Here is a 101,711-nt window from a genome sequence, read left to right as displayed (position 1 = left end):
GCCAGAGGAGTGGTACTGAAGCAAGCATGAGTCCCCAGCATCAGTCACCTTCACCCATGAGTTCTGTTGGCTCCAAAGCCAAAGTGCTTTTGGATTAAGGGGGAAGGAGGTTTCAGGCCCCCCAAGAGGTGAGATTCCCCCCAGGCCCTCCCGTGTCGAGCCTCCTGCCATCCCAGACTTGGAAAGGCACAGAAAGATTAGATTGCATGCGTTTTACTGGCATCTGAACCAGGAACAATTTTCAGCCACTGAAGTCCTTCACCATTTATGGTTTTATGATTATCATTCTGTGATTTTATGGGAGGCTCTGATGCCTTTTGGGGGAGGAAGTTCCCACAACCGAATTGTGGAATTGTTTAATTTGAAAAAGATCTGTAAGACTGAGTCCAACTGTTAACCCAGCACTGCCATGTTCACCACTAAACCACATGCCTGAGGACCACATCCACATGTTTCTGGAATGGGGGCAGGGTGATGGTGGTGCTTGCACTTTCCTGGACAGTGTATTTCAATGCCTGACCTCCCTTTTGTCGAAGACATTTTCCCTGATACCAAATCTAAACATCCCCTGGCAAAACTTGAGGCCATTTCCTCTTGTTCTATCACTTGTTACCTGCAAGAAGAGACCTCTGCCTGCCTGGCCACAACATCCTTTCAGGCAGTTGTAAGCAAGAAGGTCCCCCCTGAGCCTCCTGTTCTGCAGGCTGCTCACTTTGATGCTACAGAGGTTGTGTAACACTGGACCACTGCAAGTGGCAATGCTGGATGCATCCAGGGGTGCCCCTAGACTCCTCCATGTGCCCTGGACTAGTTTGCCCCGTGTAATAAACAAACCAATAAACTGAGGGATGTAATTTGAAATTCCTGCCCTTAGATTTCCATTCCATTCCTGGAGTTTGGCAGCAGAAGCAAATGGCCACGACTGCTGTCACTTTCCACTGCATGTGTTTAACTTGTGCTTTGTGCCGGCTGAGAGCCGTGCACGGGTGAGACACGGTGGGAACTCATGTCAGTGGAAGAAACCAAGAAGAAGAAACATCCTGGCTTGGTGTGTAGGTAAATGCAGCCCAGCAGGAGCCACCAGTGAAGACAGAGCCCTGGGGTTTCTGGCTTTGGAGTCATTACAAACAGTGATAGATGGCATCACTGTGAGGTGACTATTGCTGTGTCCCTCCAGGACTGCGGGATGGGTCACCACAGGCTTGTCACAGCAAACCCACCCCAACAACAGTAGCTGTGTCTGCTGGTGGGCAGATGGTGGCAGACAGGATCAAAGTCACTCCTGATGGTTTTTCTGAGTAGAATCTGCTGCTTTATTTGTTTCACATGTTTTTGCTCTGCTTGAGTCTGTCTCTTCAGGCCACGAGAAGGCTTTGGACAGTGCACAGAAGTGTTATTTGATGGTGAGTAGACGTGTTTCGAGGCAGCTGCAGTTTCCTGGATCTGGACTTGAATTTGCTCTGGAGTTAGATGTAAATGATCACATGAGATAACAAAATCCCAAGTAAATGTAGGATATGGCACAAAAGTGGCCAAGTCTGTATCAGTGACCGCAGTTAGAAACAGTTTAACATCTGAGCAGTTGGCATCAAAATCTGAGTCAGTCTTGTTTCTGCCTGGTGCTCAAACCTGTGGCATCTTCAATTGAGAAACATGGTTCAGAAATAAAACTTCATTTTCTCTTCCCAAATGTCTGAAAGGGGCTTATTTGCAGGTTATACACCACCAAGTAGATGTCTCATAAAATGGACACACTTAGTAATTTTTTGTGTGTGTTAAGGACATAAAAGACCTTAAGACAACAAGACTTTTATGTCCTTAACACACAAAAAAAGGGCATTAGCTTGGTTTAGTAATGGTTTAGTAGTTAGGGATGTTGGAGGCTGCTGATGGAGGCTCTGGCAGGGTGGGGGCTGGAGTGCTGCACCCACACGGGCCCTGATGATGCTGCCAAAAGGCAGAGGTGAATGCAAGCTGTGGGGTTAAACGAGGGCATGGCAACTGTGCAGGGAGTGATGATTTCGTTCAGAGAGCTGAATGTAATCACAAAGGCTGTAAAGGATGGGGGGTATGGAAACTGAGCAAGGAGACTCTTCCCCTCACCAGCATCCCCAGATCCTGGTGGGTGAGATGGGGCAGGGGGAGGCTGGCTGTGCCGCTATGGCATGGGCTGAGTCAAAACACTGCGCTCAGGTGTTCTTCCTTAGGTTTCATAATCTATGATACGGAGCTCTGCATGCCCCTGAGCCCCACTCACTAAAGGGCAGCTTTAGTGCCCTGCTCCATCTGCTTAGCTGGGAAGCTCTGCATCCACCTGGCTCCTCCAGGGCCCCTGGCTGGGTCTGGACACTGCTGGGTTCTGGTGGCAGATACATTTTGAGCAGTGAATAGCAGTAATTCCTGCTGTAATTTTGAGGAGTTTCAGGGCCACAACTTCCATTTTCTGTGGCTGGGGTGGGAAACTCCTGCCCTGGTGCCTATGCTTGCTTGTTGTTGGAAATGATAGAACTTTCCTAACTATTAACTTTAATTAGTTGTTTTAATTAATTGAGAGCAGTGCCCACTTTTAGCCAGCACTAATTAAGTTTCCTTACAGGCTCTTATGGTTACTTTGATCATTAAATCACTGAAACATTAAGTTTACTAAAACTAACCTTGACAAGTTTCAATAAACAAAGCCAAAGGGAGTTGAAGATTGGACACATAGGATCTTAAATTTATAACCCTTCTAGGACGTTGGAGTAACCAGAAGATACAGAAGTGATTAAGGCCTGGAAAGCTGGACACCCCCCATCTGAGAGAAAGATGATAAGAGGACTAAAGAATGTGCATCAAATTAGCATGAAGAGTAAGAAATCAATAACCAATAGAGGTTCAAATGCTAATTAATGAAAAGAATTGTGTAACTTAGAACCCATGAACATTAATTTCTTTGCTAAAAATGTAAAAATAAGTGAAAAGGATTTGTGTTGGCATCTTTGTAGAGGCTGGAACTTTGTCAGCCACACACACACCTCTGGGCCAAGAATAAAGTAACGCCTTGCTCCCTAACACTAAAAAGACAATGTTAGAGAGTCTTATTTGTCCTGATGATTTTGGCAACAATTTATTTGTGACTCCAGATGGGACAGTGCTTTTGATGCTCCATGGATTTAGGGGATGGAGGACTCTGGTGTGCATCAAAGGCTTTTTCAGGGAAATCCTTTGATCCTATAATCCAATGAATTCAAGGCAAAACCTCTGGGTTTTATTAAGGCATTATTGAGGGTATAAAATTATATCTAACCATAAGCTGCAGCAGAGAATCCCTCCAGAAATGGAGCTCTATAATACAATTGGGTTATTAAAGTAATGATATAATTTGTTATTTTCTATTAAAAATTATTGTAAAATTGTATAAGTGAGTATCTTGGACTCACTTATACGGTTTTACAATCATTTTTGAGTGATTGAAAAAGGTTTCAAGTCCCCAGCTAATGAGAAAAGTGTACTTTTAAGCGAGTACAAGTCCCCAGCTAATTGGAAAACTCTTAAGTGGTTAACAGAAGAAATGCAGGGTTCAGAGGTTTTTGTAACTGTGCTGGCTTATGTAAGATCATGTGCTAGCTAACACAGGAATGCCCATAGCAAAACTGCAGTATCAGGAAAGGTTGTAAAAAGATATAAAAAGGTTGCAAAAGGTTATTTTAAACAATTTGTAAGAACTTTTAAATCATTTTAAAAGTGTAGAAAGGCTTTTTTCATAAGGCGGTAAATGTGGTGTGGGACTATCTTCACAGCTCCCAGAAGAGATTCCCAAAATCTCCCCTTGAGTTGTGTTTTAAGGAACTGGAAAAGGTGGGGGGTGGGGTGTGTGTATGTGATCCCCTGACATGAAAACAACTTGTTGAATATTATCTTTGGTGGCTGATGTATGAGCTAAACAATTGCAAAAAGCAAAATGTTAATGGGACTGACCATTTTGCAACTAATGCTGTTTTGTAGAAGGAGTGGAATGGAGTTGTATGTTGATTTACTGTTTTGATTTGCAGAATAAGCCTGAGTTGCAGAAGAAATACATGCATGGTGTTGAAAGGATTAAAAAAAAACTCAAAAGATGTTGTTTTGCCTGCCAGAATGGGTCAATGTTGTATCAAATACAGGAAGACAGCGTGCATTGATTTATTAGTGTATAAAGGGAGACTGAATCGAGAAGGAGGAGCATGGGGGTACAAAGACAGAGAGAGCATGTGGAACTGGAAGAAGAAAGTGGCCATGGTTGTGAAAGTTTTTAGCCACATAACAGGGTGGACAAAGGAGGGGCAGTGGGGCGAGGGCAGAGGAGCCAGAGCCAGCACGGCACTGGGCTACAAGCAGTGCCATTCCTGCAGGGAGGAGGCAGGTGGACCCCAGGGATACAGGCACTGCAAGGCACCCAGCGCAGTGATGCAGCTGATCCCAGAGAAGCTGGCAGGAGCCCCAGAGACACTTCATTTTCTCCGTGAAGGGCCGGGTGCCCTGGAATGGGTTTGCCCGGAGAGAGGGGCCAAGGAGGGCCAGAGAGACCAGGAGGAGCCGTGAGGGGCTGAGAGGGGGGTGACAGTGACTTATTAAAAAAATATGAATATCGCCCTAATGCCGATATCCAACTCTGACGGACAAAAGACTCTCTAACAGTTTAGAGTTAGAAAGTGTATGTTGAATTACGACGCCGGGCAGCGTGCGGGATAGCTCCCAAACACACGCGCCCCTACCGAAGATCACAGGGTCTTTTTATGTACAGAAGTATTGAATACCCAAAACACAAATGTATATTCATGACTTTAGTACATCCCATTCCCACTCCGTATGGTAATGAGCCAAAAGCTATTAAGCATGCGTGGTTTGTTCTTTGAAATGGGTCGGTGGTTCTTTTTATGGGGCAGGGCCTCAAAATGATGAAGTAAGTGAGTCTTCTTCGCTTTGACTTTTTAACCTTTTAGTGTTGCGTGACAGCTGAATCCTGTTTTCCCAGGAGTATTTGATTTATGAATTCATTGTCCTTCTTGAAGCCTATTGATTAGTCAGAATACACAAACATAAGTTGACAGGCCTCATGATTTATCAGTTCCTTAAATCCGGCTTCTGCTTATCAAAAGGGAAGTCTATCTGTCTTACCTCAGCAATATCTGGTTAAACTAAAATCTTTAATTCTTCAAAATTAATGTTTCAACAGGAGAGTTTCTTCCAGCTGTGGAAAATCAGGCTAGGTCCAGTGTCCATAAAAGTGAAAGGGAAGAGTGGGAGGTGTCTTTACAAACTGTGGGACTGATGGTAGATAAAGCCAGATACAGAGAGGTGAAAGAAGCAATGAGGGGAATCGTAAATTCCACAGGAATTCCACTAATTGACACAGACTGTTACTCACTTGAGACTCTGGATTGCTACATCTCTGGATTTAGAGAAAAAGAGCAGGGATACAAGGAAAAAGAAAAATCGGGGGTATACATTAGAAGGGGGTCTTAGGCTTTTTGGGGAGTTTGTACCTCTCAAGTACCTCAGCCAATAGGAAAAGAGAGAGAGACATGCAGCAGGGAAATTAGCATAAAAAGGAGGCTGCGTCCTCTAAAAAACTTGAGAGAGTCCATGGGGAATGCCCCATGACCCCTCCCTTTATTCAAATAAAGTTACAAGACTCCTCTGTGTCGTTTTTGGACATAAACGTCTAGTGTTTGTGGATTAATTTTCCTGACAAAGGAGACAGAGGAGTCCTGCAGCTTTATCCAAACAAAAGGAGAGAGGCCACTTGGGTGCACAGGCCTGCGGGGTTTTCTCTCGAGGTCTTGGAGGACACAGCCTCCTTTTATCCTAAACTCCCGGCTGCATGCTGCCCTCTTCCTTTCCCCATTGCTGGGCTACCAGGAAGGCACAGCCTTCCCGAACCGCCTTCCACACATTCCCCCTTGAACCTGTCATTTTACCCCAGAGTTCAGAAACTCAGTCCCGTGCAGACCCACTTGCCTGTTTCAGGAGTCAGGCTGCCTGGGCTCTTTAGGTAATCAGCTGGCCAATGGAGATGTTCAAGAAGCAGCAGTTTTGCCCCAGGTCATCCTCCCTTTGCTCCCTGCGGCTCAGCCATTGCTGGGGGGGTGGGGGAGGGGGGAAGTGGTGCTGTCTTTTCCACCAGAGGAGTCGGAGATAATGGAAAGTTATCTGGGGCAGAAGAAAGATGGGAGGACTGATTTACAAAGGATAGTAAACAGTGGATGCCAGGAGTTTTGACCCGGCAAATACTTATACAACTCCATGGGGGGAGTCATTTGGGCTCTTGAAGATTGGTAGAAACCTTCCTCAAGATGTACTGCCTTGGGTCTTTTTGTGTTAGCAAAACGAGCAATTGAGGGCTGCCTGGCTAAAGCTGATAGCCAGACTACAAAGGAGAGTGCAAGGTGGGGGAGTGACCTGGGCTAGGAGTCCTTTCCAAGGATGCCAGGTGTATTTTACTGAGATGCCCCAGACAAGAAGGCTTTAATATCTCCTGGTAGTGTTATGCCAGCAGACACATTTCTGGTCTCATCAGCAGCTATTGCATCAGTTATTAAAGTATTTTTGGAACAAATAATTCCAGGATATGGGATTGTGGAGGCAGCGGACTGGGCTGGAGGAACTCATTTTACAGGTGGATCCTTCAAGGGGTTATGGCTGCTTTGACAATTCAGTGGGACCTCCATACCCCCTGGCATCCTACTACAAGCAGCAAGAATGAATGGACAAATAAAGAAATACCTTTGAAGCTGGTGACAGAAACTAAGATTGCATGGGCAAGGCTTTTGCTATTAGCTGTGGAAAAAATAAGAGCCAAACAAGAGGAAATCATTCCTCTTTGAACTAATTTTTTATGTGGCAGGGAGAGGGAAGATGTATACCAGTACATGTCCAGGATACTGTGTCTCTTGAAACCTCTCTGACAGGAAACCCAGTTAGCACAGATGCTGCCTTTGGACTTTGCTGTTCATAATGTCCAACTAGGACTGCAGGAACAGCAGCCAGGGGAGCTGAACACGGGTGGGCCCTTCATATTTGAGTCAAGGTCTCTAAAATCCCAGAGATCTGGACTTCTCAGCAGGAGGAAAAGGATGGGAGTCCTTGGCTATCAGTACCCATGGGTTATCTACAGGGACCTCTAGTGATTAGTGAGCTAACATGAACTATTATTGTCTGCTTTATTCACTGTATTTTCTGTTTTCTGTTTCTCTGTATTTACTTGCCACACCTCATGCAGGGGCCAGATTCTAAAAGCTGGGAGGGGGTGTTTCAAATGTTAATCTTTGTACCATGCCAGGTTGTTAAAAAAGGTTAAGTTTATAATGACTAGGATTTGTAAAGACAAATTGAGAATTAGGAAGAGGAGGGGTTGATAGGGAAGATGTGTGCTGATGTCCTTACAAACAGTTCTGTGGGTGAAGGCATGGGCATTAATGTCTTGGAAATGGGTCTTATTGTCTCTACTAACTTCAAGCAGCAGCTTGGTTGAAAAGCCCAGACAGCCTGACTCCTGAAACAGTCAAGTGGGCCTGCGCAAGTCTGAGCTTCTGAACTTTGGGGTAAAATGTCAGGTTCAGGTGGGGATACGTGGTAGGCTGTTCGGAAAGGCTTTACCTTTCTAGTATGTCAGCCAATGGGGAAAGGAAGAGAGCAAGATGCAGCTGGAAGTTTAGGATAAAAGGAGGGTGCACTCCTGAAACCCCAAGAGAGAAAAACCCGCTGGTGTGTGCCCTGATTGCCTCTCTCCCTTTATTTGAATAAAATTGCAGGACTCCTCTCTCTCCTTTATGAACACTGGGTTTTCATAGTGTGATTTTCCATACAATTGGGAATTCTTCATGGATGGGAACAGCTTTGTGAAAAATGGCATGCGAAAAGCTGGAAATGTGGTGGTAGCTCAGCACAAGGTAGTAGAGGTGAAAGCTCTGCCCCCCAACATGTTGGCTCAGAAAGCAGAACTGATTGCATTTGACAAGAGCATTATGCCTCTCACAGGATAAGACTGCAATTACATGGACTGACTCAAAATTTACTTTTGGAGTGGTCTACATGAACTCATGTGGAAAGAGAGGGAGCTATGAACTTCTCAGGGATCTCCTGTGAAACACAGAAAAATAATACAGAGCTTTTTAGAAGGGGGGCAGCTACCTCGAAAGGTGGCAATATTGCATTGTAAAGCTCATCAATTCAGAGAGACCCCAGTAAATATTGCATATAGCCTGGCTGACAAATTGGCCAAAGAAACTGCCAGTGGGAACATCCTGTTGTCCTCACCTAAGAAGTACCAGGATTTGGACAAGGAGGCTGCTGATTATCAGACTGAAGATGAGAAGTTGGCAAAATTGTTAAGTTCTGAGAAGAATCCTGAAGGATGGTGAATTACACCCAGCAAACACATAATAATTACCCAACACCTGATGAGGAAAATGGCAGAGAAACAACAGGAGGTTGCTCACTGGGGAATAGAGTCTATGGCAGAAGGATTGAAACCTCAATTTCAAGCATAGGAATGGCTGGTATTATAAAAGCATTGTAAAAATGTGCCAAACTTGTTTAAAGAAGAAGGCACAAAAATTTAGGCAGCCTACACTTGGGACTGTGTCTAGAAAGGAAATTGTCCAGGAGACTATTGGCAAATAGACTTTGCAGAGCTTCCTCCACAAAATGGGTACCAGTAGATACTTTTTCAGGATGGCCCGAAACTTTTCTTTGTCGCACCAACAGAGCTGGACAAGGTGGTAAAGATTTTGTTCGAAGAAATTATCCTGAGATCTGGACTGCCAATGGGAACGTCATCAGACCAATGTTCACATTTCATTGCTGAAATAGGGCAAAGGCCTAATAAAACAGCTGGGGTGAAGTGAGACTTCCACACTCTATGGAGACCTAAGTGGAGCAGGAAAGCAGAAAGAATAAATCAAAGCTTAACAGTAACACTGTGACCCAGAAATGCTGACCTAATTTGAAAAAAATGACAGATTGCGCTTTGTTACTGGTTTCCCTCAGCTGTAATTCTCACAGCTTCCCTAATCTTGATCCTGCAGTGGTAGAGCATTTCTGCACTTGGGTTTTGTGTATAATGGGATTATCTACTGAATGGGAGCCCCTCCATTATGAAAGGAATGAGGTACTTGTCTTTAGAAACAGACTGTGGGTCTGCTGGTAAATGCAGCTAGATCCTGAGAGATAAAAGAAACTGGGAAGGATTCCACTGATTGATAAATGGAACAAGAGAATAAACTGTAGGTCTGCTGATTAATAAAACTGGATACTGAGAGATGAAAGAAACATTGGGAAGAACCATAAATTCCATTAGGAATTCCGCTGAGTGACTGTTGCGGCGGGCGGTGGTCAGAGTGCTGCGACCTTCCTGGAGAAGCGTCCTTAGAAGGACGTCCCAGAGGCAAAGGCTGCCTGCTAAGTGATTTCAAGCTCCCCAGTGAAATCAGCTCTTTGGGAAGAGACGCTGAAGGAAGAGATGGAGCCTTCATACAGAGTTCTGCCGGAGGCTTTATTCAGCTTCTCCTTCGGAGTCCAGTGACAAAGAGCCGCAGGGAACAGGGGTTTGTATAGGGAAGGCAGGGGGCGGGGTAAAACATCTGAGCCAATCGGCTGAGGGACTCAGGGGACAACCAATCAACTGATGGATCAGGATCAAGGGAAGGACCAATCAACAGAGGGATTAGGGGGGAAGCAAACGGGAGGGATCAATGAGGCACAAAAGATTTGCATAACTGTTGCAAAGCCTCTTGGGAGTAATATATTACCTCACCATAACAGAGAGAGCTGTATGCCGGGGTTTCTCCCTGAGGGGGTTGTGTTTATATTCCTGCCTGGCTTAACTGCAGTCTCTCCAGGGGAGCATGTTTAGAAGGCTCCATCACCCAAACCATGAGAGTCCCCAGGGGAAATGCCCCATGGACTCTCCCTTTATTTGAATAAAGTTACAGGACTCCTTTGTCTCCTTCTTGGACATAAATCTCTGGTGGTTTTGGATTAATTTTCCTGACAGTCTGGGGGCTATTGTCCGGGATATTTCCACCATTTATGGGTGGCAGGCAGCCAGCGGAGCTGAAGGCGCCTCACCCAGTTTCTGTGATGAGCTCCCCTTGGTGCCAGCCAGCACTGTGAGATTGCTGGAATTCCCAAGACTGTCCAGGAGACAGATGAGTGGCGGACCAGGGGGGTCCATGAAGAGTCTTCAGGGAGGACCACTGGAAATCTCATCGGTGAGCACAATGGGATCTTTGTGGAGTAAACCTGAGAGGGCACCCATGGAGGATAGCACAGGTAAAACAGGGCACATGGAGGGCAGCAAAGTGTGAGAAACAAGGTGGCTCACTCTTTAAAATTTTTAGAAGTTTAACAAGGAATAAAAGGGACAGTAAACAGTGCTAGGTGTTTGGCAAACTGCCAGAGGCATGCCAGTTAACTTAAATCAATTTTCTTACATACTTTTTCATTACATTGGTCACATGCATATTCATGAAGATAATACACATTCAAACATTCCTTTGAGTTTACATGTTCCGGGAATTCTTTTGCTTGGTTCAACCCTTGATCCGTCTTCTTAAAGTCCATGCCATAATGCAGATGAAATTTATATATTTTATTTCCTCACAAGGCCCTCTGTTCTGTGGTTTGACAGTTCTTGATAACTTAAGGGTCAGTGGTAAATTCCTCCTTGCAGTCTTTCTTTCAGTGCTTATTTACCTCATTCTTTTCAATGTTATCATACAGATAAGATACTCCACATGTGCACTAAATCACCATGAACCATTTCACAACATTATCTGAGTTATTCTCACCATTGTCAGTTACTTACACAAAAAAAGGCATTAGCTACTTATGCAAAAGTTAGTCACATAGTCTGTGGCGCGGGCTCAGGGAGCCCACGGTACTGGCAGCTTTGTCCCAGACCGGAGGGATGGAAGAGAGGCCTCACTCCATAAACCCCTGGGGCTGTCGATCCCGGTGCCCCAGCAGGACTCTCGGAAGCACCAGGCTGGAATGGCAGGGATGAGCAGAAATCCTGGGGCGGTGGATGAGATGTCTCAGAAACTCGGCGTCGATAGCTGGGACATCCCAGCAGGGCAGAGGGTGCAGGGCCCCAGAAGAAAGGCAGCTCCCAGCTGGGCTGTAGCAGTGGTGGTGAAATTCCTTTCCCCAAGCAGCAGCTCGACCCTCCTCTTCTGAAACCCGAGAGTGAGTGAGAACCCCCAACTACCCTAGCCCCTGCCCTTTACCTGCTTCTATTCTCATGGTATCCGTGTCCCTCTGAGAGAAACTCCCAAATAAGTGTTGTTGATTTGGACATCTCAGCTGAAGGAGAGGGACAGCAGGCTGTGACTGACACTCCGCAGGAGTGTACTGGAGCAGCAGCCAGCATGTAGACATCAGGGGAAGCCACGTGTGCCTACCCACAGACGCACACAGGGTGTGCCTACCCAATTTTCTGCTGAAATTGTCTGTATTGGCATTGCTCCTTTTGGATCTCCAGTCATTGTGGGGCTACTACTTGCTGTTTTCTTTATGTTGAGCTGTTTCTGTGCCTTCCCTCGCCACAGGTGGCACGGAAGACAACTGTGAAAATTAGATTACACCATTAGAATGGTTTTTTTTAATAATCTTACCTTTATATTGTCAGCTACGTTTGGGCCAGAAGCGAGAGAATCGGATTTTTTAGTCCTAGGAAAAGAAGCAGCAAAACCCCTTAACATTAGCAATTGTTGGATCTACACAAGGCCAGGACAATCTGATGACAGGCGGTGGGTTGCCAACCTGCCTACTGCAGGCTACCTCCAACCTGGTCAGGAATATGTTATATAGGATATATTAGACTGTTGTTCTTTTTGCTACCACAAGCTCAGGAAAAACAGTTAAGAAGAAGGGGGAGTGTGTGGAAAATTACATGACTCAAACTGCGGTTTGTAAATTAATGACTATGAAAAAGTGGTAAAACAACTAACAAAAGAAGTAAGAAAGTTAGCTCACGTACTGGTCCAGAGATGAAAGAAACAATGCGAAGAACCATAAATTCCATAACGAATTCCACTGAGCGACACAAGGAAAAGACAAAGGGGGAGGTTATACATTAGAAGGGGACCTTAGGCTTTTTGGGGAGTCTGTACTTCTCAAGTACCTCAGCCAATAGGGAAAGAGAGAGGGACATGAGGATGGGAACTTAGAATAAAAAGGCAGCTGCATCATCCAAAAATATGAGAGACCCCATGGTGAAATGCCCCATGGCCTCTCCCTTTATTTGAATAAAGTTACAGGACTCCTTTGTCTCCTTTTTGGACATAAACCTCTGGTGTTTGTGGATTAATTTTCCTGACAATTACAATTATATGAGTGAAGATGCAGATCTTAATCCTTGAGCCGTGTTTCTCATTTATTACTTTTCAAACTCGTTGGTGTTTTGGAGGGAGTGGGGGGTGGTGTTTATGTGTTTACAAATCCAATAACAATCCTCATTAAGAGTTGCAAAACATGAAGCCATTTTGATCCCAGGCAGATGGCAACTAAATGAAGTTTAATTAAAGAATGAGAGCTTTGATTCAAATAATTTAAAAAAATATAGTGCACCGAGATACTAAAGAACAGCATAAACAGCATCTGTGCTTTTATTCAGAAGCCTGAATGCATTTTTGAGGAATCCCTTTGCAATGCTTTCAAGAGCAATCCCAGGTTGTGGGATGCAGCTCGGAAGGCAGAGGGTGCCTCCACAGGATTCTACTTCCCCTGACCCTAGGGAAAGGCTGGGAAAGTAATAATGCAGTCAAGAGTGAGCTTCTTTCTTTGCGTAGGTTTGGGGGTTTTTTGATATTTATTTCTATTTTTTGAAGAGTTCAGCTGTTGCCAAAGTAAGACTTTATCTTAGCTGCAGCCAAGTTTCAGATAGTTGTTCAGTGGTCATTACAACCCGTTCCTTCCTGCAGTATCCAGACCCTTCCAGCAGTGCACGAAGCAAGCATGGCTGCAGAGACATTACCTGTAGCTCTGTGTAGCCTTACACAGCTTAAAGCAAGTTGCTTATTGTTATAAATGATCAAGAGCCAATTCAAAATCCAAAGATTTATTTAGCAATTTCAAAAATCAATTTTGAAACGCCACGATAAATCAGGACAACATCGATCGAATGCTGTGTGGACAACCGGGCAGCAGCAAAGGTGCCTTCCGATAATGCCCACAAATTCGGAGTCTCAGTGTAGGGGTTTTTTACAGTTTTTCTGCCCGGAGGCAACGTCCATTGAAAAGTCCGAATGTTTCAGTATTCTTTTCTCCCCGAGTGAGGTTTTGAAAGGATTTCCTGTGGAATTGAGAAGATGTCTCAAAAGACTGAGAAATGGTGAAATGAAACCATCCGCTAGATTTTCCGTCGAGATCGGTATCAGATTCTTGAGTAGCTGCGAAAATGCGGCCCACCCTTGATTAATGAGCCATCTCCACGTTATCTCCACTGTTTATGTTGCAAATTTCGTGGTGGCACCGCTAGACCAAAAAAGACTTTGGAATTTTGGAGACGCCCTCGGACTGCCTCCAAGAATCCAGGTTTTCAACTACAATGTACAATTTTCCACGTACAACTTTAATACGCGAATTTATACAGTGTATCTATTACACTTATCCAAGGTTAAAGCTAACAGAATGTAGGCTCAAGGGTTGTGAGAGGCTCCATCCCGGTTTTGGCAAGGCTTGCCTGCCCTGGGAGCTCCCAGGCAGCTCCAGCCAGAGCTCAGTGCTGCCCTTCAACCCATAGGGAAGACGCGTGTGTCACGATCCGCTAATGCAAGCGGGGGTTGTGGTGGTTCGTTAACTGATCTCAGAGTGCAAAAACAACACAGAGGGGATTTCAGTGGGAATCAAAAGAAACGCACCTTTACTGAGTGCCAACAGCAAATTGGATAGAACGATTTGAAAAGAAATAAAGGATAGAGGGAAAAGAGAAAGAGAGACTGGGTAATAGCTACCAGAGGAGAGACGAAATCCTCGTGGTCCGTGCCAATAGATCCGTCTTCTTCTGTGGGGAGATCTCAAGTTTTTGTTGAACCGGGGGGTATTTTTATAGTCTTTTCCAAAGCAGCAGGCAGTTGGCCAGAAGGTGGGGAGATCGATACGATGTGTTCATTTTGAGAGAGCGAGGACAGGTACAGAAACAGACCGGTCCGGCAGCAAGCACAATCAATTCACCGTGACTCGCCCATTGTTTCTGCTCAGGTTTTCCAGCGAACACACCTGCAGACAACACCTGGCAGACGTCCCACCTCAGCCAGGCCAGAACTCCTGTGCTGGGATTTTAGAGTTCTTTAGGGGTTTCAGTCTCTGTCCTTGACGGCGGTTGTGAGGCAGATGAGAGATCTTCGGACTGTCTCTCACAGGGTGCTACTGTCCTTACAGACAATTCTGTGGGTGAAGGTAATGGGTGTTAACGTCTTGGAAATGGGTCTTAATGTCTCTACTAAATTCAAGCAGCTGCTTGGTTGCAGAGCCCAGACAGCCTGACTCCTGAAATAGACAAGTGGGTCTGCAGGAGCTTGAGCTTCTGAACCTTGGGGTAAAATGACAGGTTCAAGGGGGCACATATGTTACGTGGTTTGGGAAGGCTGTACCCTCCTAGTATGCCAGCCAACAGGGAAAGGAAGAGGGCAAGATGCGGTCAGGAGTTTAGGATAAAAGGAGGCTGCATCCTCCAAGACCTCAAGAAAGAAAAGGCCCAAGGCCTCTTTCCCTGTCTTAGTGTTGAAACACATAATCACAGAATGATTATATGCAGGTGCTTTATTGAAGAGCTTTGGGAATCAGGGATACAGGACAGACCCAAATCTGACTCCGACATGGGTTTGAAATGGACCTGTTTTATACCCTTTCCTTATATATTTGTTAATTATTAAACTCACACTGTTCTATCGTATCCATTGATCTTATCCAAGCATGAATTTTGTAAATATTGATTCTCATGATCCTTGTTTAAGATAATAATCATATTCAATTATCAAACAATCATTACAATTAACAATCATATCATTTATCATATGGTGAATTACAATTAACAATCATATGATGATTATACAGGTGCAGTTTCTCATGATTTAATAAAGAAAACCTACCTTTGTTTCCAGGGCCTACGTGTTAACTAAGAATCACACTCATCCCCCTTTCCCCTGATTTATTACCCAGACAAAGTCATACTTGATTTGGTTAAAACAATAACCTGAAAATAGTAAAGCTAACATTCTGTTCCCAAAGCCTTGCTGCCCTGAAATCCTTTTAACCCTATACTATCACCGGCATCTGAATAAAATTGCAGGACTCCTCTGTCTCCTTTATGGACACTGGCTTTTCATAGCATGCCTTTCCGTACAACTCCCACCTGCCTGGCCATGGCAGGATATTCCCTTATCAACATTTTCTGTGATCCCAGTGAGAAGCACTGATTTCTGCAGGGTCTTTCTTCAGTACAGTGTGTGGGAAATGGATTTGTAGAAGCTCTGCCAGTGCCTCTGCTAGCAGAAAGGTGGAGGATTTCTCTATTATCATTGATTATTACAGTGGCAATTTTAGTGATAGTACCTTGTGAAATTCACTGTGTATAGGAAATGATGAATAAGGCCATCAAAAAAGTTTTTTCTGTTCAAGAAAGAGGGGGAAATGTGGGGAAATGGATTTGTAGAGAATTCTCAAAGCCTGACAGAAGGCTCACGTAGTCCTGTGCATCTGTATGCAAACTCTAAGATAAAGTATGCTGACTTAGAAAGCCATGGAATAGGACAGACATTGTTGACAGAGAAATGGAACTAGAAACAGGTTTCAAATTATGACCTTGCAAATAGACTAGATATTTTGGAGAAATAGAACTATGAAAGATGTAGTCTGGGGGTCTTTGAGGGTCTTTGGTATTTCCTACAAACCAATTCTTGTTTTGGACTTTGTAACACTAATTCACATGTCAGGCCTTTTTGTTCCTTACTTAGAAAAATTGTCTCCATTCAACAAACAGTGATACTGAACAACACCCTTCATGGTGATAGAGTGTGCTACTGTGCCATTTACCTCTGCATCTAATTTTAAGAACGATTATTTTCTATCATTTTTCCAGCTCACTTGCAATTTACCAGAATTAAAATTTGGAATCTGAGTAAAATCTCACTTCAGTTTCAATGGGTGTTCATATCTTATTGATACTTCTTGTCCAGTTTTTACCTCAACCCAAGCTCCCACTAATATTAGTTTCCAGATTAATATCCATTCCCCCTGAACTTCTAGATGATGTATAAGATTAGATGACATATTTAAAGGTCAGTTTTGAAGTTTTAGGATCCCTATTAGCAATCCTGCATGTTGGTGGGGCTTTCTTCACTCTAGAGTAATATATCCCTGCTTTTGATTCCCCTATTTTAATGGCAGTGAAGGTAGTCAACAATACTTAAAAGGGTCCTTTCCAGTGTCCCTAGAGAGGTTCAGATGTCCATGTCTTTGCATGGACAAAATCTCCTGGTTGGAGGTAATGAACTGGATTTTCCAAAGTTGAAGGTCAGTTCCAAACCAGAAAGCTTCTCAGATCTGTCAAAGTTTTTTCAGCTTCCTTTGCTTGAATGGTGTGACATGGGAAGGCTTCAAGCCATCCAGAAAAGTATCTTCCAATACCAAAATGTATCAAGTCCCCATTCTGCCTGGGCAACTCTGCAATATCCACGTTTTAGGAGTCTGATCATAATCAGTAAAATCACTAATGATCTTAAACATACTTGTAATACCCACATGAAGTTTCTTAGCCGAGCTCTATTCAAAATAGCAACTAATACACAAACACCAACAAATATTAAACAATACACAGACACTGACTGGAACTTATAGGCATATAAGTTTTCAATTTATCAATTCTGATTGTCCAACTCGCAATAGCTTCCATTTATGACACAAAGGCTTTCCACTCAGGTACTCTACTTAGTCCAACCCTGCACAGCTCTCACCATGTCAGACAGGCAGACTGGGGGACTTTAACCCCCTCCCTTTTCAGAATAGCAAAAGAAGTGTATTTTCTTACCAATTCCAGGGGACATCAACAAGAGCCTTTTGGATCGGGGATCGATGGGTATCCCGGAGAATTCCTTGGTGCTTCCTGGAACCAGCCAGGTTCCTAAGTCCTCTGGTCCCTCTCAATAAGGTCCCATCTGAGTTGCCAAGAAACTGCCACCAAATGGAGTGAAAGAAACTTATCCAACACCAATCTGATGTGAATAAGCAGACACTTCTTTATTTCAGTACTGGGAACATGGAGGGTAAGTCTCCAAACATGTTTGACTTAATAAACAAAACCCATCCATTTAATGCACTTTTTCTGATGAATCATTGTTACATAAGTTCTTTTACATGCTATGTATAGTATTCCCACTCTCAAATTTAACCTTTACAATTATTGGTTTCGCTAATTGCATAACTTCATTAATATTCCTACCCTACGACAATCATTTGTCATCTCTACTGAGCTGTACATTGGAAACCTTGATATTCAAATTTAGATGGGAAGGATAAGGGGTTTGCAAGTAGCATCACTGGTATGCATGACAATCTCCAGTTTATTTAACATAACATAGGAACTCCAGTAACTTCTTAGTGAAGTTTCTATGTTTGCATATTTTAAAAATCAATCCTAACATTCTGATGCCTTTTACTTCACAATTTTCTACTGCCTTTTACATGATTAAATCTATTATTTTATGAGACTATCAATAACATTGTTGTCCTGTCTGCTGCCTAGGACACTCTGCAGGGCCGTCTGAGCCTGGTGGAGGCTGGCGCCTCTCCTGCTCTGCCAGCTTGCGCACAACACTTTTGGTGTTCACTTTAGAGACACTTGGTCCCTGGCTGGTGCAGCTGTAGGAAAATTTGTGAATCACAAACCTCTGCCACAGTGTTTTTACAAGCGTGCCATGGCAGGAACTGTTTAGAGACATGAATAGCTACTCAGTAGCCATGAATGACTTTAATGTTCCCTGTTAACCAGTAAGGTCTTTGAAGCATCTCACCACACAAATTTGCTGCATTTTCCAAGTGGCAACTTCTTCTGTGCTTGAAGAAGATTTGCCTCGAGGGTCCCCATGACATATTACTAGTGCTTGCAATTTTGGATAGCATGTTAAATTGAGGGGTTTTATTTGTAAACTTTGAAAAAATGAATATTTACTGCCACTGTAACCCTCTGGCACAAAAGTTAAATTATTTTAAATGCTTTCCTATTCTTTTAGAAGAGTTACAGTACATAAGCCAGTTAGGTGAAAACCTCATTCAATCTGCTGTTGGAGCCCAGCTGGTTAACTTGTAGAAGTAGAAAAGCAAAGTGATACTAAATACTTTTAAGCAAAGAATTTAGATCAAAATATTTTCTTCCAGAAGGCTTGTTCTTGAATTCAAATCTAGAAGGAATACTAAGATTAATTATTCAGGTGTTTTATATATATAACACTTGGTTCAAGAATCTGACAGTAAAACTCCACGGAGGCTATGCATTACACTGAACATCTTTCCTAGAAGGAAGTTCCTGAATTTCCAGGCTCTGAACTGATGGAGCAGTTGTTATGGTCCATGGTAATACATTACAGTAGTTACTACTCCATCTGCTAAAAACATATAGGTTACTTCTAGTCTGAACATTGATTTACAGCATACAACCACCATCTTTGATAGATTTAGAAGTCTTAAAAAACAATTTTTTCAGTTAGTCATCTTGTAATCACTCTGGATAAACACTATTCCACATAAAGTGTGACTTAACTCTATGACTTCAGTTAACTTTATCCATCCTCATAGCTCACGTGAGGCAGGAGGTGGTGATAGAGAGCGTGTTGGGAGGAGAGGGTTAAAACTGGAAGGTTTGGTGAGGAGGAGAGAACAGTTTCATCAAAGTGACTTTGCAGCTGGGAATGCTAGAATGTTGCTCATCCTCTGCTTTGTCAAAGACATGCAACATTGTTCTGCTACATTGTTCTTATGAGGCAGGTAGCTAGCATCCCCTACCCTCCACCCCCTTCTCTTCTAGAATGAACTAAGCCAAATAGAGCCTGAGCCCCCATCTGTCTTCCATAAGGTGTTATTAATGCGAGGTAGTGAAATAAATCTACTCTTTGCATTTTGGCTGTGGTTTGAGGGTTATCCTTGGTTACTTGTATGTGTTGATTCACACAGAGGGGTACAGAACAGTAGGAAGAATCCTGACCTGGAGAAATACCAGATTTCAACTCTTCTGAGGACCCATGTCATAGCAATAGTGGTCTTACCTGCAGAAAGCAACTGGCACATATAATGTACAACTGAATAGTGGCAAGGAACCACAAGAACCATGATATCTTGATTCACTCAGGTAATTTGTTTAGGGTACTCTGGCCAGTGTTTGCAGGTGGGTACTTGTTTTGCTCAAGTCCACAGCCTTCAGTGATGGTACAAGAATGGCCAAAGCATATCCTGCAGGCCCCTTTTCCAGCTTCTGAGCTTTATTCCCCACATGGATTTCTTGCTATTCACTACAACAGGAGGAAGCTGCATGCTTGCATTTCTTTACAAATAAGATTTACTTAAGGATGCAGTGTTTGGTGGTTACTCCCGTCCAACTCTAAAACACAATGAACATTTTGAAAATATATCAGCAGTTTTGGGAGTCTACACACCGTAAATAAAATGTTACTTATGAAAATGGTAGTTTGATTTAACATCTCTTGGTTTTAATTGCAGTGCTTTTGATTGGGGTCAAATTTTGAAATGTAGTGTTATATGTATTTGTGTTGCCTAATTATCCTATCAAAAAAACCCCCCAACCAAACGAACAAAAAGCAAACAAAAAAACCCCAACAACAACAACAACAAAACAAAACCCCAAACAAAATTAAATGTAGCAGAATTATAATTTTAGCAGCTTAAAATTTACAATAATTTTGCTAATAGTAAATAATACATTGGTTCCAATAATAGCAGTAGTGCATAAACAAATATAGACCATGGGGTATGGAGCAGAACTTGGAATCCTGCCTCACATACCAACAAGATGACCCAAATTAACCCTTTTTGTACTGTGTGTCACCACCCATTTCCTCCTATTTTTGATTCGTTAAATCTACATCACTGCCCTCATCACCACCTTTACTGTGCATGCTCCACCACCCTTTTTAGGGGGTCTCACCACCATTGAGGGTCGCCAGAGCAAGGCTTCTCATCTTCCTCGTGTGTCCTTTTAGTAACCCTTTCTAATTACACATGCGTATTAAGCTTGTATTGTATAAGTGAATACCATGTTTGAACATTAAGGCAATAAATCTCATATAATTAACAATTTTCCTGGAGTTCCCCCAGTTCTGTCTCCCAGATAAATTTAGCTAGTCTTATCTTAGTTCCTTCCTGTTTTCTACTCTTTATTGAACATCTGCGGGGGGGGGGGGGGAGAACCCCCTTCCCTCTCCTCCTTGGCATTGCATTTTTAACCACTATTTTATTATTTTAAAAATATTGATTACTGTTTCCATTTTGCCAGCACGAATCACACCTATTTACCACACATTTGACTCTTTTTAGCCAGGAAAAAGATCTCGGAGATAGCATCCATTACCCTTAACGTCTTTGAAAATGAAATAAAAGACTGTTTTGCTATGAAGGCCCTGATTAACCCTAAGCAATGCTTTCTGCTGGTGGAGGCTGTTGCTGCCATGGTTGTGTAATAAATGCATATTTTAAAGTCGGCTTTTCACGAGATGTGTGCTATATGATTAATAACGGTGTGGTAAGGATATAAGTTTTTATTTCTGCTATTAATAAAGAAAATTAGGCAGAGTGGTAGTAGTCGATGGAGTATGCTTAAACTGTCTGTTTGGTGGGGATAACGTCCAGTGAACATGTAAAGAAGACCCTGCTACTGATATCAGCATCTACCATCTGAAGAAAGTATGGACCAAGGCCCAAACTGGAGGTGATAAGAAGACACAAGCCAAGAAACACACATGCTCTAAAAAGGCGGACCCAAGAAGGGACCATGCAAAACAGCTCCTGGAATATGGAAACTAGTTTATGGAAAAATATGAATATTTGACAGATTGATACAATAGAAAGGGCATTTAAAGAATGTCGCTGATATAGCAGGGTGCGGACTTGGCTAAACACCAAGTCACCCGGCCGGGCGGACTTTGCTTTTCTTTTCCTATCTCCTAATTGTCTCATTTTCCATTAAACCTATTTTTTAAAAAATTTACATACAAAGTGAACCCTCGTTTTTCACAGTCGGCTCTGGAGAGCAGTTCTGGGTGTCCAGCGTGGCCGATCTGTGCGAACAGCGCGTCCCGGCGCGGCCCGGGCCGTCCCCCGGCGGAAGGCGCGGTGCCCGTGCCCCGCCGGCGCCTGGCGCGGTGCCCGGCGGGAGCTCCGCTCCGAGACTGCGTCTCCCAGCGGCCCCTGCGAGCGCCCAGCGCCGCCGCGGCTGCGCGAGCCAACCATCCCCCGCCCGGCGCGGCGCGGCGCTGGGGTCGGCCCGACCGCGCGCACGAGGAGCGGGGCCGTTCCACGCCGCTCAGAGCCCGCGGAGAAGCCGCCGCCGCCCCGGCGTCTCCCCCGTAGCCGTGCGACGTCTTCAGCCGGAGGGACCGGGCTGCCAGCCCTCGGAGCGGGTGAGGGAGAGGGCGGGCCCGGGACCGGCGGGGTGGGGCGAGGGACGGACGGTGTCGCGGTGCCGGCGGCCGCGGAGCCGTGAGGGGCCGAGGGGGTTCGGCGGTCGGGGCCGCTCCCTCCGGGGGGTGCGCTCGCCTCGCCCGGCTCCGCCGCCGGCACAGGGGGGCGCTGCCGCCGCGCCGCCGCCGCCTCCCATTGGCTGGCGGGGCGGCGCGCGCATGCCGGGCCGGGCGCGTGGCGGCGGCCGTCGGGCGTTGAGGGGAAGGGGCGGAGCGGGGTGTGGAAAATGGCTGTGGGGGAGCCGGGCCGGCCCGGGGGCAGCGCCTGCGGGCGGGGGACAGGCCTCGGTCCGGCTCGGTCCTGTGTACCGCAGCACACGGCCGTGAGGTGTGGAGTCCTCAACCGCACCCATGGCGGGCACTGGCTGTACCCTTCTACTCAGGCTCCGTTCCGCTGGGTAGAAATTGTGGATTTATATAAAGCTTTGGGTTGGAAAGGACTTAAAAAATCACGTAGTTCTGACACCTTCCACTAGACCGGGTCGTTACGAGCACTGCCCAGCTTGATGAGGAGCACTTCCAGGAATGGGGCAGCCATGGCTTGTCCGGGCAACCTGTGCCAGTGCCTTACCACTGATGCCCAAAAGATAAGCTGGAAATATATCCCCAGCATGTATTTATTTATTTATTGCAGTGCTGGTGGTGGGGAGGATATCTCCACCTAACTCACCCTGCCTTGTCAAGTGCTGTGGTATATTTATACAGCAAGTATTGCTTAGTGTTACTATGTCACTATTACATCATATATGCGCCGGATCTAGTTTACATGCTGTGATCTCATGGTTATTAAATACTTCTTTTGCACTGCACTTGGGCCTCAATTCGGGGGTCACCAGTGTTCTTTGATGAAGGCTTCCAAGGTCTTCTTCACATCTGAACTTTTCAACTTACTCCTCGGAGCATACGCAGTTATGGTGTTCATGGGTCTGTCTGGTCCTAACTGTTCCAAATCCTTTATTTTGTGACTGAGTGGGCTTTGCATTTGCCAATTTCTCATTAGTACTATACTTATATATCTCTAAAGCTATCCACCTGGTGAGGTTTTTATTTTCTTTTTTGTCTATTCAGCATTAAGGAACTAGTTAACCATATACAAGCCATTAGATTGTGTAGAAAGTTATTTGTATCAGGTTATGTAGGTATAAAAAGCTGTAATTCAGGTTATATTGTTATCAGGTTATGTAGATATATAAAAAGTCACTATTTAGGTTATATTGATATCAGGTTATGTAGATATATCAGGTTATATTGGTATCTTATAACTCAAGCTATTTATATAGGCATCACCACTTCAAAATATGCAGTCTAACTCTGCCCTCTGTCAGTGTGAAGCCCTTCCCCCTAGTCCTGTCTCTCCAGGCCTTGTTCAAAGTCCCTGTCCAGCTCTTTTGTAGGCTATCTTCAGGTTCTGGAAGGCCATAATTAGGTCATCTTGGGGCTTCTTTTCTTCAGGCTGAACAATCCTAATTCTCTCAGCCCTTCCTGGTAGGAGTGTTGTTCTGTCCCTCTAATCATCTTAATGGCCCTGTGTGTAATGTTAGAGCCACCAGAAAAGAACAACTCCAGCTGAAAACAAAGAATTGCTGCAGAAGCCTGTCCAGCCTGGTGTTAGAGAGAGGTTGGCCTATAATTGTACATCTGTATGGACCTATCACCTTATTAGCCTCTCTTGGCTTCACAACTATGTTTTTAAATACAAAATATTTTGGGTATCACCTGTTGTGTTGCCAGTTCTTTGTTTGCAGGCTTCTGTTACTAAAAGTTTGGTATGTAAGGGGCCTGAGAGAAACATCTGCATGGTGACTATTTCGTGAATGCGGCTGCCCCCTGTAAGCTAATCATGTAGCTAGCTGAGGTGTTGGTGTACAAGTCTTTCAGTCAGCATCTCACAATAATGAACAACTTTTAGACTCCTTTTTAAAATATACCTCATTTTTTTCTGCTTGTTTAATTCTGCATTTAAGATAACAAAATCCAATAAGGCATTTTAAAGGAAAGAAAACAGTAAACTAAAGAGACTTATAATTCTGCTATGTGAATAAGATGGCGTAAAAGTTTGTCTCCTAAACAAACTGGGAACTGGGGACCCTAGGGACAAGTGAGGTACCACTACTGGTAACCTTTTTTCTTATCCATCAGGACGTGAGAACCTTTTCATAGAAATTTGATGGAAACTTGTGTTCCTCTGAAAAGATTGTGTATTTGTAATTTTCTGACACATTCCCAAACTCTGGCTTGGCCGGTTGACTTTTATTTCTGGTCTCTGGACTTTGTATTCTGGGTGAAGAGTGCCTCATAATAGGATTAACCAATGTTCTTCCTTTAATGCAAGGAAGAACACATATAATTCATTCCATGGAGATCAGTGTTCTGATTCATTTGGTTAAATGTAATAATAAAAACAGGGGATAATGCTGCAGAGGGAATGAAGTGACCAAATGGAGGGGACGTGTTGGGGGATTGAAGAGAGGGGATCTCCATGGTTTGCATCACTGAGCCAATTTTATGGAATACACTGCTGGTTTCGAGCATGAGTTAAAAGTAACTACTTGTTTCAACAGTTACAATTGAATCAATGTTTCTTAGTAACCTTGCTTACTATGGGCTAGCACAGACTTGCACAGGCCTGTGCTGTCTTGCATACCAAGCACACCCTTCTCTCTTCCTCCTTCAGGGTCCTGCCTCAACTTGCCAGGGCTTGTGGTCCTCTAGCACATCTGCTTCTGTAATGAGTTCAGCAGGACTTTGAGTCCTGCTTCCTGGCTGTATTCCCACAGGGACTGACGGCTGCTGAGGAGTGGTGGGATGGTTGGTCTCTCAGTCAGTGCCCTGCTGTGTGCTGTGGTAGGCAGCAGTGTGCCAGTGGGGACACAGGGCACTTGGCTGTGTGAAGGCACTGTGCAAAGATGGCCGCTTTGGATACCAGCTGTAAATTGACCAGATGGGTTTTTTCCCCCGAAGGTGATGGAACGTGAGTGGGTGCTTAGTGTTGGATTAGCTCCTTGTGAGAGCCCCAGAAGAATTAAAAGGTTTTGGTTGTCCTTAAACCTATGTTAGTCTTATGTTTGCTGTTTGTGACCATTGCATTATAGAAATACAAAAGACCATCTTGCACTAGCGAGGACAGCAATTTCTCTCTCTGAAAAATTGTGTCAACACCAATGCTGTTATAATTAAAGAAATACCAATAGAGTTTAGATGATTTAACTTCTCAAATATTCTGTGTGTTGATGGATACACAGAACTAAAGTAATTATTAGTGAACCTGGTCATCGTGATGACTAAATAAATAAAATTACACTGGTAAAGACAGGAATTATCAGATGCTCAGGTGTGCTGTGATTAATTTTTCATTTTGTTTACATGATTCCAGTGTAGTTTATGAATGCCTAGATGCTGCAGTAGGACACTTCAAATAGCAGCCCCCTGTTCCATGGTTGTTTTGCTTTTGGTTTTTGTGTGTCAGACAAAGCAATTCTAGAGATGGTATCTGTTATGTCTGGGTTTCTCAAGGTTGGCGTGTCTGCCTTGTGTGAGTTCAGGAGTGATGGAAAGTTTTTGCTCTGTCTTGTCCCAAGTATTGCAAATGGTTTTGTTCTGAAAAGCAGAAGCCATCAAGAAGGAGTGACATACATATTTGTATGCATGTTTGTTTGGAGTGACATGGCCTGGTCTGGCATGAGAGACTGGAATTTTAAAGGTTAATGATTCAAACCACTGGCCATCTGCCAAAGCAGCAGGTGCTTTGCTGAGGCCTGGTTTTCACTTCCTAACCAAGGGGAAGGAGACTTTTTGGGGCTGTGGTGATTAAACCTCTGATCTGTATAAGAAAAGCTCAGGTGCAGAGGGAGTGCACATCTACCACAGGAGAATTACTACAGCAAATCGACCGTGTTTAGGGACAGGCTGGATATTAATCCAGATGGGGGAGAAGGCTGATAAGAGCCATCAGAGACCCTCAGAGTGCCCCAGGATCATTTCTGAGGCCTTCTAGAATATAATTGTGCGTGACCAACAGTGTTGCAGCAGACACTATAAATCTCCTCCTTTCTGGGGAGGCGTTTGGGTGTTCCCATGTGAACTGAACTTACACTAACCCACTGATCTCATGTTTCATGGGCTTCCCCCACCCCTGAAGTATCAGGACTGCAACCATCACTTTGACCAACGGATATCTAAATTGTAACAATCGAGTCTTGTTACTGAATCCGTGGCTGGTGATACATTTACTCTCCACTGTCTACCCTTATCCTTTCTTCCCCTTTCTTTCTTTTCCTTTTATGTTTTCCTAAATGACATCTTTGTATTTCTGTATTGTTACATTACTGTAGATAATAACCAAAATAGCTATATACCTCTTTTCCACTGCAACCAGAGAATTTTAAAATAAACATGCCATATTGTTGGAGGTTAGGGGTTTTCCTTTTGTTTTCTTTCACTTTTGGAGTATTCTCCCATTTTGTTGTGTAGAAACCAGAACGACCGGTACTTAGGAGAGACAAAAGAAGTTGCCAAGCACAGGGGAGGAGGGCACCTGGCTGCACCCTTACCTGGGGGTTTCTGTCTTTCAGAGATACTGGGGGAATTGGGCTGGGAAAAAGGGGCTGGGGCAACTGCTGGCTCTTGTTCTCTCGGCATTGACAGAGGAGACAGGCTGCGATGGCTGTGGGGAGAGTTCTCCACCACTGCGGGTTCTGTCTTCTCCCATTCCTCTACCCTGAGTGCAGCTCTGCTCGTAAAGGGGCCATTGCCTGGGACCTCGTTAACACCCCACCTCGCCAAACAAAGGACTTTCACCATCTGCTCCGGTGCCTCAGGGGAAACCTGAGCTGCTTCTCCCTCCAAGGAGCCTCTCCCGGCCCTGTCTGGGAGCTGGGCTGCTGCTGCCCAGTCCCCACTGTGCCTCTGCTACTGCTGCAGGGATTTTTGCTGCACTGTAGCCTGCACTCCCTGCCTGCCAACATGCCCTGCAATTCTAGATACAGCTGCCGAGTGTCTGCTGCCTCTTGCCTGCTACCCTGGATATGAGCTTGTTCCTGCCGTTCCGGCCGCTGCTCCCAGGGTTCCTGCTGGGGCACTGGGATCAGCTACCCCAGGAGGTTTGTAAAGAAGCCCTTTTTCCATCCCTTCTGCTGGGATTCTCTGCTATTGTTAATCTGAGAGAGCTGAACAAGCCACAGCGCCCCCTGCAGCCGCGGGGGAACCACCGCACCCGCCCTGCCCGCCGGGAGCCGCCAGCGCCCCTGCCGGCCCTGCCCGGAACTGCACCCCGGGGGACGGGGCCCTTCTCTCTGCAGCCCGGAGAAGCCGCGCTGCGGCTCTGCTGCTGCTGCTGCTGCTGCTGCTGCTGTTTGTTTGCCTTGATATACACACTGGTAAGGAACTGGGATTCCTTTTCCCTTATCTTTGCCTGAAAGCCCCTTCATTTCAAAGTTATAATTCGGAGGGAAGGGCGTCATACTCTCCATTCCAAGGGAGGTTCCCGCTTTCCTTGGCAGACACCTGTCTTTATAACTAAGACACATATACATATATAATTATATGTGTATACTTTTATATATTTATATATACATACTGATCTTTCACTGTTTCACTCTAAATTGCCTCAGGGGCTCTATTAGCATAAATCTCATTTACCCTGCCTTCAGAGGTGGGTTGTAACATTTGGTCTTTAGTTTTCTCCTTCTAAAAGGAAAATTCAGGCATTTTTTTTAGCGCTGTATTGTGGTGGTCTTCACCTTAGGCAGTATGCTGGTTGTAACTGAGATAGATAGTTTTCTTAGTAGCTGGTATAGTACCCTGTTTCGGATTTCTGCTGGAAACACTGTTGATAACTCAGGGATGTTTTCATTACCTCTGAGCAGTGTTTGTACAGAGCCAAGGCCTTTTCTGTTTTTCTCCTCACCAGTGAGAAGGCTGGGGATGCACAACAAGTTGCGGAGGACACAGCTGGGACAGCTGACCCCAGGGCCATCCCAGACAGTATGGTGTCATGCTCAGCATACAGAGCAGGGGGAAGAAAGAAAGTGTAGGTCTGAGGGATTTTTAGTCTGCTGGCAGCTGCTAACGTTTTCCCAAGGAAAAGTTTCTCAAGAAACCTTTTTCTCAAAACAATCTTAGTAAACAACTGTCCTTTCTCAAAAAAATCTTTGTCCAGCTGGTGTTTGCTGTTTCTCTAATTTAACCAATAGCATTAGAGAGGTGTTGTTTGTATTCACCGATCACGTTAAGTCTGTATCGGAACACCTTATAAAAGGTAGTAAGAATTTAAACAATAAAGCCTTTTTTCTATGCTCTTTGCCTTCTGAAAGTATTTGGAGACTTTCGTGTCCTACAGCGACAGGGAAGGATGGACATTCAGAGTGATGGCATTTGTTTTTCCAAGTCACTGTTAGATGGCATGGAACCATGCTGTCCTGGTGTCTTGGTTCAAGACAATTTTAAGAGGTAGACGCTCTAAATGAGTTACCTCCACTTAGTTTGAACGAATCCCTTTTACCAATAAGGAGAAAATGACTATGAGCAGAGATGAGTGGAAAAAAACAAGTGTACTAACAAGCAAGAAGCAAAAAAATAACAGTAAGTAATCATTAGCTACAAAATTGCTAAATATCACTAACTCCTGGGGAACAAAGAGACACCCAAAGTGGCGAAATACTCTTTCCAAGATAGCGCCTGCCACGGGGAACCATGTGTAGGGAGACAAAGGGAAAATGATATCTGACCCTCCTCCAAGAAGGTGGCCTTCACAGGTGACTTTGTGATCGGGCAGGCAAAGGCAAAGGATGGTGGCCAACCCTCCAGGGAAGGTGAGAGCTTATAGAGGAGTTCTAGTGATAGGTAAGAATTGCTGGGGTGTGTGAGATCAGTGTGTCTTGCTGCTCGCTGAACCTGCTGGACTCTGCCAGTGTTGGTTCTGCTGCCTCAGGTCCCTGCTCCGATGGTACGGGGAGAGCTGACTCCACTCTGAAAAGCATTGCCTGACCTTGGATCAGTTTAGGTTCATGCTGCTGACTGGTATTGCAAAATCCACTTGGAAATTGTTTCTGATTGCTCAGTGCTGTTTATCTGAGTTGCTACTGTTGCAACCCTAAGAAAACTCAAGGGAAACAACCCCATTAATAAGCAGAGCTTCCAACTTGAGCAAATGATATCAGGCAAGAGTGAGCTATTTACCAGAGCCAGAAACCATGGACACGATACTTCAAGGCTCAAGTGGCAATAGCAATCTTCATTGTTCACAGTGAACATTTATATGGTTTTCAAAAATCACACATTCGATTCCAATTGGCTAGCAACTTGTTACCACCCAGTTCACTGCCTGACAGCTGCCTGTGTACGTGCTCACCAAAGATTGGCTGGCACCCGTTCCTTGCAGTTAAGTCTTTCTGCTTTTCAGTGCCTTCTTCCCTAAAGATGTTGACTTCCTTTGTTTCATGGGTACAGGCTGATCCAGTCAGGGTCAGGGTTACTTGTGTCTGTGAGGCCCTCAGGCCAGCTGTTAGCCATCACTGTTCCCACTTTTTTTTTATTACAAAGGCAGTTTCTGTTATCCTCTGTAGGGTCCTTTGCAGACTGGATAACAAACATAATGAGTGAAATAATTATGATAATACAAAAATGATAAGCCCATTTTGACTGAGGTTCTTCACCCAGCTTGATGAACCTAACCCTTCCAGTAATCTATCGTAGAAAATCTTTCATACAACATATGCCATCAGATTTTTCGCAACCATGTCCTTGAAATAACAAAACCAAATCAACAGCAGCATCATTTTGCAAGGTAGCATGTTGTACACTACATCTATAGCCAAAGTGCTCAAAATTAAGAAAGTTTCATTTATCTTTTTTGCTACAAAAGAAGCCAATGTATTTAATTCAGAAACTATCAGTGGTGTAATTTTGCTTTCCTGTTTCAATTTGGTTTCACTTATCATGTCCTGGTGTATAAAAAATACACATCCTTCTGCTGATAATGTCCCTAAAATGTCTAACTCTTGGGGTTTAAGTGAAGCAACAGGTAAATTGTCATCCCAAAGATCCCAAAGTTCCGTAGAGTGGGTTGTGGTATTACAACTGTTCTGGGAAGAGTGTTGCATTTTGATAACATTTTGTATTACTTGTATACTTTGTGTGACATTCAAGGGTACTCCCACTAAGGAAATACAAAAAGGTTGTTCTGGTTATGCCATAGACGCACAAAATCATGTCTGATTCAATGCATGGAGCAACGATTCCCAAACATTGTTACTGTTCCACAGTGTCGGCTGTCGGGGCATCAGGGAGGCATTGCTGGTTGTGATCCAGAGCAGAAGATAGAGCAGGTGCACAGACAGGGAAGGTACCCATCAAATGCTGGCATCTGTAGAAATACAAGCATACCCGCACCCCCAAGTCACAAGGTCTTATAGACTTTCCTGCTTGTTGGTAATGAGGTCCCATACCAATACTTTAGGCTTGGGCAATTGGATGTCATTAGAGAATTGCAATGACAAAATATGACTTAACAGGGTTTTGGGAGTCTGACAATATCGCAAGGTGCTTCAGCGTAAATATAGCTTTGGCCACCCTACTCTGCAGGGTTTCACCACACATTCCCCTTTTTGTTTTTTGAGGATGCACTTCCAGGTTCCACGGGCATGCTCAACAATGGCAAAAAGATCCATTCTAAAATGTATAGTGGGTCAGACCACTGAGTGTCCCACTGACCAATGATACCGTAGGGTATAAATCAGTAATAACAGTACACACTGTAATACAAACTTCAGGACAAATCTGATGAACTTGTCAGTATGTTATGGCCCACTCTACTGTTTCAAGTGCGGTTTTTGCTTCCAGAGTTAATTTCCTCAGAGAAGTTAACTCAAGGTCACCTTTAAGAATATTGAACAAGGGTGATAGTTGTGGGGTGCTTTACCCTAAATAGGGCCGTACCCAGTCGATGATACCCAAAAGTTTTTGTGCATCATTCAATGTTTGAACCTTAGTTGGAAATTGTATTGTTTGTGGCCTTATTGTTTGATCTTGTATTTTAACTTCAAGGTACTTCCATGGGAATTGCTGCTGGTCCTTTTCTGGTGAAATTTGCCACCCAAACTCTTGCAGTGCTCGCATCAATCTTGACTGAATCTGCTAAAAGCCCTCCTTGGTTGGGGTTGCTATCAAAATGTCATCCATTTAATGATAACATTATACTCCTGGGAATTGTTCTCTCACTATTGAGGGTGCCTGTGCAACATACCATTGACAAATTGTTGGAGTGCTTTTCATACCCTGTGGCAGCACTTTCCATTGATATTGTTTGATGGGTGCTGCATGATTGATAGAGGGCACTGTAAATGCAAACTTTGGGATATCATCAGTATGTAAAGGAATAGTGATAAAACAATCTTTCAAGTCGACAATCAAAATATCCCAGGTAGCAGGTATCATAGTTGGGGATGGCATCCCCAACTATGTGAGAACCCATACTTTCCATAACTGCATTAATTTTTCTTAAGTCATGGAGTAACTCCATTTACCTGATTTCTTTTTAATCATAAACACAGGAGTGTTCCATGGACTTGATGGCTCAATATGTCCTTGATTTAATTGTTCCTAAACTGCCATATTAAGGGTATTTGGTTTTTCTTTTTCATGGGGCCACTGATCAACCCACACAGGTCGTTCAGTAAGCCACTTTAAGGCTAACGTAGGATGCTTTATGCCCTTCAGCACAGTGATCCCCATTAAAAATATGTTCCCACCTGAACTCCCCATGCTGACAAGATATCCCTTCTCCATAGGCTGAGTGGCACAGCATCCATAGGGATGGATCGTGGCCATCTGTCCATCTGGATTTTTAACTAACACAGTGTACTACTTAGGTAACTTTGTGTGGTACCTCTGAGACCAGCAACAACAGATCCTACAGCTGTGGCAGGCCATGATTGAGGCCATGTGTTAGCAGATATGATAGTAACGAATGCTTCAGTATCTATCATCCCACTAACCTTGATGTGAAATGGATTTGCCTGAGGCATTGTGAGAGTACAAACCATGTTTGGTCTTCAATCAGATACGACCTGAGTCCAGTATATTTGAGGTTCTCCTGTCGATCCAGAACCTCGGTCTCCTTGCAGCTTTGAATCTGTTTTAGGGACACAAGACATAATAGGTGTAAGTTGAGCAATGCGACTTTTAGCTGGGATGGTCACAGGAGGATTAGGTGTTGATACCATGGCACATGTCTATCCCATGTAATCCACATCTATAACACCAGGGTGAACAAAAATACCTTGCAACGTTGCACTTGATCTTCCTAATAATAGTGCACTCAATCCTTTCCCAATAGGCCCTTCCAAGTAAGGGGAACTTATGCATGTCTAATGAGTCTATAGTTATTGTGTCAGCGGTGGAAACATCCATGCCAGCTGATCCTCTTGTTCTCCGTGTGAGCTGGTCACACAGGCTTGCACTGGGGTGTCTTGGTTTGGGAAGACAGGTATCTGCCAGGTAATAAAAAAAAAAAAAAAAACAACTGCAGTTTCCTTTGGAATGGAGAGTGTAAACCCCCCCCCTCCACCCTTTTGTTCTTTTTCAATTATAAATTTACAATCAGAGGCTCTTAGGCAAAGATTTGGGAAACAGGAATAACAGTTCTTTACTAGTATGTATTACAAAGCAAACAAACACAAAAAACCTCACCAAACAACTACAGCATTAATAACAAACGAAAACAGTACCAAGAACCTTGAGGGCTTTGTTTCACAAAACCCAGGGCAGTTTGGTTTTGGCGTTTCTGCAGGATCCTCAGAGCACCAAGCTGAAACAGTGGAAAAGTCCCAGGCTGGTAGCTGGGATGGCAGGGTGTCCCGGCAGGCAGGGGCAGGATGTCCCGGCAGCGCAGGGGGTGCAGGGTCACGCTGTAGCAAGAGGAGCAGCGCCGAAGAACCCGAAGGCGAGGCATAGCCAGCCCCGCTCCCGCGGGTGGCAGAGAAAAACGCAGGATTCAGGCTGAACTGGTGATAGTAGATTTCCCAGGACTGGATTCTTTTGGCCACAGTGAAACTCTTCCAGCCAGCAACAGCCATTTTCTCTCTCCCCATATGCCGGAAAAAGAAGAGCCCGCAGCTGCCTCAAGCTCTGTCTTTTACCTACATTATCTCCCCCTTCCACCTTTGTCCACCTCTTTGTTTCGGTTAAGTACTCTCAAGTATCCAACACTTGGTCTCCTTGGTAACTTATGGGGAAAAAATTCTTTAGAGAAAGAAGGAACAAACCTAACCCCCAACATGGGGGAAGGTGCTTGTGTCTGTGCGTGCTTCCCCTTCGGGCTCTTGTTCCCATTTCCCTGCTCATTGAGAGACTGCCCATTAATGTGGAATTTGGACTTGCATTGCTTGGCAAAGTGACCTGGTTTTCTACATTGATTACAGTTTCCTGCTCTAGGCATAGTTCTTTGGTTTTGGCGTGTCCCCAGTGAGTTGGACTTGCAAGGACAATTTACTTTCATGTGGCCTTGTTGCCCGCATCTGTAACGATGGCACAACAACCTCACAGCAGCTGCGAAGGAATTAGCTAACAAAGCCATGTTATATGACTCAGCTCCAACTTGAGAACATGCATTCAATCGTTTCATGATTCAATCAATCTCATGAATCAATCATTTCGTCTAAGGATGGATTTTCTCTTCATAATAGGCCCATAGCTATGCTGCAGCCTTCCTTTACATTATCCCTTGCCAATTGCAGTATCAGCGGATTTTTTGCATTAGTGTTTCACTATTTGCTTTTCCATTGCATCTTGTAATCATTCTATAAATTGAGCGTAAGGCTCTTTGGGGCCCTGCTTAATTGTTGCATGTCTGAGTTGGTGTTGCTGTGTTTGGAACTTTCAGCAGGGCCTGCCTTTCTAAATCTCTTGCCTGTGTTAATATCAAGGAATTTGGTTGTGCTTGCAACTGTGGGTTATCTGTGGGAGGCAATCCCAGAAGTTGAGGAACTCCTACCCCAAAGTGTGGATCTTGCTGCGGCACCTCTAAATTATGCAGCAAGCTCTTCTGCATATTGCTGCCAGGTGGATTAAAACATCATGTATTGAATCGGGGTACAGAGCAGCTGGTCTATTTGCTTGATATCAAAGGCTGTCATTTCATTGGCAGCTAGAAACTGTAATATGTTTGCAATGGCCAGAGTCCCCAGTCCATGTTTGATGGCTAGTTGGCATAACTCAGAGAGGACTTGCCATTCAAAGGGGACATGTATATTGGTGCGTTCCTGTTTAGCAGCACCAGAAATGCTCCAATTGTCCCACTTGCAGGCTCTTGGCCACCCATTTGTTCAGTGCCTTTGAAATCCCCACTCATAACTTCCATTAATTGAATATGTTTTCAAAAGGTAACAGGATCGTATGCTGAGATAGTAACTGATTGTCTTGGTTTAGATAGACAGGTATCTGCCAGTTGGAGTCTCCCTTAAAATGTAAGCCCCTCCCCCCCTTTTCGAAATTATCATAAATTTGCAATTAAAAGGCTGTCAGGCAAAGATTTTGGGAATAGGTATAGCAGTTCTTTACTAGGGATATAAAAAATACAAATGTAGTACAGAAGAATAAGCAAGGAAACAAACAAACAAGAAATCCTAGAAAACCCTGACAGAGTCAGAAATACAACCTGACGCCCTGTTGGTCAGGCTGTTGGGAGCAGTCCAGAGTAAGCCCTCCTGGAGTGACAGATGTGGTGTTGTGGAGTAGAGACAGTCCTGTAGAAAAAAGGGTCCAGTAATGGTGAGATGGGTCAGGTCTTCTCCAGGGATCCAGTGGAAAAACTGGATGACTGGTGACACTTGTGGCTCCTTTTTATCTAAGTGAAGATGGTTTGGCTCCTTCTCCCTGGGTAGAGCATCTTACAATAGGATGATGTAATGTGTCGTGTCATTGGTGAGCTTTAATGGTTTATTAACATAAGATATCCCCATGAGGGTAGTGGAAGAGTGAACGGAGATAAGAAACACTGCTCCACTGAGCAGAGATAAGAAACAATGCTCCACCCAGTTTTTAATAGTTGGCTTGTTATCAGAGAAGGCAGTTACCCTCTCCCTTCTGGAATTACAACAGATAAAGAAAAATCTCCCCAAACGGGTTTCAATAGATGGAATAGAATAAGCTTTTTTTTTTTTTTTTTTTTTTTTTTTGGTTACGAAACCCAAGACACTGCAGCTTTGGATAAAATAGCAGGAAACATGAAAGACTAGAAGAGCAAGCACTTTCTCCTGTTAATTTGCCTTTTTGGTTGCTAGTTTTTAGAGGGCTGTGTTCTATAGGATTTTGAATTTATTATTTCTTTGCTTGCATAAGTGGGGCTTTCATTTTTTTGCAACGTTGTATGTATCTAAAAAAGGTTTTTTCATTTCATTTCATTTTACAGGAGGAAAATGGCTCAAACTATTGCACCAGCAACATCCATCCATGATGAGGAATCCTTGGAAACCAGAGTGGTGGTTAATTTTCTCATGTCAGGACTTGAGTCAGTGGTATGTAGAGATGTTAAGTTTCTGCATCATAAATCTGTCTTGGTATTTGCAGGATTATATCAGTATAATGCTTCCCACTGGGCAGCAGGGAAGGTGGATTGTTGTATCTGTATCATATTGTGCTATCAGTAGTCTTGTTTCTTGTTGTGATGTGGTTGTTTTAAAAATTATTTTGCCAAATAAATGGGAAATATTTATTGATTGGTTAGGTACAACGTGGTTGAAAGGCAAGAGTGTGTTCTGTTTTTTGTCTATACAAGTCTATATAGTTTTGCTAATGAATCTACAATGCTTTTAAGATTTCTCATGAATAGTATTCCAGAGGTGTAAATTTTGCCTTGCTACTGGCTGATATTATGTTGCTCACAGTACCTTCTGAAGAGTGGATGCTGGCAGCAGTACAGTAATTGCTTTACATTATATCACATACATTTTTATTAACTGTATCTTAACTACGGTAACAAAAGCTTTTTCTTTTTCTTTTTCTTTTTATAGTGTAAAGAACTTGCCAAGTCCAAGGCAGAAATTGCCTGTATTGGTATATATGCAAGAAATATTTTTGTAGTTGGAACTGAGAGAGGAAAAGCCTTTGTCAACTCCAGGGAGGATATTAAGATGGATTTTACAGAATACTGTAAGTTTCGTGTTTTATTTTTGTATGTCACAAACTGGATAATGTATATTGCATAATATTGGTAACTTTGGGAGCAAAATTCTGTCTATCATGGCTGTGTGCTATAATTATATTGGCTATGGCAAATCTAGCTGTTTGGAAACATTAAATGAGCAGTAACAGTGGTCTTTTTTGGAGTGTTATTTCTACAATGGTTGGAAATACTCGTTTTTCCCCTTGTACCTTGTTCCTTCAGTTCAGTATTGTAGTGGTTTTAGTTTGCTCAATTTGAGTTTCCTGCCCAACGCACCAAATAACGTGGTGGGTTAAGTGCCCTCTAGAATTACTTTCTCATTTTCTATTGTGAGATAAGAATTAATAGGAGAGCAAAGCAGGCTCAAAACTTTATTAACAGAACTAAAAGAAAAAAAAATCAGAATCAAACTGCCTCTCCTCCCCCCACAACCTTCTTTTTTTTTTCCCACTGACGATGTACAAAGACAAAATCTTAGGACTTGGATAAGTTGACCACCTCTAAAACAGACTTTCATCAGTTCTCTTAGGGAGAGGAGTCTCTATTGCCATGTTATGGAGACTTCACAAGAAAATTGTTCTCTCATGGCTTCAATTCTCACAGACAGCAGCCACCCAGAAATCTGCATTTGTGAAGTCCCTCCCACCTCATGCAGCCTTCCCACAGCTGCGTTCATGGGCCATGTCAAACTCATGGTGTACTATTTAAGGATGAGCTGTTCAAAGCAAAGGTTCTCTTCATCTGTCTCTGAGATCATCTTCATCTCTAGGAACAAAGGTCTTCTTTCCCTGGAGGCAGAGGGTCTTTCATCACTCTCATCTCTCTCTCTGTTCAAGCTTCTCATGAGGTCACAGCTACTTCAACATCTGCTTGCTTCAGCACGAATGCCTTTGCTCATGTCTGCAATTTGAACACTCCATCTCCCCATACTGTTTCCATGGATTAAAGGGATATTTTAGTGTATCAAGTCCATCACCATGGCCTTGCAAACGAATTTCAGCCTAAGACTACGGCATCTCTTTGTTCTCCTGCCATCTGGTTACCTGTTCACAGGCTGGAAGAAGAAGAGAGGTTTCCCAGGGTTTGTTTGATTTTTAACATGTGTGTTCACAGAGGCGTGTTCAGCTTCTTAGTGGTTTAACAAGGTGTCAGTATTCAAAACTAGCCACTGATTGGTTTTGTCAGGCACCGAGGAAACTGTTAGCAGCTTCTCTTAGAAAAATCACTTCCATGAGTGGCTTCTTCCCTGCTGACTAAATGTCAATCAATGCCAAACCAGCACAAGTATGAAAGTGAGCCATAGGCAGTGGTAGTTGAGATTTTAGTAGATGTTTTGTAAGAATCCAGGAAGGACACCGTTCTTTGTATCTTTAACTAGTGAGAGTTGAGTCCTTCTTGTTACTTTAGGACTGATAAGTGCTTCTAAGAGATTCTTACCTTGCTGTTAGAATTAAACCTTTAAAATTTCATCTGTTAAGTCAGTCTCTGGTACACATTGTGCTGACAAGATTGAGAATTGCCTCTCCACTTGTGGATATCTTCATATTTCTTTAAATATGGAAGCAAATCTAGTTACTAAACATGTGTCTGGTTATGTCTGACTCTGCAGGCCAGCATGTCTTCAGTCTTTATTTCCATGTTTTTCACAGCTCCTTTGTATAATTTGAGTAGTGTATGAAGAGTTTTCAGAATTTGTAGGGCTCAGGCTTCAAACCTGCTGCTTTTTAAAAATTATTTAGTATAATTTAGTGGGCTAAACTGATGAAATGTATATATGAGGTTTAGGAAGGAAGTTGCATGTACACTTTCTAGCAGTATTAAAATGATAAAAATAATAGTGGTCCAGTGAAAGCAGCACTGGAGTTTAGTTTCCTGTGGCTTTCATTCCTGGTGACTTTCACCCGCGTGGGTTCCCTAATGCCTTGCTTCAGGACAAAGAGGAGCCCTGCCCATAGCTCACTTACCTTGTTACCTTGTGATAATGACAACAACAATGCTTTTTTAAATTTTAGTATGATCGTGTAGTAAGTGTTGAAAAAGCAGTCAACAGGCATTAATTATTTAAAACCGAGTCAGATAATGTATTCTTCTGTATCAGCGATTGATGGAGAGAAGGGAAGACTGATTCGTGATCAGAATTCGATTTTACTCAGGTTTTCCAAGAATTTAAATATCATTTCAGGAAGGTTAACAATTTCTACTACAATAATTAGGTTAAAAGATCATACAAGCAACTCATGCATTTTACTACGTCTTTGTCTAGGGGGTTGATTGAATCTCTCCTCTTTTCGTTAGCAGGTTTAATCCCATCTTCCTGTAATCTCAAAGGTGTGTTTGTTCCTGCCATGGCATCCTGGTTATCAAACTTGCTATGCTAATTACATCTGTTTTACCCTCTGTCTTGTGTATTCCCACACTTCTGAGCTCTGCTTAATGAAGATGGCTGTGAGCCCTATTTTACAGTGGACTGTTTCAGTCAGTGTAGAACTGCATGTGCTTGTATCCAGAACATGAGACTTGGATAACCTGCAGTGTCAGATATTCTAGGCCTGGGTAAATTTGTACTGTATGTAGAAAGAGCATGTTCTTTGAGCGCCTGCTCATATTGAGCATATGGACAAGTGTAGATACTTCTGCACTGTAAACAATCAAGATCATATTCATCTTGCTCTAACAGTACCTTTTCATTTTAGTTTCTGCCCCCTGCTAAAGTGTATTGTGTGTTCAGTTCCTCTTGCATGGCCTTGGCAAGATGAAGTGTGCCTCTGGATTGTCATCTCTGGATTGCTGTGAAGTTGTGGGTTATCAGCTGTCCTGAACAGGTGACTTACTCCTGGAAAAATGCTGTTCCCTTCATGTGTTCATCATCTTGGCAGTTTCCCTTGGGCTCTGTGGAATTCATTCTCATTTGAATGTGTGCTGGAGATAATTTATATGACAACCAAAGAAACACCAAAACCCAGAGGAAGCCTTATTTTCCCCAGGTTGTATTTCCTTGTCAGAAGGGAACTTTCAGAAGAGCTTCCTGACTCAGAAGCACCTTTTTTGTCACCTGTTCTGAACCAAAAGATCTTTACCCAGCACCATGTGTTCCATCCCATCTGCCAAAGAGACAATTCTTCTCCAAGAATCCCAGTTGCCTCTGCTAGCATTTCCACTGGTACTGGCTGCTACACCATTAATATGCGGATTGCGGGGAGGCTTAATCCTGCTAGGTCTGCAGCTTCTGGCAAGTCTCCCAGTCATGCTGCTTTTTCATTTGGTGGCGCCAGGGCTTCATGCTCACTTGCCTGAGATGGGGTCATCTTGCACCTGTAGGTGATTCGTCTTGGCTAGGTCCTTTGTTTTTGGTGCCTTCATTTTTCTTCTGATGGCCTTGGGTTTCCACACTGATCTTAACAATGCAGCTGGTATGGGCCAGAGTTTGAGTTGAAGTCCTGCTAGAGACTTTGAGCCAGGGCCTTTCACTCTTCTTACCTGTACCTCCGTGTCCACCCAGCCACAGGTTGTGAGAACTTCTTGTGGTTTCAGGAATGCTGAAAATCTGAGAGTTTTTAATGACACAGCCATTCCTCCTGCTCGGAAGGAATGAATGGAATGCAGTTCTCCACAGCCTTTATGGGAAAGATTGCCCAGTTTTGGCTCCTCAGTATGTTTCTTTGATTTACTGTTTCCTCTTGGATGTACTCCATCATCTGCAGGCAAGTAAAGAAGTAGTCTGTGGCCAGCAGACTTCTGTGTTTTTTATGCTCTTGAAGCTACAGAATAATTGGGAAGATAAAGGAATCATTAAGTCATAGACATAAATAGTAAATCAAAGAAAAACAATAAAAGCCAGGCAGAGGATTAACGCTGACAAAACACTAGTGGACTTGCATGTACGATGTCATTGATCTGCTACTATTTTAAATGCAGATGGGGACTGTATCTGTGATGATTGCTTTAGCTTTGGTCTTACACTTTACAGAATGCTAGCAGGAGAAAAGGAAGTCATTGAATAGTTGCATTTTAAAGGTGTGACTGTCAGGACACTTTCCTATTGTCCAATCAGAGCTGTTTTACACCTCTGTAACTCTTGACCTCTTTCATACCCATTTTCCTTGCAGCTGTTTGGGAGTGGCCCTTCTAAAGCAGTATCTGCTAAATATTTATTCTGAGTATCTGCCGGAACAGGCTCTTCCCAGTCACTGTTAATGGGAACTTACTCAGCTGTGGCTCTGTTTTGTTCCTGAGTTTTTTCACCTCCCTTTTTAGGCTTCTCCCAGTGTCCAGACCCGCAGAGATAGATGGCTGCTCCTGGCCGCTCTGACTGTGGCTTTTCACCATTGCCCAGACATACTGTGCTGGAAGATATGATGTATTTATTCCTGCCATGTCTGTCACTTGGGTCACCTGGCATCTCTTCTTGTGGAAGGGATCATATGGTTGTTCTTTAGTCCTTTAAACGTTACCTGAGTGAGTTTTCATCCTACCTGTTTAATGATGTGTTAATGCTAACCTACCTGTCTCTGCTGCGGGTTAATTAGAGAACAGTTTCCTAATATTTTTTGTAGGGAGAGGTGTGGGAAAGCTATGTAAGGATATCTTTGTTTGTTTAATAAAATAACCCTCAATGATCTCAAAGGTCTTTTCCAAACTAGTTAATTCTGTGATTCTATGAAAAAACATGAAGCTTCACATGTTCCTGCTGGAAAGCGGGGACACTTTTCTACATTGTGTCTGCCACCAACACTTTGGGATAGTGTTTTCTCGGTCTTATTTACATAGTACTCTTTATTGGAAACAGTAGTTCATAGTTCAAATCTGTTTCTGCTCCACCCCTAGCTTTTGGGGGAGTTCGGTTGCAGTTTTAACTGCTTGATAAATTAGCTGAACTGTGTTAACCTGAACATTTTTGGATTAAGTTTCAGTCACCTTCTATTTTGTATTTGCAGAAATTCTGCTGTGAGTTAAATCAACTACACTTAAAGACTTGACCAGTTTATTCCTAATAAATCATGTGCTTAGGAATTAGTTTAAAAACAATATTCCTAGCACTTACCAAACAGTTGCAAGTAATAAAAATAAAATCTAAAGAAATCATCTTACTATAGGAGCTGGGTGGTTTTTGACATTGTTGTCTCCATTTCAGCTCACTCAAATGGTTCAGCTTGCAATCCCCTTTTGCCTAACTTTTGCAATGCAAATAATTGTCTTGGTTTGGGAAGAAAGGTATTTGCCAGGTAATAAAAAAACCCCAAAAACTGCAGTTTTCTTTGGAATGGAGAGTGTAAGCTCTTTTCTTTGCTTCTTTTTTTTTTTTTTTTTTTTTTCAATTATAAATTAAAATCAGAGGTTCTTAGGCAAAGATTTGGGAAATAGGAATAGCAGTTTTTTACTAGTATGTATTACAAAGCAAACAAACACAAAAAAACCTCACCAAACAACTACAGCATTAATAACAAACGAAAACAGTACCAAGAACCTTGAGGGCTTTGTTTCACAAAACCCAGGGCAGTTTGGTTTCGGTGTCCCTGCAGGATCCTCAGAGCACCAAGCTGAAACAGTGGAAAAGTCCCGGGCTGGTAGCTGGATGGCAGGGTGTCCCGGCAGGCAGGGGCAGGATGTCCCGGCAGCGCAGGGGGTGCAGGGTCACGCTGTAGCAAGAGGAGCAGCGCCGAAGAAGCCGAAGGCGAGGCAGGGCCTGGACCAGCTCCCGCGGGTGGCAGAGAAAACTTTGGATTTAGGTTGAACTGGTGATAGTAGATTTCCCAGGGACTGGATCCCTTTGGCCACAGTGAAACTCTTCTAGTTAGCAACAGCTGTTTTTTTTTTTTTTCTTGAACGCCGGAAAAAGAAGAGCCCCCAGCTGCCTCAAGCTCTGTCTTTTACCTGCATTATTTCTTTCTTTTAACTTTGTCTGCTTCTTTGTTTCGGTTAAGTACTCTCAAGTATCCAACACTTGGTCTCCTTGGTAACTTATGGGGAAAAAATTCTTTAGAGAAAGAAGGAACAAACCTAACCCCCAACAATAATGTAGTTTTTGTGCTGCATATTTTTCACATATTATATGTTTATTATCTGAATTCTGCATTAATAGATTAGATCTTCGTGAAAGACATAGAAAGAATTTTCCTATCTTTTAGCTGTACCTTGTGACCTGCTATACTCCCTTTTCTACCACTTATTTTTCCCCAGCTTCCTGGATTGATAAAAGGGTTTTACCTAAAGTGGATGGTGGCCAGGCCAGCTAGCCATGCATTTTTATAGTCTCCTTTGCAAGCCCTTTCTCATGGTATTAGGGTTGAATTAATCTGCTTTTCTGAAGTTTTACATTATGGGCAGTTTCCCTTCATTTAAAAGTCTGTTCACCCCTTTTCCCAAGTTCTCAAAGTAAAAAGGAACTTGTATTTTCAAAACTTGTGCTACCTAGTTAGACACAAGTCATTTTGCCTCTGGTAGATAACACAGAGAATAGAAACTTTCAGTCCCCTTGAAGCTGCTAGATAGACCTTAAAGACTAACTAGCAAAAAGAGATAAAAGAATGTAGAAGTATCCATGCAAGATGATAAACACAGCTGGAACCAGTGGAGAAACAGATAATGAGGATCATAGTGGCTTTTTTGACTGAGTTATTTAACAAGTAGCAACGAGAAATGCCTTAAGAAAAACCCAAGGCAAGGTCATTTGTAACATTGAGGGCACTCAGTGAGTACAACCACCTGAGACCCCTTTAGATGACCCTGTAGGAGATAAAAAGACTTCCAGTAAGAGGCAGATGCATTCAAATTAGTTCTAGGAGAAATGATGTTATTATCTAGGAAGTACCTTGTAATAAATATGTATGGACATGATGGAATAAATATTCTGTTGTAAAGTTTTGGGACACACATTTGATTGGAGGATATACCCTCTGAGTGTGTCCAGTGCTGTAATAACAAATGCCTGCTTTCTAATACTTCAAATTATGTTAGAAAATTCATTTTCTGTCTGGTTTTGGTATCACCTCCCTTTCCTTGGAGATGCTTCCATCATCTGCCTCTCTTCCTTGTAGATGTGTCAGGAACAGAGACTCTTCCATGTGGTTTGCCAGTTTGGATGCCTTTTCTTTCCAGCAGCCTTTGCTCTAGCCATGCCCTGCCTAGCTCAGAGCTCCCTGCTGTTTTTCTTGGGTCGTTTCAGAGCTGGGTAACTTCCACAGCTGGGTTGCCTGGCTTGATTGCCACAAACCTTTGATGTTCTCTCTCTGCCAAGCCAGCTAAGGGCTATGAAGTTAACGGCCGGTTTAAAAACCTGCAGGGAAAGTTCAGTCCCATTTCCACGGAAACCACACATCTTGTTCCCTCAGGGTTGACAACAAACAGAAAATTACTGGAGATAGTCAGTGTTTTTGAAATTTTGTGCCTCCTAAATTCTGCCTCTGGTGATTTGCTTTTTGTGTGGTTCAAGTATGTTGCTGTAAGACACAAAAGACTCCAAATATTTTCAGAAGGCAAAGAGCATAGAAAAAAGGCTTTATTGTCTAAATTCTTACTACCTTTTATAAGGTGTTCCAGTACAGATTTAACATGATTGGTGAATAGGAACGACACCTCTCTAATGCCATTGGTTAAACCAGAGAAACAGCAGAACTCCAGCTGGACAAAGATTGTTTTGAGAAAGGACAGTTGTTTACCAAGATTGTTTTGAGAAAAAGGTTTCCTGAGAAAACTTTCCTTGGGAAAATGTTAGCAGCTGCTAACAGACTAAAATCTCTCAGGCCTACACAAGTGATCATTTGATAATTATAAAATGACTTTTTAAAAAATTTGACGATATCTTCCAATCTCATGTACTGTAAAGCTGGATGGCCTGAAGGAGCTCACAGATGAATTGGGTGAATAACATTATAAGCAAAGCAAAATGTTTTTAGCTGTGCACCCACTTACTTTCCCTCTTTCATTGCAGTTATTTTCCTTAAGCACAAATAATGAATTACATGTATATGAGTGGTGTCACAAAATTGTTGTTGCTCTTAAGTTGCCTCTCAGAGTGCCTGCACAGGGGTCACATTCATGTTCTTAAAATTACTTCTTGTTTTTCTCTCCATGAGAGATTGAATGCTACCTGATGAAAAATCTTCTGATGTTTTAAGATGTCTTAACTGCCATGGGATTGACAGCTCTTTTGCTAGAGGAGTCCTGAGCTCTTATCAGCTTCAGATACCAAATTATGCCAGCTTTTCTCTGTTGAGCATCTCATCTTCAGGTCTTTTTTTGTGGAGGTTTCAGTTAAGTAAATAGTTTTTCTGCTAAAGCTTGATTTCTTTGTTTCCTATTCTTTGGTGAGATGAGGACAGTGCTGGATTTGTTGCTTGTCTGTTGTGTGGCCCAGCAGGGCATTCTCTGCTCTGCAGGAGAAATGCAGCTTACCTTTTCCCAACCCAGCTCTCTGTTTTGTAGTAGTGGGGACAGCTGGGAGATTGCTTTTCCAGCTAAGTGGTATGCTGGACTGTCAGACCTGGAGGGAGGGATATTCCAAAGAAACAAAACACCTGAACAATTGAAGAGGATAAGAGACACTTAAGCATATATTGGCTCTTCTTGCAAAATGAGGGTTGGGAGTTGTGTAGTTGTAATCCTGCTGAATCCAGAAGAGTAACGAAACAAATTCTGCAGGATGCTCACAACTGTGTGGCGTGCTATTCTTTTACCACATAACCATTCCTCCTGCTTTGTGTGCCATTTACCCTGTAAATACAGCCCCCTCATCCATCTTCTGCACCAGATCTTGTTGCATATGTCCTAGGCATCCCTTCCCAAATGTAGCCAGAATCCTGCTCGGGGCTCCAGTAATTGTGGCAAGGGCTTTGGAAGAGCCTGTGAAGTTGTGTAACCTCCAAGGGTTCCTGTGTCCTTTGGTAGTGGCAGGAGGAGTGAATGCCTGCTAGGTTGGATCAGTTGTGCAGGGCTGTTACAAATCTTGCTGTGTTTGGAACTTAATCTTGTTTGTGAGTTTTGATTAAAATGGGCCAACAATTGTTGGAGGGATTAGGGAGGCAGATACATAATTGATTTTAAGAAAATGCATAAAAATCATGTAATAAAAAAAATCCGATAAGTGTTTGTCTTCTAGTTAAGAAAGAAAATTCCTCTCTCTTCTGTCTGCTTTTCATTTTCATATAAAGTGGTCAGTGTTGTCATCTTAATTCTGGTTTGTTTATTATTTTTAGAAAGTGTGGGTACACTTTCTGAAGCTGCTGGCAGTAAAGGCATTTTCAGTGAATCAATTTCTTACACGGGAAAAACGCCCACTCAAAAAGCTACATTAGATGTAGCTGTAAATGGAAACTGATGTCTTATCCCAAGTCCACAGGCAAATCCTAGAAGCTGTCATTGATTAAGCACCCGTGTTGCAGGTATATAACAATATCCTCGTTTTGCATTATTTTTCATGATCTGATAGGCTCTGTCGTACTGCAGAGGAAGCAAAAGTTTCAGGCCTGAAGAGCTGGCAGGCTAAATGTCACATGGAGGTGGGTTTCCAGGGCATGAAGCAGGTGAATGATCTGCAGAGAGGAAGGATGAGATTCTCTTTGAAATGAAGATACGAGTTTTTAAGATGATAAATGTGGTTTTACTAAAAGCATTGCTGCTTCAGCTCATTTCACTGCCCATTTGTAATCAGTTGTTCAAACTGATGTTTGTTTTCTTGTGTCAGTGTAGAATTCTGATGCCAGCAGTCCTGGTGATGCACATCGCAGTGTTTCAGGCTTACTGCTGTGCTGGCTCGTGGTGAAGTCATGACACAGCTTCAGCACTGATCATGCTCTTGCACAAAGGAACACAGATCCCCCTTGCCTTTCCTTCCAGGTAGGCAAGCATATCTCTGTTGTTTGCCTCTGGTTTTGCTGGATGACTCTCAGTAAATCTTAGCAAGAATTGAATTATAAGAAAGGAAAGCTGCCACCCAAAACCATCACTTCGGTTTGCTTTTTAATACTGGAAGCGTTCTTAGTGCTTCACCCCTTTTTCAGTGACTTGCTCAGAGACTAGAACAAGATGTAGGGCTGAAATCTTCTCTGTTTTGCGTGATGATAGCTTGTTTGTAGCTCCTCTTAGTCAGCAGTAAGAGGTTTGTACTTAAAATGTCTTTGAAAGAGATGTCCTGTCATGGTGAAAATCAGATCCCTTCTGTAAAATGTTCTGCGAAGCACATGCAGAATAAATAAACAGGGACATAATAGAACTGCTACGTAAGATATCATGCACAGCACTAGAGAGCTATGGGACCCTTCACACTGGCATTTTACCTTTTCCTTGGTGACTCTATTGGTCCTTCTTTTCTTGGCAGTTTAGCATTTTATTTTTACTGTATTATCCTCTCATGAGATTAAGTGTTTTCTACCTCTTCATGCAAAAAAAAGCCTCCTTGGACGTGTCTCTTAATTTGTCATTCATATTCTTCAGAGAGTGATATTTGCAAAGATTGTGGGTAGGATATAATAATTCTGGTGTGAATTTAAACTTGCTCATTGCTTATGTACATAGATACATGCATTTGCTTCTAATACAAGAAAATTCTTAAAATTTCCTGGCAGGATTCCTTCTTGAGAATCTCTAGTCTAAAGTGGAGGGACTAGGCACTTGTAATAACTTACTATTTTATGTTATGTTTGTCGTATTTTTATAAATAACTGCCAGGTGTTACAGAAGAGGTCAGGCCTCCAGAACTGCAGGAAAGGAAGCCTACACCACCTGTAAACAGACAGACAGTGGATACTAAGGAGCTAGAGTCTCTTAGAAAGTCTGTGGAGGACTTCTTCTGCGTTTGCTATGGTGGGTGCTTGATATTCTTCTGAAGAGCTGTTCTGGATTTTTAAATTTTTATTCCATTTGGGAGGAAAAAAACTGCATGATCTTAGCCTTCCAATCGCACTGCTATTTTTAGAACCTTTTAGTAGCAGTTTCTAAAAAATCCACCTGTAGTGGTTCTTCTTGATACATTGTGTGGAATGTGATTTGAGATTATTGCGAAGTGCATAATAGTGCCAGCAGTATTTGGTTTTCTGAGAAGATTTGCATCCACACTTTACCTTTGCTCCAGTCCTATCCAAAGTTACAAAGTTTTATGAGGGACTCACCTTTTTGCTAGCTTTAGCAGTCTCGACATCAAAACAACCTCCTCTTTTTTTTCTAGGTAAAGCTTTAGGAGAGTCAACGATGGTACCTGTGCCATACGAAGAGATTCAGAGCAACCAGTCTGTTGTGACAGTACAGGGCCTTCCCCAAGGACTCACATTTAAACATCCATCAAATTATGATGTTTCCACCCTGAAAAGGATTTTGGAAAACAAATCAGAGATCTCATTTACCATCAACAGGTTATTTGCTCTCTTTCTTGTGCTGGTCTGTCCAATTTGGTTTTGTACTTAAGGAAAATTAATTGTAATTTTTAATTAAATGCATGGCAGACTGTTTCTCTTAAACAGGAATTCTCTCTGTAATGTACACTACCAAGTAATTAACAATGTCTTTGCTAAAACTGAGTTTTTCTTCCCATGTTTCCACAGGCCTTTCCTAGAACCAAAGAAACACATAGGTAAGTTAATGCTTATTCAGACTGAACAGAAGAAATTGTAATTTGAATTTAGATAGCAATATACATAAAACATTTGGTCATGTCAATAAAGTGGCAAACTGTGGAGAAATTTCTAGACTGTGAGGTGGAGCTTACTTACTTATGGACCTGTAACCTTTTCCTTTATGCCTTTACCAGCATTCTTTCCCTAGGAGGGACTCTTGATGTCCCTCTGCTCTGACCAATGTGATTGAAGAGGTTTGTCTTCTTGTCACCAATCAAATTGGTCTGTGTAGAATGGTAAAAAAGGGGAGAGAATGTAAACATTCTTGCCATTACCAAAACGTGTCTCTTGTTCACAGAAAATTTCCTGGGAAAGGAATTTCAGAAACCAAAACATGTTAGGCACAAACCAGGGCTACAGTGAAGTGCAGTGGTTTTGGTTCCCCAGTCTGAGTTTCCTGGCCAACGCACCAATTACCTGTTCAAAGGCTGGAAGCAAGAGAGTTTTTCCCGGGGTTTGTTCATTTTTAAATGTGATTTCACAGAGGTGTGTTCAGCTTTCTTAAGTGGTTTAACAGGGTGTCAGTATTCAAAACTAGCCAGCTGATTGGTTCTGTTGGGTCCAGAGGAAGCTGTCAGCCATCCTCCCAGAGAATCACTTCCATAACTGATGGGTTTTTCTCTTTAACTGAAAACCAAGCTACGTTAAACCATGACATTCTCCACCCCTTGTCTCTGTGAATATACATTTAAAAATTATTCTCAAAATTGCATTCAGCATGCAACTTTTTCCTGGAACAATAAAAACTACTGAACTAAACAGAAGGAATTATTTACACCAATTTCCACCCCTAGACATTTCATTACAATTGCAATATAAAATTTCCACTATCATTCTACTTAACTTTATGACCTAAATACTTGCTTCGCCCGTTATTTCTCCCAAGTAATCTTGATCTCAAAGCTGTCATCAATTGCCTGCATTCTCCACCAAAAGATTCTAAATGATGCAAGCGTTTTGTGTCTAGGTACAGTTTAACGGAATCTTTCGTTATCTGTGAATAAGGAAAATATGCACATATGCTTGTAAAATGTGAACAGGCTTTTGCTTTGTGAAATCAGTGTTACAGTGTTTACAATTTGTGTTTAAAGTAAATGGAGTACAGGAAATTCAAATATTATCTTCAACTTTCAGGGGCTGATATGACAGATCCTTCACACTCAATTATACCTCCATCTGGAAGGTGAATTTAAAATAATGTGGATTTTTTTTTTCTTTAATCAACTATCTATTTTCATGTTGTTATCTTTGTCTTAATGTGCTTTTTCTGCCCAGCTGGCCTTTGAATAACTTCTGCTTACTTGGCATTTTAAAAAGCATGAACTCAATCTTTTCTTTCTTTTGGTCATCATTTGTGAGGAAACTGTTACAAGTTAAACAAATGGCAAAGTTTCTCCTTGGTTTAATTAGCCCAATAGGTGTTCTTAATAAACAATCTGTTTAGTCAGGGATAAATTTGCCATGATTTATGGGAGGGAGGGAGAACAGATGTAATGTTGCTTCCTTCCCCCTCCTCAATTTGAAAAACGTGGTTTTATTTTTATTAGTAAATGAAGTTACTATATCTGTAATACATGAAAAAATTGTTAATGTGGAAACAGGGATCAGTTTTCTGTGCTTCTGTTTGCCTCCCATTAAATGCTAAACATGATCTGAATATTCTGTATGCCTCAAAAAAATGTAGGAATAAGAGATTGCTGGCAATTGACTTATGAAAAATTGGATAAGCCAATATGCAGGGTTTTTAAATTTTATGTTCTTGTTAGAAAAAATTCTGAGAGATTGATTTTACTTAACAAGCTATAAAGCTTGAACAAGTTCCAAGAAATCTAAGCATTTTTTAAATAATGTCATTCTGTTTGATTTGTATATTTTTATAGTTGTCCTCCTGTTAAAGTGAAAACGGAATCAAGCAAGGATCCTGGTACGTTCAAAATTTTGCCTTAGTTTGCAGGGAAAAAAAAAGCCAGATTCTATTCAGAAGACTGAACTTAAGCAAAGATAGAAAGCTTAAAAAAAAGGAGAAAAGTATCAAAATGACATCCTTGGTGAGATGAAAAGACTTTTCTTTCCTTGAAACTGCCCATTTTTCAGTTGGAGTTTTTATCACATATTGAACCCTAGCCAAAGACGTCCATTTCAAGAGGGAGGAAATTTGTAAGCTTCTTCCCACGGTAGAGTGAGCAGGAGCTTTTCCAGGACTTTCAGCACAACAAGTGATAAAATATATTCTTTTCCTGTGGTAGCATGCAAAGAGAAAGGAGCCCATTTTAAAAATATTCTTCAGATCTGAGATCACATGTGCAGGGAAGCCTAGTTTGTGGGGAGGTATTTAATCCTAGATCCTTTCTGGGGGTGGTCAAACTGAAACATAAGAAACCAACAGGTCACTTTGATACCATTGTTTTAGCTTAACAAATGTGTAATGTTTTCTTTTTTCTTTTCTTTTTTTTTTTTTTTAATAGAGATCAACGAGGATCTTGGTGGGTGCTTTTGATTGTTTTGTTTTAAGAATCTGCTTATTACTACTTTCCATATTTGATTCCTTTGTTGCTTCTACAGGAATTTCTTCCAAAACGCCATCAGTAACAATAAAGCAGGAAAGAGATGATCCTAACTACTATCAAGTTAATACTCCAGGTAATGATACCACTTTTCGTATGTGTTTATTTCATGAAAGGTTTGGTTGCCTAAGTATTGATCTCTCCATGCCTCTATTTTTACTAGTTTTTGGTCATTAAACATGCAATTACTTAGCTCTGTTAGGATACAGCATTTCCATGCTGCCTGTCATTTGAGTTATCATGAAGAATACCAAAAGACCTAAGGAACAACTTCAACCCAAGCCCATATGTGTGTGTTTGGTCTGAAGACATTCCAGGAGTCTTTTGAGCTGCTAGATGTGTTTCTCTGAGAGTACATTGTGCAGACTCTATAACTCCAGTGACTTTGTTAAACAGGAAATAAACCTTTATTGCAATGCTTTCTAGAGCACTGCTTGATTTTTTTCATGGTCATACAATCAGCCATTCTCTGATTGGAAGTGTATCAATCACTTCTCTTGTGTGGAATGACCAATATGTATCAAAATTGTATTTGAAAATTTTATTTATGTGGACAAAGCATAACAATATTTATGAGGCCCATGGCTCAGCCTCCATATATATTTTGTCTCCCAGTTGCTTTGCCTCACCTCTGTGTATCCAGTTAATACATTCACCTTGGCCAGGAGAAAACAGAAATTGTTTTTTCTTTATGTTGACATGAACAGTAATTAAGAAATTGTGGTTATAAATGACAATATAAAATAACTAAACCCTTAAATTTATAATTTCAACCTGTGTGTATTTGTTGTTAGTTTGAGTAATACTAAGAAACATGGACATGCATGACCATGAAGCTGCCACACATCTCTCAATGACAGTTACATGTTCAACAGTGAAGTGCAAAACAGCAGATCCCTTCATTCTGTAATATTATGTATTATTGAGATAACATTTTGTGTGTGTTCAGTCATGAAGATTCTTGAGACTATTTTCTAATGTGCTTTAATTACTAACTAGGAGGTTGTGGAATCAATGTTTTCATCCTGGCATATTTCAAGTATCATATGAGCATCATTCAGAGAGTTCTCAACCATGGTATAGCCAAGTGTCACCCTTTGAGTGCAGAACTAGAAAGGTGTTAGGATTATCTGCTCTTCATATGTGTACATTGCCTAGCCTTACAGGCTTACAGGCTTGGCAAATTAGTGGTTTACAGGCATGATTTATTGTAGTAAAAATAGATCCTGGTGTGAAGACAACCCAACCATTGTTCCTTCCAATCCCAAGTCTTCTCATTCTTTTGCTTTTCATCCCCACTGTGGTTTTCCATTTCATGCATACAAATGATGTCAGAATTTGGCCAATAGCCCACAGTGTAACTCAATGCCATCCTAGGAGAGTCTGCACTGAAATCACTTCTTTACAAAATAGTATCCATTGCACTCCAGTGTTTGTCTGAGCTGAAAAATCCAAGTAATGCAATATGCTTCCAGAGTGAAGTCTAAGCACATTTGACAGGGGGGATTTCTGTTGTCTTTCACAGAACTCTAAATTTAAATCTTCTGATTGATGAAGAGAAATATACATCTCTGATAATGTGGTCCTCGATGAATAACTCCCTCTCTTCACCTGGAGTGTAGTTGTCCAAAATGGCATTTAAAACAAGGCAGAACTGAGTATATTGGTGGAAGTGATGGGGTGCTGTGAGATAAGAGATGTTTTCTCTTTCATGTCAAAGTCCCATGTTAAGTCACACTGACTTAACAAGTAAAGCAGCTTCCCCATCATTCTTTGAGTTGCTACTATTATGATTCAAGCCAAAGGTTGTCCAAACTAAAGAGAGCTAAAAATTCTGGAGGCACATAGGTGTTTGTGTGTGGGTGGTGGTGCTGTACAAGAAGTGAACATTAGATAGGTGCAGTTATTCTGAGGGGTGTTCCTGAGAAATGCCGTATTGTGCCCCAGCATTGCCTTTGGAGTGATTTGGTACAAAATAAAGAAAAGAAGGTAATAAATGTTGCTAAAATAACCTAAATAAATAAAGGGTAAGGTAATAAATTTTGCTAAAATAACCTACAGCAAAACCCAGGCCTGTCCATTTCCAAGAAGGAACAACTTAAGTGTTAGAGAACAGCAATCTGCTTCAGGCTTCATGGAGAAAATGATTCACTGATAAAATTTCATGGTTCTATTTTTTCTCTAAGTGCTTCCTCTCAAAGATCTGTAATGCTGATCAAAGTACTGCATGCCTGGGTGGCACACTAACTCTTCCTGCTTATCAAAGAGGGTAAATTATATCTGTAGGTGGTTGTTCTTCTCCTCTTGGTAGAAGGTTGCACCATTTGAGTGTTGCCATGAGTTAATACTGAATTACTAAATTTAGAATTGTTTTAGCAATAGACAGTAAGACAACTGAGAAATAGGGACTTCAGCCATCTGAAACTTCATGTGGGTGTATTGACAGAGAATAAGGGGCAGTTTTCTGTCAGTAGGCACTAGCACTTTCTAAGGCTACATTGTAAGATGTAAACAAAAGTATGTATTCTATTACCATCTTCATAAGCTGTTAAAATAGGTGGGGCAGTGTTCCTTATCGCTGCTCCATGACTTATCCCTGATATTCCTTCACTGAACAACTATCCTTTCTCAAAATAGCCTTTCCATAGTGGTCTAGTAGTTAAGATCTGATGCGCTCACCGCCGCGACCCAGGTTCAATTCCTGGACAGAAAACCAGCAAAACACCACCTAAAGAAAGACTGTTTTGAGAAAGGATAGCTGCTTACCAAGATTGTTTTGAGAAAAAGCTTTCTTGAGAAATTTTTCCTTGGGAAAAAGTTAGCAGCTGCTAGCAGGCTAAAAATCTCTCAGGCCCTGTCCCACAGCAAGGAGGGAGCCAGGCCCCTTTGTTACCCCTTCTCAGGCTGGAAGGGAGGAGAAGTTTTCCCAGGATTCCTTTGATTTTTAACCTGTGTAGTCCAGATGTGTATCCGCATGTTCGATTGGTTAATCAGGCTGTTAACATTCAAAGCCAGTCACTAATTGGTTTTTGCCACAGCTTTCTTCAGTCAATGCAAAACCAGCACACTCTGGCAGTTTAGGCCAGTGCTTTTTCTTTTTATTTTCCTATTAAGTGGTAGTTCTGACTCGGAATCCCCTGCTGGTTCACATTCAAACTAGTGCAAGCACTATGACCGTGGGTGTTTTCTTCCAGTATCCAGGACATGTGTGTAGGTTACTGCAGTGTTAAACTTGGGGGAGACCAAAGACAACCTGTTTTGGAAGAAAGGTTTACATTTTGATGATTGACTAAACGAGGAAAAGGACTGAGTATTGATCATCAGGACTAGGTGACACATCCTGGAGCATTCCAGCTATGTTAGCTAATATTCCTACATGTGCCTTAGCTGTAAGTATCAGTTGCTATGGCTCTTATGAAAAGAAGCATAACTGAAAATGCTGTTTCTTGGTTTAGTAGTTTAAATACAATTTAATATTTTTACTAGAAACAAAAAAATCAAATAATTTTTCCAGAGTCAGATGCATTTTCGGATATGAGAATACCCCATTTATCCAATATAAAAACAAACCTTTGGGGCTCAAAAGTGCCACACTACTGAGTGCTCTGTGCTTTATCATCACAGAATTAAAGCAGGGGTTTTTTGAGGCATAACCCATACAGAACTGAATTATTTGCTGACTTACGACCAAACACTTTGTAAAAGTGGCATGTTACTCTGTAAATTTTGTGAATGTAGGTCTTCACTACCACTGATGCCTTGAAGATAAAATGAGGAAAAATGGAAGCAGAAGGAAAAGGCTGTAAACAGCCTGTCCTGTGAATTGGCCGGTTCAGTTTATAAAACACCTAGAAGTGAGTGAAAAACTGCCTAGCAGCTTTTCTCTTTAAAACACCATGTAGTTGAACAGTGCTGTTAATTTTGTGATTTTTGACAATGTTGGTGAGGCAGTTAAAATATACTGGATGTTCATCTAAACCCAAAAGAGATTGAACATGTCTTCTTTTACAAAAAAAAAGCCCAAAATGTGAATGTAAACTTTGCCTTTATTTTCACTCTGAAACCTTAAAAGTAATGAATGTCTTTTAGTATGTCTCTAGCTGGAAAATATTTATTCTTTGGAGATATCTCAGAATACTAGACGTAATGTCCATTTTAATGGAACTAAAGCTGTGAAGCTAGTCCCCCGTGTAATGCTGAGTATGCAGATGTTATCTTAAACCAAGAAGTTCCATAAGATATCTTGAGCACAATGTTGTGCTTCCTGAAGGGAATTGCTACTATATGGGTAGCCTAAAAAAAGGCCAGAAAAGTGAGCATTGCTGGCGATGCTTTTCCATGAGGCGATAAATCCATCCCTTCTGCCAAGTGCCACAGGTTTGGCTGTGTAATGTTAGGACATTAGGACATAATCCATTAGAAACTGAGGCTGAAAGGTTTGGAATCAAGTGTAAGTAAATGGTGTGTGGGTGGGTAGACAGAAAGAATAGCTGTGACTTTTGAGGGAACTACATCTACTCTTGTTTTTAACGGAATTGTTAGAATGTGAAGAATCACCTATTTGTAACAGGCATTTCAGGAGTTTTCAATTTATGCCAACAGTCATCTCTTACAGAGGTTCCACTGCACTGTTGGATCTCAGACCAAGCGCATGCATTTGGTGCAGTGATTTGTCATGTATTTGGCTGCTCATGAAACACCAAGTTTTTGTCTGAGTGTTAGAGAATTCCCAAGTGTCTGTGCTGTGTAACAGAGCTGGCTGTTAGCTGAAGAGCACACCGCTGCTTTTCTCTGGTTCAAGGTGAAACTGCCTAGCTCTGCCTACAGATCAGAAGTTCAGATTCCAAGGCATAACCATACTGCAAGATTTTACTTCTAAGGTGTCCTGTGGTTTTAATAATTAAATCTCCCACTTCTGTGTTTATCCTTTCTCCAACATCCCACCTTCAGAATTTAGTTCTTCTCTCTTGAGTTTTCTTACTTTTCTATTTTGCGGTTTTTCTCAAATCTTTATTTGTGGATGGAACTTCTTTTGATCTGGTTACCACTGTACTTGAATTTTGCTTTCCTTGGTTATGTCATGTCTGTGTATTTCTGCCTGTTGTGTGCATGAATGCAGTAAAGTGGAAATGTATCTGTTTTTATTAATATCTCTTGGTGGTAGAACTCTTTTAAATTTAGTTTTCTAGTCTTTACTAAATTAAGATAGTAGAATCTATTGTTTGACACTTTTTAATTTCTGAAACAATTTTTTCATACTGCTTTTTCCTTTGTCCAAGCTTTGTAATATGAAAACAATGTTCAAGTTTCATGAAATAATCTGTGTTGATCACTTAAAAAAAAATCTAATGGTTTTACTACATGTCCCGTAGTTTTTGTCAGTGTTAAAGATAAAAGGACTGAATTCTCTGTGCTTAATCCCGAAGTCTGTAAGTCTACTTATTTTATATTTTTAACTAGAGAAATATTTCTTCAAGTTTAACCCAAACACTACCATTTTTCCTTTTTTTATTGCTGTCACAACATGTATGTGGCACGAAGATAATGCGATACAGAGAATACTGCAGAATACGTGGGTAAAACAATCCTGTTGGGATTTCTGAATTGAGGAATAAACCCAAAACTATGTGCATATTTTGGGATATTTGTTTATAGTGGGATGCATACTTCTGTGTGTCAGTGCCTTAAGAATGATAATAATTGCGTGCTCACAGGAGTTCTTAGGAAATGACAAATCTGACTGGGTGCATTTGCTGACTATGCTAATTAAAATAAAAGCAAATTTAGTCCCTGGAGACATTTTCAGCACACCCAGGGGGATTGTGTTCTATTCTCACTCACCCCCAACAGTTTGCAGATCACACTATTGGTATGAACGTTCTTTCTGGTGAGGCCTGGAGGACCACCAGTGTCTCTGGTTGTGCCTTGCTCCTTTTCCTCCTCGTTTTTTTCCCATCTTTGGACTACGGTCTTGGCTGTGGCAACACCAGTCTTTGTGGAGCTGTATCTTGAACAAAATCAGGGAGGTCCTCTAGCAGATCTCAGCAGCACTTGCTGAAAGAAATGTGTGTCAAGCAAAGAACCTTACATAGGTTCCTCACTTGAAATGCTGTTCATTTTACAATCTCCTTGAAAATCTAAATAATCAAATTAGGCAGAACTGTTCAAGTCAGCATTTTTGTAACCACCTAATTATCATTATTTTCTTTAATACTTAAGTATTCACGAATTTGATACTGCATATGTGCTTTCAGTTGACTGAAATACTTACAAAGTCTGATTGTGACAATAATCTTTTCTGTATTTTCTTTCTTACTGTACAGATGAAATACAGTTTAGAATGTTTTGCTGCCTTATAAATTAACAGTAGCATTTCTGTTGTGGAATTATTAATACTCTTGCTGACACACTTATGAACATCTCTCTAAACAACTAGAATTTCTGGTCAGCTATATGCATTTCTGCAGATTGCTTTTGCAGATGAACAGAGAAGTTACTGGATTTGCACAGAACAAACAGTTCAAATTGGTCAGTTCCAGTTACTCCTGTTTGCCACACAGAGGCAAGTTTTCCATACCTGTGCTATTTCTGTGGTATAGAATGGCCTCTTGCTCAGTGTGGTGTTGTTTGTACTGTAAGCAGCTCACCCTTCTAGCATAGCTGCAGGAGAGGCAGAACAGTAAGCCGTAGGATTTTAGGAGTGTTAATTTAATATGTTATGTGTAGTTTCTGTGCTGGTTTCTGCACCAGTCTTTTTTAATTGGTCTGTCCATACTCTTCAAAAGAACTGTTGTAATGAAAAGTAAACAGCCTTGGACTGTCATAAATTACTTTAATCCCTGTGAATATATGTATTTAATGTAGGTAGGAATTTTGAAGTCAAGAAATACTCCTTAGAAATATAAACTTCAATTAGTAGGAAAAAGATCTAGCTGATTAAAATGTCATTGAGGAAAGGCAGAAGCATCAACATTTCTTTTTAAAAAATTAGTTTATTAGTTGAAAGCCTGCTGTTCAGCATGAGTCTCTTGACTGTTCAGTAGTCCAGGAAATGCACCATGCTACCACTAACCCCATTTTTATTCTGTTGAACCAAGTAAGTAAGGATTTATCAATATTTCATATTTAACACAGTCTTTCCAAAGTTCAACATCACAGAAAGTGTGAAGTGAGCACATGCTATGTGAAATGAAAAGTTACTTGGTAAATTCCTCTATGCGCTGGAAATACGTGTTTGTTGTGAGACATCCTTAAAACCTGTTCTCTCTGTTCTCCAGCAGGCCCTTCCAAAACATCAGAGCTAGATGACAAAATTGACCCTGGAAAAAATTACAGAGGTAGATCTTTTTGCTTGTATTTTTCCTCACATGTGTTTTAGAAATTGAATGTGTGAGTTTTACTTTTCACAGCTTTGCTACTTGATTTGCCATAAAACTGGGGGCATTGGAACTTAAACATGAACAGAAATGAAAATTATGGTTGCTTTAATTTCCAGCTATCGAAGTAAGAGAGACATGTAGACAGGAACTTCATTTCTTCCTTTTGATCACTCTAAAGCACAAGTTATTTGTATGAATTGGTATGTTTCTCAGGAAAATCAGTCTGTTTCATAGCAGCTTATAAAGTTTAACAAAACTCTGCTTTTATGAATTGTCAGTGCAACTGAAGTATTTCTTCGGTTGAGTGTGAGGTGAATGAGCACATAAGGAAAAAAATAAATGGAAAGTCTGTGTTAGAGGAAGCAGTTCTTTACCAAAACTCTGTAGAAGCTCAAATGCCTTTACAAAAAAAAAAATGCAATATTTTCAACTGTTTACAGTTTACATTAAAAATACTAGTTTTGCCATTTGCAAAGACTGGAAAATATTAACTTACATTTAACATAGTGAATTTTTTGTAAGGTCAGAATTCCTGCTACCGTGCAAAAACAGCCTTCTGAGTGTTGTTCATGTAAACAAAGAAACCCCCTGGAATTTCTCCTGTGAAAAATCTTACTTTATATAGTAAGGATTAAAAATTGTGAAGAGTTTCTTACATATTTTTACTGTGGTAACTTTTTACTTTGCAAAGGAAACCATCGGCTTAGTAAAATACTCAAGCATAGAGAGATCTGAATGAAAACACTTTTCAAAATGCAACAGCTTTACTCTGCTGGAATAACTAAAATCTGCTCCTTCACACACTGCTACTTAATTTTGATATAGTTTGTGATACAATTAGCTTCACTTTATTTAACTGTAGAGCACATAAATTTAAGCAACTCTTCCTCACACCGAATATTGATCTACTAATCCTGCTGGTCTTGTTGGTGCACTCTGTCCCAACAAAAGCATTGTGATCATGAATTTCCTTCCCATGTTTCATTGTTGGCCTTGCAGCCTGTTATGGAAATCATCGTAGTGCACCAACCATGAGTCTGTAGAGACGTAAAAAAATACATAACCTGTGTGAACACACAGCCTTTGTTTATATTTTCACTAATCCTGAGTAACAGAAGGCAAAATAGTTATGATTGTATTAACCCTAGAAAGCCAAAACTATGGAATTTCCTTCAGTCATAGCACCAAGTCTGCACTGCTGCAGGTGCAGTTTAGCAGGTGTAATGCACACCTCCTGGCTTAGTCTGGAATTGCTCAAAGGCCCATGGTGACATATTTTGGTTCTATTTTTGTTGCATGCTGTGAGTGCAAGGGGCTTCTTTGACAGTGTTGGTTTAATGCAAAGGCATGGAGTGTTTGTTTGAAAACCTTGTCTGTGTCCATCATTCAGCAGTCCTGTTTTTCCCTTTCAGATTCCTCCCAGCCTGACTTGTCGGAAACAAGTGAGGATTCTGAGGCTGAGTTCAGTAACGGAGGTCAGTTCTCCAGGCCACCGATTTCAGTTGGTTGGGCATTTTTGTATCCAAAATGTGTTTTCCAAAGCCTACAATACATGGCACTGAATGAAGAGAATTGTGTGCCGGTGTTGACTGTAGTTTGGCTTGTGCACTGCTTGGTAAATCAACCTGGTGGAGAAGTGTTAGAAAACAACAATATACTGGAGCATATTGGGCTTACTGGGCTGGTTTTGAAATGATGCCTGACAGAAATTTGTATGTCTTGGGTAATTTTTAAGCGTTGGTAATGAGTTCTACTAGTGGAATGATCTTACTTCCAGTTAGCTAAAGAGGGTAGTCCCTGTCTGCACAATTTATTTTGTGCTTCCTTTTACTATTACATGGTCATTCCATGATCATGCAACGTCCAGTCATGTTTCAGGAGACGTTGTTTGCCTTAGGAAGTAGAGAAGCAGCTTTGTTTTTTGCTGTCTTGTGCATTGCACAGGCCCTTTTGAAGGAGCAAGTTGTTCCTTCAGAGGTAAGAACAGGAGCTTTCTGAAGTTACTCAGGTAAGTGATTCATTGCAGAATTTGGTGTCCTGGTAAGCAGAGTTCCTTATTTCTGTTAGAGTTTTGAAATTCAAAGCAGTTCCAGTGCTGCCCACGAGTTTCCTGGGGAAAAAAAAAAAAGAAGTGATTTTTTTGTTGTTGTTTCTTAAAGATGATGATGATGATGGTGTTAATGATGATGAATACATGCCCCCTGACAAGCAAGTGGAGAGCACCGAGTCTGCTGATGAAGCTGCCAATACTGCAAGAATAAACGCAGGAGAGTCCAATTTTGGTAAGATGAAAACTAAAGATTATTTTACCTCCCTGCTTTGTTTTATCAGAAGGTTTTGGGTAATTTTGGGATGCAAAAAGAAAATCAGTATGATTGCAAAAGTAACTGTAACATCAACTGATTATTTAGAACCTTTTTGACAGAATTAAGGAAGCTAAACAAAAAGATACCCAGCAATTTTGGAATTTCATTTTAGACCCATGGAATCTGTGTAGGTGAATTGCTGCAGTATAATCATCATCATACACTACGTCTTTTTTTAATTGTTATTTGCTTTGACAACCTGAGTAGACACACAGACACTATCCATCATTCAGCAGTCCTGTTTTTCCCTTTCAGATGCCTCCCAGCATAACATTTCAGAAACAACTGAGAACCCTGAAGTTGAGGTGACCATTGAAGGTCAGTTCTCCAGGCCATTGTTTTCAGTTTGTTGGACATTTTCATATCCAAAATGTGTTTTCCAAAACCTACACTACATGGCGCTGAATGAAGAGAATTGTGTGCTGGTGTTGACTGTCGTTTGGCTTGTGCACTGCTTAGTAAATGAACCTGGTGGAGAAGTGTTAGAAAACCACAACATGCTGCAGCACATTGGACTTACTGGGCTGCTTTTGAAATGATGCCTCACAAGCAGTTTGTATCTTTTGTGAGTTTTTCAAGTGTTGGTGATGAAAAATACTCATTGACCGGACAAGATGTTCTAGCATTCATTCATTCTGAGAACACATGGCTTTATAAAGACTCTGTAGTTCTGTGTAACTTTTGTAGCTGACACTAGCTTCTGGGAAGAATGGTACTGGAACAGAAAGTCTGTGTTGCAGGTGGTGTAAGTGATGCCTCCAGGTGTCTGTCTAATATTGATAAGGATGAGATACAAACCTTTACCCTTAGCACCTCCCTTTCTCATCTAAACGGCTCTAGAGCTGCTAACCAGTGTCCCTGGTGTTGTCATGCTAGGATCTTGGTAGGAGGTCAGCTGTGTTTCTTGTGTTTGTGAGTTAGTGTCCTGTAACTGCTTCAAAAGCCTGCTGAGATTGTCTTTTGCAGTGGTTGCTTGTGGAATTAGATGAAGAGCACCCCATCAGCAATTTGGAAAGTAGACAGGGCAAAGTGGGGCTTCTGGCATTTGGGACAAAGTGGGCACTTGTGGCGTTACCTTCACTGTTTTACAGTGCAGCAAGGAAATAATTCCAAATACTACCTCAACAGAAGAGTCTTTAAGTTCTACATTTATTTAGAGACCTTTACCACAGAATAGAAGTGCTCTGTAAAGGTTTCTCTGACAGAGTATAACAGAACTGTGTAGGTACAAGGTATGTCAATATGTGATATTATTGTTGCTAAGTGAATCATAACCTTGGTGAGGTGGGTGCATGTTTTTCTGTATGTGCAGTTAGTTTTCTTTGTCTGCTCTAAGCATTTGTTTCCTCTGAGTTTGGAGGGATTGATAATTGGCAGTCTGAAAAGCTCATTACCATAAGTAAGACAGTGATGGATTGGGGAGTGACTGGCTGTGTAGCAGGAGCTGTCTGAGAAATGGCTCAGTTTGGTGTTGTGCTGTCTGTCCACTTGTGTGTGTTTAAGGTAGAGTTGACCTGTTTGATGAATTTCATTGGTGCCCATTAGTTTTCCTCTGGTTTGAAAGTGGTTTGAAATTGTTTGAGTTCTTCCAGACAGATCTTATTTACTGTTTTTTGAGATGTACTAGTGGAATGCTATTACTTTCAGTTAGCTAAAGAAGGTAGTCCCTGTCTGCACAATTTATCTTGTGCTTCCTTTTGCTTTTACGTGTTCATTTTACGATCCTGTGATGTCCAGTCATGTTTCAGGAGACCTTGTTGTTTGCCTTAGGAAGTACAGAAGCAGCTTTGTTTTTTGCTGTCTTGTGCATTGCACAGGCTCTTTTGAAGGAGCAAGTTGTTCCTTCAGAGATAGTAACAGGAGCTTTCTGAAGTTACTCACGTAAGTGCTTCATTGCAGAATTTGGTGTCCTGATAAGCTGAGTTCCTTATTTGTCTTAGAGTTTTGAAATTCAATGCAGTTTCAGTGCTGCACATGCTTTCCCTGCCAAAAAAGCTGATTTTTTTGTTGTTGTTTTTTAAAGATGATGACTATGACTTCCTGCCCTCTGACAAGAGACGGAGCAGCACCAAGACAGCTAATGATACTGCCAATACTGGGAGCAGAAAAGGAGAAGGGTCCCATTCTGGTAAGATGAAACTTAAAGATGATTTTATCTCTCTGCTTTGTTTAATGAAAATGTTTTGGGTAGATTTGTGCTTCAAACAATTCAGTATGGTTGCAAAAATAACTCACTTCTCCTAATTTTTTAGATCTTTTTGAGAGAATGTCAGATGCTAAAAAAATTTAAAATACACAGCAGTTTTGTAATTTCATTTAGGAGCCGTGGGCTCCGTGTAGATGTATTGCTGCAGTTTAATCTTCATCATGGACTACGTCTGTTTTTTGTTATTTCACATGATGACGTAAATAGATGCACAGGAAGTTGGGATCTTTTGGCTGTGTTCTTTCATGATCCCTTATGTTGGGTTCTCCACAGAAATGCATCTGGGCGCTTCAGTTTAGCCTGGTTAAGGATGCTTTGCCTGTGGTATTTAGTGGTCCTTTACCTCTCCTTTATTCTGTGGTTTGGTTTCATTTATGGACACATTAATTTGTTTGATTTTGTAAGGTTCTGTGCAGTCCGGAATATGTTTTTTACTTTATATTTTTGAAGGCAGCCACCAGAGTTCTTATGGCAGTGCAGGAAAAGATGTGGAAATACAGCTAGAGCCTTTGAGATGGGAAATGTTTTGTGAGGATAAATTAACATAATTGGATATTTTTTCACAGAAATACTTGGAAAGATGTTGTCTAACATAGATTGTACATATTCTCCAATGATTCTCTTTTCATATTTCCACCAGGTTGACTTTTGTGATTTTCTTTTTGTCTTCCTTTTAATCTTCTTTGATTTCTTTAAAACACAGTAGTGTTGCAAGGAAGGCAGACACCTCCCTGGAATGGGAAGGTGACCATGAGGGTCACCCTTTACCCGAAATTTTTATGACTTTAAGCACATGGCATCCCAGGAAAGGAATGGATAAAGGAAGAACAGTTCTATACTAATCTCTGTATTTATCTATATATATCAATATATCTTTATATGTATAACAAGATGAAAGAAACAAGAGAAATAACAGCAGCAAAATAAAGACAACTCAGTAATGGCCCATTAAGCCATTTCTGCTGTATTTTAGTTACAACCACATCTAGAAGGAGGCACTCTTGTCACCTCTTGAGGCAGAGAGGCTGCAGTGACGGCCCTGCAGATGCAGGGGACCCTCTGTTCTAGAGTGGGACGTCTCTGCTGGTGGTATTGGCTCTGATGAGGAGGGGGAAGAGGGCTCGACTCCCCCAGGCACACATGTGAGCAGTGATAGGTCTTTGGCACTGCTAATGGCGGCTCATACTTGCTTGAAAGGGAGGAAGTGCTTTGTCCCAATGTCACATTACTGTGCAGAAAAAGGTCCAGTGAAAGTTCTGCCTCCAGCTCAAGCCTTCCATGCAGTGGCTCCAGTGGCGATGGGAAGGAAGGCACATATTTTTTAAATCTGTCAAAAAGGTTTTAGAGTGATCAGTAGATGTGACAGGCATTTTTATGATCGTACTTTATGTTAATGTCTAGTAAAACTCCTAATTCTTTCCTTTTGTAATACTTTGCGTTTGATAGTTACGTACCCAGCACTCACTTGGAATTAGACCAAAACATGATACTGTTTTCCATGAAGTAGATGATATATTTGATATAGTTTAAATGTACTCCAGTTAAGATGTCCCAGTAGATACAGCTGAATTTCTGCTGTACACCGTACACATCATCTGAAGAGAAACCTTTGAAACAAAGATTCCTTCAGACTTGCTCCCAAATTCATACCAAACTGCAGCTTACAGAGATCTGAAAGAAAATACCCTTCCAAATGCACAGGCACAGCTTCACTGTACCAGAGCAACTTAAATATGTTCCTTCATGCACTGCTACTTAATTTTGATATAGTTTCTTATCTAATTAGATTCACTTTCTTTAACTGTACTTCAATTAGGTATAATTTGCTCTTTCTCCCCCTGAGTGTTTATCAGCTAATCCTGCTTGTATTGTTGGTGGCACTTTAACCGAACAAAAGCATTGTGATCATGAATTTCTCTCCCATGTTTCATTGTTGGCCTTGCAGAATCATCATAGCACAGCAACCATGAGTGTGTAGAGATGTAAAAAGGTACATAATCTGTGGGGACATGCAGCCTTTGTTTATGTTTTCAGTAATCCTGAGTAACGGAGGAGAAAATAGTTATGATTGTATTAACCTTAGAAAGCCAAGACTATGGAATTTCCTTCAGTCATAGCACCAAGTCTGCACTGCTGCAGGTGCAGTTTAGCAGGTGTAATGCTCACCTCCTGGCTTAGTCTGGAATTGCTCAAAGGCCCATGGTGACATATTTTTGGTTCTGTTTTTACTGCATGCTGTGAGTGCAAGGACCTTCTTTGACAGTGTTGGTTTAATGCAAAGGCATGGAGTGCTTGTTTGAAAACCTTGTCTGTGTCCATCATTCAGCAGTCCTGTTTTTCTCTTTCAGATTCCTCCCAGCACGATTCTTCAGAATCAAGTGAAGATTCTGAGGCTGAGTTCACTAGCGAAGGTCAGTCTCCCAGGTCACTGATTTCAGTTGGTTGGGCATTTTTATATCCAAAATATGTTTTCCAAAGCCTACATTACTTGACATTGAAGGAAGAGAACTGTGTGCCAGTGTTGACTGTTGTTTGGCTTGTGCACTGCTTGGTAAATAAAAGTGGTGGAGAAGTATTAGAAAACCACAATATACTGGAGCATATTGGACTTACTGGGCTGGTTTTGAAATGATGGCACACAGGCAGTTTGAATCTTTTACATATTTTGCAAGTGTTGGTAGTGAAAAATACTCATTGACCGGACAAGATGTTCTAGCATTCATTGATTCTGGAGGACACATTGCTTTGTAAATACACTGTAGTTCTGTGTAACATTTGTAATTAACACTAATTTCTGGGAAGAATGGCACCAAAACACAAAGTCTGTGTTGCAGGTGGTGTAAGTGAAGACTCAAAGTTTCTGTCTAATTTGAGCATTTCACTACAAAACTTAGGTACTGTCTTTTGACACCTACTAGTAGAATGATACTACTTCCCATTAGCTAAAAAGGTTAGTCTCTGTCTGCACAATTTATTTTGTGCTTCCTTTTGCTGTTGGGTGGTCATTTTATGTTCATGCGATGTCCATTCATGTATCAGGAGTCAATGTTGTTTTCCTTAGGAAGTACAGAAGCGGCTTTGTTTTTTGCTGTCTTATGCTTTACACAGGTTCTTTTGGAGAAACAAGTTGTTCCTTCAGAGGTAAGAACAGGAGCTTTTTGAATTCACTCAGGTAATTTATTGCAGAATTTGGTGTCCTGATAAGCAGAGTTCCTTAATTCTGTTCGAGTTCTGAAATTCAAAGCAGTTACAGTGCTGCACACGAGTTCCCTGCACAAAAAAAAAATCAGTAATTTTTTTTGTTGTTGTTTCTTACAGAGGATGATGATGATGAGTACCTACCCCCTAGTAAGAGACGGAGGAGGACAAAGTGGGCTAATCCAGCCGCCAGTACACGGAGAAGAAAAGCAAAAGGGTCCAATTTTAGTAAGATAAAAATTGAAGATCATTTTATTTCCCTGCTTTGTTTTTTGAAAAAGTTTTGGGTAATTCTGTGCTGCACGAGACATGTTTGTTCAAGCCTTCATTTGAGAGCCATGGAATCTGTGTAGATATATTGCAGTAGTATTATCATCATCATCACTGGTTACCTCTGTTGTTTTTCTTATTCGACTTGACGACTTAAATAGTTAAGGGTGCCATTACATGAAATTCAGCAGCATTTCTCCTGATAAAAAAGAATGAAGTGTTGATATAGTTTCTGATACAATTAGTTTCACTTTCTTTAACTGTAGTGGAGTTAAATTTTAATTGCTTTTTCTCACACCGAGTTTGATCAGGTAATCCTCCTTGTCTTATTGGTGCACTCTGCCCTGACAAAAGCATTGTGATCATGAATTTCCTTCCCATGTTTCATTGTTGGCCTTGTAGCCTGTTACAGAAATCTACAGAAAATAGTGCAGAAATAGTGCACCAACCATGAGTCTGTAGAGATGTAAAAAAATACATAATCTGTGTGAACACATAGAGTTTGTTTATATTTTCACTAATCCTGAGTAACAGAAGGCAAAATAGTTATGATTGTATTAACCCTAGAAAGCCAAGACTATGGAATTTCCTTCTGTCATAGCACCAAGTCTGCACTGCTGCAGGCGCAGTTTAGCAGGTGTAATGCTCACCTTCTGGCTTAGTCTGGAATTGCTCAAAGGCCCATGGTGACATATCTTTGGTTCTATTTTTACTGCATGCTGTGAGTGCAAGGGGCTTCTTTGACAGTGTTGGTTTAATGCAAAGGCATGGAGTGCTTGTTTGAAAATCTTGTCCATGCCCATCATTCAGCAGTCCTGTTTCTCCCTTTCAGACGCCTCCCAGCATAACGTGCCAGTAACAACTGAGAACCCTGGAGTTGAGGTGGCTGTCGAAGGTCAGTTCTCCAGGTCACTGATTTCAGTTTGTTGGACATTCTTATATGCAAAATGTGTTTTCCAAAGTTTACATTACTTGACACTGAATGAAGAGAATTGTGTGCTGGTGTTGACTGTCGTTTGGCTTGTGCACTGCTTAGTAAATGAACCTGGTGGAGAAGTGTTAGAAAACCACAACATGCTGCAGCACATTGGACTTACTGGGCTGGTTTTGAAATGATGCCTCACAAGCAGTTTGTATCTTTTGTGAGTTTTTCAAGTGTTGGTGATGAAAAATACTCATTGACCGGACAAGATGTTCTAGCATTCATTCATTCTGAGAACACATGGCTTTATAAAGACACTGTAGTTCTGTGTAACTTTTGTAGCTGACACTAGCTTCTGGGAAGAATGGTACTGGAACAGAAAGACTGTGTTGCAGGTGGTGTAAGTGATGCCTCCAGGTGTCTGTCTAATATTGATAAGGATGAGATACAAACCTTTACCCTTAGCACCTCCCTTTCTCATCTAAACGGCTCTAGAGCTGCTAACCAGTGTCCCTGGTGTTCTCGTGCTAGGATCTTGGTAGGAGGTCAGCTGTGTTTCTTGTGTTTGTGAGTTAGTGTCCTGTAACTGCTTCAAAAGCCTGCTGAGATTGTCTTTTGCAGTGGTTGCTTGTGGAATTAGATGAAGAGCACCCCATCAGCAATTTGGAAAGTAGACAGGGCAAAGTGGGGCTTCTGGCATTTGGGACAAAGTGGGCACTTGTGGCGTTACCTTCACTGTTTTACAGTGCAGCAAGGAAATAATTCCAAATACTACCTCAACAGAAGAGTCTTTAAGTTCTACATGTATTTAGAGACCTTTACCACAGAATAGAAGTGCTCTGTAAAGGTTTCTCTGACAGAGTATAACAGAACTGTGTAGGTACAAGGTATGTCAATATGTGATATTATTGTTGCTAAGTGAACCGTAACCTTGGTGAGGTGGGTGCATGTTTTTCTGTATGTGCAGTTAGTTTTCTTTGTCTGCTCTAAGCATGTGTTTCCTCTGAGGTTGGAGGTATTGATAATTGGCAGTCTGAAAAACCCATTACCATAATTAAGACAGGGATGGATTGGGGAGTGACTGGCTGTGTAGCAGGAGCTGTCTGACCAATGGCTCAGTTTGGTGTTGTGCTGTCTGTCCACTTGTGTGTGTTTAAGGTAGAGTTGACCTGTTTGATGAATTTCATTGGTGCCCATTAGTTTTCCTCTGGTTTGAAAGTGGTTTGAAATTGTTTGAGTTCTTCCAGACAAAATTTATTTACTGTCTTTTGAGATGTACTAGTGGAATGCTATTACTTTCAGTTAGCTTTCTGAAGTTACTTAGGTAAGTAATTTTGTGCAGGATTTGGTGTCCTGATAAGCACAGTTCCTTATTTCCAATGTATATTTCTATTATTTCAGTTAGAGTATTGAAATTCAAAGCAATTCATGTGCTGTCCTTGTGTTCCTTGGATAAAAAACCTATTTTGTTTTTTCTTTGTTACTTGAAGATTATGATGATGGCTACCTTCCCCATGATGAGAGACTTGAGAGCTCAGAGTCAGCTAATGCAGCTGCCAGTACAGAGAGCAGAAAAGCAGAAGAGTTCAATTTTGGTACGATGAAAATAAAGATGATTTTATCTCCCTGCTTTGTTTTAAGAAAATGTTCTGGGTAATTTTTGCTGAGACATGTTTTGAGTGCCTGGGGCTTCTTTGACAGTGTTGGTTTAAATGCAAAGGCATGGAGTGTTTGGTTGAAAATCCTGTCTGTGACCATCGTTCAGCAGTCCTGTTTTTCTCTTTCAGATCCCTCCCAGCGTAATGTGTCAGAAACAAGTGGGGGTTGTGAGCTTGATGTCACTTTCGAAGGTCAGTTCCCCAGGTTATGGATTTCAGTTCATTGGACATTTTTGTATCCAAAATGTGTTTTCCAAAGCCCATATTACTTGAGATGGAAGGAAGAGAATTGTGTGCCAGTGTTGACTGTAGTTTGGATTGTGCACTGCTTGGTAAACGAACCTGGTGGAGAAGTGTTCGAAAACCACAGTATATTGGAGCATATTGGACTTACTGGGCTGGTTTTGAAATGATGCCTGATAGAAATTTGTATCTCTTGGGTAATTTTTAAGAGTTGGTACTGAGATCTACTAGTGTGTACTCCCTGTCTGCACAATTTATTTTGTGCTTCCTTTTGCTGTTACGTGGTCTTTTCACTATCATGCAATGTCCAGTCATGTTTCAGGAGACCTTGTTGTTGTTTTCCTTAGGAAGTAGAGAAGCAACTTTGTTTCTTGCTGTCTTGTGCTTTGCACAGGCCCTTTTGAAGGAACAAGTTGTTCCTTCAGAGATAGTAACAGGAGCTTTCTGAAGTTAGGCAAGTAGTTTATTGCAGAATCTGATGTCCTGATAAGCAGAGTTCCTTAATTCTGTTCGAGTTTTTTAAAATTCGGAGCAGTTCCAGTGCTGCACATGAGTTCCCTTGACAAAAATCCTATTTTGTTTTTTCTTTCTTACTTAAAGGCGATGATGATGACCTACCCCCTGATGAAAGACCGAAGAGCTCTGAGTCAGCGAATGAAGCTGCTGCTGATGGGAGTAGAAATGCAGAAGAGTTCAGTTCTGGTAAGATGAAAATAAAGAGGATTTTATTTCCCTGCTTTGTTTTATGAGAAGGTTTTGGGTAATTTTGTGCTGCAGGAGTGAGACGTGTTAGTTCAAGCCTTCATTTCAGAGCCATGGAATCTGCGTAGGTGAAATGCTGCAGTATATTCATCATCATAGGCTACCTCTGTTGGTTTTTGCTACTTGATGTGACAACATAAATAGACACATAGGAATTTGATATTTTCTGATTGTGTTCTTTCGTGATCCCTTTTGTTGCGTTCTCCACAGCAATGCATCCATGGGCCTCAGTTTAGCCTGGTTAAAGATGTTTTACCTGGGATATTTTGTGGTCCTTTACCTCTCCTTTATTCTGTGGTTTGGTTTAGTTTGGTTTGTGAACACATTAATCTCTCTTCTTTTATGAAGTTCTGTGCAGTCAGAAATATGTTTTTTACTTTATATTTTTGAAGGTAGCCACCAGAGTTCATAAGGCAGTGAAGAAGAGATGTGGGGATACAGTTAGAGCATTTGAGATGGGAAGTGTGTTTTGTGAGGTTAAATTAACATCACTGGATATTTTTCCACAGAAATATTTGGAAAGATGTTGTCTAATATAAATTATACATCTTCTCCAACCATTCACTTGTCATATTTCCACCAGGTTTTTGGGGATTGTCGATATTATGAAGTGATTTAAAGTGTACAAGGCTTTGGCCACCCTACTCTGCAGGGTTTCAGTACACATTCATCCTTTTTGTTTTTCAAGGATAGGCTTCAAAGTGCCATGGGCGTGCACAACAATAGCTTGACCTGTAGGGGACTAAGGAATATCAGTGTTGTGTGGCACACCCCAGATGTATAGAAATTGTTGAGTGTTTTGTGGGACATATGCAGGCCACTATCAGTTTTGATGGTGGGGAATGCCTAGGGCAGCAAAGGCTGGTCGCCAGTGTGCGATGGCATCATGTCTTCTTTCTCCAGTGTGGACCGAGGCTCATATGGCAGATGAAAAAGTGTCTACAGAAACATCCACACATTTTAAATTACGAAATTCAGAAATGCGTGTGACATCTGTCTGCCAAACCTATAAAGCTCACGGACCCCAGGGGTTACCCTCCATCTGCAGTGGCACAGTGTGGCCTTGAGCCCCCGCAGCTTCTTCTATTTACGAGGTGTGGACCATTGCAGCATTCCCCCATTCCAGCAGCTCTCCCAGCTGCTCTCCTCCACTGGGCTGCTCTCTCCACCTCTCTCCCCATGGCCAGGTTCCTACTGATCATGTCGGGGTCACCAAATGTCACAATTGAGACTGACATGACATGACACGCCAAAGTTCATGAAGCAATAGCAAATTTTATTGTTAACAGCTTTCTTTTGTATGGTTTCCAGAGAACCTCGTGTTGGGTCTTGATTAGCTAGAAATTTGTTGCCACCCAGCTCACTGGCCAATAGCTGCCTGCATTCATGCTTGTCGGGGTTTGGCTGGTGTCCATTGCTTGCATTTGAATCTTGGCCTCTCAGTGCCTTCTTCATAGAGATGTTTACTTCTTTTCCTTTACTGGTATAGGCTGGTTGACTTATGGGCAAGGTTACTTATGACTGTGAGGCCTCCAGGCCAGCTGTTAGCAACCAGGTTTCCATGAACTGGATGATGTATTTGACATAGTTCAAATATGCTCCAGTTAAGGTGTCCCAGTAGATACAGCTAAATTTTTACTATACACCACATGCATCATGTGAAGAGAAACCTTTGAAACAAAAATTCCTTCAAACTTGCTCCCAAAGTGATACCATACTGCAGCTTGCAGAGATCTGAAAGAGGATACCCGTCCAAATGCATAAGCGCCGCTTTACTCTGCAGGAATAACTGAAATATTTTCCTTCACGTACTGCTACTTAATACTGATATAGTTTCTGAAACAATTAGCTTTATTTTCTTTAATTGTACTGCAGTTAAATTGCTCTTTGTCACATCGAGTGTTGATTGGCAAATCCTGCTGGTCTTGTTGGTGACCTCTGCCCTGAAGAAAAGCATTGTGATCATGAATTTTCCTCCCTTGCTTCATTGTTGGCCTTGCAGCCTGTTATGGAAATCATCATAGCACAGCAACCATGAGTCTGTAGAGATGTAAAAAGGTACATAATCTCTGGGGACACACAGAGTTTGTTTATATTTTCACTAATCCTGTTTAAGAGAGGGGAAAATAGTTATGATTGTATTAACCCTAGAAAGCCAAGACTATGGAATTTCCTTCAGTCATAGCACCAAGTTTGCACTGCTGCAGGTGCAGTTTGGCAGGTGTAATGCTCACCTCCTGGCTTAGTCTGGAATTGCTCAAAGGCCCATGGTGACATATTTTGGTTCTATTTTTGTTGCATGCTGTGAGTGCAAGGGCCTTCTTTGACAGTGTTGGTTTAAATGCATTTCTTTGACAATGCTGGAGTGTTTGTTTGAAAACCTTGTCTGTGTCCATCATTCAGCAGTCCTGTTTTTCCCTTTCAGATGCCTCTCAGCATAACGTGTCAGTAACCACTGAGAACCCTGAAGTTGAGGTGACTGTCGAAGGTCAGTTCTTCAGGTCATTGATTTCAGTTGGCATTTTTGTATCCAAAATGTGTTTTCCAAAGTTTACATTACTTGACATTGAATGAAGAGAATTGTGTGCTGGTGTTGACTGTTGTTTGACTTGTGCACTGCTTGGTAAATGAACCTGGTGGAGAAGCGTTAGAAAACCACAACATGCTGCAGCACATTGGACTTCTGGGCTGGTTTTGAAATGATGCCTCACAAGCAGTTTGTATCTTTTGTGAGTTTTTCAAGTGTTGGTGATGAAAAATACTCATTGACCGGACAAGATGTTCTAGCATTCATTCATTCTGAGAACACATGGCTTTATAAAGACACTGTAGTTCTGTGTAACTTTTGTAGCTGACACTAGCTTCTGGGAAGAATGGTACTGGAACAGAAAGACTGTGTTGCAGGTGGTGTAAGTGATGCCTCCAGGTGTCTGTCTAATATCGATAAGGATGAGATACAAACCTTTACCCTTAGCACCTCCCTTTCTCATCTAAACGGCTCTAGAGCTGCTAACCAGTGTCCCTGGTGTTGTCATGCTAGGATCTTGGTAGGAGGTCAGCTGTGTTTCTTGTGTTTGTGAGTTAGTGTCCTGTAACTGCTTCAAAAGCCTGCTGAGATTGTCTTTTGCAGTGGTTGCTTGTGGAATTAGATGAAGAGCACCCCATCAGCAATTTGGAAAGTAGACAGGGCAAAGTGGGGCTTCTGGCATTTGGGACAAAGTGGGCACTTGTGGCGTTACCTTCACTGTTTTTCAGTGCAGCAAGGAAATAATTCCAAATACTACCTCAACAGAAGAGTCTTTAAGTTCTACATGTATTTAGAGACCTTTTCCACAGAATAGAAGCGCTCTGTAAAGGTTTCTCTGACAGAGTATAACAGAACTGTATAGGTACAAGGTATGTCAATATGTGATATTGTTGCTAAGTGAACCATAACCTTGGTGAGGTGGGTGCATGTTTTTCTGTATGTGCAGTTAGTTTTCTTTGTCTGCTCTAAGCATTTGTTTCCTCTGAGGTTGGAGGTATTGGTAATTGGCAGTCTGAAAAGCTCATTACCATAATTAAGACAGGGATGGATTGGGGAGTGACTGGCTGTGTAGCAGGAGCTGTCTGACCAATGGCTCAGTTTGGTGTTGTGCTGTCTGTCCACTTGTGTGTGTTTAAGGTAGAGTTGACCTGTTTGATGAATTTCATTGGTGCCCATTAGTTTTCCTCTGGTTTGAAAGTGGTTTGAAATTGTTTGAGTTCTTCCAGACAAAACTTATTTACTGTTTTTTGAGATGTACTAGTGGAATGCTATTACTTTCAGTTAGCTAAAGAAGGTAGTCCCTGTCTGCACAATTTATTTTGTGCTTCCTTTTGCTGTTACGTGTTCATTTTACGATCCTGTGATGTCCAGTCATGTTTCAGAAGATAATGTTGTTTTCCTCAGGAAGTAGTTGTTTTTTGCTGTCTTGTGCATTGCACAGGCTCTTTTGAAGGAACAAGTTTGTTCCTTCACAGGTAGGAGTGGGAGCTTTCTGAAGTTACTCAGGTATTTATTGCAGAATCTGATGTCCTGATATGCAGAGATCCTTATTTCTGTTAGCATTTTGAAATTCAAAGCAGTTCCAGTGCTGCCCATGAGTTCTCTGGACAAAAAACCCAGTGATTTTTAAAATTTTTTTCTTTCTTTTTTAAAGATGATGATGATGGGTACGTACCCCCTGACAAGAGACTGAGGAGCAGCAAGTCGGGTAATGAAGCTGCCAATACTGGGAGAAGCAAAGCAAAAGGGTCAAATTGTGGTAAGATGAAATTTAATGATGATTTTATCTTCCTTCTTGGTTTAATGATAGGATTTTGGGTAATTTTGTGCTGCAGTAGTGAGACATGTTAGTGCAAGCTTTCATTTCAGAGCCATGAACTCTGTGTAGGTGAATTTCTACAGTATAATCATCATCATAGGGCTACCTGTGTTGGTTTTTGTTATTAGACATGATGACATAAATACATACACAGGAATTCGGTGTTTTCTGGTTGTGTCCTTTTGTGATCCCTTTTGTTGGGTTCTCCACAGAAATGCATCCATGGACTTTAGTTTACTCCGGTTAAAGATGCTTTTCCTGGGTCCTTTCATGGTCCTTTACCTCTCCTTTTTTCCATGTTTTGGTTCGTAGCTCTAGATGCTGAGTGTGGCCCTTTGAGTCAGGCTAAGGTTTTGTTACACACCTTTTTCTGAGACCTGGTATTCTTCACAAGTTTCTGTAAGGGTGTTGTGGAAAGTTGCACCTGGTTTTGCTGAATATTGTGAGGTGAGGGTCGGACGTGACAAGTGACGCAAGGTCCCCAGGCAGGTGCAGAGGCCAGCTGCTTTACTGTAAAAACCTGGCCTTTTTAAGCAGCTAGAGGGTTATCAGGTTCATACTTTTAAATCATAACAAACATAAATCAACCAACTACACCACTTATAATATGAACACGCAGTGGTTACATAAAATGTTTTCTACCTCTAATTCAGCTGAGTCACTTTCTCCCAGTCCTTTTTTGCTTAGCCAAAGTCACAGGCCATACCATGATTTTATAAGGCCTTCCCTTTGTAAGGTTTTACTTAGGGACCACAAAACGGAATAAATCTGTTGTGCATGAAGGCTGGTATTTATGAGAAGGTGTAGAGGCAGTGGCTAAAAATTGTAGGTCCTGTTTTTCCCTTTCAGATTCCTCCCAGCATGACTTGGCAGAATCAAGTGAGGATTCTGATGCTGAATCCTCTAGTGAAGGTCAGTTCCCACGGCCACTGATTCAATTGGTTGGGCATTTTTATATCCAAAATGTGTTTTTTAAAGCCTACGTTACCTGGCAATGAATGAAGAGAATTGTGTGCCAGTGTTGACTGTAGTTTGGCTTGTGCACTGCTTGGTAAATGGACCTGGTGGAGAAGTGTTAGAAAACAACACTATACTAAAACATATTGGACTTACTGGGCTGGTTGTGAAATGATGCCTGTCAGAAATCTGTATCTCGAGTAATTTTTAAGCGTTGGTAATGAGATCTCCTTGTGGAATGATCTTACTTCCAGTTAGCTAAAGAGGGTAGTCCCTGTCTGCACAATTTATTTTGTGCTTCCTTTTGCTGTTGCATGGTTGTGTTATGACCATGCGATGTCCAGTCATGTTTCAGGAAACATTGTTGTTTTCCTTAGGAAGTAGAGAAGCAGCTTTGTTTTTTGGTGTCTTGTGCATTCCACAGGCCCTTTTGAGGGAACAAGTTGTTCCTTCAGAGGTAAGAACAGGAGCTTTTTGCATTCACTCAGGTAATTTGTTTCAAAATTTGGTATCCTGATCAGCAGAGTTCTTTAATTCTGTTAGAGTTTTTTAAAATTCAGAGCAGTTCCAGTGCTGCCCACAAGTTCTCTGGACAAAAAAACAGTGATTTTTTTTTTTTTTTTTTTTTTTTGTGTTCTCAAGATAATGACCATGACTACATACCCCATCACAAGAGACAGAGCAGCCCCAAATCGGGTAATGCAGCTGCCAATACTGGGAGCAGAAAAACAAAAGAGTTCAATTTTGGTAAGATGAAACTTAAAGATTATTTTATCTCCCTTCTCTGTTTTATGAAAAGGTTTTGGGCAATTCTGTGCTGCAGGAGTGAGACATGTTAGTTGAAGCCTTCATTTTAAAGCCATGAACTCTGTAGATATATTGCAGCAGTATAATCATCATCATAGGCTTTCCCTGTTGTTTTTTGTTATCTCATTTGACAACGTGAATAGAGGAAGACAGAGGAAGTTGGGATCTTTTGGCTGTGTTTTTTTGTGATCCCTTATGTTGGGCTCTCCACTGAAATCCATCCATGAACTTCAGTTTACTCTGGTTAAAGATGCCTCACCTGGAATGTTTTGTGGTCCTGTACCTCTCCTTTATTCTGTGGTTTAATTTGTTTGGTTTATTGACACATTTTCTGTCTGCTTTTATAAGGTTCCATAATGTCAGAAATATGTCTTTTAGCGCAGTACTTGTGTCTGTATTGAGAATTTAGGAAATTTAAGTCAATATAAAAATTCTTATGGATCTCCTTGTAACATGTGTTTTTCATGACAGATGTCAATTTTAGCAAAAGTGATTGAAATTTTTAGAGTTGTTCTTAAGAGATCATTAATGCCAGTAGGCTGAATATGTATCATTCTTTTTTGTTTGGTCAGGAGAACATCAATACAGCATTACTAGAGTAGACTATTGAGGAGTTGGTGCTGCAGAAGCTTTTGTTAGATATGTTCTCTCAGTAGAAAAATCACCTACGCTTTGACTGCCAGCAGTGTAGAAGTGAAGAAGCCTTGAGTTTGACTTCAGATGTAGAGGAAAGGGAATAAAATATTGGGATGATAGGAGTTTTAGTTGAGGTTGCAATATATAATCTCCAGTTTTAGTCTGTCTCAGGCCTTACCTGCTCAGTGTTGCTCTGAGTTGGCTTAGTGTATCTTCTCTGTGCTATTTTTAAGAAAATTTCATTTTGAGATCGCCGATGTGCAGTTAGATTACAGTGACTTGCATCTCACAGATTATTCAGATACCTTTAATTCTGAGCTGCCTAAATTGTATTGAGGACATTGGCTCATGTTTTCTTTGAGGTTCATATACAGAAAGTGGCATGTCTCTATGGTATTGCAAGACCTGGTTAAAACACAAAATTTATGTGAGAAGTTTTGGGGAAAGACCCTTCATTTGCTCTAATGAAAGAAGAGCAGCTTTTGGTAGTTGTAGTGCTGCTGTTCGGGCATTTCAGAAGACTTTGCACCTTATTATTGAAGTCAAATATTAGACAACACGATAGGAGAAAGGTGGTGGCAAATCTATCATGAGTAGCTTCAGAACGAGAAAAATTCATGCACTCAGAAAACAGAACAGATGCTTGAGTGAGAAATCTGTCTCACAAAGACTTCCAGTATTTTAAATAACCATGGTAATACTGAGATGTTTGAGTTGGAGGTCCTTCCTGTATGTCTTGATTGAAGAGGTATCTGAAATGGCCTGAGAATAACATGCTGTGCTCTTAGCTTTTTGGAAACAGGAAAACAAAATGGAAAGCAAAATAATTTTAACCAGTCTCTGGTAAAGTGTTTGGTAGATATCCTTAATCTCTGGAACAACTGGAAGTGTAATAGCTTGAATGGCCTCATTTTTTTACCTTTGTAGTTACTAGGTTCAAGTCTTTGGAGTAATAAATAAGTTATAAGTACACTTGCTTGACTCTTTCTTAGAACACCAGACAACAGCTGGTACCATCTACAAGAGTTGTGGGATTTTCATAAAAGCGTGGAGATAGTACAAAAAACAGTCAAAATGTGTGCTCTGTTACAGGCAGAGAATTAGATGTTAAAATTCGGTTACTTAATCCAGCTCTCCATGGAACACAGGTTTGGATTTGGATAACTTCTGTCTTGAAGTTGTATTTTCTTTCAGAAATAGGATTTATGGGGGTATTGGGCAACACCACAACTTGGAGAAATACTGGATTAAGGTGAAGGATGGCAGATGCCTCCTGATCCATGTAGTTGTATAGATTTGCACCAAAACAACTCCATGTATTTTCTGTAAGCTTTATCAAGCTTTACTAGTTAAGCTTTTCAGCACCCAAATTTAGATAACTATCAACAGCAGCTGTATCCTGCCTTTATCCCTGCTGGCAGCAAGAGCTGCTGACTGAGCCATCAAAGAGAGAAATCATTTTTGAAAGTTACATTAACCTGGTTTGTGTTGTGGGTTTTTGAACTTCTTTTAATATACAAGTTTGCAACTTAAGCATTTTTCTTTTGTGCTTTTATACTTTTCATTGTACTTTTCTTTTTTTCTGAATGTATTTGTGCATTTTAAGGTGTAGTCTGTACTGTGCTCAGCAGGCACCTGTTTGCAAGTGAGCAGTAAAAGTACACACTTTATCGGCGATTGATGGAGAGACAGGAAGATTGATTCGGTGATCAGAATTCATTTTAATTCAGGTTTTCCAAAAGCTTATATACCATTTCAGGGAGGTTAACAATTTCTACTACAATAATTAGGTTAAAAGGTCATACAAGGAACTCATGCATTTTACAACATCTTTCTTGTAGGGGGTTGATTGAATCTCTCCTCTTCCCGTTAGCAGGTTTAATCCCATCTTCTTGTAATCTCAAAGGTGTGTTTGTTCCTGCCATCCTGGTTATCAAACTAGCTATGCTAATTAAATCTGTCTTACTCTCTGTCTTGTGTATTCCCACAACAGTTCATATTTCATTTAGTGGTAATGCAGATTTTACAAGAGATTCTCGGTTTTGTTTGTAGTCTGACGTGTCCTCCTCTTTTCTTTGCAGACAAGTGGAATACGCGAATTACAGACTTGAGAAAGGAAGTTGAAGAGCTGTTTGAAAAAAGATACGGTATGTGTTACACACCTTTCCAAGCCATTGCCTGTAGTCCTTTGTCACGGCAAGTGACTGACTGCTCTTTGGCATGCATCTTGTTGGCTCAGGAGCACACCAGAACTGACAGCACCAAAGGCCTAAATACTGTTAGAAGACATAAAATTGAGGAAAGTAGATTTTTTGATGAGCAGAGTAATTTCAATATGGTATATCTGTGTTTGGCACCAAAGTGTGAAACTTGATTTTATTTTTCAGTTGTGCTCAGTCTCCTGGAGCACCTGCATGCTCACGTATCTTGGGCATCCCCATTTGAGAGAGCTGTCCTTTTCTCTGCAGTTACACTGAGTCCTTCAGTGAAAGAATCTTTAGAATGGCACTGAAGAAATTGATTCATTGATTGCTCACTTTTGATTATGATTGTTTTGCAGTGAAGCAAAAATTACATATGTTAATGGCTCTTGGAAATAAAAAGCAGCAGATGTGTTAGACTTTGGAATTTGTCTCCAAATGCTGCACTTAGATATGTTTTGTGTCCATATATCACAAACTAAAACAGCATCAGCAAAGATTTAAAAATAAATGCTGGTGTGCCTCTGCCACAAAAAGTGGAAGTGCTTTCAGAATAGACCTTGTGATTGGGGGTTTCTGCATGTTTGGGATGTGACTATCATCTGACATTTAAAGAGCCCACTGAAAGCAACTTGCACCAAGGTAACACAGTTCAGAATTCACTGTATTTTAATTGCTTTAGAAAGGAGCATAATTCTTTGTGACTTGCTTTAATTTTGATTTTGTTGTTTGCATGTAGCAAAAGTTGGTTTAAGAAAATTAAGTCTGTTTAAGACAATTTAAGAGGTAGACACTATGGAATGAGTTACCTCCCCTTATGGTATTAACCAATCCCTTTCCAGCAATACTACACTTACTAATAGGTGTAAATGAAAAAAATAACAGTCTAATAACAAGCAAAACAGGCAAAAAGTAAGAGTAAATAATGATTAAATACAAAACTGCTAAATATCTGGAAGTCCATGGCAACAGTGGGAAATCCAGAATTGTGGGGTATGCCCTTCACTTCTCAAGATGTCAACCACCATAACACTGAGGGATCATGACAGCGAACCCTCCTGGGAAGAGAGGAGCTCATGAAACAGTTCTGGTGGCAGGTGGGAATCCTGGGGTTGTCTGGGGAACTCCAGCCCTCGGTGTCAACCTCCAGTTCCATGTGTGTCCTTCTGCCACCCACTGAGCTGCTCTGGTGTTGGTGCTGCTGTTTGGGAGCTGCAGGGGGAACAGCGGCCTGCTGGCCCAGCCAGCTGTAGCCCCCTGCTGCTTCCAGGAGTAACAAAATTCACACTGAAACAGTTCTGCAGTACAGTTCCTGAGTTGCTACTGTTGCCAGCAGCAATAAAAGTCAAGGGGCCAAAGGACAAATGGCAAGAGAGAGCTTCTCTGTCTGAGGCAAAGACCAAGAGGCCAGAGAGGCAAAAGTTGTGACAGAAAGAGCCTGAGCTGCCTGGGAGAGCTGACTTTGAAAGTGCCCACGGCCCGTGTTGTTTTCTGGCTGCAGGGTCTAAATTTATAGGCACAGATACATATGGAATGCAATAACATTTTGGATTTCCCACAACGCCAGCCTAAAAATATCTTGTGGAGAGTCTGTTGAATGCTGAGCTATTCCTGACTTTCCATAGCAGGCCGTATCATATTAAAAAATGATCTCCTTTTCCCTGTGGATGACAAAATTTCATTGTTTCACAAACCATTCCTTATCAGACTATCTCTTTCTATCTGTATGGGCATGCAGTCTCCCATTTATGGAAATGAGTTATGGATGTCCAGAATTCCCAAAATGGTTTTCAAATTTGTTAGCTTCTGTAGCTCCAAAGTGTTCTAGCATTATCAGCTACTGTAATCTACTATAACTGACATGTCTGAAAACATAGCTTTGTGTTTTAGGTGACAGCTAAATGGGATTTCCTTTTAGTGAGTCACAAAAATAAAGCCTACATTCAGTAGGATTTCTCTGTAAAAACGTGTGAGATTCCAAATCTAAGAAACCTCCCTGCAGACTGTGATGCTGATGGTGTTCTTAGGCTCTCTAAACAATATGTGCTGAAACATTTGCTGATTTAAGAGAAATTGATACTCTCACAAATGAAAGCTTAATTGTTGTCAGTTACTTATTTAAACAGGCAGGATTTTTGTTACTCTGAAGCTGTTCCTATGGGTATGCTGGTATGTTCTTATGTTTATGCTGGGTAAGAATCTGGATTTTAGTGATGTTCTTGATCTGTTGCCCTGAGGCTTGTCTGCTGGATTTGTTGAGCTTTTCACCACATGCCACAGCAACCTTCAGGGCTGAGAAAAAATTTTGTTAATTTCTTGAATGAGGTACATGACTGGAATAAAAATCTATGTTGATGAAGGACTGGTGTGATACACAACAGAGCTGTTGGTGATTGCTCTGGAGCTCCTTTGGCACAGGTTTGAATAGGATTTCATTACTGTATTTGTTACCTTCAGGTTCATGTCCATCTCTACGAATGAGTTCTCTGTCTCCAGTTTTGGGCATCTTATATTTGCCAGTTAAACCAAATCTAGTTGAAACACCATTCTTCTTGCAGTCTTCTAAGATTTTGATACTGGATTCTGATCAAAATAGAAGACTAAGATTTTTTTTTTTTTAAGCGTTTTCAAAGCTTCCCCTTTTTGTGATAAAAATCGCTAGAAATATTCTGGTTTCAGGTCGTTGAAAGGGTGTTACCCAAATACCTCTGACACCTGAACTGTTTTATTTCATTTAAGAATTCGCAAGTTAATAAGAGCATTTTGCATAGACAATATCTCAACCATGGGCCACTTGGGATATTACATTAAGTTGCTTGAAAAGGTGCCCTGAATAGTTTTACTTTCAGAAATGCTTCTAGAGCATCACTGTACTCTAATTTGGTCTTAAGTTGGTTTTTCTTTACCTCAAATAATTTTTTGCAGCTAATTTTTCATATCTAAACAGCAGAATGTATCAAACTATGTGGACCAGTCACATGGTAATGGAGAGTCCTTGTTGCATGGCCTACAAAATTAATATACCTTGTACATATAAAGAAATCAGCCCTTTTGGTATTTGCAAACTCTTGTGTCATTCTCCAGTATTTGCCAGCCTGATAGGTTTTTTGATAATAATGTGATCCTCATAACTTAAAGAAATAAATTGAAGTTATTTTCCAGCTGTGGCTGAGTCAGGTACTTGCTTTTCATTTGGTTCAAAGATTTTATTAGTAGGGCCATGCTTTTTTCAGCAGTGTTAGAAGTGTATTTTTTATTTCGCTAGTGGTTCTTTGGATTTCTAAAATACATGGAAACTTATGGAATTCACCAAAAAAAAAAGGGATGTATGTCCATACTCCCAGGCATTAATGACTTGTAAGCCAATAGAAGTAACAAATAATAACAGAGCTAGTGAACTGAAACATGTCTGGTTTATCTTTAACTCTAGATAACTTAATCTTTCAAAATGTTCTTTTAAGCAAAACCAAAATGCTGTGAATCTTCACTCTAACAGGTACAGTCACTGTTCTAAAACGTTTACATAAAGGGAAAACAGGATGATGTGCATGTGTGTGCAGGGCTGCAGCTTGTTTACTGTGAATCAAAGGGATTTTGCTGTTAAACAAAGTTCCTCACAAACATGAACGCTTGCACATTTAAATGTGCTGAGGGGTTATTGCCTGTATGCGAATTATAATGTTTATCAGAGTGATATCAAACAGGTAATTGAGTAGAGCCGCAAGCTAGTCTAATGATTTTACTCTCCTTTTTCCTTGAAGCTGAAGCTGTTAAAGCACAAGGTCCAGTGTCTATCCCATACACACACTTCCAGTCACATACGGAAGACTTGTGTGTGGAAGGGCTGCCAGAAGGGATTCCCTTCAGGCGTCCAACCACCTACGGCATTCCCCGACTGGAGAGGATACTTCTGGCAAAGGAGCGGATCCGCTTTGTCATTAAAAAGTAAGGGATTTTGCATTTGTGTCTCTGCATAACTCATTGTTTTCTGTTGGTTCCACTTTGCTTCATTTTTCTTCAAGGAATTCCAAACTGGTTTCTACTGGCATATTAAATTTACTGTATGAAGGAGTAGTTTTTAGTTGATGTTCACTGATAGGTTCTGTTTATCAGACCAGTGGAACACTTACACTGGTGGTGGAGAGATCTCTGGACAGATCTCTTCAATATTACAGACTTCTTGTCAGGGGCAGATCTCTTTGTACTGTTCAGATTTTTGCAGCTGCAATATATGTTGAAAGCCATTGACTTTGGGACGTATGATCCTGTTTGAGGATCCTTGCCTAATTTCAGCTTACACTTTTTTAAAAATTTGCTGGAGTGTTGTATCAAGGTGTCTATGGCTGTATTTGTATAAAGCATTTCCCAGGGCAAGCTTGAGGCCGACACATAGCTACTGGTTCCTGTGGTTTGGTTGGATGTGTGTCCCTGGTGTGTCTGGAGGTAGATCAGGTAGTGTACATGAAGGAGACCTCAGATGGAGACTGATTGAAGTTTACAGGAAACTTCAGTGACTAACAGCTGATGTTTTCCTGTGTTCTGTGGTGTAGGGCCTAATTCAAGAGGTTTTGAAATGGACAGGAATCAGCTGATTGCAATGGTCGGGCTCAGAATTGCTGGTAGTGGCAGCCCCTGCCTCTGTGCATGCTGCCTTTACCATGGGTACTAGTTGCTTACATTTGAGAGGAACATGGTCAGTTTCTATCATCCTAATGCTTGCAGATAACTGGAAGAGAGGAAGAAGTGTAGATCTACCTTTTGTCTCACTTAAAAACAGATACCATAAATAGATTTAATTATTTATGCAATGCTGGCACCTGCTTTTGTCAAATATGTCTTAGTTGTTAGCAGAAATTAATTTATGGTGATCATTGATTTTGAAATGTGTAACCAGAGCAACTAAAAAGCTAGTTTGGCTCTGTGAGAAACATCAAAATGTTTAGTTTTTTGTTTGTTCAACTGTGGATAAAATTAGATATAGTTTTGGAAACAGAAGTGTCTGCTTTGAAGTTTATTTATTTATAGATAAAATTTTCAATTTGGATCTTTGTTTCTGATTAATACTTTGGTGTTAGTTAGAATTTAGTGCTGGGGATCATGATGTCCCCTGTGAGGTTTTTTGGTTTTGATCCTTCAGTGAGTAGTAACTTGAGGCTGTAGCCGGAGGTTAGTTTCTCAAAGTGGCCGCCACTGTTGAAACATGTATCCTAAATCTTTCAGGCCTGAACTTCTGAAATCAGATGCTCCAGTGAACAAGACAACTTCAGCAGGTAGGTTTTCAAATGTGTGAGTTGTACAAGCACAGTATGATATTCCTATTTGTCAGTCTACAATTTGTTCTTACTAATAATACATAAAATAATATAAATTACAAGCAATTGCTCTGATTTAAAATTTTCTTTAGCTTCTTTGGCTTTTCTTTAGAGTTTTCCATTGGTTATCCAAGCTATTGTTACAGTCAATGGATTTGATTCAGCTTGGCAGAAGTATAAACAATGAGCTAGCTAGGTGTTTGTCCTGAGATACAGAGAAAGAGGCAAGTGGAATCTTCATATTGGAGGTGGATGATGAAAGTATTGCAGTTCTTCAGGACAATACACTGTGTGTTTTGTAGAAAGAGTGATGTCACTGGTCCAGTGGAGTTTTGTCAGTTTTAGTATTCTGTCATTATTTTAATGATCATTTTTTCTAGTTCCACATTGAATCCATACTTCTTACACACAGCATTTATGTGTAACCTGAAAATGCAAGATGATTATGCATCATATAAACTGAACAACTGAAAATATAACCAAAATAATCAGGGAATGTTGTTTTTTTCTGTGTCAGCCTCAAATACAGTGAAAGAAGAGTGGTATGTCAGAGTCACCAAACTGAGAAAAACAGTAGATCAAATTTTCTGTAAGAAGTTTGGTAAGTGTAGTATTATTATTTTCTTTTTTTTATGGCTTTGTATTTCTTGATGGTTGCTTTCATTCCTTCCTTTGAACATCTATGTGAATGAGACCTTTGTTCAGATTTTTTTTCAAGTATTTAAAATTCTGGGAGTTAAGTGAAAAAGAATGTTTTCATTTACTGCTTATACAAAGTAAATTCATTGTTTAAAAAGAATTATAAGTCTTACGTATACAGCTCTTCTGATTGCTCTTGATTCCTTCCTCTTTGGATTTTTTCCTTTGGTGGTGAATAAAACAGCTGTTCACTTATATCCACTGCAATATCATCATAATTAGTATTAAAACATTTCTGGGTGAAGTTTTGTGTTCTGTCCAATATGAAAAAATAGTCAACTTCATAAGAGCTAGAATAAAATTTTTCATGATACTCTATAACAAATTAACAGCTTTGAATAAAACAAATATATTATGCCTCAGTGAGCAGTCCAGTCTGGTATTGTGACTGCCCAATAGCAACATCAGACAATATGGCAATTTTTTTACATTTTTATGTGCAGACTTGGGTTCTGTTGGATTTAAATGTCCACATTGTTCCACATTTTAAGACCACAATTGCAACAGCCTGAGGAACTGGTATCAGCTAGCTTTTAATGAAGGTTGATTGGCCAACCTCTCCAGTTACTGGATGTATTTTGTTCCAACAGCCAAGGCTTTGGGGTGCAATGAGCCCAAAGCTGTTCCATACAAGAAATTTGAAGCTCATCCAACGGACCTCTGTGTTGAAGGGCTGCCAGACAACGTCCCCTTTAGGAGTCCTTCCTGGTATGGAATCCCTTGCCTTGAACAAATAATTCAAGTGGCCAACAGAATAAAATTTGTGATCAAAAGGTAAGTCTAAACCTGGAGGGTTTTTAAAGAATCCAAACAAACACCCTGTGTGTAATCAAGCACTTGGTTCATTAAGTTGTGAAGCATTTGGTCTCTAGTTACCAAAGAGGCGAATCAAATGTTCTGCATCATAAAGTGGGCATTTGCAATCCAGACAAATATTTCAGAATATGTTTTGCATATCTGTTAGCATGTTGACAAGTGTGAAAAACATAACAGAAAAATTCAAACTCTTCAATTCATGTCATAATAGTTAGTATTATTTAATTTATGTCAGGAGTAAGCAGATTATTTGTGTCCTGGTTGCAGGCCAGAGCTGCTAACTCACACTTCAACCGAAGTTGTTCAGCCCAGGCCAAGCGCTCAAGGTAAAACAGGTACGGTCTCCAATTGGGAATGGAAGTGTTGGATGGGGAAATGCACCTAGATCAATGCAGCATTTTTCAGTTTTCTGGAGTCCCCTGGGATTTCACAGCTGACTCTGGGTTTTTTCAGGTCTCTGTTGGTAAGGAATTGTAGGGACTTCCTGAACATATGACATGCCTTTAACAGGGAGAAGATTCAGTTTGGGGTTTATTTCTGAATGCCCTGAATTAAAGTGGCTTGGTGCTTTCTTACCACAGGAATGTGCAATCCAGATCTCACTGGGTTTTTTAGGAGTCTGAATCTGCTTGTACTAAGAACACAAGCCAAGATTCAGGGCTTCCTATGTTTTTACACACACGCAGCTTGCTGGAGGAAAAAAATAAAAAGAAGGGATATGATTTAATATGATTTAATAATCAGGCAAGCAGCAGTAACCTTACATCATCACAATGTAGTCTGGCTTTTTTTTCTTTTTTTTTTTTTTAATTTTAGGAAAAAGCTCATATTCAGTAAGAGGGTAGTTAAATAGAAAAGGCTCTTTTTCTTGTGGAGCAAGAAGAGGTAGCACCAAGTTTGGGTTTTCTTCGAAATAGTAACATCATGTGCCAGTGACAGCAGTAAAAAATCCAGCTAATAAAATCCTCTTTCTGAAAGAAAAGGCGAGTGGTGATGATTCTTAAACCTTAGACTGTTGGAATGTACAGAATACTTACTTTTTGTACTAGATATTTCACTGTATTTTTCACTAATTTATAGATGATTCTGGAATTACCAGTGCCCACCATGCTTGCTGGGGTCCAGGGTCTAATGTCAGAAAGATTAACACTGCAAAGGTTCTCCTGGATTTAGAGCCCAGTGAAAACCACTTTCCCAGACAAAGGCCAAGGATCTTCTTACTGCAGACACAAACTTAATGTTGCTAAAGAATATTAGATATTTTTCAAGCAAAATATTATTATTTTGGAAAATAGTAATCCTGTGCCATCAACAGACAGTTTGTGAATAACAGTTTTTTAAAATAAATTAGTCAGTCTGATTCCTTTGCCACTAGGACTAAAACATGTGAATAATTATAAACACACATGCAGGTGTTAAATACCTGTGAAATCTATCAAATAAATATGCCAGACTGAAAAAAAAAAAATAATGCATCTTGCCATGGAAGTATAAGAGACTAGAAATAAGCAAAATAGGTAATATATGAACCAAAAAGTATGATTTGGAAACAAAAGGAATTCTGTATACCTTCCTTCCTGCATGCCTTTGACAGCTTGGGATGGATTTGGCTCAGTAGCAATGAACTGTTATTTGTCAGTTGTAATGAAAAGTAATGACGTGTGATGCCAAGGGTTTGACATTGGCCAGATGCCAGGCACCCACTGCTCACTCACTCCCCTCTGTTGCTGAACAGAGGAGAGAAAATATAATGAAGGGTTCATGGCTTGAGATAAAGACTGGGAGAGATCCCTCATCAAATACCGCCATAGGCAAAACAGGCTCAACTTAGAGATGTAAGGTGAATTTATTGCTAACAAAATCAGAGCAGGATAATGAGGAGTAAAATTAACCCTTAAAAACACCTTCCCCCCATCCCTCCCTCCTGGCAGCTCTGCCGCATACCCCAGCTGTGCAGAGGAATGGGGGCCATGGTCAGTCCATCACCCCAGAGCTTCTGCTTCTCAGGGAGAGAAGTCATTGCCCTGCTGCACCATGGGGTCCCTCCCACGGGAGACAGTTCTCTGCAAACATCTCTGACATGGATCCATCTCACGAGCACCAGTCCTCCCCCAGACTGCTGCAACACAAGTCCGTCCCACAGGCAACAGCCCCCCTCAAACTGCTGCAGCATGGGTCACTTTTCCACAGGCTGCAGTCCTTCAAGGACAGGCTGCTCCAGCTTGGGAGCAGGGCCCTCCTCTCCATGGGTCTCCCACAGGCTCACAGCCTCCTCCAAGCATCCACCTGCTCTGGCATGGGCTCCTCCACGGGCTGCAGGTGGATCTCTGCACCTCATGCCCTCTGTGGCTGCGGGGGCACAGCTGCCTCTCCGTGGGCTGCACCACAGGCTGCAGGGGAATTCTGGCTTTGGTACCTGCAGCAGCTCCTCCCCCTTGTTCTTCACTGACCTTGGTGTCTGCACACTTGTTCCTCTGATGTGTTCTCTCACCTTGCTTTTCTCTGGCAGCAACTACAACTGCACCACCACTTTTTTTGTTCATCTTTCTTCTTAAATCTTTTATCACAGAGGCATTATCACCATTTCTAATTGGCCCAGCCTTGACCTGTGGCTTGTCCATCTTTGAAGCCACCAGGGCATGGAAGAAGCTTCTGGAAGCTTCTCATAGAAGCCACCCCTGTAACCCCCCTGCTACCAAAAACCAGGCCATGCAAAACCCCTACAATGCTGTTTGTTAGGAAACAAAAGTGCTTTTTATTGGACATCCTTTTCTTTCTTCTCTATCTAAGCTACAAATTGTCTGCACTGGCTAGCACTCCTATAATTGTCTTTTATTTACAATAGAGAATGGGACTGAAGGTGACTTTTTAAATGCTAATCAAAATGTTTAGCAAAACATTCTTTAAATCATCGTGTTCTACTCTAAAGAATGTTATTATACACTGATTAATTTGTCGAATTCCAGTTTTCTAAGAACCACTAAAATTTCTTCCTGCATCTGAAGGCTCTGAAGAACAAGTTGTTATGCCAGGGTCGGTGTTTGAAATTTGTAACTACATTTAACCAAATTTTTAATTATGTAGAGGTAATTACGTGTATCATTTAAGCTGCTATAAATAATCATTACTCACTGTGTGTCCCTGTCTAATCAGATGTGAATGTGTTGTTAGTTTTCCTGTTCGTATGTTGAAAGAAGTACGTTCAAATGTACCTCTGTATCTAGAGCTGGGTGATCCTCTGATACTTATTTCTGCTTTTCAGTGAAAGATGATTGGAATGCCAAGATCACAAAGCTAAGAAACCAAGTAGAAGATATATTTTGTGTGAAGTTTGGTAAGTTAAATGCTAAATGAACTGTTCTGTAATGCTGCTGCATTTTAAAACTCCTCTGTTTAAATGTTACTGTATTTACTTAAGCATGATAAGTATATTAGGACAAATACGGAAATCTTGACTCCTCTTACCTATGTTTTACTTACTCTTTCCTGTAACTGATGTAAATGTTTTTGTAACAGCATCCTAGGCTGTAATATTTCTAGTTGTGTGATGAGATGATTGCACAAAAGATTTGCATGAAGTTCTCAAAATAAAACATTAGGCACTGCAGGCCTGTATTAGATACCATCTGTAACAAGATGGGCCAAGTTCCCATTTGCAGTTACTCCACAGAAAATAATAGGGAATCTGTTTAAATGTATTTAAATATTTCTGGTTTTTTGTAGGGGGCTTGTTAGCTGTGAGTAGCAGAACTTCTGTAAGATTCTTAAAATTACATGAGATAAAATTCAACCCATTTAAGTTTGTAATCTATCATTTAATCTTTATTTTCAGCTGAAGCTCTGGGGCTTTCAGTGGCTACAAAAGTGAACGTTCCCTATGCTGTATTTGAATCAAACCCTACTTCCTTGGTCGTTGAAGGCTTGCCAGAAGGAGTCCCCTTCCGGAGTCCCACGTGGTTTGGAATTCCACGCCTTGAAAGAATCATCCGTGGGAGTGACAAAATCAATTTTATTATTAAGAAGTAAGTTTGTGATCCAGTTACTTTCACCTCTGATTTTGAAGTTATTTGTCTTCATTCCCAGCAACTTTAGGCTTTAAATGCTACCTGAACTCTGCTTCCATGAAACACAATGAATATTTTGCACATTTGTTTTATCTCATACAAGGACATACATTCCTCATTCAATTTCTGTAGATGTATAAATTGTGCATTTTGTGCATGAAGAATTGAGGGGGGAAATGGTCTTGTACCTGGAAGCTTTGTTGCTTCTTTTTCTTTCATTTTTCTGGTTTTTTTTTGGTTTTTTTTTTTTTTTTTTGGTTTTTTTTTTTTTTTTTTTGGTTTTTTTTTTTTTTTTTTTTGCTTGAAGTAAACTCAGAAGAAAATTGCAGAATAGAATATATAGCTTTATGTTTTCTATTTTTTTTTTTGTGGTTATAGTAGATGGAGAGTCATCCATGCTTCTAACAGAATTTCATTCTAGAGAGCTGTTGTTATGTGAATTGGAACTCAACTGAATTCCAAGAAATTGGTAACATTTTGCTGTATGACTTGTCTTGCAATTGATTGGATTTCTTCTGTTCAATTTCTAGGCCTGAGCTTATCATTCCCCATTTGCCTCTAAGACTGGCTAGTAAACTAAAGACAAAAGGTAAACGATTAAATATTATTTGCTGCCATCCATTTGTAAATACTTCCCTTCTGCTTCCCTAGCAGACTGAGAGATCTTTGTGGTTGAAAAATACAGGAGTTGTAAATAAAAGGCATTATTTAGGATGATCTAGTGTAGTAGCCTCTAAATCTGCTATTATTTGAAAAAGACACTCAAACCATAAATGTATCTGCTTTTTTTACTTGACTATTCTAGTACAGAAAATGGAATTTACTCAATTTTGACAACTTTTATTTCACTTTTAATGGCTTCAGTCATTTTTAACTGAGAGTTGTGAACTGCAGTAAATAATAATGGTGTTTTATAAGAAAAGAATAAAAGAATATTTTGTCTGTAGAAAATTCAGATGTTAGTAATTTTTTGGGGTTTTAGATAATAAAAAGTACCAAAACTATCCTTCACACTTAGAAAAAACAAAGTCTTATGTTCTGAGTTAGTGGAAAAATCTAGGTGTGTCTTTTTCAAGAGCATTAAACCTACTTTTAAGATTGGGAACGTCACTGTACTGTTCAGGTTTTGCTGTGCAGACTCTATTTAGTTCAGTCTGTTAGAATTCTTAGAATACAGCTGTTCCTTTGTTGGGCGTGCAAGATTTGTGCTTACACCTTGTGTTCTTTTGGCTTCCAGGAATTAGTCCAAGGACTACCAGAAGGTCACGAAATTCTTCAGAAAATTCAAGTATTCCAGAGATTGAAGTTACTCTTGATGACAGTATGGAAGAAATACCCTTAAATATTCTTCTGATGAGCTTTTATTATATTCTTCTGACATTTTCTATTCTTCTAAGCTTTAGCAGCCATTAAGTTTCATACACCTCATGTAGCAAACTCTGTTACACTTCAAGGCTCCAGATGCACTTCAGAATAGAAACAACTTTATTTTTCATTTCTGAAACAAACTGGACACTGTGTAGATGATGCTTAGGTAAAATGTTGCAGTTTGACAGGGGCCATTATTCCAAGCAGAGATGTGGGAAATGATGTAGACCAGGGCAGAGAAATGACAGACATGGTCAGTAGCATTAAATGCCTACATATAACTCTAGAACTTCCCAAAGGCTTTTTTTTTTTTTTTAATTATTCTACTCTTGATTCAGAATTGAGGCTTTCTCTAGTAATCAAGTTTGATGCATTGTTCTTTTTTTGTGATGTCTTGCTTCTGCCCTCTGAGTTATATGTGTAATGTCTCTTCATAGGTCCTAAAAAGGCACAAACAACAGATGCTCAAACTAATTCTCAAACCAATGGCCCCACTACAAATGCAAAGCAACAGGGAAGAGAGTTTTCTTTTGGTAAGTGTTAGGGGAATTAGCACACATGCATTCCTTTAATGTTGGTATGGAACATCTAGATGGCATATCAGATATTTTGAGTTCATGTTCTGATGTACAGTTGAAGGTGATGACTGAAGTTCTCACTTTTGTGTAAATTCAATTCTTCATTATGTGGAGTAATCTGCCTTAGAGAAATCCTGGATGATATGTTGAGTATGCTGATCCATTAGATCTTAGTGATTCAGGTGCAGAGTCAGTTTTAGATTTTTCCTGGTCTATTACTGTACAATGCTGCAGACCCTTAAAGGACTTTTCTGGTGTAAAGAACCACCAAGTGCATAAACCCAGCTGAGATGTGATACTGTGCATACATTTCATAAGCCCTCCACAAATTTGAAATATTGACATCACTGTGCAGATACCTAGGTGGCATGTAGGGACCAGGAAGGATTTGAACTAACATTTGTAAGCCATGATCTGTCAGAGCTGATTATGCATGACTGCCATGATTGACCTCTCCAGTTCTGGAAAATAAGTAGAGGAAAAGCTGGGCGGGACTGAAAGTCATGTAGTTGTGACTACATGAATGTAGGCCAGAGCTTTTTGGCCATGGAGGCCCAGGCCTGTTAGTGCACTGGTCTGGAACAGAAATCTCTAGTTGAAAGCAGGGTCAATTTGCAATCCTAAAACTTCTTCATTGTCAAGTGAGATGAGTGACTACATTCAAAGTAACTGTAAGTAGTTCTATGTCTCAGTAAACCTTTTTTTCAGCATACTTACATTCTGAGTTTCTTTGCTTATGTTTGTGTAGGAAGTTGTTGTTATTTGCTTTATCCTCTTTGTCCCCTATGCTTTCTTTTTAGCTGTATGGTCATAAAATATATAAGAAAGGAATTATTTACTCCTGCCAAGCCAATTGAGAATGAATTGTGGCACGGGTGGTATTCGTATTCAGAGTGGCATACAGTTTTCTTGAACTTTCCTGTTGCTGTTAGGCCTAGACTTTTTTTTTTTTTTTTTTTTTTTTTTTAAATCTGCAACCTTTTTAAACTTTAGGTTGAGGTTTAAGTTTTGTAGACCAGCCATGGCCCACATAGTGCAGCCACAAGTAAACCAGGTTTAGTAATTGCTCTGATGGCTGTCAGAAACAAAATTCTTACCTAGATGACATTTAATTTCACCACTAAAGTAGAAACTATGCTAGAGATTCTCAGGAGAGAGGCATGTGTTTCAGGGCTGCATCACTGAACATATGAGGAACTTTCTGCCACTGTTTTGGGTGCTGGTTCAGATGGGTATATTTTATGCTATCTGATAGTAAATTTGGACCACTCTTTGATTAATTTAGCTTTTAATCACCTTTGCTTTATCTAGTGGCAGTATCTTTCAAAGCTTCAGGAAAATGGGGATTGATGTGGATATAGTTTTGCAGAATGAAAGTAATTTTTCACATTTTTACTGCCGTAGTAAATTGGTTATCAAGCATGGTAATTTAATAAACATTTATTAAAGTGTTATTCAAAGACTGATTCATTGTGTGAGTGTTGTTCTAATTCTTCCAATTTCTTCCTGGCAGAGGCGTGGAATGCCAAAATCAATGACTTAAAGCAGAAAGTTGATAATCTTTTTAATGAAAAATGTGGTAAGTTTACTGATTCTTTTTTACTGAGATGCCTTTCTTACATGATGCCTCTCATACATGATGTATGAAAGGTGCTCATATGTTTATTCCAGAGCTCCTGTGGTCCTTGTGTACCTTACAGTTTCCCATCCGAGTTCATTCTCATGTACTTGCAATCCAGTGTCACATTTCCACTAATTGTTTTACTTGGGTTTAAAAATGGAGAAGTTGTAGTTGGATTACAGTTTTTTTAATGATCCACAGACAGAGTGATTCCACATACTGGCACATCATTTTAAGCTTTCATCACTCTGCTTATAAATGGGACTTTGCATGACTCTGCATGACTCAGAACAGGTTATGGGTTATGTGTGGTGTCTGGAGAAGTGTGCTCCATTATATTCCAGCACTTCTTCTAGTGCAGGCTGTTTGGAAAGTAGTGACTTTTGGATGTAATGTAACTTCTCATTTCTCTTCTGAGTGCAGGATTTTGAACAAGAGCACTAATCTCACCTGCCCTTGGTGCTGTTCTCTAGAAGAGAAAGAGGCAGAACAAAGTGGCATACAAATAGGATAGCCTTGTAGGCAGACCAAGCCAGTGGCATGAGCTGGCTGTAAATTACTAATTTTCAGCAAATTATGGTGAGATTTACTGCAACAGAATGAGTTACATTTGAAACTGTGAATTTTCTTCCTGCATCCTCATAGCTGTCACCAAAAAAGGCAAAGCCTGCTGATTCTACCTAATAGAAAATGTATGTGCCAACTACTCTATTTCATTTAAACCAGAGATACTCTATTTCTTATGCACATCAGTTACCTTCCTGGTGCCTTATCTGCTCTGTTGCATTTCAGGGGAAGCTCTGGGACTCAGTGAGCCAGTGAAGGTGCCGTATGCACTGTTTGATTCCTCCCCTGATGATTTCTACGTGGAAGGATTACCTGAGGGGGTCCCCTTCCGCCAACCTTCAACTTTTGGGATTCCAAGACTAGAGAAGATCCTGAGAAATAAATCCAAAATAAGATTTATTATTAAAAAGTAAGACTTCCATATGTCTTTGATAATATATTCTATGAGAGTTGAAATGTAGACCAAAAAATGAAACTGTGTTGCCAAGTTGCTAAATTACTCTGTAAAATACACACTGGAATATTTTTAGTACTTGAGGAAATGGTCGGAAAACTCTTGTGCAAGTGGAGCAAGATACAATAATCTCTTTGTTCTGAAAGATTCTTAGACTTTGTTGTGAGAGGAAGAGCAAGTCCACATTTCTTAATCCATCGCAATTATCACATCACTGGTGTAGCTCCTACTGCAAGAAGCGCTTATGGGCTACTCATAAAGCTTGCTGATTGTGTGTTGAGAGCTGAGGACTGGAGATTATTTTAATGAGGCCTGTAAAAATTTTCTTTCTTTTGCCTAAAACAGGTTTAGATATGCCTGTGCCAGTACAGAAACAGTGGCAAGAGAAGTCACAAGGACAGGTAGTGACAGAACAAGGGAGAATGGCTTTAAACTGACAGAGAGCAGGGTTAAATTAGATATTTGGAAGAAATTTTCACTGGGAGGGTGGGGAGGCCCTGACCCAGGTTGCCCAGAGAAGCTGTGGCTGCCCCATGCCTGGAAATGTTCAAGGCCAGGCTGGATGGGGTTTTGAGCAACCTGGTCTAGTAGAAGGTGTCCCTGTCCATGGCAGAGGCAAGAAACTGTATGGGCTTTAGGTTCCTTCCAACCCAAACCAGTCTAAGATTCTGTGAAGTTATGGAGCCTCTCGGTCATTGCATTCTTGACTGTCTGTTTGGCTGAGAGGATATCACTTAGTTACCATTTATAGAAAATGGGATTTTCTTTAATGTTGATGTTATAATTTTATTATTGTATGTAAAATGTTCAATCTGTTTGCAGGCCTAAGAAGCTTGAGGAAGCTATCAAAGAAAGTTCTGTTACAAGCCCCCAAAGTGAGTTTTGCAACTGCTTAACCTTCTAGATAACAGTTTATTTCAAGGCTTAAATATTAATTATGAGAGCATCATGGTGTTAATAAATTCCTGAAAGACTTATTCTACATTGCAGTTGCTTGGTTTGTTTTTGAGATGGTAAAAGCACAAACCAGTTACAGCTTAAATATAGCTCTAACAAGGGAGTATTAATTTTTTAAAGTTATTCGCAAATAACTGTGCCACTAATGTATTCTTTGCTGCATTCTATCAAAATGTAGCCAGTAATGTAGGATTCACAGTTTTTCAGGTCTAGAGATAAATTATTTGCTCCTAGTATGTAGGTCATCTAAATGACACACGCACCAGAGACAGGAGAGCAGATAGCCAGTAGGAAATTGTGTCAGGTAGGTAGGTCATGGAATAAATGCTCCCATTTTGAAACTGAAACTAGATCCTCTTTGAAAACTTTGCCAATATTTGTTGTTTTGCAATATTTTCTTTATAGATGAGACTGAAGATTTTGAGCTTTCTGTAAATGTTTTCTAAATTAATCCTCTTAGGAAAAAATAATTCCTTCAGTAAAGCCAATACAGCAGGGACCTCAAAAAACGCAGTAGTGAACAAAGCTGAAGGTGTTGAAGACCTAAACATCGTTCAGGTAACCATACCAGGTGTGTATACTGGCTGGTTTCACATCATACTACTTATGCTTATGTTGTTCATGGTATCTGTTTACTTTGATAAAGTTTTTTCCCAGTCAAGCTGGTTTGCTGAAATACAGTCAAGAAAGAACATAAGTTACCTTTTGGTTTTGCTGAGATGTTAATTACCTAACACCCATTAATATATCTCATCAGTGACATCTCTAGAATATTCTTAGTCCAACCACCTGTTAAGAAGTATCCACATTTTTATGAAATATTGATTTGCAGTTCTTGGCAGCTTCCAGATGTCAGTACTTGAACTGAAGTGAACGACCACGCAGGCTGAACTGCTTTGTCTGAACACCAATTACTGCTTTTTTTGTTGCCTGCTATGGCCATCTACTGAATGATCACTTTGCTTTTACCTTTACATGCCATTCCATGTTCCATAAGAAAGTAAAATACAATGTGTTGGTTTAATTTACCTTATCAAAAGTGTTCAGGGTCAGGTTGAATCGGGCTTGGAGCAACCTGATCTAGTGGAAGGTGTCCCTGCCCATGGCAGGGGTTTGGAACTGGAGGATCTTTATGGTCTCTTCCAAACGAAACCATTCTTGGATTCTGTGATTTTTTAGCAACCATCTATTTTTCTGTATTTCTACAGTTTGATGTTACTACTAAAATGAGGAACAAAGACAGTGCCTGTTTAGAAGCTCTTGGGTATACCTGCTTTGAGTAAACATGTAGGGATAAACAGTCTTCAGGGGGGAAAATTTGTGCCTAATTTTCATGCTGTTCTAACAATTTCTTCCAGGTGATGAAAGTGAGCGACTGTCAAGAGTAGAAAATGCCAGACAATTGAGAGAGCAAGTAAATGATCTTTTTAGCCAGAAATTTGGTAAATGCTTCTTACTCCCCATTTTTATATAGGTGTGAGTGCAATTAATGTTGTTCATACTGAAGTTACTGAATGAATATTCCCTCACAATGAATTATATATATGGTCATTAAAATGAACAAATTTGAGAATTGTATATGAATGTTGTGCTTTGACTCCAAAAAGAATTTTTTCTAAGTGATGTAGGCAGTTTGGTGTTTTAAACAAAGTCCTTAGAGTCTAGATTGCTTCGTGGTTCCCCTTCCCTTTTCCTGTTTTTCTGTACCAACATGGATGAAGTATTTATTTTCCTGGCAGTCCATGGTTCTTCTCAGGGCTTCCTAAACCTGACCTCTTAATAATTGGGATTAGAGTAATTTTAAAAATGAAATTTAACCTTTTTGCTGTGTATAGTTTCATTTGGTTTTTTTACTTTGCATTGTACAGTACTAATGATCTTGGGTTTCCTTATCTGAAATTCCTTCACTTGTGCTGCATTGAATTGCTTTTCATAGCATTGCAGGAAATGCTTTGTTTTCCTTTATGTAGCTGCCTCCTTTTATGTTCTGTTTTATACCACTCTCTAGGAGCAGAATCTGTGTTCTTCATATGTTGAACTGTCAGAGTTGGAGTTGTGATTAATGCTTTCACAGTAATGTTCATGAGTTTAATCCAAAACCTTATTTATAACACTGTAATCATTTCATTGTCCAGTGAATTTTCATAGTTTCAGATCTGATAGAAAGCATGGCTTGAATTTTGTTTCTTAATCATCTGAGGACTTTTTCTTCAGTGTAATCATAAATACTGTAGGTTTGAAAATAAGCAAGACCAATAAGCAAGACCTCTCTCACTTAGGTGAAGCCATTGGGATGAATTTTCCTGTGAAAGTTCCATACAGAAAAATCACTAACAACCCTGGCAGTGTATTGGTGGATGGAATGCCTCCAGGTGTGGCATTTAAAGCACCCAGTTATCTGGAAATGAGCTCAATGAGGAAGATTTTGGAATCAGCAGAGTCTATCAAGTTTACCATCGTTAGGTATGTAGTTGCCATTAATTAGATTGTGAATACAGCCCCATAGCTGGAACAAATGTGAGAGGATAAAAGTTGTAGTACATCTTTAAATAGGTGTTGGCTCTTTTTGGATAGCAATATATCAGGTCAAATGAAGGCCAGGTGTTGCTAGCATGAGTGAAGGAGGACATGTCCAATTCAGTATGACAAAGGACATATTACTAATACTGCACATTACAGCAAGCTGTCTTTTGAGTTAAAATCTAACCATAATGCCTACAAAAGTCCTGTAGTTTCCTGGGTCTTGCTCTCCCAGTCATAATACCAAGTTTTGATTCAAGTCCAGAGCTCACTGGTTTCTATTCAATATTTAAAAAATAGAATATTGTCCAATTACAGTATAAGGGAATTTCATTTGTATGTGTATATCTCCATAGACATAGATACACACACACATAACCAATGTTAATTTGTATGTATGAAGCAGAACAGATCAAACTTTGGAATCATTCTAAGGAGGAGTTGGAAATAAAAAATGATCAGTTTCTGTAACTTCTCAAATCACAGATCACTTCACAAGAGTTCAAAAGCTTGTTTATCTTTAGAGAGAGAAATTTCTTAAATAGATTTTACTAAGGGGTCTGAATTCCCAACCCTTAATCATGACATATTCTAGCCAAAAGGACCTTGATGTGTTTTTGGATTGAACCCTGAAGAAGAGGTGGCCCCTTGCTAAGTAGCAGTGACCGAGGGAAGAGTTTAGCTCTTCCCATATATGTTACTTTTCAAAATGCTAGTTTTGAAGTAATTAAGTGCCCAAGAGCTGCTATTCCTTCTGTTTTACTTAACTTTCTTTTAATTTTTGGCATGACCTCTGTTATAGAAGATAATGGGGAGGTTACATTGGGAGGAAACACCATGAAGTGCATTTTAGAATCAGTAATTTTTTTTTTTTTTCAGACCATTTCCAGGACTTGTGATTAACGATCGTAAGTATTTATGAGACACTGATGACAAATGTGTTTTAGTAACCTACCAAGATTCATTTTCTGCCTTGTGTCTTAGTGGCAGAGGCCCCAGGTTGTTAAGATCTCTGTATAACTCTTGACTGTGTATTTCTCATTCGCATATCCTGACTAAACATGTATGTACAGTTAACTTGAGGGCAGGGGGATAAATTTACATTTAAACAGCATAAGTACTTCCAGGCAAGTAAATGTGTAATAGTATTTGCAGGGAATTCAGTTAGAAATGAGAGAATCCATTGAACTGTTGTCAGTTCAGCATAAGTTGTCAGCCTGTGTTGGGAGTGGGGGAGCAGATTGGTCATGGACCACGAGGTTTGGGCATTATCTATGTCCACTAATTAGGATCAAAATGAGCTTATACTGATGGACACCAAGGTGAACAACTGAAAGGCTCTGAGCCAACTGCTTATAAGTATGATGTTTAATTCTTCATCTGAAGAACATGTGGAAACTGAAGAGGAAATTTTTGGTGCTCACAGTCAAGACAGGAAATGTTTTTCCTGTAACATAAAAATTGCCCTGCATCTCAATCACAGTGTTAGTAACCTGATCATGTGACAAGTTTCAGGATTTGCAGGTTCAAAGGTTGTCCTTATGTTGCATGTGAACCATTTTCATTGTGAAGTAAAACAATGATCATGTCTATTCTTAGAGCTGCTAGAAGAAGTTGAAGCAGAAGCAGCACCAGCAGCACCAGCAGCAGCCACAGTACTACCAGGTGACACAGAGTGTGACTCGTGTCCTTGCAGGAGGGGTGGGGTAGGGAGTTTTACTGGCAGATGTAATTAGCAGTCATGTCCTGGGGATAAGGTGCTCATGACGAGCTGTTTCATTTTGAGATGGGTGTGCAAGACTTTAATAGCTGTTAAACATTCGTGGAAAGTGCCTCTGCTTTCTTCAAGCTGTGTCATTGGTGTGTTCCTTGATTTGATTTTTACCCATGATGAGTGAGTGGGAAGAAAGATTAGTGGGGGCAATGTGTAAAGGCAATTCAGTATCCCCTTATTAATGTCTGCCCAACTCAAATGTGTGCATGTCTGCATGCACAGCCAAGTGAAGGTTGCCTGCATAGCTGGCAGTGGGGTCTGGATGGAATTTCTGCCTGCTGCCAAGCTCTGTAAGCCCTGCTAGGCTGCACCTGGGGCTGCACACACATCACCTGTCCTAGTCTCAGTGGACTTAGCTTTGGGCTGTGAATTAACTCAAGTAAATGTGGTTGGGCAACTTCACTTTGATCCAATACAGCTTCTAAATGTTCATATACCTTTTAAAAATGTGTATCCTAAGTTTGGTGTAGTGCAGGGAAAACTTCTGCAATTATAGAGGAACTGGTGGAGAAGTTTCACTTTTTTCATTCATTACTACTTTTTTTTTTTACCAGATAACACAGAAACAGAAGAGAATTCTCAAATAAAGCAAGATCCAGACCTGCCATCATAGACCTCATGAATACGGGGTAAAAGAATTTAGTGTTTCTTGAAGTCAACAACTGTCAGGTGGAATAATATTTTTATATTTTTGGCTGGGGAAAGGAGAGATGAAGGTGCCAGTACTTTTGGTTGTGAATTATTTTATGTGTCTTAGTTCCCACATATAATATGTCAGATGTTTTGCACTTTCTTATCCAAATACAATATAAAGCACACTGTGTTCAAATTTGTGAGGAAGTCCTAAAAAAATGTGGCCTAAAATGTATGATGGTAATCACATACCTCAGAAGCAGAGCAACTGAAAGCTGAGGGAATTAGTGTTTATGAAAAGCTCTGGTATGATTATGTGAAAAAGCATTATTATTCTTGGTAATGCACATACATTTCCAAATTGTAATTGAGCAGGAAAGCTCTTCACTATGATTGCAGTATTGTCTGAGTTTGGGACACTCAGTAGAGCTGTTAACTGTGATGACAAAACAACCTCCTCTAAAAGTTTTCTTTCCCTACCTAAATTAAACTTTAATGAAAAGCCTAGTTTAATTTACAACGCCCAAATCTTTCTCTTACTCTATTTTTAATGTCACTTGTTCCTAAAAATTACGATTTTGTGGTGGTGGAGAGCAATTTCAGCAATGCTATCATCACCAAATCTGAAATGCTGACCCACGTGGTTTGGAGTCTCTGTGCTTCATTCAAAGAAAATGCTAGTACTTCTTCCCATTTCGGTTTTTTGGTAATACTGAGACCCAAATGTCTTCCTCATTATGCAGTGTTTGATATTTCAGCAATTTGATTTGATTGGTATAAAGTTAAATGAAGCATTGGCTAGGGGGGCCTGGAGCCTCTGGGTTTCATTCCTGGCACCATCTAAGTTTTTGGAGCCGAGGAACAGCCTTGGCCTTCCATCCATCCATGAACACAGCCCAGGACACAGAAGGTGGCATTGGGACAATGAAATGATAGAAAGTTGCAGGAACTGACAAGCCAGCATCCCAACTGTCTGTGCCCTGAGCACTACAGGCACAGCAACAGTGGTCTTACTAAATCAGTGAAGTCTGTGCCGGAGGTATTTGTCATAAAACTGAATGGGGCAGGATAAAATACACTAAAAGAAAAGCTTTGATTTGCCATGGGACGCACTGCAGCCAGTGAGATATAAAAAAACATCTCACTTGTCAATTAAAGGTCACAGAAATGTTGTCTGAGCAATGGCTGCACAATTTGATGCTGCAGTGGTTCAGAGTTTTGGATGCTTTAGGCCATCCACTGAATTTATACTAAAACAAATATATTTGTTCTAAATTCTGACAGAGACCACTCGAGGACACATTTAATCTGATATTTACTGAGAGCAATATTCAGCTTCTGCATGCTTGCTGAATCTTGGCCTAAAGAACAGGAAAATAGAATACAAACTGCTCATAGTTGTAATAAGACACAAGGCTTCAATGAAACTAACTTACTTTTTTTAAATTTCTCTTACCCAGTCAGAAGCTTCCCGTTCTGAGAAGAGTCTGCTCGGCCTATCTAGACCTGTGTAATATAAGTGTATAAGAGAATATCTTCTATACCAACCCTTTTATACTATTATATAGAAATGTCTACTTTTTCAGCAGTTCTGTGAATTGACCTAAAGCAATGAATGACTGTAGATTTGTAATGTCTGAGTTTACTTTGGAATATATTTTAAGGACTATACCCGATGCAGCAGTGCTGGGGAGATGACAGGGATTAAAATCAACAGGGAATTTAGTGAAGCTGCTAGATTTTCCAATAAAGGTGAATTTCACTGTACCTGAATGCATCCTAACTTTTGTAATGAAAAATTCCTGCAAAGATTTCCATTTGTTTACTTTGGAGGAAAAACCCTCCACATTAATTTTCAGCTATTACTTTGATGGTGCATTGGACAATAGTATCTGTATATTTGAGCTAATTTTTCCTGTTATATCTATGACAATTCATACGTTTTTCCTAAATAAAAGATAAACTGATTCACTTGATGGTTAGTATGCATTAATGACACTGAAAAGGTCGGTATTCCAATGTGTGGATTAGGAACCAACTGAAATTAAACCCCATCATAATTTGTTCTGTTAATTCAAAGAAGGAATTATGTGTTATATCAGAGTATCACACAGTTTATATACGATGGGTTTGGTCTTGCAGTCCTACCACAGGCAATAGTTGCATGGACTTGTGTGAGAGCTTTTCAGCTGAAGGCTCTGGGGGATGTTCCTCTGTTCATCTAGAACTGGTTATGCAAACATACTACAGCCTGCTCTAAGTCCCATCATGTCAAAAACTCAGAATATTCTGTGAATACAACAAGTAAATTAAGTCCCCTGTAGTCCTGGTTATGTACGAATCGTACATCTTTTTATTCCAAATT

General features: G+C 40.7%; 1 protein-coding gene across 1 annotated transcript; it reads left to right on the top strand.

The window, feature by feature from the left end:
* Positions 1 to 21,478: 21,478 nt before the first annotated feature.
* On the top strand, positions 21,479 to 101,317 carry GTF2I (general transcription factor IIi). Its single transcript, XM_066202129.1, has 46 exons — positions 21,479 to 21,647; positions 35,113 to 35,218; positions 35,714 to 35,852; positions 46,528 to 46,662; positions 47,024 to 47,207; positions 47,397 to 47,425; positions 48,603 to 48,651; positions 49,349 to 49,392; positions 49,934 to 49,951; positions 50,031 to 50,108; positions 57,310 to 57,369; positions 58,824 to 58,886; positions 59,571 to 59,693; positions 60,033 to 60,095; positions 61,801 to 61,905; positions 64,332 to 64,394; positions 65,302 to 65,409; positions 66,284 to 66,346; positions 67,864 to 67,968; positions 68,161 to 68,223; positions 68,875 to 68,976; positions 71,462 to 71,524; positions 73,218 to 73,322; positions 74,232 to 74,294; positions 74,982 to 75,086; positions 77,864 to 77,929; positions 81,745 to 81,928; positions 83,204 to 83,253; positions 83,813 to 83,896; positions 84,585 to 84,768; positions 85,078 to 85,145; positions 88,073 to 88,144; positions 88,643 to 88,832; positions 89,405 to 89,463; positions 90,112 to 90,195; positions 90,680 to 90,775; positions 92,334 to 92,399; positions 93,234 to 93,417; positions 94,285 to 94,337; positions 94,880 to 94,990; positions 95,778 to 95,861; positions 96,699 to 96,882; positions 97,819 to 97,847; positions 98,539 to 98,604; positions 99,268 to 99,342; positions 100,807 to 101,317. The coding sequence occupies exons 2-45, from the start codon at positions 35,120 to 35,122 to the stop codon at positions 99,324 to 99,326; spliced, it is 4,002 nt and encodes a 1,333-aa protein (XP_066058226.1). The 5' UTR covers positions 21,479 to 21,647; positions 35,113 to 35,119; the 3' UTR covers positions 99,327 to 99,342; positions 100,807 to 101,317.
* Positions 101,318 to 101,711: the final 394 nt, after the last annotated feature.

The sequence above is a fragment of the Chamaea fasciata genome, unplaced genomic scaffold (genome assembly GCF_029207755.1).
Source record: "Chamaea fasciata isolate MVZ Bird 193981 ecotype frontalis unplaced genomic scaffold, bChaFas1.0.hap1 SCAF_21, whole genome shotgun sequence".
Taxonomy (NCBI): domain Eukaryota; kingdom Metazoa; phylum Chordata; class Aves; order Passeriformes; family Sylviidae; genus Chamaea; species Chamaea fasciata.
The sequence above is the reverse complement of the archived record's forward strand: the minus strand, read 5'-3'. Positions and strand labels throughout refer to the sequence as shown.

Coding starts and splice junctions, on each gene's coding strand:
- GTF2I (XM_066202129.1), top strand. CDS start 35,120: ATGGCTCAAACTATTGCACCAGCAACATCCATCCATGATGAGGAATCC. Junction 60,096..61,800: donor AGTTGAGGTGACCATTGAAG/GTCAGTTCTCCA, acceptor TGTTTTTTAAAG/ATGATGACTATGACTTCCTG. Junction 90,776..92,333: donor GGGAAGAGAGTTTTCTTTTG/GTAAGTGTTAGG, acceptor TCTTCCTGGCAG/AGGCGTGGAATGCCAAAATC.